Source organism: Macaca fascicularis, chromosome 19, assembly GCF_037993035.2.
Source record: "Macaca fascicularis isolate 582-1 chromosome 19, T2T-MFA8v1.1".
NCBI lineage: Eukaryota > Metazoa > Chordata > Mammalia > Primates > Cercopithecidae > Macaca > Macaca fascicularis.
Genome location: NC_088393.1, coordinates 11,863,519 through 11,998,030, shown reverse-complemented (window position 1 = coordinate 11,998,030; position 134,512 = coordinate 11,863,519). Strand labels below are relative to the sequence as shown.

General features: G+C 52.4%; 9 protein-coding genes and 2 long non-coding RNA genes across 111 annotated transcripts in view; 7 read left to right on the top strand and 4 right to left on the bottom strand.

Moving 5' to 3' along the window:
• Nucleotides 1-10,113, top strand: part of ODAD3 (outer dynein arm docking complex subunit 3) — a 14,563-nt gene extending 4,450 nt beyond the window's left edge. For 2 of the 3 annotated variants that reach the window (XM_015440608.3, XM_005588044.4), the window contains exons 2-13: nt 303-424; nt 545-622; nt 4,571-4,741; nt 4,830-4,931; nt 5,043-5,168; nt 5,348-5,470; nt 6,697-6,849; nt 7,854-8,014; nt 8,088-8,244; nt 8,876-9,031; nt 9,497-9,581; nt 9,770-10,113. In XM_015440608.3, the coding sequence (XP_015296094.2) occupies nt 303-424; nt 545-622; nt 4,571-4,741; nt 4,830-4,931; nt 5,043-5,168; nt 5,348-5,470; nt 6,697-6,849; nt 7,854-8,014; nt 8,088-8,244; nt 8,876-9,031; nt 9,497-9,581; nt 9,770-9,882 (1,547 nt within the window). In that variant the 3' untranslated portion in view covers nt 9,883-10,113. Of the gene's footprint in view, nt 1-302; nt 425-544; nt 623-4,570; nt 4,742-4,829; nt 4,932-5,042; nt 5,169-5,347; nt 5,471-6,696; nt 6,957-7,853; nt 8,015-8,087; nt 8,245-8,875; nt 9,032-9,496; nt 9,582-9,769 lie in introns of all 3 variants that reach the window. The other variant, XR_012428420.1, reaches the window with a different exon arrangement.
• Nucleotides 10,114-11,378: 1,265 nt separating this feature from the next.
• Nucleotides 11,379-37,892, top strand: RGL3 (ral guanine nucleotide dissociation stimulator like 3). 41 transcript variants are annotated; one of them, XM_074025963.1, is made up of 20 exons: nt 11,379-11,447; nt 11,908-12,021; nt 14,207-14,430; nt 14,599-14,652; nt 15,110-15,321; nt 18,204-18,321; nt 25,499-25,641; nt 25,729-25,944; nt 27,230-27,333; nt 27,425-27,509; nt 29,696-29,752; nt 29,861-29,947; nt 30,116-30,148; nt 30,239-30,360; nt 31,724-31,815; nt 31,913-31,981; nt 32,070-32,166; nt 34,077-34,278; nt 34,365-34,479; nt 37,439-37,892. In XM_074025963.1, exons 7-20 carry the CDS (start codon nt 25,570-25,572, stop codon nt 37,555-37,557), a joined length of 1,470 nt encoding a protein of 489 aa, XP_073882064.1. In that variant the 5' UTR covers nt 11,379-11,447; nt 11,908-12,021; nt 14,207-14,430; nt 14,599-14,652; nt 15,110-15,321; nt 18,204-18,321; nt 25,499-25,569; the 3' UTR covers nt 37,558-37,892. The 41 variants fall into 41 exon arrangements, 31 of the variants coding, with proteins under 31 accessions (XP_073882064.1, XP_073882067.1, XP_073882057.1 ...); XM_074025966.1 differs by having other exon boundaries at nt 31,724-31,819; nt 34,132-34,278; XR_012428410.1 differs by lacking the exon at nt 18,204-18,321 and having other exon boundaries at nt 34,132-34,278.
• Nucleotides 37,893-44,595: 6,703 nt separating this feature from the next.
• Nucleotides 44,596-51,662, top strand: EPOR (erythropoietin receptor). 2 transcript variants are annotated; one of them, XM_005588034.5, is made up of 8 exons: nt 44,596-44,824; nt 45,684-45,819; nt 47,134-47,309; nt 47,391-47,548; nt 48,031-48,184; nt 48,269-48,356; nt 50,482-50,569; nt 50,665-51,662. In XM_005588034.5, the coding sequence occupies exons 1-8, from the start codon at nt 44,710-44,712 to the stop codon at nt 51,274-51,276; spliced, it is 1,527 nt and encodes a 508-aa protein (XP_005588091.3). In that variant the 5' UTR covers nt 44,596-44,709; the 3' UTR covers nt 51,277-51,662. The 2 variants fall into 2 exon arrangements, with proteins under 2 accessions (XP_005588091.3, XP_073882071.1); XM_074025970.1 differs by having other exon boundaries at nt 50,646-51,662.
• Nucleotides 51,663-53,004: 1,342 nt separating this feature from the next.
• Nucleotides 53,005-54,889, bottom strand: SWSAP1 (SWIM-type zinc finger 7 associated protein 1). Its single transcript, XM_005588033.5, has 2 exons — nt 54,626-54,889; nt 53,005-54,040 (listed from the first exon to the last, which is right to left on the bottom strand). The coding sequence occupies exons 1-2, from the start codon at nt 54,872-54,874 to the stop codon at nt 53,537-53,539; spliced, it is 753 nt and encodes a 250-aa protein (XP_005588090.3). The 5' UTR covers nt 54,875-54,889; the 3' UTR covers nt 53,005-53,536.
• On the top strand, nt 54,634-62,548 carry LOC135968473 (uncharacterized). The gene is made up of 3 exons (XR_010583313.2): nt 54,634-54,944; nt 58,118-58,239; nt 62,418-62,548. It is a non-coding gene; the product is annotated as an uncharacterized lncRNA (long non-coding RNA).
• Nucleotides 62,549-65,118: 2,570 nt separating this feature from the next.
• Nucleotides 65,119-76,024, bottom strand: PLPPR2 (phospholipid phosphatase related 2). Of its 8 annotated transcripts, none has more exons than XM_045379048.2 (10): nt 75,881-76,024; nt 74,503-74,677; nt 73,740-73,859; nt 71,118-71,306; nt 70,880-71,015; nt 69,322-69,593; nt 68,142-68,318; nt 66,980-67,102; nt 66,603-66,654; nt 65,119-66,469 (listed from the first exon to the last, which is right to left on the bottom strand). In XM_045379048.2, exons 2-10 carry the CDS (start codon nt 74,536-74,538, stop codon nt 66,126-66,128), a joined length of 1,449 nt encoding a protein of 482 aa, XP_045234983.1. In that variant the 5' UTR covers nt 74,539-74,677; nt 75,881-76,024; the 3' UTR covers nt 65,119-66,125. The 8 variants fall into 8 exon arrangements, with proteins under 8 accessions (XP_045234983.1, XP_045234986.2, XP_045234984.1 ...); XM_045379051.2 differs by having other exon boundaries at nt 66,996-67,102; XM_045379049.2 differs by having other exon boundaries at nt 71,118-71,231.
• Nucleotides 76,025-76,508: 484 nt separating this feature from the next.
• CCDC159 (coiled-coil domain containing 159) lies at nt 76,509-85,287 on the bottom strand. 41 transcript variants are annotated; one of them, XR_012428404.1, is made up of 14 exons: nt 85,163-85,287; nt 82,922-83,040; nt 82,595-82,824; nt 82,098-82,131; nt 81,760-81,848; nt 81,587-81,668; nt 80,447-80,642; nt 80,019-80,124; nt 79,493-79,560; nt 79,327-79,403; nt 77,878-77,999; nt 77,575-77,657; nt 76,756-76,872; nt 76,509-76,580 (listed from the first exon to the last, which is right to left on the bottom strand). XR_012428404.1 is itself a non-coding variant. In XM_074025944.1 (13 exons), the coding sequence occupies exons 5-13, from the start codon at nt 81,832-81,834 to the stop codon at nt 76,576-76,578; spliced, it is 825 nt and encodes a 274-aa protein (XP_073882045.1). In that variant the 5' UTR covers nt 81,835-81,848; nt 82,098-82,131; nt 82,595-82,841; nt 82,922-83,040; nt 85,156-85,287; the 3' UTR covers nt 76,509-76,575. The 41 variants fall into 41 exon arrangements, 33 of the variants coding, with proteins under 33 accessions (XP_073882045.1, XP_073882049.1, XP_073882034.1 ...); XM_074025944.1 differs by lacking the exon at nt 80,019-80,124 and having other exon boundaries at nt 82,595-82,841; nt 85,156-85,287; XM_074025948.1 differs by lacking the exon at nt 80,019-80,124 and having other exon boundaries at nt 82,707-82,841; nt 85,156-85,287.
• Nucleotides 85,288-85,494: 207 nt separating this feature from the next.
• TMEM205 (transmembrane protein 205) lies at nt 85,495-88,957 on the top strand. Of its 7 annotated transcripts, none has more exons than XM_005588025.4 (4): nt 85,495-85,583; nt 86,115-86,223; nt 86,324-86,487; nt 88,615-88,957. In XM_005588025.4, the coding sequence occupies exons 2-4, from the start codon at nt 86,124-86,126 to the stop codon at nt 88,918-88,920; spliced, it is 570 nt and encodes a 189-aa protein (XP_005588082.1). In that variant the 5' UTR covers nt 85,495-85,583; nt 86,115-86,123; the 3' UTR covers nt 88,921-88,957. The 7 variants fall into 7 exon arrangements, with proteins under 7 accessions (XP_005588082.1, XP_065391678.1, XP_065391682.1 ...); XM_065535606.1 differs by having other exon boundaries at nt 86,006-86,223; XM_065535610.1 differs by having other exon boundaries at nt 85,495-85,648.
• Nucleotides 88,958-90,171: 1,214 nt separating this feature from the next.
• On the top strand, nt 90,172-110,796 carry RAB3D (RAB3D, member RAS oncogene family). Of its 3 annotated transcripts, none has more exons than XM_005588011.4 (5): nt 90,172-90,350; nt 92,358-92,646; nt 95,192-95,310; nt 95,405-95,529; nt 107,004-110,796. In XM_005588011.4, the coding sequence occupies exons 2-5, from the start codon at nt 92,419-92,421 to the stop codon at nt 107,189-107,191; spliced, it is 660 nt and encodes a 219-aa protein (XP_005588068.2). In that variant the 5' UTR covers nt 90,172-90,350; nt 92,358-92,418; the 3' UTR covers nt 107,192-110,796. The 3 variants fall into 3 exon arrangements, with proteins under 3 accessions (XP_005588068.2, XP_015296020.2, XP_073882033.1); XM_015440534.3 differs by having other exon boundaries at nt 92,327-92,646; XM_074025932.1 differs by having other exon boundaries at nt 92,193-92,646.
• A 746-nt stretch (nt 110,797-111,542) lies between these two features.
• Nucleotides 111,543-129,600, top strand: LOC123570223 (uncharacterized). Of its 3 annotated transcripts, XR_012428402.1 has the most exons (4): nt 111,543-111,606; nt 116,013-116,050; nt 126,579-126,636; nt 129,466-129,600. It is a non-coding gene; the product is annotated as an uncharacterized lncRNA (long non-coding RNA). The 3 variants fall into 3 exon arrangements; XR_012428401.1 differs by lacking the exon at nt 116,013-116,050; XR_006694261.3 differs by lacking the exons at nt 111,543-111,606; nt 116,013-116,050 and adding an exon at nt 126,240-126,319.
• On the bottom strand, nt 114,518-131,803 carry TSPAN16 (tetraspanin 16). The gene is made up of 7 exons (XM_005588008.5): nt 131,735-131,803; nt 129,437-129,634; nt 128,867-128,941; nt 126,507-126,614; nt 123,675-123,827; nt 117,958-118,041; nt 114,518-114,700 (listed from the first exon to the last, which is right to left on the bottom strand). Exons 1-7 carry the CDS (start codon nt 131,801-131,803, stop codon nt 114,653-114,655), a joined length of 735 nt encoding a protein of 244 aa, XP_005588065.3. The 3' UTR covers nt 114,518-114,652.
• Nucleotides 131,804-134,512: the final 2,709 nt, after the last annotated feature.

Below are 134,512 nucleotides of genomic sequence, written 5' to 3'. Positions count from 1 at the left end.
CCTGACCAACATGGTGAAACCCCGTCTCTACTAAAAATACAAAATTAGCCAGGTGTGGTGGCACATGCCTGTAATCCCAGCTACTTGGGAGGCTGAGGCAGGAGAATCTCTTGAACCCGGGAGGCAGAGGCTGTGATGAGCTGAGATTGCACCATTGCACTCCAGCCTGGGCAACAAGAGCGAAACTCTGTTTCAAAAAAAAAAAGTTGATGATTGCAAAAAAGGTCTTCCCTCTGGGATATTGCACCCACCCAGCCACCCTCCCAGTAACTGTGTGTCTGTCCACTTCCCCTGCCTGCCAGAGGGTGACCGGAAGGCTTTTTTTGAGAGCTCTCAGTGGAACATTAAGAAGAACCAGGAGACCATCAGTCAGCTCCGCGAGGAGACTAAGGCACTGGAACTAAAGCTGCTGGACCTGCTCAAGGTAAGGGGCGCAGGGGTGGGTGGAGGGTTCCTGTGGCAGGGATGGGGGGAGCAAGGAGGTAGCACCTGGCCTCAGGGGGAAGAGGCATGCTGAAAGGTGACTGGACTTCCCTCCTTGCAGGGAGATGAGAAAGTTGTCCAGGCAGTGATTCACGAATGGAAGTGGGAGAAGCCATACCTGAAGAACAGGACAGGCCAGGTTTGCCCACCCTCACTCCACCTCCTCCTTCATTTCCAGCCTGGGTCCCCTCACCTATGAACTCCAGGCTCACCCTCTCCAATCCTTCCTGCACAGTAGCTGCCATTCGTATGCTCATTCAATTAAATCTTTATTACTAACTGTCCTTGTATCTGGCATCCTGGCATGGTAGTAAATGCAGTGAAAAAGCAGACCAAGTCTCCACTTCTAAAAGCAGCTCATATCCTAATAGGGAAAACAGGTTTAAAAAAAAAAAATCACAGCCGGGTGCAGTGGCTCACGTCTGTAATCACAGCACTTTGGGAGGCCGAGGCAGGCAGATCACCTGAAGTCGGGAGTTCGAGACCAACATGGAGAAACCCCCGTCTCTACTGAAAATACAAAACTTAGCTGGGTGCGGTGGCGCACATTTGTAATCCCAGCTACTCAGGAGGCTGAGGCAGGAGAATCGCTTCAACCTGGGACGTGGAGGTTGCAGTGAGCTGAGATCACACCATTACACTCCAGTCTGGGCAACAAGAGCGAAATTCCATCTCAAAAAATAAATAAATAAATAAAATTAAAAAAAAAATTTTTTGAAGTCACTTGAACCCCGGGGGCAGAGGCTGCAGTGAGCTGAGGTTGTGCCACTGTGCTCCAGCCTGGGCGACGGACGTGAGACTCCGTCTCAAAAAAAAAAAAAACAAAACAATGACCGACCAGTGGCACATGTGTGTAATCCCAGCTACTCGGGAGGCTGAGGCTGAAGGATTGCATGAGCCTAAAAGTCTGAGACTGTAACGAACCACGATTACACCACTGCACTCTAGCCTGAGTGACAGTACAACCTGTTTCTTTAAAAAAAAAAAAAAAAGAAAAAAAAGGCCGGGTGCAGCGGCTCACGCCTGTAATCCCAGCACTTTGGGAAGCTGAGGCGGGCAGATCACGAGGTCAGGAGATCGAGACCATCCTGGCTAAACCCCGTCTGTACTAAAAATACAAAAAATTAGCAGGACGTGGTGGCGGGTGCCTGTAGTCCCAGCTACGCAGGAGGCTGAGGCAGGAGAATGGCTTGAACCCAGGAGGCGGAGCTTGCGGTGAGCTGAGATTGGTGCCACTGCAGTCTAGCCTGGAAACAGCGTGAGACTCCGTCTCAAAAAAACAAAAACAAACAAAAAAACAGAAACAAAAGATAAAAAATCAAAATAAAGGCCAGGCGCGGTGGCTCGTGCCTGTAATCCCAGAACTTTGGGAGGCCGAGGTGGGCGGATCACCTGAGGTTGGGCGTTCGAGACCAGCCTGGTCAACATAGCAAAACCCCGTCTCTATTAAAAATACAAAAAATTAGCTGGGCATGGTGGTGCATGCCTGTAATCCCAGCTACTCGGGAGGCTGAGGCAGGAGAATCACTTGAACCCAGGAGGTGGAGGTTGTGGTGAGCCGAGATCATCCACTGCACTCCAGCCTGGGCCACAGGACCAAAACTCTGTCTCAAAATAAATAAATAAATAAATAATAAAAAATAAAACACAGTCTAGGCATGGTGGCTCATGCCTGTAATGCCAGTGCTTTGGGAGGCCAAGGCTGGAGGATTGCTTGAGCCCAAGAGTTCGAGACCAGCCTGGCAACATAGTGAAACTTTGACTCTACAACAAATACAAAAGATTAGCCAAATGTGGTGGCGCAGGACTCTAGTCCCAGCTACTCGCCAGGCTAAGGTGGGAGGATCATTTGAACTGGGGAGGTCGAGGCTGCAGTGAGTCATGTTCGTGCCACTGCACTCCGGTCTGGGTGACAAAGCAAGGCCTTGTCTCAAAAAATAATTTTTTTTTTTTTTTTTTTTAATTTGAGACGGAGTCTCGCTCTGTCGCCCAGGCTGGAGTGCAGTGGCCGGATCTCAGCTCACTGCAAGCTCCGCCTCCCGGGTTTATGCCATTCTCCTGCCTCAGCCTCCGGAGTAACTGGGACTACAGGTGCCCACCACCTCGCCTGGCTAGATTTTTGTATTTTTTAGTAGAGACGGGGTTTCACCGTGTTAGTCAGGATGGTCTCGATCTCCTGACCTCGTGATCCGCCCGTCTCGGCCTCCCAAAGTACTGGGATTACAGGCTTGAGCCACCGCGCCTGGCCTCAAAAAATAATTTTTTTTTTTTTTTTTTTTGAGACAGAGTCTCGCTCTGTAGCCCAGGCTGAAGTGCAGTGGCCGGATCGCAGCTCACTGCAAGCTCCGCCTCCCGGGTTTACGCCATTCTCCTGCCTCAGCCTCCCGAGTAGCTGGGATTACAGGCGCCCGCCACCTCGCCCGGCTAAGTTTTTTCGTATTTTTTAGTAGAGACGGGGTTTCACCGTGTTAGCCAGGATGGTCTTGATCTCCTGACCTCGTGATCCGCCCGTCTCGGCCTCCCAAAGTACTGGGATTACAGGCTTGAGCCACCGCGCCTGGCCTCAAAAAATAATTTTTAAAATTAAAAGGCTGGGCATGGTGGCTCACGCCTGTAATCCCAGCACTTTGGGAGGCCGAAGTGGGTGGACCACTTGAGCTCAGAATTTCATGACCAATCTGGGCAACATGATGAAACCCTGTCTCTACCAAAACTACAAAAACGTAGCCAGGCGTTGTGGCATGTGTCTGTGGTCCCAGCTACTGAGGATGCTGAGGAAGAAGGATCACTTTAGCTCAAGGGGCAGAGGTTGCAGTGAGCCAAGATCGAGTCACTGTACTCCAGCCTGAGTGACAGGGTAAGACCCCATCTCAAAAAACAAAACAAAATAAAACTGGGCTGGGTACAGTGGCTCATGCGTGTAGTCTCAGCACTTTGGGAGGCCCAGGAAGGAGGATGGTTTGGGCCCAGGAATTCGACACCAGCCTGGGCAACATAGCGAGACCCTGCCTGTATAAATTTTTTTGTTTGTTTTTTGGTTTTTTTTGAGACGGAGTCTCACTCTGTCGCCCAGGCTGGAGTGCAGGTGCATGATCTCGGCTCACTGCAAGCTCCCCCGCCAGGTTCACACCATTCTCCTGCCTCAGCCTCCCAAGTAGCTGGGACTACAGGTGCCCGCCACCACGCCTGGCTAATTTTTTGTATTTTTAGTAGAGATCTGGTTTCACCATGTTACCCAGGATGTTCTCGATCTCCTGACCTCATGATCTGCCTGCCTTGACCTCCCAAGGTCCTGGGATTACAGGTGTTAGCCACCGCGCCTAGCCTAAACAATTTTTTTAAAAGAAAAAAATGGCCAGAAGTCAGCCGGGTGAGGTGGCTCACGTCTGTAATCCCAGCACTTTGGGAGGCCGAGGCAGTTGGATCACCTGAAGTCAGGCATTCGAGACCAGCCTGGCCAACATGGTGAAACCCTGTCTCTACCCAAAATACAAAAATTAGCCGGGTGTGGTGGCACATGCCTGTAATCCCAGCTACTTGGGAGGCTGAGACAGGAGAATTGCTTCAACCTGGGAGACGGAGGTTGCAGTGAGCCAAGATCGTGCCAGTACACTTCAGCCTGGGCAACAGAGCGAAACTTCTTTTCAAAACAAAACAAAACAAAACAAAAATTAGCCAGGTGTGCTGGTGGGAGCCTGTAATCTCAGCTACTTGGGAGGCTGAGGAGGAGAATGGCGTGAACCCAGGAGGAGGAGGTTGCAGTGTGCCGAGATTGCCCCACAGTACTCCAGCCTGGGCGACAGAGCAAGACTTCATCAAAAAGAAAAAAGAAAAGAAAAGAGAAAAAAATTTTTGTTTTAAATTTGTAGAACCCTGAGCCGATGTAAGATCACCAAGGTGGTGGATATAGACAGAGAGAAGACCCTGGTGCTCTCTCTCCAAAAACAGCACAGAAGGGGTGGCCAGGGAGGTGGGTAGAAAACGGGAGAGGGGAGTCCTGGAAGATATGGGAGAAGGAAGGGAAGAAGGGCTAGATGTGTGTCGGGGTAGGGTGTTCAGGCCCCTGCTTTCGCTCCCCTCCTTGCAGCAGGCCCTGGAGCACCTAGACCACCGGCTGAGGGAGAAGGTGAAGCAGCAGAACGCCCTGCGTTACCAGGTGGTGTTGCGGAAGAGGCGGCTGGAGGAGCTCCAGCTGCAGCACAGCCTGCGCCTTCTGGAGATGGCGGAGGCGCAAGACAGCCACACGGAGGTGGCCAAGGTAGGGGCGGGTGAGGCCTGCAGGGCAGAGGGTCGTGTGGGAGGGACTGAGTGCGGAGGGCCCTCAGCCCAGCCCTGCTGCTCTCCAGACCATGCGGAACCTGGAGAACCGCCTGGAGAAGGCCCGGATGAAGGCGCAGGAGGCCGAGCACATTACCAGCGTGTACCTGCAGCTCAAGGCCTATCTAATGGTAGGGACTTGGAGGGCTCGGGTGAGATGGCAAGCAGGGAGGGCGGGCTTAGCCAGGGACAACAGTCACAGGCCTGCCCCATCTTCCCAACCGCTCCCCATCACGCCCCAGGACGAGAGTCTTAACTTGGAGAACCGGCTGGACTCCATGGAGGCTGAGGTGGTGAGGACCAAACATGAACTGGAAGCACTGCACTTGGTGAACCAAGAGGCCCTCAATGCTCGGGACATTGCCAAGGTGCCACCCCTCTTGCTCTCAGCCATCCTGCCCAGATGCCGCGGTCTCCCAGCTTGAGAATCTGACCTCAGCTGTCCCTGAGCTTCCCCAACGCCCCCGCCCCCATCTATCTCCCAGCACCCTGCGGCGGGCAGCGATAGGTGCCAGCTGGTCTCCCTGCTCCCCTGCCTGCCCTCCAGAACCAGCTGCAGTACCTGGAGGAGACCTTGGTTCGAGAGCGCAAGAAGCGAGAACGCTACATAAGTGAGTGCAAGAAGCGTGCCGAGGAGAAGAAACTGGAGAACGAGCGCATGGAGCGCAAGGTGGGCGCACCCAGGGGTGCGCGCCTGTGACTCCAGCCCTGCCGGGCACAAACCAGCCATGCCCTGGCTCTACCTCATCCTAGGCCTTCTCCCGCTTCCTAAGGTTCTCCTAACTCCGCCCCCTCTCTGACTTCACCCCCATTTAGTGCAAAGACTCCTCCCACATCTCTGACCCCGCCTCTCCTCCCCTCCCCTCCTACGCGACAGCACCATTTTGGCTCTGACATGGCCTCCAGCCTTCCCCTTGCTCAGTGACTCCTACCCATCCTTTCCCAACTGACTAGACTGCCTGTCCTAAATCTGACCCTGCCTCTAACCCAACCCTTGCTTAAGGCTCCGCCCCCTCACTCTTGGCCCCGCCCCTGCACCTGCCCTGAGGCTGCCACTCATCCAGCCCTCACCAAGGTATTTTTTTTTTTTTTTTGAGACGGAGTCTCGCTCTGTCTCCCAGGCTGGAGTGCGGTGGCGCGATGTCGGCTCACTGCAAGCTCCGTTTCCCGGGTTCACGCCGTTCTCCTGCCTCAGCCTTCCCAGCAGCTGGGATTACAGGCGCCCGCCACCACGCCAGGCTAATTTTTTTTGTATTTTTAGTAGAGACGGGGTTTCACCGTGTTAGCCAGGATGATCTCGATTTCCTGACCTTGTGATCCGCCCGCCTTGGCCTCTTAAAGTGCTGGGATTACAGGCGTGAGCCACCGCGCCCGGCCAAGGGTTTTTTGTATTTTTTTTTTTTTTTTTTGGTAGTTTTTTCTGTGTGTGTGTGTGCGTATATATATATATTTTTAGACAGGGTCTCACTCTGTCGCTCAGACTAATTATAGCTTACTGCAGCCTTGAGCTCAAGCGATCCTCTCACCTCGGCCTCCCAAGTAGCTGGGACTACAGGCGCCCTACCACGCCCTGCTAATTTTTGCATTTTTTGTAGAGATGGGGTTTCGCCATGTTGCCCAAGCTGGTCGCGAACCCCTGGGCTCAAACGATCCTCCGGCCTCAGCCTCCTAAAGTACTGGAATGAAAGGCGTGAATCACAGCCACCACCACCCGCGCTCGACCTTGTCCCACTTTCTGCCCGGGTGCCTTTATCTGGCCCCAAGCTTTTGCGCTCTCCCTTCTCTCCAGTTTGAGCCCTGTTCCCTCCTGGGCCCCAGTCTGGATCCCCCTCCCCGGCCTCCGCCCTAAGCGCTGTCCACGGGCTGACCCTGGCTCTGACCTCAACCCACGAGCAGACGCACCGTGAGCACCTACTGCTACAGTCTGAGGACACCACCCAGGACAGCCTGCATGCCAAGGAGGAGGAGCTGCAGCAGCGCTGGAGCATGTACCAGATGGAGGTGATCTTTGGCAAGGTCAAGGACGCCACTGGCACTGCCGAGACGCACGTGAGTTCTGCCCGCAGCCCTCTCCGCCCTGCCCCGTCCACCCCAGATGGGCCCCAGGGGTGCCCAGGCTGGTGAAACCGGCACACCCTGCCTCCCCTCTCTGCCAGGTCAGTTCTTCAGCTCACAAACCTACTCCTTTCTTGAAAAACATCCCTTCCCCCTCCAGCTACCGTTCAGTTTTCCTGCTGCCCTTCACAGCAAAACCCCCAGGAGCTGTCCACACTCGCTGTCATTTCTACACTCGCCTTCCGTTCTCTCTTGAACCATGCTAATTCCTTTGCCGTGCCAGCTCTAGGAGAACTGAGTTTCCTCTCTTGTTCTGTCTCCAGTGTCTGTAACATGGTCTGTGACCCAGTAGACCGCTCAGATCCTGGCAAGTGGGGTCCCTGCGCTGGGTCCCTCACTTTACAGCGTCTTCTTTGCATTATTCTAAGACCAATGTGTCCCCTTTGGGTCCTGGTTCCCGCCAGTGAACACTGGACCCCAACCCTGTTTCTCCCCTCTGGGTGCCCGCCAACCTGCTGCTGCCCCCATGGGGCCAACCCCTGAGGAGTTCCGGGACTCCCACCTATTGGAGGACACCTATGGGGTCATCTGGGGCACTGAGGCGCAGCCCCTTTCCAGATGTGGGCCTTGTGAGCAGATGGCTCCGAAGAAGGGAGGTATTTCCTGTGGGATCAGGCGAGATTCGCGGCCAGAAATTGATGGCACGTTGATTTTTGGAAAGAAGCTATGCTCGCCTGTCCAGCTGCCCCCGAATTTGAGCTGACTCAAATTCCTTATATAGGCCAGAAAGAGCCCCCGCAAAAATGATATATCCAGGGCTGCTCATCCTTGAAGCCACCCTGAGTCCAACCCACAGTGTCCCCATACATTGCTGTGCAAAAGACGCCAGCTCAGGCCACCTGTCCTGCGTGCGATAGGACGCAGGGTGGGGGAGAGGAGGTGGAGCGCCCCTGCGCCTCTCTAGGCCCTGGCTCTGACTGGGGCTGGGTGGCCCACAGTCGTTGGTGCGGCGGTTCGTGGCCCAGGGCGACACCTTCGCGCAGTTGGAGACGCTCAAGAGCGAGAACGAGCAGACGTTGGTGAGGCTGAAGCAGGAGAAGCAACAACTTCAGCGGGAGCTGGAAGACCTCAAGTACTCAGGGGAGGCCACGCTGGTGAGGTGAGGCGCCAGGGCCCTGGGGAGGGCGGTGGGGCGGGCTGAGACCCCGGGGTGACCTCCCGGCTCCCTCCAGCCAGCAGAAACTGCAAGCCGAGGCGCAGGAGCGTCTCAAGAAGGAGGAGCAGCGGCACGCCGAGGCCCAGGACCAGCTGGAGCGCGCCTTGCGGGCGATGCAAGTGGCCAAGGACAGCCTAGAGCACCTGGCCAGCAAGCTGGTCCACATCACTGTGGTAGGCCCCGCCCGGGGGGAAGCCCCACCAGGCCCTCACGGGACCAAAGAGGCGCAGCCACAAAGCAGGGGTTCCTGCCACACCCGCTTGCCCTGGGGAACGTGGCCTGCCACATCCTCTGTCCCGAACGTCAGAGGCCCCGCCCACAGGGGAAGCCCCACCCCATTCCCCGCCCCACCTCCCTGGGGAAGCTCTCACTCCCCAAGGAAGCCCAAGACTTCAGAGCCCCTGTCCCCTCTCAAGCTCCGCCTCCAAGGGAAAGAAGTCCCACCCTGTCCCAGAAAACCTCGGAGACCTATCTGCAATTCTGGAGCAACCCGAGACAGACGCCCTATCCTGCCCGCAGCAGAGGCCCATTTCTTCAGGAGGCCATCCCACAATGGTCTCCCTCGAATCCTTACTGTTCCCAAGAGGCCTCCCCGAAACCTTTTCATATAGAGCTAGAGTTCAGAGACTCCCCCATCGCAGACCCGGCCTTGATCTAAGTCCCCGCCCACAATGGCTAGGATGGCCCCTGTAGGTGGGCCCTTAGCTCCTAGGCCCAGCTCCCGAGAGAAAAGCCCCGCCCCTGGGTGGCGCCTTCCAATAGGCCCCACCCCTCTCGGCTGACCCGGCTCTACCTTGGCCACAGGAGGACGGCCGCTTCGTGGGGAAGGAGCTGGATCCCCAGGCAGATAACTATCTGCCAAGCCTGCTGGGCCTCGTGGAGGAAAAGCTGCTGAAATTGCAGGCGCAGCTCGGGAGCCACGACGTGCAGGAGATGCTGCGCCACATCGCTGACCGCGAGGTGCCCTGCAGCCCTGGGGCAGAGCTCCAGAGCTCTAGTAGTGGGGCTGGGTCGGAAAACCAGGGAACTGGGGGCCACTTCAAGAGACCAGAGTGCAGGCTGATCAGCCAGGAAGGGGTCTCGGGGACACAACGGGTGAGGTTTGAGGAGCTAGGGGTGAGCCCGAGCCACGAGGGAAGAAACCAGACGAGGTGCGGGCGGATCCCGGGAGGCTAGAGGACGCGGCTGGGGGATCGGGATGGGGAGAGGCCTATAGCAGGGCCCCAGAGACCAGGGGCGGACCTGAGTGATGAGGAGGCGAAGCTGGGTATCAAGGTGTCTGCTGAAGGAAGGATGGAAGTGGGCAATGGTCTCCAGTTGGAACCAGGGCATATCTCCGAATGGGGTAGGGAGGAGGGGGAATGTGATTTCTCGGTGGCCCCTGGCCCCTCCCACCTTCCTCTCTCACTTCCCATCCCCGCTTAGTTCCTCGCCAGCTTAGAGGGAAGGCTGCCCGAATACAACACCCGCATCACGCTGCCCCTTGCCACTCCCAAGGACAAGTTTTTTGGTCAGTATGGGTGGGGGGATGAAGGGGTGTGGTTAGGGCCCCAAGCTGGGGAACAGGAGGTTGTCCCATACCCTGCTCAAGGCCAAGGTGGGGGTGGAGTGGGGTGGTAAAGGGAAGGGGTACCAGGGATGGGGACCTGGATCCCTCATCGCTCCCTGCTCATCCCCCCACCACCGCCCCCCCCGTAGATGAAGAGAGTGAGGAGGAGGACAACCAGGTAGTGACCCGCGCATCGCTAAAGATCCGTTCCCAGAAATTAATCGAAAGCTACAAGAAGCACCGTCGCTCTCGGAGGCCCTAGAGTCGCCCTGACACCCACCTGGCGGCCCCCATCGGTGCCCCCAATCCCTCCGGGTCTAGCGCAGGCCCCACGGGGCCCCTTCAAGGGCTGAACGCGGCCCGGACAGGGAGCGGAGGCGGCCAGCGGCGCCCGGAGGGGAGGAAGGGGCCGGGCCAGACGTTCCCACAGTAAATCTCCCCAGCCGAGTCTGCCCCGGCCTCAGAGTTGCGCAATAAAGGTTACTGACCACGCCCCTGGCATTCATCTCTTTTTGACCCTGCACCACCCAAGAGATGGCTGTCCCTGAAAACCCAGGGCCACAGACTCTGCCTCCTCCAACCTGGGTCATGATGACTCCCATCAGCTGGTGACGCAGATGGAGCTTAAAAATGGGAGATGGCCGGATGTAGTGGTTTTACGCCTGTAATCCCAGTATTTGAGGAGGCTGAGTTGGGAGGATCACTTGAGTCCAGGAGCTTCAGGCTGCAGTGAGCTATGATCATGCTACTGCACTCCAGCCTGGGCCACAGAACCAGACCGTGTCTCAATAAATAAAATAAGGGCGGGGTGCAGTGGCCCATACCTGTATTCCCAGCACTTTGGGAGGCTGAGCTGGGTGTATCGATTGAGCCCAAGGGTTCCAGAATAGCCTGGGCAACATGGTGAAAACCAGTTCTTACCAAACAAACAAACAAAAAAAAAAACAAAACGCTGAGCAACTGAGCATGGTGGCACGTGCCTGTAGTCCCAGCTACTTGGGAGACTGAGGCAGGAGAATAGATTGAACACAGGAGGCAGAGATTGCAGTGTGCCAAGATCAAGCCACTGCACTCCAGCCTCAGCACCAGGAGTGAGACCCTGTCTCTAAAAAATAATAAGGCTGGGCACCATGGTTCACGCCTGTAATCCCAGCATTTTGGAAGGCTGAAGCGGGTGAATTTCTTGAGGCCAGGATTTTGAGACCAGCCTGGCAAGCATGGCAAAACCCCGTCTCTACAAAATATACAAAAATTAGCCAGGCATGGTGGCACACGTCTGTAATCCCAGCTACTTGGGAGGCTGAGGCAAGAGAATCGTTTGAACCTGGGAGACGGAGGTTGCAGTGAGCTGAGATCAAGCCACTGTACTCCAGCCTGGGTGACAGAACGAAACTCCATCCCAAAATAATAACAATAATAGTAAAAAGTGGGCGATGCCCTCACACTTGGTCAAGCTAGCCTCTTCCACTGGAGGACAGAGGACTCTGGTCTGGGGACACTCACCTGCCCCCACACAGGAACTCCCCCACATCTGGGGGTACAAAAAAGATCCCTTGGGGATACATGTGTCCTTTCTCCTGGGTACAGATAGGCGCCCAGCGGAAGAGCCAGGACCTCTCCTGGGCTCGCGCGGGGTCCAGCTGGAGGCACCCAGAAGCTGGGTCGGGCCTGCCCCGCCCAGCCCCAGCAGCTCGGCCGCCCCGCCCCTCTGGCCCCAGCGCCCAGCCACTGCCCGCCACCCGCCGGCCCTTCCCTTTCACTCAGCGGAGCCACTGAGAGGGACGGGTGCCGGCCATGGAGCGCACAGCAGGCAAAGAGCTGGCCCTGGTAAGGGGACAAGGGATCCCCGGACCCCGCATTCCTGGTGACCCGCAGGTCCAGAAACTCCAAGTGCCCTCCCGTCGGACGCTATCTGCTCCCATCTGAACTTGCCCTGGAGTCCCCTCCTGGGGACTCACGGCCCTTGACCCAGTGAAGCGACTACTTCCTCTTAGGGGTAGGGGCGCGATTCTCTGAGCGCAGTCGGCAGAAAAGGCTAGAGGCAGATTCTATGAGGCGGGGCCCTGGGACATCCCCAAATGCTACCACATGTCCTCAGGACCTGGGAGGAGGGGACCCGCGGCTGGGAGGGTACTAGCCTGGGACCCCAGCCCGAGTCTAGCAGCTTCTGGCTGGGAAGGGGCGTGGGGATGGAGCAGCAAGACTCAGCCCGAGTCCAAGCCGCCAAGGAGGCTGAGGCCCCAGGACCTGCGCCCCTTTGGTGCCCTGAGTCCGCCTCTGCGTCTAGGCACCGCTGCAGGACTGGGGGGAAGAGACCGAGGACGGCGCGGTGTACAGTGTCTCCCTGCGGCGACAGCGCAGTCAGCGCTTGAGCCCGGCGGAGGGCACCGCGGGCAGCCAGGTGAGGAGGGGGTTTGGTGTGTGGCGCGGGGCCGGAAGCGACCAGGTGAGGGCGGAGCCGGAGAGCCGAGCACAGGCCGCCAGATGCAGTGGGCGGAAGGAAGGGAGGGGCTCAGAGGCGACCAGGTAGAAAGAGGCCTGGGGGCGGCCAGGTAAGTGGGGGAAGATCCAGGGAATCGGGTGGGGCCAGGTGATGGCCGCGCAGTTCTCGAGAGGAGCCTGGGGACAGCTTGGTAAGGACAGAACTGGACGACAGGGTTAGGAAAGGCAGGTTTAGAGGGCCGGGGCTGGAAGGTGGAAAGGGGTTGGTTTAGAAGTGGCTGGGTGAGGGTGGGTGGGGCAGCCAGTGAAGCGCGACTGGAGGGCTGAGGGAAGCCCGGGGTGGACAAGAGTGTATGTGTGGGGGCGGGGGGAGGGAGTAGGGGACAGGGCATGGGAGAGAGAGGGTTTCCAGGGCAGGTTGCAGGAGATATTTGTGGATGGGGAGGAATAGTAACTTCAAGCGGGCAGGGTGTGGGGCACACACCTGTAATCCCTGAGCTTTGAGAGACCAAGGCAGGAGGCCAGGAATTCGAGACCAGCCTGGACAACACAGCAAGATTCTCTTTATATAAAAATAAAAATCAAGGCCGGGCGCGGTGGCTCAAGCCTGTAATCCCAGCACTTTGGGAGGCCGAGACGGGCGGATCACGAGGTCAGGAGATCGAGACCATCCTGGCTGACACGGTGAAACCCCGTCTCTACTAAAAAATACAAAAACTAGCCGGGCGAGGTGGCGGGCGCCTGTAGTCCCAGCTACTCAGGAGGCTGAGGCAGGAGAATGGCGTGAACCCGGGAGGCAGAGCTTGCAGTGAGCCGAGATCTGGCCACTGCACTCCAGCCTGGGCGGCAGAGCGAGACTCCGTCTCAAAAAAATAAAAAATAAAAAAATAAAAATAAATAAAAAAAATAAAAAAAATAAAAAAATCAAAATCAAAATCAAAAAATTAGCTGTGGGTGGTGATGCCCAGCTACTCAGGAGGCTGGGGCAGGAGGACCACTTGAGTCTAGGAGTTGGAGGCTGCAGGGAGCTATGATTGTGCCACTGCACCCCAGCCTGGGCAACAAAACAAGACCTTGTCTCTAAAAAAACCAAACCGAAACAATAACTCCAAGAAGCCGGGAGTCAGAGGAATCACACACAAGAGTGGTGCTAGGGGCTGGGCATGGTGGCTCACGCCTGTAATCCCAGCACTTTGGGAGGCCGAGACGGGTGGATCGTGAGGTCAGGAGTTCAAGACCAACCTGGCCAAGATGGTGAAACACCGTCTCTACTAAAAATACAAAAAAATTAGCTGGGCGTGGTGGCGGGTGCCTGTAATCCCAGCTACTTGGGAGGCTGAGACAGAGAATTGCTTGAACCCAGGAGGCAGAAGTTTCAGTGAGCCAAGATCATGCCACTGCACTCCAGCCTAGGTGACAGAGCGAGATTCTGTCTAAAAAAAAAAAAAATAGTGGTGCTAGGGGCTGGGCACTGTGGTTCACGCCTGTAATCCCAGCCCTTTGGGAGACTTTGAGAGGCCAAGGTGGGCAGATTACTTGAGGTCAGGAGTTCGAGACCAGTCTGACCAACATGGTGAAACCCTGTCTATAAAAATTATCTGGGCATGGTGGTGTGCACCTGTAGTTTCAGCTACTTGGAGGCTGAGGCAGGAGGATTGCCTGAACCCAGGAGGCAGAAGTTGAAGTGACCCAAGATGGTGCCACTGCACTCCTGCCTGGGTAACAGAGTGAAACTCTGTCTCAAAAAAAAAAAAAGCCAGGCGCAGTGGCTCACACCTGTAATCCCAGCACTTTGGGAGGCTGAGGCAGGCGGATCACAAGGTCAGGAGATCGACACCATCCTGGCTAACACGGTGAAAACCCGTCTCTACTAAAAATACAAAAATTAGCTGGGTGTGGTGGCGGATGCCTGTAGTCTCAGCTACTCGGGAGGCTGAGGCAGGAGAATGGTGTGAACCCGGGAGGCGGAGCTTGCAGTGAGCTGAGATCGCGCCACTGCACTCCAGCCTGGGCGACAGAGCGAGACTCCGTTTCAAAAAAAAAAAAGAAAAGAAAAAGAGTGGTGATAGTGATTAATGTGATTAGAGAAGGAGTGCTGCGAGGACAACTGCTGCTCTCTCATGGCCGCCTCTCCCCTCCTGCAGGCCCCCAGCCCCATTGCCAACACCTTCCTCCACTATCGAACCAGCAAGGTGAGGGTGCTGAGGGCGGCGCGCCTGGAGCGGCTGGTGGGAGAGTTGGTGTCTGGAGACCATGAGCAGGACCCCAGCTTTGTGCCTGCCTTCCTGGCCACCTACCGGACCTTTGTACCCACTGCCCACCTGCTGGGCTTTCTGCTGCCACCAATGCCGCCGCCCCCACCTCCTGGGTCAGTAGTGAACCAGAACCTCCATGTTCCCCACCCTAGACCCCCAGTTGGGCACCCCCCTCCACCTCCTCAGGTGTGGAACCAGGAAACACCTCCCAAACCCAGAGCCCTCTTCCTAAGCCCCCTCTAGCTTCCCCCTTCTTCACCTCCTGGGGGACTTCTTCCCAGGGTAGAGATCAAGAAGACAGCGGTACAAGATCTGAGCTTCAACAAGAACCTGAGGTGGGTCCTTCATCTGGATAGGGGAGTGCCGGGAGGGAAATCCCAGAGGTCAAAGGTTAGCAGTTGGCCTGGGGTTTTGAAAATTGCAGGTTGGGTAATAAAAGACTGGGAGTCAAGCCCGGCTTGGTGGTTCACTCCTGTAATCCCAGCACTTTGGAAGGCAGAGGCAGGTGGATCACTGGAGGTCAGGAGTTAGAGACCAGCCTGGCCAACATGGCAAAACCCTGTCTCTACTAAAAATACAAAAAAAAAAAAAAAAAAAAAATAGCTGGGCATGGTGCTACACGCCTGTAGTCCCAGCTACTCGGGAGGCTGAGGTTGCAGTGAGTCAAGATCAGGCCACTGCACTGCAGCCTTGGTGACACAGTGAGACTCTGTCTCAAAAAAAACATACCAGGAGTCACATTCTAGGTCCCCTACTCTGGACCCAGTTCTGAGACCCTGCCTCTCTGGCCAGGGCTGTGGTGTCAGTGCTGGGCTCCTGGCTGCAGGACCACCCTCAGGATTTCCGAGACCCCCCTGCCCACTCAGACCTGGGCAGTGTCCGAACCTTTCTGGGCTGGGCGGCCCCAGGGAGCGCTGAGGCTCGAAAAGCAGAGAAGCTTCTGGAAGATTTTTTGGAGGAGGCTAAGCGAGAGCAGGAAGAGGAGCCACCTCAGGTGTGGACAGGTGAGGGGTTTTTGGATCTAGTCGTGTTCTGAGAAGGCCTTTCTTGCCTGCTTCTTCCCACACAGACTTTCTCTCCCCTCTCAGAGCTGCAAAACTTAAGCAAGGTTTTTAACTCTAAGTCTCAATTTCCTCATCTGTACAATGGGGATAATAATTCTTTGTCGGCCAGGCATGGTGGCTCACGCCTGTAATCCCACAGTTTGGGAGGCTGAGGCGGGCGTATCACCTGAGGTCAGGAGTTCGAGACCAGTCTGACAAACATGGAGAAACCCCGTCCCGACTAAAAATACAAAATTAGCCAGGCGTGGTGGTGCATGCCCGTAATCCCAGCTACTCGGGAGGCTGAGGCAGAAGAATCGCTTGAACCCGGGAGGCGGAGATTGCAGTGAGCTGAGATCACGCCACTGCCATCCAGCCTAGGCAACAGGAGCGAAACTCCATCTTAAAAAAATAAAAATCTGGGCCGGGCGCGGTGGCTTAAGCCTGTAATCCCAGCACTTTGGGAGGCCGAGACGAGCGGATCATGAGGTCAGGAGATCGAGACCATCCTGGCTAACACGGTGAAACCCTGTCTCTACTAAAAAATACAAAAAACTAGCCGGGCAAGGTGGCGGGCACCTGTAGTCCCAGCTACTCGGTAGGCTGAGGCAGGAGAATGGCGGGAACCCGGGAGGCGGAGCTTGCAGTGAGCTGAGATCCAGCCACAGCACTCCAGCCTGGGCAACAGAGCGAGACTCCGTCTCAAAAAATAAATAAATAAATAAATAAATAAATAAATATCTTTGTCTGAAGTATTAGCACATGTCTAATACTTTTCCCTCCTTGGTGCCATTGGGTCAGGATGCCTGTGTTTCTAGCTGCATACCATTGCCTTGATACTTGTCTTTAATTATTATTATTTTTTTTGAGTCAGGGTCTTGCTCTGTTCCCCAGGCTGGAGTGCATGTCTCCATCATGGTTCACTGCAGGCTCAACATCCTGGGCTCCAGCGATCCTCCCGTCTGGGTCTCCCAAAGTGCTGGCATTACAGGCGCAAGCCACTATACCCAGTCTGTAAAATGTTTCTTATTTTTGAAATTATTTTTTCAATTTTTTTTTTTTTTTTTTTTTGAGACACAGTCTCGCAGTTACCCAGGCTGGAGTGCAGTGGCACGATCTCCGCTCACTCCAACCTCCACCTCCTGGGCTCAAGTCATTCTCCTGTCTCAGCCTCCCGTGTAGCTGGGACCATAGGCGCGTATCACCATGCCCAGCTAATTATTTTGTAGAGGTGAGATTGTGCCATGTTGCCCAGGCTGGTCTCAAACTCCTAAACTCAAGTGATCCGCCTGCCTTGGCCTCCCAAAATGCTGGGATTACAGCCATGAGCCATTGTGCATGCGCAGCCTCCTTACTTACTTATTGGCTTTCGCTCATCTCATAGACTGTGAGTGCGTGAGAGGAGGACCTGTTGTTCTTGCTCCCAGCTCTGTCCCCAGGGGCAGGAACAACACAGATTAGTTTGCTGAATAATTGCATCCTGCTTAGGAAGTATCATCTTTCACCCATCTGTGTTTGATCTGATCCGCATCACAAAAGCATCTTTATCCCTAATCCCCATGGCTTAATCTCCAGATTATAGTGGCCACATTCCTGCTCAATTTACAAAGCAGCAGCTACTTCTCCAACCCTGGTGACAAAGTCTCAGTTATTTATGTATATAAAGGCATATATATATATATATATATATATATATGTGTGTGTGTATATATATGTGTGTGTGTGTATATATATGTATATATATATGATTTCTCCAGCTGATTCCAAGTCATTAGAGCTCCATAGTCCAATGTGGTGGCCCCTAGCCCCTGTCGCTATTTAAATTAATTAAAATTAAATAAAATTCAGGTATTTTCTTTTTAGAGATGGGGTCTTGCCATGTTGCCCAGGCTGGTCTCGAACTCCTGGGCTTAAGCAATCATCTGGCCTCAACCTCTCAGGGTGCTGGGATTGTAAGTGTGAACCACTGTGCCTGACCCTACCTTTTTTTTTTTTTGAGACAGAGTTTCGCTCTTGTTGCCCAAGCTGGAGTGCAATGGCATCATCTCGGCTCACTGCAAGCTCCGCCTCCCGGGTTCAAGTGATACTCCTGCCTCAGCCTCCTGAGTAGCTGGGATTACAGGCGTGTGCCACCACGCCCGGCTAATTTTTGCATTTTTAGTAGAGACGGGGTTTCACTGTGTTAGCCAGGATGGCCTCAATCTCCTGACCTCGTGATCCGCCCCCCTCGGCCTCCCAAATTGCTGGGATTACAGGCATGAGCCACCATGCCATCCTTTTTTTTTTTTTGAGACAGAGTCTCGCTCTGTCGCCCAGGCTGGAGTGCAGTGGCGCCATCTCAGCACACTGCAACACTGCCTCCTGGATACAAGAGATTCTCCTGCCTCAGCCTCCCAAGTAGCTGGAATTATAGGCACCTGCCACCACACCAGCTAATTATGTCTTTTTATTAGAGACAGCGTTTCACTATGTTGGTCAATGTGGTCTTGAACTCCTGACCTCAGGTGATCCACCCACCTGGGTCTCCCAAAGTGCTGGGATTACAGGCGTGCGCTACCATGCCTGGCCTACTTTTTTTTTTTTTCAAAATCCAGTCAAGCAAAGGCAAAAATTCAAGTCTTCAATCCCACTACCCACATTTTGAGTGTTCAGCCACCACACTGGACAGAGCAGCTAGAGAATTTTTCCACCATTGCAGAGAATTCTATGGAAAGTGCTGCCCTAGTTTCCTTGAGGTCAGAGGAGAAAATGAACACTTGTTTAAAACCTTCTATGTGCTAGGCTCAGGGACACACTTTTTAATTTTATTTTATTATTTTTATTTTTATTTTATTTTGAGACAGAGTCTTGCTCTGTCGCCCAGGCTGGAGTGCAATGCTGCGATCTTGGCTTACTGCAACCTCTGCCTCCTGGGTTCAAGTGATTCTCCTTCCTCAGCCTCCCGAGTAGCTGCGACTACAGGTGTGTGCCACCACATCCGGCTAATTTTTTGTAGTTTTAGTAGAGACGGGGTTTTACCATGCTAGCCAGGATGGTCTCGATCTCCTGACCTTGTGATCCGCTTGCCTTGGTCTCCCAAAGTGCTGGGATGACAGGTGTGAGCCACCGCACCCTACTATGAATTTTATTTTTAGATACAGGGTCTTGCTGTGTTGCCCAGGCTGGACTTGAACTCCTGGGCTCAAGTGAGCCTCCTACCTCAGCCTCCTGAGTAGCTAAGACTACACTTGCACCATGTAGTTTAGAAGAAAGTAGATGACCACCATGCTCATCTATTTTATTTTAAGAACTTAATTTTGGGTTCACTTTTTGCTATGGAAAATTTCAGACATATACAAAAGTGGAGAGAATAGTATGACGAACATTCAGACATCCATCGCCTATCATCAACGATGATCAATTTCACAAAAAAAAATATTTTCAGGATGATTTTAAAACAAATCCCAGGCTTATGTCAGTTCACACATAAATGTTTTGGGAACACACGTCTGACAACAGGCTTGCTTTTTTTTTTTTTGAGATGGAGTTTCACTCTTGTTGCCCAGGCTACAGTGCAATGGCAGGATCTCAGCTCACCTTAACCTCCGCCTCCTGGATTCAAGTGATTCTCCTGCCTCAGCCTCCCGAGTAGCTGGGATTACAGGCGCGTAGCACCACTCCTGACTAATTTTGTATTTTTAGTTGGGGGGGCGAGTTTCTCCATGTTGGTCAGGCTGGTCTCAAACTCCTGACCTCAGGTGATCTGCCCATCTCGGCCTCCCAAATTGTTGGGATTACAGGCATGAGCCACGGCGCCCGGCCCTTTTATTTTTATTTTTTTTAGTAACCTTCATGTTTATAATTTTTTTTAAAATCAGAAATATTTGATATAAAAAAATACCCAGTCCAAGCCGAAAGCAGAGGCTCCTGCTGGCAATCCCAGCACTTTAGGAGGCCAAGGCAGATGGATGGCTTGAGCCCAGGAGATTGAGACCATCCTGGGCAACATGTTGAAATTTCGTGTCTACAAATAATTAGCAGAGCGTGGTGGTGACTGCCTATAGTCCCAGCTGCTTGGGAGGCTGAGACAAGAGGATCATTTTAGCCTGGGAGGGTCAAGGCTGCAGTGAGCCGTGACTGTGCCACTGTACTCCAGCCTAGGTGACAAAGCGAGACCCTGCTTCAAAAAAAGAAAAAATACCCAGTCCATATTCAAATATTCAAATCCCCCACTTGCCCCTGAACCTGTTTTTTTGGACACTGGATCTTCCTATTTTGCCTGGGCTGGGCTTGAACTCCTGACCCTCCCACCTCAGCCTCCTGAGTAGCTGGGACCACAGGTGCCTACCACCGCGCCCAGCCCTACATTTTTTTGACAGTTGTTTCTGGCCGGGTGTTGTGGCACGTGCCTATAGTCCCAGCTACTTAGCATGCTGAGGTGGGAGGATCTCTTGACCGCGGAAAATCAAGGCTGCCGTGAGCTGTGAGCATGTCCCTACACTCCAGTCTAGGCGACAGAGCTGCGGGAAGGAGGAGTAGTTGTCTCTTCAAATTGAAATCCAAAGAAGATCTACTCAAGGCATTTGGTTGTTTGCTTCTCTCTCTCTTTTTCCTTTTTTTTTTTTTTTTTGAGACGGAGTCTCGCTCTGTCGCCCAGGCTGGAGTGCAGTGGCCGGATCTCGGCTCACTGCAAGCTCCGCCTCCCGGGTTCACGCCATTCTCCTGCCTCAGCCTCCCAAGTAGCTGGGACTACAGGCGCCCGCCACCTCGCCCGGCTAGTATTTTTTGTTTTTGTTTTTGGTTTTTTTTTTTTTTTTTTTTGAGACGGAGTCTTGCTTTGTCACCCAGGCTAGAGTGCAGTGGCCGGATCTCAGCTCACTGCAAGCTCCGCCTCCCAGGTTCACGCCATTCTCCTGGCTCAGCCTCCCGCGTAGCGGGGACTACAGGCGCCCGCCACCTCGCCCGGCTAGTTTTTTGTATGTTTTAGTAGAGACGGCGTTTCACCATGTTAGCCAGGATGGTCTCGATCTCCTGACCTCGTGATCCGCCCGTCTCGGCCTCCCAAAGTGCTGGGATTACAGGCTTGAGCCACCGCGCCCGGCCTTGTATTTTTTTTTTTAGTAGAGACGGGGTTTCACTGTGTTAGCCAGGATGGTCTCGATCTCTTGACCTCGTGATCCGCCCGTCTCGGCCTCCCAAAGTGCTGGGATTACAGGCTTGAGCTACCGCGCCCGGCCTCCTTTTGTTTTTTGAGATGGAGTCTCACTCTGTCGTCCAGGCTGGCGTACAATGGCGTGATCTCGGCTCACGGCAACCTCTGCCTCCTGGGTTCAAGTGATTCTCCTGCCTCAGCCGCCTGAGTAGCTGAGATTACAGGTGCCCACCATCACGCCCAGCTAATTTTTGTATTTTTAGTAGTGAGGGGGTTTCGCCATGTTGGCCAGGCTGGTCTCGAACTCCTAACCTCTAGAGATCTGCCCACCTCGGCCTCCCAAAGTGTCAGGATTACAGACATGAGTCACCACCCCTGACTGGTTGTTTGTTCTTAAGTCTCTTTTATTCTGTAACAGATCCCCATTGCCTTTTGTTTGAAGCCGTTAGAGGGCAAAAAACATGGGTCATGTGTCCTGAGGTATGCCTCACACTCTTTTGGACTTACCTGTTTGCTTCCTCATAGTTTCATGTAGCATGTTTCTCTATCCCCATTATTGCTGTAACATTTAAAGGTTTGATTAGATGTAGGGGCATTTTTTTTCCAGTGACCACTTTTTTTTGAGCGGTGAGACAGTTTCTTGCTCTGTCACCCAGGTTGGAATGCCATGGCATGATCACAGCTCACTGCAGCCTTGACCTCCTGGGCTCAAGAGATCCTCCCTCCTAAGCCTCTTGAGTAGGTGAGACTACAGGTGTGCATCAGGATGCGCAACTTAAAAAATTTTTTTTCTGTAGAGATGGGGTCTCACTATGCTGCCCCGGCTGGTCTCAAACTCCTGGTCTCAAGCAATCCTCCTACCTCAACCTCCAAAAGTGCTGGGATTATAGGTGTGCCCAGCCCAGTATCCACTTCTAAAAACTAATATTTTGCAATGCCACTGGTCCTAATTCAAGAGGAAAGAGGTAATTATACAGATTTACAAAGATTATTTTAAAATAATAGTATTGGGTGGGGCAGGGTGCGGTGGCTCATACCTGTAATCCCAGCACTTTGGGAAGCCGAGGCAGGGGGATCACCTGAGGTCAGGAGTTCGAGACCAGTCTGGCCAACATGGTAAAACCCCATCACTACTTAAAAAAAAAAGAAAAAAATTAGCTGGGTGTAGTGGCACCTCCTGTAGTCTCAGCTACTCAGGAGGCTGAGGCAGGAGAATCGCTTGAACCCTGGAGGCGGAGGTTGCTGTGAGCGGAGATCGAGCCACTACACTCCAGCCTGGGCAACAGAGCAAGACTCCGTCACAAAATAAATAAATAAAATCATAGTATGATGCCATAACTAGTACAAAGGAGGAGGAAAGTGAGAGTAATTTACACAGCAATAAACCATGTGTTCAGTGGGTAATGCTTGGGTATGCCCCACTGGGACACATGATGAGGTTGTCCCGTGTCTTTGCCTGTCCTAGCATCACAGTGTAGTGTCACAGTGCTTTGTACTGACAGCAACAAGCACCAACTAATGCAGGGGAGGACACTGGTGAGGCAAAGACAGCAACATAGGTGCTGGGGACATCATTTTCCAAACTTGTGAACATTTGCAATTTGCAAACAAAACAAAGCCCAGACTTTCATGGTCCTTGTATTCTTGGAGCCAAAACAATTTGTGTTTATGAACAAAATAGTCAGGTTGTAGGTAGGTGCAGATTATTGCAAACAAGTTTTTCCTTTGTGTTTTTGTTTTTTTGTTGTTGTTGTTGTTGTTTTGTTTTTTGAGATGGAGTCTCGCTCTGTCACCCAGACTGGAGTGCAGTGGCATGTTCTCGGCTCACTGCAAGCTCTGCCTTCCGGGCCATTCTGCCTCAGCCTCCCGGGTAGCTGGGACTACAGGCGCCCCCTACCACGCCTGGCTAATTTTTTCTATTTTTTAGTAGAGACGGGGTTTCACTGTGTTAGCCAGGATGGTCTCGATCTCCTGACCTTGTGATCCTCCCATCTCAGCCTCCCAAAGTGCTGGGATTACAGGCGTGAGCCACTGTGCCAGGCCCCTTCTTCCTTTCTTAAAGACAAATCAAGTGCAGTAGTGAGAAGTGGGGAAAAAGTAGAACAAGGAGTCCGATCTGCACCTGTGAACACTCAACTGAGATAAGTCACTACCTTGGTACCAGCCACAAACAGGTTATTCAAAGACACAAATGTCTGGAGAGACATTTGGAGGCTGGAGGGCACAATTCAAGATCCCAACTTCCAAAGTTTCCCTTAGGGGGCGCCACCATCAAAATCCACTAAATAAAATTATTCATATTTGTTGAGCGCTTTATAGTAATCTGGTATGCATGATCTTAAACAAAAACAGGCCGGGCGCGGTGGCTCAAGCCTGTAACCCCAGCACTTTGGGAGGCCGAGACGGGCGGATCACGAGGTCAGGAGATCGAGACCATCCTGGCTAACACAGTGAAACCCCGTCTCTACTAAAAAATACAAAAAAACTAGCCGGGCGAGGTGGCGGGCGCCTGTAGTCCCAGCTACTCGGGAGGCTGAGGCAGGAGAATGGCCTGAACCCGGGAGGCGGAGCTTGCAGTGAGCTGAGATCCGGCCACTGCACTCCAGCAAGGGGGACAGAGTGAGACTCCGTCTCAAAAAAAAATAAAAATAAAAATAAAAAACAAAAACAAAATCCACAGCCAGGTGCACTGGCTCATGCCCGCAATCTCAAAACTTTGGGAAGCCAAGAGGGAGGATCACTTAAGCTCAGGTGTTTGAGACCAGCCTGGCAACATAATGAGACCCTGTCTGTACAAAAAATAAAAAATTAGCTGGGTGTGTGCCCGTAGTTCCAGCAACTCAGGAGGCTGAGGCAGGAGGATCGCTGGAGCCCAAAAGGTTGAGGCTGCGGTGAACTGTGATTACACCACTGTACTCCAGCTTGTGTGACCCTGTTTCAAAGTGAGAGCCTGTTTCAAAAAGAAGACACAGCTCACTCCTGCAATCCCAGAACTTTGGGAAGCCGAGGCAGGCAGATCACTTGAGGTCAGGAGTTCAAGACCAACCTGGCCAACATGGTGAAACCCTGTCTATACAAAAATACAAAAGTTAGGCCGGGCACGGTGGCTCAAGCCTGTAATCCCAGCACTTTGGGAGGCCGAGACGGGCGGATCACGAGGTCAGGAGATCGAGACCATCCTGGCTAACACAATGAAACCCCGTCTCCACTAAAAATACAAAAAAATTAGCCGGGCGTGGTGGCGGCGCCTGTAGTCCCAGCTACACGGGAGGCTGAGGCAGGAGAATGGCGGGAACCCGGGAGGCGGAGCTTGCAGTGAGCCGAGATCGCGCCACTGCACTCCAGCCTGGGCGACAGAGCGAGACTCCGCCTCAAAAAAAAAAAAAAAAAAAAAAAATACAAAAGTTAGCTGGGCGTGGTGGCTCTTGCCTGTAATCCCAGCAACTTGGGAGACTGAGGCAGGAGAATTGGTTGAACCCCGGAGGCAGAGGTTGCAGTGAGCCAAGATCGCACCATTGCACTCCAGCCTGGGAGACAGAGTCAGACTCCATCCAAAAAAAAAAAGGCACAGGGAGGTTAAAACACATGCTTTGCCGGGCGCGGTGGCTCACGCCTGTAATCCCAGCACTTTGGGAGGCCGAGGCGGGCGGATCACAAGGTCAGGAGATCGAGACCACGGTGAAACCCCGTCTCTACTAAAAATACAAAAAATTAGCCGGGCGCGGTTGTGGGCGCCTGTAGTCCCAGCTACTCGGGAGGCTGAGGCAGGAGAATGGCGTGAACCCGGGAGGCGGAGCTTGCAGTGAGCCGAGATCGCGCCACTGCACTCCATCCTGGGCGACAGAGCGAGACTCCGTCTCCAAAAAAAAAAAAAAAAAAAAAAAAAAAACACATGCTTTACACAGCAAACTAGTGGACAAGTTTGCATTTGAGTTTGAGACTTTCTGACAATAGACTTCCCTGAACCAGGAAGTCATATCACCTCTTTCCAAAAAAAGAGGTCAGATTAATCTTATCCTAATACATATTCAAAATCACAAAGCTTTATTTTCTTCTCTGGCCTTTGAGCACCTGGCTTCAAATCCCCGACCTGTCATTCACCGAAGGTGTGACAAATTGTTCTTTGCCTCCCTTTCCTTAACTGTAAAAGCTGGATAAATAACAGTACCTCCCTCACTGGACTGGTGTGGTGAGTTACTGAATAAATCCACACTAGCTGCTTAGTGAACATTACTGTTGCTGTTACATCTAAAAACATTCAGGGCCGGGCGTGGTGGCTCACACCTGTAATCCCAGCACTTTGGGAGGCCCAGGTGGACAGATCACTTGAAGTCAGGAATTTGAGACCAGCCTGGCCAACATGGTGAAAGCTCGTCTCTATTAAAAATACTAAAATTAGCCGGGCGCGGTGGCTCAAACCTGTAATCCCAGCACTTTGGGAGGCCGAGACGGGTGGATCACGAGGTCAGGAGATCGAGACCATCCTGGCTAACACAGTGAAACCCCGTCTCTACTAAAAATACAAAAAAAAACTTAGCCGGGCGAGGTGGCAGGCGCCTGTAGTCCCAGCTACTCGGGAGGCTGAGGCAGGAGAATGGCGTAAACCCGGGAGGCGGAGCTTGCAGTGAGCTGAGATCCGGCCACTGCACTCCAGCCTGGGTGACAGAGCGAGACTCCGTCTCAAAAAAAAAAAAAAAAACAACTAAAATTAGCCGGGCATGGTGGCACATGCCTGTAATCCCAGCTACTCCGAAGGCTGAGGCAGGAGAATCACTTGAACCCAGGAGGCTGAGGTTGCAGTGAGCTAAGATTGTGCCATTGCACTCCAGCCTGGGCAACAGAGTAAGACTGTCACAGAAAAAAAAAAAAAAAAAAAAAAAAATTCAGAGAGTTGTCCGTTTTACAAATGAGGAAAGTGAGGCTCAGAGAGGGACAGGGACTTGCCCAAGGTCACACAGCCAGTCTTGGATTCAAACTTGAGAGTTTGTAACCTTTTCTAATGATCAGGACCTCCCAGAGTTGCCCAAACTTCTGACCCAGACTCTGCAGAGGCCTGCGCGGAGGAAGAGGAAGGACTCATGCCGCAAGCTCCCCAGCTCCTGGACTTCAGCGTGGACGAGGTGGCCGAGCAGCTGACCCTCATGGACTTGGTGAGGATCCCAGACGGGGTCGGGATGAGCCACAGTGAGGGGACAGGTTCTGCTAAGCACCAATCCCACACCCCTCCCCTGGCCCAGGAGCTCTTCTCCAAGGTGAGGCCCTACGAGTGCCTGGGCTCCGTGTGGTCGCAGAGGGACCGGCCCGGGGCTGCAGGCGCCTCCCCCACTGTGCGCGCCACCGTGGCCCAGTTCAACACAGTGACCGGCTGTGTGCTGGGTTCCGTGCTCGGAGCGCCGGGCTTGACCGCCCCGCAGAGGGCGCAGCGGCTGGAGAAGTGGATCTGCATCGCCCAGGTGTGTTGGGGGCGCGGGGAGGGGATGCAGGGGCGGGCCCTGGGGCCAGAAGAAACGAGGGCTCGGGAGAGAGACAGGGGCGTGTCTAGGCGAGGGAGGGAAGGGGGTGGAAAGTTGATGCCTAGGGTAACACTTGGGTTCAGGGAGGAGGGTCTGGGTCCTGCAGAGAGGCTGCGGGCACGACTAGGTCCCAAGGGAGCTGGGAGAAGTAGGGAGCCCGGACCCGAGAAGTCAAGATCGGAGGTAGGGGCTGGAGGGGCAGCTAGGGGAGGGGCTGGAGCCCGAGGGAGGAGGGAGGAAGGGACTCCCAGGGCATGAGTGGGAGTCTCAGTAGCTTGTCCGTGAGACAAGACCCAGGTGTCCGATCTGGCGTCACAAGTCACGGGATCAGGCCGGGCGCAGTGACTCACTCCTGTAATCCCAACCCTCTGGGGAGAGGGAGGATCGCTTGAACCCTAGAGTTTGAGACCAGACTAGGCAACATAGTGAGACCAATGTTGCTTAACAAACAAAAAAATTAAAAATTAGACTTACAGGCCTGGCGCAGTGGCTCACGCCTGTAATCCCAGCACTTTGGGAGGCCGAGGCGGGCGGATCACGAGGTCAGGAGATCGAGATTATCCTGGCTAACACGGTGAAACCCCGTCTCTACTAAAAAATACAAAACAAATTAGCCGGGCGTGGTGGCGGGCTCCTGTGGTCCCAGCTACTCGGGAGGCTGAGACTGAGACTGGCCCGAACCCGGGAGGCGGAGCTTGCAGTGAGCGGAGACTGAACTCCAGCCTGGGCGACAGAGCGAGACCCCGTCTCAAAAAAAAAAAAAAAAAAAAATTAGACTTACAAAAAAAAAAATTCGCCTGGTGTGGTGGTGTGCCTCTGTCATCCCAGCTACTTGGGAGGCTAAGGCAGGATAATCGCTTGAACCTGGGAGGCGGAGGTTGCAGTGAGCCGAGATCGGGCCATTGCATTCCAGCCTGGAGGATAAAGCGAGACTCTTTATTTATTTATCCCCCTAAAAAATAAAAATAAAATAAAAATTAGCCGTACACGATGGCAAGCTCCTGTAGTCCCAGCTACTGAGGCAGGAGGCTGAGGCATGTGGATCGCTTAAGCCCAGGAGTTCCAGGCTGCCAGTGAGTTATGATCGAGCCACTGCACTCCAGCCTGGGCCATAGACCCTATCTCTAAAAAAAAAAAAAAAAAAAAAAAAAAAATTAGACAAAGAAGTTTCAGGATGAAAGGTGGATAATGCCTGGGTCTGACCTGCGTCCCCACCGCCTGGCAGCGCTGCCGAGAACTGCGGAACTTCTCCTCCTTGCGCGCCATCCTGTCCGCCCTGCAATCTAACCCCATTTACCGGCTCAAGCGCAGCTGGGGGGCCGTAAGCCGGTGAGCTGGGACGGGACCTCTTCCCCACCCCATCCCAGGTCTGACCCTTCCAAGCCACTGACCCCTGACCACCCTTTTCCTGTCCTCCCAGGGAACCGCTATCTACTTTCAGGAAACTTTCGCAGATTTTCTCCGATGAGAACAACCACCTCAGCAGTAGAGAGATTCTTTTCCAGGTAGAGATGGATGCAGACCCCGGGGATTTTAGGCCCCGGAAGTTGGGGGAGGGACTTGGGGCCAGGCAGGGAGAATCGCCCTGCTGTGGTCAGGACACTCTGTCCTTCCCTACCGCTCAGCAATGACCTTACCCTTGTCCCTGGCGGGTTGCACGTTTTTCTTTCCTTTACTTCCTGCATTGTAGTTCACAGTCAGTGACTGCCCTATTTATTCACTCAGCAAAACACAAGAAAGCACAAAGAAAAGGTTACTTAAGGCCAGAGTCATAGCACAGGGTGGGAACAAAAAAAAAAAAAAAATGTTCTGAGGACTTTACCTTGATAAGCAAAACTAAAAAATGTGTGTCAAAAGTCTGGCTTATTTATAAGCAAGATTTAGATTCTCATTGCAATCAGGCAGTGGTTTTTACAGTGAATCTAGAATAGATGCTTGGGCCTGGAACATTCTCCACCCATCAAGGTGTGCATGCAACTTGCTCACTCACCTCCTTCTGGTCTCTGATCAAATGTCCCTGCCTCTGAGAGGCCTTCCCAGCCTCCATCATCCCCAAAACCACACATCTGGTTTTTTGTTGTTGTTGTCATCACTGTTTTTTTTGTTTGTTTGTTTCTTTGTATTGAGATGGAGTCTCACTCCGTCACCCAGACTGGAATGCAGTGGCATGATCTTGGCTCACTGCAACCTCCACCTCTCAGGATCAAGCAATTCTCTCTGCTTCAGCCTCCCAAGTAGCTGAGATTACAGGCACCCGCCACCACGCCTGGCTAATTTTTGTATTTGGTAGAGAGGGGGTTTTGTCATGTTGGCCAGGGTGGTCTTGAATTCCTGACCTGAGGTGATCCACCTGCCTTGGCTTCCCAAAGTGCTGGCATTACAGGTGTGAGCCATCACTCTCAGCCAAATTTTGCCTTTTTTGTTCACTGTTGCCTGCCCGGCACCTAAAACAACACATGAGCTATAGGTGGCTCACACCTATAATCCCAGCACTTGGGAGGCCGAGGTGAGAGGATCACTTGAGCCCAGGAGTTCGAGACCAACCTGGGCAACATGGCAAAACCCCATCTCTGCAAACAAGTACAAAAATTAGCTGGGCGTTGGTGGTGCACACCTGTAGTCCCAGCTACTCAGGAGGCTGAGGTGGGAGGATCGCTTGAACTTGGGCTGTCGAGGCTTCAGTGAGCCAAGATCATGCCACTACACTCCAGCCTGAGTGACAAAGTGAGACTCCATCTCAAAATAAAATAAAATAAAAAGTAAATAAACAACAGCAAATTCAGGATACCCAGGAGATCCTTGGCAGGCCTGTGCCATCCAGCTGCAGACAACGATTCTCTCCTTGTTAAGGCCAACCCTGGGGGCCACCACCCCTACAAGCCCCACCTCTTATGGGGGAGCCCTCTCCCTGCTGTTTGTCACCTCTCTACCCCCACCCAAGGTGGTCTGGCTTCTAGAGTGGGCCTTCACCACTGGCTTCTTCTTTTTTTTTTTTTGAGATGTTTTGGTCTTGTTGCCCAAGTTGGAGTGCAATGGTGCGATCTCGGCTCACTGCAACCTCCGCCTCCCGGGTTCAAATGATTCTCCTGCCTCAGCCTCCCAAGTAGCTGGAATTACAGAAACAAGCTACCATGCCCAGCTACTTTTTAGTAGAAACAGGGTTTCACTCTGTTAGCCAGGCTGGTCTCAAACTCCTTACCTCATGTGATCCGCCAGCCTCAGCCTTCAAAAGTGCTGGGATTACAGGCGTGAGCCACCATGTCCGGCCTTTGAAAAATAGTTTTTCTTTTTGAGAGGGAGTCTTGCTCTGTCGCCCAGGCTGGAGTGCAGTGGTGCGATCTCGGCTCACTGCAGCCTCTGCTTCCCAGGATCAAGCTATCCTTCTGCCTCAGCCTCCCAAGTAGCTGGGACTACAGGCGTGAGCCACCAAACCTGGCTAATTTTTGTATTTTTAGTACAGACGGGGTTTCACCATATTGGCTAGGGTGGTCTCGAACTCCTGACCTTACATGATTTGCTTGCCTTGGCCTCCCACAGTGCTGGGATTATAGGCCTGAGCCATCACGCCTGGCCTACCACTGGCTTTTGATTACTCAAAGCACGAAGGGTACATACAATGGGTCTGCAGGCATCCTCCCTGAGGAATTGTCCCAGGAGACCCCAGGCCTGCTCAGTTTTTCTCTTCCCCCAGGAGGAGGCCACTGAGGGATCCCAAAAAGAGGACAACACCCCAGGCAGCCTGCCCTCGGTGAGTGATTACAGTTTGGGATGGGGACAAGTGGGATCTTCAGGGAGGGGCGTGGAGGTTGATGGGATCAGTTATGGCCCTGAGTGACTGGAGCTTTGGGGGCCACAGAAACCACCCCCAGGCCCTGTCCCCTACCTTGGCACCTTCCTCACGGACCTGGTTATGCTGGACACAGCCCTGCCGGATATGTTGGAGGTCTGATCCCTGACCCTTGACCCCGACCCCAGCTCCACTTGCCCCGATATCCACCCTTGATCCTACCTGTACTCCTGACACCGCCCCACAGTGGGGGTCCTGACATCCCAGCCCCTGACCTTGACCCTTGACCCTGGGTGCTGCAATTCAGACATACTTTGCCCCCAGGGGGATCTCATTAACTTTGAGAAGAGGAGGAAGGTGAGTGGAGGCTACACTGGGTGTGGGGGTGGTGCCTGAAGGTGGGGTGGGGGTGGGCCAGGGGTAGAGTCTCAGAGGCTCATCCCCCAGGAGTGGGAGATCCTGGCCCGCATCCAGCAGCTGCAGAGGCGCTGTCAGAGCTACACCCTGAGCCCCCACCCGCCCATCCTGGCTGCCCTGCATGCCCAGCGCCAGCTCAGTGAGGAGCAGAGGTGACCACCCTGTAGCCTGTCCTGGCCCCACCCCAGCCGATCCTGGTCACGAACTGGATTCCACCCATTCCGTACACACCTCCAGCTTCTCCCAAGACCCCCTCTTGAGCCCTGACCCCCCTACAACCTGTGACCTTGCAGTATCTCCAGCCGAATCAAATAGACTGGGCCTGGTGGTTCACACGTGTAATCCCAGCACTTGGGAGGCCAAGGTGGGTGGATCGCTTGAGCCCAGGAGTTTGAGACCAGCCTGGGCAACATGGTGAAACCCCATCTCTACAAAAAAATACAAAAATTAGCTGAACGTGGTGTTGAGTGCCATTGGTCCCAGCTACTTGGGAGGCTGAGGTGGGAGGATCGCTGGAGCCTGGGAGGTGGAGGTTGGAGTAAACCAGAATGACACCACTGCAGCTCCAGTCTAGGTAACAGAGTAAGACCCTGTCTCAAAAAAAAAAAGAAAAAAAAAAGTCACAGTTGATCTCTCATCTCAATTTTGACCCCATCTGATTTTCTGACCTCAACTTTAGCATATTCAGCTGGTCATTCAACTCAACTGTCCCAAGTGTTGACTTCCCCATGTTTGGTCCTATCTGACCCATGACCCCTCATCTGAATCTGACTCTGACCCCAACCCTTGATCCTCAGTTCTGAGTAACTGTCTCCAACTTTCGTGTTTATTTGTCCAACTTGACTATCACAACTGTGTACTTTCTTTCTATATAACTGTGACCCTAACCATTGACCCCAGTGGTGACCAGACCCCAGTCTGACCCTGACTTTATTTTTTTATTTTATTTATTTATTTTTGAAACAGACTCTCACTCTGTTGCCCAGGATGGAGTGCAGTGGCACGATCTCGGCTCACTGCAGCCTCCACCTCCCAGGTTCAAGCAATTCTCCTGCCTCATCCTCCCGAGTAGCCGCAATTATAGGCGCAAGCGACCACACCCGGCTAATTTTTTGCATTTTGAGTACGGATGGGATTTCACTATATTGGCCAGGCTGGTTTCAAACTCCTGACCCAAAGCAATCCTCTCGCCTCGGCCTCCCAAAGTGCTAGGATTACAGGCGTGAGCCACCACGCCCGGTCCTGACCCTGACTTTAATCCTGACCCAATTTGATTCCTTAGTGCCACCCTGTGAATCTCTTTGTGACCTCTTGACCAGCCATCCTGTCCCATCTCTGATAAGACCTTGATGCTTAATGACCCTCATTTACCACCCTGACCCTGACATGTGGGATGCCACCTCTGGCTGCTCCCTCTTACACCCCAAACCCACCTCCCAACTGATTCTAACTCTTATCTCTCCATCCCCTGTATTTCCTGCCCCCACCACCTCATCCACATGTTGACCCCCTCAGCTACCGGCTCTCCCGGGTCATTGAGCCACCAGCTGCCTCTTGCCCCAGCTCCCCACGAATCCAACGGCGGATCAGCCTCACCAAGCGTCTCAGTGCGTGAGTTTCAGGGTGTGTGTGTGGGGAGTGATGTGGGCAGATATCAGCAGGGGCTGCTCCTGCCTTAGCTTCATCCCCTGTCCCCCTCCTTAGGAAGCTTTCCCGAGAGAAAAGCTCATTCCCTAGTTGGAGTCCCGGGAACCCGTCATCCCCCACCTCCAGGTGAGCATTCTGCTTGGTGACGGGACCAGGGACCGTGGGATCAGGAGTCAGCACAGCCACCCCACCTCGGCCTCTGCATCTCCCCCAGTGTGTCCCCAGGGTCTCCCCCCTCAAGTCCCAGAAGCAGAGATGCTCCTGCTGGCAGTCCCCCGGCCTCTCCAGGGCCCCAGGGCCCCAGCACCAAGGTACCAAGACAGCTTGTGTGTGCATACGGGCCTGTGGGCACCCAGGCTCTGTGTGTGTGTGTGCGCGTGTGTGCATGCACATGTGTACACACAGGATTGTGGGGCCAGGAGTGTACACAGGAGACGCACTGAGCACCCGGGTTATCCATCCAGGGCATTGCGTGCATCTGCATGGCCCTGTCTGGGTGATCACTCATCAATCTGACTCGTACTCAGATCTGGACCTGTGTAACTGCTTACCCATGGGGCATCTAGGGTGCAATCACATCACACCCCCTTTTTATTTGAAACAGGGCCTTCTCGCTGTGTCACCCAAGCTGAAGTGCAGTGGTGCAATCTCAGCTCACCGCAACTTTCTCCCCTCCCCCAGGCTCAAGCGATCTTTCCACCTCAGCCTCCCAAGTAGCTAGGACCACAGGTGTGCACCACCATGCCCTGCTATTTTTTGTCTTTAGTAGAGATGAGGTCTTGCCATGTTGCCCAGGGGGATTTCGAACGCCTGAGCTCAAACGATCCACTCACCTTGGCCTTCCAAAGTGTTGGGATTACAGGCGTGAGCCACCGCACCCAGCCTACACTTTTTTGAGGACATGTATGTCCCTAAGAATCTGCATACCATGCCAGACATGGTGGCTATTGCCTGTGATCCCGGCACTTTGGGAGGTCAAGGTGGGAGGATTGCTTGAGGCCAGGAGTTCAAGACCAGCCTGGGCAGCATGGTGAGACCCTGTCTCTATTAAAAGTCAAAAAAATTAGCTGGGTGTAGTCCCAGGCTACACCTGGGAGGTGTAGGCTCAGCAGGCTGAGGTGGAAGGATCGCTTGAGCCCAGAAGTTTGAGGCTGCAGTGAGCTACGATCATGCCACAGCACTCTAACCTGCATGACAGAGAGAGACACTGTTTATAAAGAAAAAGAGGCTGGGTGCAATGGCTCAAGCCTGTAATCCAAGCACTTTGGGAGGCCGAGGTGTGCGGATTACGAGGTCAAGAGATTGAGACCATCCTGGCCAACATGGTGAAACCCCGTCTCTACTAAAAATAAAAACATTAGCTGGGCATAGTGGCACAAGCCTGTAATCCCAGCTACTTGGGAGGGTGAGGCATGAGAATTGCTTGAACCCGGGGGGCAGAGGCTGCAGTGAGCAGAAATGGCACCACTGCACTCCAGCCTGGGCAACAGAGCAAGACGCCATCTCAAAAAAAGAAAAAGAAAAGAATCTGCATACCAGAAGAGGAAATGTGGGCCTGAGTATTCACGAGATCATGTGTGGGATTGTTCATTGGCACGGGCTATGAGTGTCCAACCACTGTCAGCATATGTGTGTACACAGGATTTCTTGTGTATGAGCATGGGTTGTGTGTATATGAACACCATTCACGTCTGTTTCTGTAATAGGGAACCAAAGTCTGTATATGGTAGGGTGGTGTATATGAAGGCTTGTGAATGTACCCTAGTTGCATGTCCCAGGCTCTGCATGTGTAGGGGGAAGTAGTGTGTTTTCTTGAGATTTTATTTTATTTTATTTTATTTATTTATTTATTTATTTATTTTTGAGATGGAGTCTCGCTCTGTCACCCAGGCTGGAGTGCAGTGGCGTGATCTTGGCCCCCTACAACCTCTGCCTCCCAAGTTCAAGTGATTCTCCTGCCTCAGCCTCCCGAGTAGCTGGGATTACAGGCATGCGCCACCAAGCCCCACTAATTTTTGTATTTTTGGTAGAGACGGAGTTTCACCATGTTGGCCAGGCTGGTCTTGAACTCCTGACCTCAGGTGATCCGCCCGCCTCGACCTCCCAAGGTGCTGGCGGATTACAGGCGTGAGCCACTGCACCCAGCCAATGTTTTCTTGAGATTTTCAATGTGGGGTTATTGAATACACCAGTGGTGGCTGAGAAGTTCACGCTTTCTTAGCCCTCAGCATCTGCAGATGAGCCAAGTTGTAGCCTCCATCCCTTACTGCCTGCAGCTGCCCCTGAGCCCGGACCTGCCCAGACCCGGCCCTTTGCCTCTGGGCAGCCCTCGAATCCCCCTCCCGGCGCAGCAGAGCTCGGAGGCCCGCGTCATCCGCATCAGCATCAACAATGACCACGGGAACCTGTATCGAAGCATCTTGGTGAGCGGCTGGGCTGGGGGTCTGCTAGGGGCTGCCCTGCCCTTGGGGCCAGGGCCCTCGCCTCACCTCCCGCCCCTCTCTTCCAGCTGACCAGTCAGGACAAAGCCCCCAGCGTGGTCCAGCGAGCCTTGCAGAAGCACAATGTACCCCAGCCCTGGGCCCGTGATTATCAGCTCTTTCAAGTCCTTCCTGGGGACAGGGGTGAGCAGGGATGGCTTGGAGCTCAGGATGGGGGGCAGCAGGGAGGGGAGCAGACTGACCAGGCTCAAGGATGGAGCCCAAGGTTACCTGGGTTCACAGGGCTGTGAGGTGGTTCAGGCAGAGAGTAGGGGTAAGATAATCAGAGTGGGGGTAAGAGGACATAAAACATCTGTACCCCAATGATGTAAGGTCATGAGGTTGTCTAGGCTCAGTGTGAGAGAGAGGCACCAAAGGTCATCTTCCTAGAATTTAAAAGACAGTAAGATTGTCCAGGGTCCGGCCAGGCGCGGTGGCTCATGTCTGTAATCCCAGCACTTTGGAAGGTCAAGCTGGGCGGATCACTTGAGGTCTGGAGTTTGAGACCAGCCTGACGAACGTGGTGAAACCCCGTCTCCAAGAAACATACAAAAATTAGTCGGGTGTAGTGGCACACTCCTGTAATCCTAGCTACTCGGGAGGTTGAGGCAGGAGAATAATTGCTTGAACCTGCAAGGCGGAGGTTGCAGTGAGCCGAGATCATAGCACTGCACTTCAGCCTGGGCAACAGAATGAGACTCTGTCCCCCCCCCAAAAAAAGAGCTGGGTGTGGTGGCTCAGGCCTGTAATCCCAGCACTTTGGGAGGCCAAGGCAGGTGGATCACGAGGTCAGGAGTTTGAGACCAGCCTGGCCAACATGGTGAAACCCTGTCTCTACTAAAAACAAAACAAAAAAATAGCTGGGCGTGGTTCAGGCGCCTGTAATCCCAGCTACTCGGGAGGCTGAGGCAAGAGAATCACTTGAACCTGGGAGGCGGAGGTGGCAGTGAGCCAAGATCGCGCCATTGCACTCCATCCTGGGTAACAGAGTGAGACTCAGTCTCAAAAAACAAACAAACAAAAAAAAAGATTGTCCACGGACAAGTGACAGAAGCAAGTGTAGACGGTTGTCTGGCCTTAAATTTGTAGGATGGGCTGGGCATGGTGGCTTACAACTGTAATCCCAACACTTTGGGAGGCCAAGGTGGGTGGATTGTCTGAGCTCAGGAGTTTGAGACCAGCCTGGGCAACATGACGAGACTCCATCTATAAAAAAGTACAGAACTTGGCTGGGCGTGGTGGCTCATGCCTATAATCCCAACACTTTGGGAGGCCAAAGCGGATGGATCACTTGAGGTCAGGAGTTCGAGACCAGCCTGGCCAACATAGTGAAGCCCTGTCTTTACTAAAAATACGAAAAAAAATTAGCTGGGCTTGGTGGCAAGTGCCTGTAGTCCCAGCTACTTGGGAGGCTGAGGCGGAAGGATCGGTTGAACCCGGGAGGTGGAGGTTGCAGTGAGCCAAGATCGTACCACTGCACTCCAGCCTGGCGACAGAGTAAGACTCTGTCTCAAAAAAAAGAAAAAAAAAAGAAAAAATATATATATATACACACACACACATACACAAATTAGCTGAGCATGGTGGCATGTGCCTGTAGTCCCAACTACTGGGGAGGCTGAGGTGGGAAGATCACTTGAGCCTAGGAGGTGGAGGCTGCAGTGAACTGAGATCACACCAGTCTGGGTGACAGAGCAAGACCCTGTCTCAATTAAAAAAAAAAAAAAAAAAAGGCCAGGTGCGGTGGCTCATGCCTGTAATCTCAACACTTTGGGAGGTCAAGGCGGGCAGATCACAAGGTCAAGAGATCGAGACCAGCCTTGCAACATGGTGAAACCCTGTCTCTACTAAAAATACAAAAATTAACGGATGTGGTGGCACATGCCTACTTGGGTGGCTGAGGCACGAGAATTGCTTGAACCCGGGAGACGGAGGTTGGAGTGAGCCAAGATCGCGCCACTGCACTCCAGCCTGGCGAGAGAACAAGACTCTGTTTCAAAAAAAAAAAAAAAAAAAAGATTGTCTAGGGTCAAGTGAGAGAAGGGAGTGTAGAAGTTTGTCTGATCTTAAGTTTGTAGCATCATGGTGAGGTTGTTCAGGCTCAACCTGTAGGGATGGGAGACTAAAGGGCATCCGGCCTTGGATTTGTGAGGAAGTAGGTTTGTTCACCCCCGGAACCCTGAGGTTATCTGAACCTGGGATGGGAGAGAGCCAAATGGATAGCAGGGAAGCATGAGGTTGTCCTGTCTGACAGGGAGAAGCAAGGGATTGAGGGTGTTCACGCTGAAGTACATGGCATGAGGTTGGCTGGATATTAGGACAGATGCTTCAGGTTGTTCAGGTGCTGAGTGTGAGGCCACAAGCGCGTGCAGGCTGGAAGCGGGAAGTTGTTCAAGGTGACAGCAGCATGAGATGGGCTGGAAGTGGTTGTGGGGGAGGGGTGGGGTGAGCAGGAAGTTGTCTGGGGGGCTGGTCTAGGGTGGTCTAAGTTCGCCCAAACTTTTACTGCAGGTTGTCTTTTTTTTTTTTTTTTTGAGATGGAGTTTTGCGCTGTTGCCCAGGCTGGAATGCAATGGCAGGATCTCGGTTCACCGCAACCTCCACCACCCAGGTTCAAGTGATTCTCCTGCCTCAGCCTTCTGAGTAGCTGGGATGACAGGCATGCGCCACCACACCCAGATCATTTTTTTGGTGTTTTTAGTAGAGACGGGGTTTCACCATGTTGGCCAGACTGGTCTCAAATTCCTGACTTCCAGTGATCCACCCACCTCGGCCTCCCAAAGTGCTGGGATTACAGGCGTGAGGCACCGCGCCCCGCCAGTTTGCCCAAACTTTTACTGCAGGTTGCCTTGTCTGTGATGAGGGGGAGAATGTTAGGAGGTTGCCCAGGCTTTTGATAAGGGAAGGCTTGAGGTGGTGCAGGTTTTCAAGTGAGAAGTTGTCCAGATTCCCAGTGAGAGCAGAATGAGCTTGATTGGCAGTAGCTGCAGAGGGACCCACGGCTGTTCAGGTTCGAGGTTGAGTGGTAGTAGGTTCCCGGGTACTCTGTGAGGGTGACACAAGGTTGTGAGGGCCTATTACCACCGTCTCCACTCCTGACCAGAGCTCCTGATTCCTGACAATGCCAACGTCTTCTATGCCATGAGTCCAGCCGCCCCCGGAGACTTCATGCTACGGCGGAAAGAGGGGACCCGGCACACTCTGTCTGTCTCCCCGACCTGAGGCAGCTGTGTCCTCCCCGCAAGACACAAGTCCCACAGGCAAGCTTGTGACTCCTCTCCTGGAAAGCCCCCAACTGAAGCTACTATACTCTGTATCCCGGGACCACCCCCCAACTGTAGCCCATTGGACCCCATCTCTTTTCATGACCCTGTTGGTACTAGATCCATATTCCAAAGACATCAGCCCATGGGTGGCTGGTGGACAGCTCAATCTCATAAATATAGAAAGGGGTGGGGCATGGGTACGTCAGATCCCTCCCCAGAGAAATGTTACAAATGTTGGAGATGCATCAGAAGTGACAGATGCAGATGAAAATAGTCACCAGAGTTATGAAACAGGTGTCAGTCTTGTTTATTTTGCGCCTGTGTGCCACATTCACCCTTTATCAAGATAAAGGAAAACAACCACACACACACACACACACACACACACACACACACACACACACACACACACACACATACACACAAACACAGAGAGAGAAAAACCTAAGAGCCAAGGCCAGCCTGGGCAACATAACAAGATCCTGTCTCTACAAAAAATACAAAAATTTGGCTGGGTGCGGTGACTCACGCCTGTAATCCCAGCGCTTTGAGAGGCCAAGGCAGGCGGATCACCTGAGGTCAGGAGTTCGAGACCAGCCTGGCCAACATGGCAAAACCCTGTCTTCTACTAAAAGTACAAAAAAATTAGCCAGGGATGGTGTCATGTGCCTGTAACCCCAGCTACTGTGGAGGCTGAGGCAAGAGAATTGCTTGAACCCGGAAGGTGGAGACTGCAGTGAGCAGAGATAGTGCCACTGCACTCCAGCCTGGGTGACAGAGCAAGACCCTATCTCAAAAATAAACAAACAAACAAGCAAAAAATGTGCTGAGCGTGGTGGTACGAGACTGTAATCCCACCTACTTGGGAGGCTGAGGTGGGAGAATCACCGGAGCCCCGGGAGGTTGAAGCTGCAGTGAGCAGTGACTGGGCTGCTGCACTCCAGCCTGGAGGACAGAGGGAGACCCTGTCTCAAAAACAAAACCTAAGAGCCCTAAGAAAGGTGTTGGGTGGAGTATGACACTGAACCCAGATGCCAGAGAGGACCCTGTCTGGCTGGACACAGTGGCTCAGGAGGGTAATCCCAGTACTTTGGGAGGTGGAGGTAAGAGGATCACTTAAGTTCAGGAGTTCGAGACCAGCCTGGGCAATACAGTGGATCACGTCTCAATAAATAAATAAATAAAGGATCTTATCACACAAAGAGGGTTTAGAACTTCCTTCCCCAACATTTTTGGGGTGATATGCCTCTCTTTTTTTTTTTTTTTTTTTTTTTTGAGACAGAGTCTCACTCTGTCGCCCAGGCTGGAGTGCAGTGGCGCGATCTCCACTCACTGCAAGCTCCGCCTCCTGGGTTCACGCCATTCTCGTGCCTCAGCCTCCTGAGCAGCTGGGACTACAGGCGCCCGCCACCTCGCCCGGCTAGTTTTTTGTATTTTTAGTAGAGACGGGGTTTCACCGTGTTAGCCAGGATGGTCTCGATCTCCTGACCTCGTGGCTGAGCCAGGAGAATGGCATAAACCCGGGAGGCGGAGCTTGCAGTGAGCTGAGATCCAGCCACTGCACTCCAGCCCAGGCGACAGAGCAAGACTCCGTCTCAAAAAAAAAAAAAAAAAAAAAGGTGGCCGGGCACAGTGGCTCATGCCTGTAATCCCAACACTCCAACACTTTGGGAGGCCAAGGCAGGCGCATCACTTGAGGTCAGGAGTTCGAGACCAGCCTGGCCAACATATAGTGAAACCCCGTTTCTACTAAACAAATGTAAAAATTAGCTGGGCATGGTGGCACACATCTGTAGTCCCAGCTACTCAGGAAGCTGAGGCAGGAGAATCGCTTGAACCCGGGAAACAGGTAGCAGTGAGCCGAGATGGTGCCATTGCACTCCAGCCTGGGCCACAGAGAAAGACTCTCAAAAACAAAACAAAACAAAAAATAAACAAACAAAATGTTTTGTAGAGATGGGGTCTCACGGCCGGGCGCGGTGGCTCAAGCCTGTAATCCCAGCACTTTGGGAGGCCGAGGCGGGCGGATCACAAGGTCAGGAGATCAAGACCACAGTGAAACCCCGTCTCTACTAAAAATACAAAAAATTAGCCGGGCGCGGTGGCGGGCGCCTGTAGTCCCAGCTACTCAGGAGGCTGAGGCAGGAGAATGGCGTGAACCCAGGAGGCGGAGCTTGCAGTGAGCTGAGATCGCGCCACTGCACTCCAGCCTGGGCAACAGCGTGAGACTCCGTCTCAAAAAAAAAAAAAAAAAAAAAAAAAAAAAAAAAGAGATGGGGTCTCACTCTGTCACCCAGGCTGGAGTGCAGTGGCATGAACATGGTTCACTGCAGCCTCCACCTTCTGGGCTCAAGTGATCCTCCCACCGCAGCCTCGCGAGTAGCTAGGACCACAGACGTGCACCACCTCATCTGGCTTACTTAAAAAACAAACAAACAAACATGTTTTATAGAGACGAGATCTCACCACGTCAGCCAGGCTATCTTCCACATTTTATACATGAATAACTGAGACAAGGGAGGGTTAAGTAGTGTATTCAAGGTTCCATGGTAAGTGGTTGGTGTTCAAATATTGATTGAACTCCAGTAAACATGCATTTAACTCTGGGACCGGTTTGTCATTCATAATAATTTATTGTGACCAAAGTTATGAAACAGGTGTCCATCTTGTTTATTCTACCTCCCTCTCACATACATGCACAATCTAAATACCAATTTCCTGAGGAAGAGATTTGCATTGACTTCCGTTTTTTAAAAGCGCAGGGGTGGCCGGGCGCGGTGGCTCACGCCTGTAATCCCAGCACTTTGGGAGGCTGAGACGGGTGGATCACCAGGTGAGGAGATCGAGACCATCCAGGCCGACATGGTGAAACCCCCTCTCTACTAAAAATACAAAAAAAAATTAGCCAGGCGTGGTGGCGGGTGCCTGTAGTCCCAGCTACTCCGGAGGCTGAGGCTGAGGCAGGAGATTGGTGAGAACCTGGGAGGCGGAGCTTGCAGTGAGCCGAGATCGCACCACTGCACTCCAGCCTGGGCGACTGAGGGAGACTCTGTCTCAAACAAAAGAAAAAGAAAAAAAAAAAGCGCAGGGTTGGTCAGGCACAGTTGTGCCAGTGGCTAACATGAGATCAGCTGTTTCTCTACCTCTCTCAGCTTGATTTTCTCTACATCTCTAGTCTTTAACTCCACAAAATATTTCTTGAGCTTCTACTGTGTGCCAGGCCCTGTTCTATATGCTGGGGATACAGCAAAGAACAAAAGGGTAAAAAAAAAAATCCCTGCCTGAGGCCGGGCGCGGTGGCTCACACTTGTAATCCCAGCACTTCGGGAGGCCGAGGTGGGCAGATCACGAGGTCAGGAGATCAAGACCATCCTGGCGAACACGGTAAAACTCAGTCTCTACTAAAAATACAAAAAAATTAGCCGCGCGCGGTGGCGGGCGCCTGTAGTCCCAGCTACTCGGGAGGCTGAGGCAGGAGAATGGAGTGAACCTGGAAGACAGAGCTTGCAGTGAGTGGAGATCGCGCCACTGCACTCCAGTCTGGGTGACAGAGGGAGACTCCATCTCCAAAATAAATAAATAAATAATAACCGGGCGTGTTGGCAAGCGCCTGTAATCCCACCTACCTGGGAGGTGGAGGCAGGAGAATCACTTGAACCCGCGAGGCGGGAGTTGCAGTGAACCGAGATCCTGCCATTGCACTCCAGCCTGGGCAACAAGAGCGAGACTCCACACACACAAAAAAATCCCTGCCTGGCTGGGCTCAGTGGCTCATGCCAGTAATCCCAGCACTTTGGGAAGTTGAGGCGGGGGGGAATCACTTGAGGTCAGGAGTTCCGGACAAGCCTGGCCAACACAGCAAAACCCCGTTTCAACTAAAAATACAAAAAATTAGCTGGATATGGTGGGACACACCTGTAGTCTCAACTACTCTGTTTATTTTGGGGTTTTTTTTTTGTTTTTTTGTTTTTTTTTTGAGACGGAGTTTGGTTCTGTCGCCAGGGCTGGAGTGCAGTGGCCGGATCTCAGCTCACTGCAAGCTCCGCCTCCCGGGTTTACGCCATTCTCCTGCCTCAGCCTCCCGAGTAGCTGGGACCACAGGTGCCCGCCATCTCGCCCGGCTAGTTTTTTGTATTTTTTTAAGTAGAGACGCGGTTTCACCGTGTTAGCCAGGATGGTCTCGATCTCCTGACCTCGTGATCCGCCCGTCTCGGCCTCCCAAAGTGCTGGGATTACAGGCTTGAGCCACCGCGCCCAGCCAGTCCCAACTACTCTGGAGGCTGAGGAAGGAGAATCGCTTGAATCGGGGAGGCAAAGGCTGCAGTGAGCCGAGATCGCACCATTGCACTCTAACCTGGGCGACAGAGCCAGATGCCATCTTAAAAAAAAAAAAAAGCCTGCTTTCATGGAGTAGTAAGTAGCAGCAAATCAATAACAAAACATCAAATACATGTCAGTTGACAATAAGCACATTGGCTGCAAACAAAAACAAAAAAACCCACCTTCTTAATAGCAACGGGGTGGGAGTATTGCTATTTTATTTCTTTTTTTTTTTTTTTTTTTTTTTTGGAGACGGAGTCTCGCTCTGTCGCCCAGGCTGGAGGGCAGTGGCCGGATCTCAGCTCACTGCAAGCTCCGCCTCCCGGGTCTACGCCATTCTCCTGCCTCAGCCTCCCGAGTAGCTGGGACTACAGGCGCCCGCCACCTCGCCCGGCTAGTTTTTTGTATTTTTTAGTAGAGACGGGGTTTCACTGTGTTAGCCAGGATGGTCTCGATCTCCTGACCTCGTGATCCGCCCGTCTCGGCCTCCCAAAGTGCTGGGATTACAGGCTTGAGCCACCGCGCCCGGCCTATTTCATTTTTTAAAATTTTTATTTTTATTTATTTATTTTTTTGAGACAGGGTTTGGATCTTGTTGCCCAGGCTGGAGTCTCAGCTCACTGCAACCTCTGCCTTCCAGTTTCAAGTGATTCTCCTGCCTCAACCTCCTGAGTAGCTGGGATTACAGGCGCATGACACCACGCCAGGCTAATTTTTTTTTTTTTTTTTTTTTTTTTTTTTGAGATGGAGTCCTGCTCTGTTGCCAGGCTGGAGTGCAATGGCACCATTTCGGCTCACTGAAACCTCTGGCTCCTGGGTTCAAGCGATTCTCCTGCTTCAGCCTCCCAAGTAGCTGGGATTTACAGGCATGGACCACCACGCCCAGCTAATTTTTGTATTTTTGGTAGAGACGGGGTTTCACCATGTTGGCCAGGATGGTCTCGATCTCTTGACCTCATGATCTGCCCTCCTCGACCTCCCAAAGTGCTGGGATTACAGGCATGAGCCACCGCACCCAGCCTATGTCTGGCTAATTTTTGTATTTTCTGTAAAGACAGGGTTTCACCATGTTGGCCAGGCTGGTCTCGAACTCCTGACCTCATGATCCACCTGCCTCAGCCTCCCAAAGTACTGGGATTACAGGCGTGAGCCACTGCACCCAGCCAATTATTATTTTTTGAGCACAGTCTCACTCTGTTTGTTGCCCAGGCTGGAGTGCAGTAGCGTGATCTTGGCTCACTGCAATCTTCATCTCCCAGATTCAAGCAGTTCTCCTGCCTCAGCCTCCCGAGTAGCTGGGATTACAGGCGCACACCACCACGCCTGGCTAATTTTTGTATTTTTAGAAGAGATGGGATTTCACCATGTTGGCCAGGCTAGTCTCGAACTCCTGACCTCAAGTGATTTGCCTGCATCGGCCTCCCAAAGTGCTGGGATTATAGGCGTGAGCCACCAGGCCCAGCCCAAGAGAATAAAAATGTGGGTGGTAAAATTTTTTTCCCGAAAATTCATAAATGAAAATCTCACATATTATACATACTGTCCAGGAGCATGGTTTAGCACTGTGCAAACACTCAACTGCTGGTCGTTATAAGGATTATTATTGGTCAGCTTCAGTGGCTCTGGTAATCCCAGTAGTTGAGAGATGGAGGCTGGAGGATTGCTTAAGCCCGGGATTTCAAGACAAGCCTGGACAACATAGTGGGATCCCATCTCTACAAAGAATTTTAAAAATGAGCTAGGTGTTGTGGGAAGATTGCTTCAGTACAGAGGCTGCAGTGAGCTATGATTGTGCCACTGCACTGCAGCCTGGGTGACAGAGCAACACCCTGACTGAGGCAGAAAGAGAGAGAGAAAAGGAAGGAAGGAAGGAAGGAAGGAAGGAAGGAAGGAAGGAAGGAAGGAAGGAAGGAAGGAAGGGGAGAAAAGGAAGGAAGGAAGGAAAGAAAGAGAAAGAAAGAAAGAAAGAAAGAAAGAAAGAAAGAAAGAAAGAAAGAAAGAAAGAAAGAAAGAAAGAAAGAAGGGAGGGGAGGGAGGGAGGGAAGAAAGAAAGGAAGGAAGGAAAGAGAAAGAAGCAAAGAAAGAAGGAAGGAAGGAGAGAGAAAGAAGGAAAGAAAGAAGGAAGGAAGGAAGGAGGGAGGGAGGGAGGAAGGGAAGGAAGGAAGAAAGGAAGGAAGGAAGGAGAGAGAAAGGAAAGAAAGAAAGAAGGAAGGAAAGAAAGAAAGAAACGAAAGGAATGAAAGAAAGAAAGAAAAGACAGAGAGAAAGAAAGAAAGGAAAGAAAAAAGAAAGGAAAGAAAGAAAGAAGGAAGGAAGGAAAGAAAGAAAGAAAGAAAGAAAGAATTATTTCCAGGCTGGAAAGAGATGCTGATTTCTGCGATAAAATCAGTAGATACATTTTTTGGAATGTTTGCTATGTGCCAGGCTAGATTTTACAGATGAGAAGTCTGAAGCTCAGGTAAGGTAAGTCACCTGTCCAGGGCCACATAGCAAAAAAAAAAGGATGTCTGAAGCCAGAACGGGAGGTGTTGCAGCCCAACTCCCTCCCCTGCACCCAAGCGGCCTCTGGGCCCGGGAAGGGCCCCTGCCCCCTCCCGCCAGACACTTATCTCTACCCAGGCTGTCTTGGCCCCGCCCCCTCGGGGATCTGCCACTTAGAGGCGCCTGGTAGGGAAGGGCCTGGTCAGCTGCGTCCGGCGGAGGCAGCTGCTGACCCAGCTGTGGACTGTGCCAGGGGCGGGGGACAGAGGGGCAGGAGCCCTGGGCTCCCCGTGGCGGGGGCTGTATCATGGACCACCTCGGGGCGTCCTTGTGGCCCCAGGTCGGCTCCCTTTGTCTCCTGCTCGCTGGGGCCGCCTGGGCGCCCCCGCCCAACCTCCCGGACCCCAAGTTCGAGAGCAAAGGTAAGGATGAACTGCGTGTGGACCCCTACACTGGAGCCTGCAGAACCATACTGGGGCCTGAACTCCCAACCTAGGTCCTGGCGGCTATGCCTATTTCTGGACTTCCAGACCGGGTCCTGGGGGCCAAGCTGGCATCTGAACCCTTAGACTGGGTCCTGGATGGGCGGGGGTGGGGTGGGACATGTTAGGATTCAAGACTCCTGATCGCGTCCTGGGGAAGAGCTAGAGTAGGCTTACGGTTCCCGTTTTACCTTTTCAGGGAGTCTGGGACATGCTAAATCCTAAGGGCGCAGGCTTGGTGCTAAGGTCCCTGGGGGGTGGGCACCCAGACGACCCTCCCTAGGGGAGGGAGGATAAAGCCCAGGTCCGAGTTCGAGGGGCCAAGCCACAGGTTACTGTAAACACGGTTTGCCTGAGGGCGCCAGATCACTTGCCCGGCCCGGTGGAGGGAGGGAGGCGGGGTACACGGTTGGCGCTATCGGTCGGCGGGGAGCCTGCCGGGGCCGATAGGGGGCCCGCCTCTCCGCACACACCCCCAGCCGCGCGCGAGTCCTAGGCTGGGGCGGGGCTGGCAGCCGCGAGCTCAAGGTCTTGAACTCCGCGACCAGCTCAGCTGGCCGCAGGGTGGGCAGGTGTGCGCGAGTGGTGACGGCGGGGGACTGTAAGGCGAGCAACTTGCCTCTGGGAATTAGGGGGCCACCACCTCTGCGGACCCCTCCAAGGGCCCCGCTTGGGAAGATGTCAGGGCGGGGCTTTTTTCTTATCGGGTCCGCCCAGGCTGCGGGAGGGAAGAGGAGGGGGCTGTCTTCCGAGGACAGAGCTCAGACCCCCATGCCCTTCCTTTGTCGCCCCTCCCCAGCGGCCTTGCTGGTGGCCCGCGGACCCGAAGAGCTTCTGTGCTTCACCGAGCGGTTGGAGGACTTGGTGTGTTTCTGGGAGGAAGCGGCGAGTGCTGCGGTGAGCCCAGACAACTACAGCTTCTCCTACCACCTCGAGTGAGTCCGATCCGGCGGGCGCCTCCTCGGGCGGAGGGAGCGGGTGGGGCAGAGCTCCTTGGAGGTCGTAGCCTCGGAAGTCCCCGGCTGTTTGAGGCCCGAAGGCGCCTCCAGTCGTGGTCACTGGAGGGAACCCTGCGGGTCCAGGGCTGGCACGCCCCGTATGGGCCGGGGCGCGAACACTCCCGCGATCACCGCTGGAACGCGACCCCAAACATCAGGCTGGGATAACAACGCCTCCAACTCGAGGGTTAGGCGTTACTACATCGGCGCTGGGACGCCCTCTCGAGGTAGTATCCAAAAGGAGACCAGCAGTGACTCATGACTGTAATACCAACTCTTTGGGAGGTCGAGGCGGGAGAATTGCTTGAGCCCAGGAGTTCAAGACTAGAAAGGGCAACACAGCGATATCCCCGTCTCTTAAAAAAAAAAAAAAAAAAAAATGCCCGGCGCGGTGGCCCAAGCCTCTAATCCCAGCACTCTGGGAGGCCGAGGCGGGCGGATCACGAGGTCAGGAGATCGAGACCATCCTGGCTAACACGGTGAAACCCCGTCTCTACTAAAAATACAAAAAATTAGCCAGGCGTGGTGGCGGGCGCCTGTAGTTCCAGCTACTCGGGAGGCTGAGGCAGGAGAATCGCTTGAACCCAGGAGGCGGAGATTGCAGTGAGCCGAGATCGCGCCACTGCACTCCAACCTGGGCGATAGAGCGAGACTTCATCTCAAAAAAAAAAAAAAAGAGTGGGCGCGGTGGCTCACGCCTGTAATCCCAGCACTTTGGGAGGCCAAGGCGGGCGGATCACCTGAGGTCGGGAGTTTGAGACCAGCCCGGCCAACATGGAGAAACCCTGTCTCTACTAAAAATACAAAATTAGGCGGGCCTGGTGGTGCATGTCTGTAATCCCAGCTACTTGGGAGTCTGAGGCAGGAGAATCGCTTGAACCCGGGAGGCGGAGGTTGCGATGAGCCGAGATAGCGCCATTGCACTCCAGCCTGGGCAACGAGAGTGAAACTCTCCGTCTCAAAAAACACAAAACAACAACAACAACAAAAAATAACCCGGCGTGGTGGCGCGTGTCTGTGGTCTCAAATACTTGGAAAGCTGAGGTGGGAAGATTCCTTAAGCCCCAGAATTTGAGGCTGCAGTGAGCCATGATAGCGCCACTGTACTCCAGCCTGGGCGACAAAGGAACACCTTGTCACACACACAAGGCGAGACATACACACACACAGTCCCCCACAGGCCGGGAACGCAAACTCCCCGGTCCACACTCCCAACTTGCTCCCTTCCCTCCCGGGTCCCTGGGCGCACAGGGATGAGCCATGGAAGCTTTGTCGCCTGCACCAGGCTCCCACGGCTCGTGGTGCGGTGCGCTTCTGGTGTTCGCTGCCTACAGCCGACACGTCGAGCTTCGTGCCCCTAGAGTTGCGCGTCACAGCAGCCTCCGGCGCTCCGCGATATCACCGTATCATCCACATCAATGAAGTAGGTACGTGCTCTGGGAATGGAAGAGTGATCGGAGGAGAGGGGTCTCGGTCCTCGCCCACCTGACCAACCCCCATGCCTGCAGTGCTCCTGGACGCCCCCGTGGGGCTGGTGGCGCGGCTGGCTGACGAGGGCGGCCACATAGTGTTGCGCTGGCTCCCGCCGCCTGAGGCACCCATGACGTCCCACATCCGCTACGAGGTGGACGTCTCGGCCGGCAACGGCGCAGGGAGCGTGCAGAGGGTGAGGCCAGCCCCTACGGCCCAGCCCCCAAAGCTCCACTGACTACTGCCCAGCCACGCCTCTCGAGGTCGCACCCGGTGCCGCCTCCAGGGCCGGTCCGTGACATCCCACATCCCATTACCCTGGTGCTGAAGACCGTTCCACGCCCATAGACACGCCCCCTTTCCTAATGTCCTCGCAAGCCTGCTGAACCCCAACCCCTTCTCCCTCTGGCCCGTAACCCTAGACCCCTTTAGCGCCCGGCTCCCTTTTCGCCTGCTAGCCCAGTTATTAAATTACCCGGGTCCCGCCCCTTGGTACCAGAGTCTCTCTCTTTGATTGGCCCCGAGTTTTCTTGGGCTCCTCCCCCTACTCTTATTGGTCCAATTGCGATTCTAGGGCACCGTTTTTCCTTCCCCTGATTGGCTCGGTTCTACCAGGGCCCGCCCCCACGTGCTCTATTTTTGTCTGACTCGCCTCCCTCGCCCTGGTTCCGCCCCCAGGTGGAGATCCTGGAGGGCCGCACCGAATGTGTGCTGAGCAACCTGAGGGGCCGGACGCGCTACACCTTCGCCGTCCGCGCGCGTATGGCTGAGCCGAGCTTCGGCGGCTTCTGGAGCGCCTGGTCGGAGCCTGTGTCGCTGCTGACGCCTAGCGGTGAGGCTCCAGGCAGGGGTGTAGGAGGAGCCGGGGCGAACCACGGGGCAAGCCCACCGCCCTGACTTCCTCCCCGTCTCTCAGACCTGGACCCCCTCATCCTGACGCTCTCCCTCATCCTCGTGCTCATCCTGGTGCTGCTGACCGTGCTCGCCCTGCTGTCCCACCGCCGGTGAGCTCCCCATTCGGGCGCTGGGCCCAGACTCCTCCTCGCCAACGGTCCTCTTTCACTATGGAAACCTAGGCTCAGAGAGAGACACGCACTTGCCCAAGGTCATGCAGTAAGGAGTCACGTCAGTGGCAGGGCTGGGATGCATGCCAGACTAGACCAGAATGTTAACATTTTCTGCTCTTGGGGACTTTCACCTGATTTTCCTTCTACATCAGGGGCTGCCATTTCTTGGGTCCCTTTGCTAGTTCCTTTCCCCAATGTCATCACCTTTGTAAAATCAACTAGATGAATTTAGTGAAAGAATTTAAGCCCCTGAATGCCTCCCACCCCTGCAGTCAAGCTCCTCAGACACTATGATCAGACCAACCATTCTGAGGTATTTGTAATTCCAAGCACACACCAGGTGGTTTCACACCCCCAAGCTTTTGCCCATCCTGTTCCCTCTGTGTGAAATACCCTTCCTGCCTTGTCCGCTAAGCAATCTGCTAGTTGTCTTTCATGGCCCTGTTCATTTACTTGGTTGAAAAATACATACTGAGTGCCAAACATGTGCCAGGCACTGGAGAGAGAATGCAGAACAAGCCAGAGCCTGACCACAAGTCTCTGACCTTGTGGATCTCAAGTCAACAAACAAGGGACCCAAGAAATATTTGATGATAAATTATAATGAGTGATATCGAAGAAACAAACAGGATGTGGGGACATGACAGGATGATCAGGGAAGGCCTCCAGGAGGAGGTGACATCAGAGTGGAAACCTGAAGGTTGGAAGGAAGCAGCTGCTTGAAAAGTGGGGAGAAGAAATGGCAGGTGCAAAGGCCCTGAGGTGGGAATGAGATTGGAACATTCAGCCAGCTTCAAGAATTGCCACATGGCAGGGCCGCAGGGCCAGGTGCGGTGACTCACGCCTGTAATCCCAGCACTTTGGGATGCCGAGGCAGACGGATCACCTGAGGTTCGCAGTTTGCAACCAGCCTGACCAACATGGAGAAACCCTGTCTCTACTAAAAATACAAAATTAGCCAAGCGTGGTGGCACATTACGTCTGTAATTCCAGCTACTCGAGAGGCTGAGGCAGGAGAAACGCTTGAACCCGGGACGTGGAGGTTGTGGGTGAGCCGAGATTGCACCATTGCTCTCCAGCCTGGGCAACAAGAGTGAAACTCCGTCTCAAAAAAAAAAAAAAAAAAAAAAAATGAATTGCCACATGGCTAGAGCAGTATGTAAGGGGGTGTGGCAGATGTTGAGATGAGGAGGTGACAGGGGTCATATAATCCAGGGCCTTCTGCAGGGTTGTGGGGAGGAGTTTGGATTTTTGTTGTTGTTGTTGTTTTTGAGACAGAGTCACTCTTGTTGCCCAGGCTGGAGTGCAGTGCAGCAGTCTTGGCTCATTGCAATCTCCACCTCCTGGTTCAAGCGATTCTCCTGCCTCAACTGCCCGAGTAGCTGGGATCACAGGCGTGCATGCCCTGCTAATTTTGTAGTTTTAGTAGAGACGGGATTCTACCATGTTGACCAGGCTGGTGTAGAACTCCTGACCTCAGGTGATCTGCTCACATCAGCCTCTCAAAGCACTGGGATTATAGGCATGAGCAACCGTGCCCAGCTTGGATTTTATTCTGAATGCCTTCTCTCATTACTCCAGAAGGTAACATAACATTTATCTATGAAGTGACATCATGGACCTCCTGGAAAAGTCTGGGCCAGGGTTTTGGATTTTTGATTTTTTTTTTTTGTTTTTTTTAGAGATGGGGTCTCACTATGTTTTCCAGGGTGGCCTTGAACTCCTGGGTTCAAGTGATCCTCCCACCTCAGCCTCCCAAAGTGCTGGGATTACAGTGCTGGTGTAAGCCACTGCACCTGGCCATAGCCAGGATTAAAGGGAGAATGACCAAGGTATATTGAACTCCTATGCACCCTTCAATACCCTGTTCCAGTTACCCTTTTGTAGGGCCTTGCTGATGCTTCAGTCAAAACCCCTGTCCCCCAGCCCTAATGCACTCCTCTGCCTCCATTGTGATCACAGGGACTAGGAGTATCTGTGCCCCTATGACTGGGAGTGGAGGGGGTATTGGTGAGTGTTCAATGAGTCATATCTATATAACTGTTTCTATCGGCTTCAACAGGGCTCTGAAGCAGAAGATCTGGCCTGGCATCCCGAGCCCAGAGAGCGAGTTTGAAGGCCTCTTCACCACCCACAAGGGTAACTTCCAGGTAGGTGACCTGGTTGTCCCCTCAGTGCCTGGGCTTCCCTGCTTCTTGCAGCCAAACTGCAGGCCTCTCTGAGCAGGTTGGTGCTATTTCTTCAGCTGTGGCTGTACCAGAACGATGGCTGCCTGTGGTGGAGCCCCTGCACCCCCTTCACAGAGGACCCACCTGCCTCCCTGGAAGTCCTCTCAGAGCGCTGCTGGGGGACGATGCAGGCAGTGGAGCCGGGGACAGATGATGAGGGCCCCCTGCTGGAGCCGGTGGGCAGTGGGCATGCCCAGGATACCTATCTGGTGCTGGACAAATGGTTGCTGCCCCGGAACCCGCCCAGTGAGGACCTCCCAGGGCCTGATGGCAGTGTGGACACAGTGGCCATGGATGAAGGCTCAGAAGCATCCTCCTGCTCATCTGCTTTGGCCTCGAAGCCTAGCCCAGAGGGAGCCTCTGCTGCCAGCTTCGAGTACACCATCCTGGACCCCAGCTCCCAGCTCTTGCGTCCATGGGCACTGTCCCCTGAGCTGCCCTCTACCCCACCCCACCTAAAGTACCTGTACCTTGTCGTATCTGACTCTGGCATCTCAACTGACTATAGCTCAGGGGACTCCCAGGGAGCCCAAGGGGGCTTATCCGATGGCCCCTACTCCAAACCTTATGAGAACAGCCTTATCCCAGCCACTGAGCCTCTGCCCCCTAGCTATGTGGCTTGCTCTTAGGACACCAGGCTGCAGATGATCGGGGATCCAACATGACTCAGAGAGCCAGTTGCAGACTCAAGACTTACTGAACAGGGAGGGCGAGGCCTCTCTCAGGAGTAGGGGCATTGCTGATTTTGTCTGCCCAGTCCATCCTGCTCAGGAAATCACAACCTTGCAGTATCTTTAAATATGTATAGTTTTTTTTTTTTTTTAATCTATCTATCTTTATATACATATGTATGTAAGTTTTTCTACCATGATTTTTACAAACACCCTGTAAGTCCCATCTTCCCCTGGGCATAGGCCATGGGGTAGAAGTTAAAGTTCTTGAGCTTATTCAGAAGCTGAACCTGTAATCTGAATACTAATCATAACATAAAATAATATGTTAAACAGCTCCTAAATCTTAGTGGCTTACCACACTAAGTGATTTCTCTCTCCTAACTCAGCTCAAATGGGCAGCCATCCACAGGATGAGTCAGAGGATAAGACTCTTCCAGTCTGTAGCTCTACCTTCTCTTAGGGTACTTAGATGGATCCTCTATTCTACAAACTGCCAGTCAGCAAGGGAAGAAAACGGGCAGCAATGACCCTCAATGGGCCATTTGAGGGATCTGGCCCGGAAATGGACTTCCTCTTTTCTTCTCACACCTCATTGGCTGGGAACAGTCACATGACCCCAGTCACAGGAAAGGCTGAGAAACTTAGTTTAGTTCTTCACCCAGGAAGAGCAAAGCTGTTTAACGGGCCTCTAGCTAGTCTCTGCAACTAACAATAATAACAATAATTCTGAATCAGGCCATGTTCTAAGAGAGTACTCTGATGACACTTGGTGTCAGCAAGTAACTCAATGGGAGTTTTGGTTTAACTACGGACAGGGTCTCTGTTACATAGGCTGGAGCCCAGTACCTCCAACATGGTTCGCTGCAGCCTTGACCTCCTGGGCTTAGGTGATCCTCCTGCCTCAGCTTTTCGAGTAGCTGGGACTACTGGCGTGCACCACCAAGGCTGGCTGTTTTTTTTGGTTTTTTTTTTAAGACGGAATCTCGCTCTGTCGCCCAGGCTGGAGTGCAGTGGGCCGGATCTCAGCTCAATGCAAGCTCCGCCTCCTGGGTTCACGCCATTCTCCTGCCTCAGCCTCCCGAGTAGCTGGGACTACAGGCGCCCGCCACCTCGACCGGCTAGTTTTTTGTATTTTTTTAGTAGAGACAGGGTTTCACCGTGTTAGCCAGGATGGTCTCGATCTCCTGAACTCGTGATCCGCCCGTCTCGGCCTCCCAAAGTGCTGAGATTACAGGCTTGAGCCACTGCGCCCGGCCTTTTTTTTTTTTTTGAGACGGAGTCTCATCTCCATCACCCAGGCTGGAATGCAGTGGCTCGATCTCAGCTCACTGCAACCTCTGCCTCCTGGGTTCAAGCATTCTCCTGTCTCAGCCTCCCAAGTAGCTGGGATTACAGGTGCCAGCCACCACGCCTGGCTAAGTTTTGTATTTTTAGTAGAGACGGGGTTTCACCATGTTGGCTGGGCTGGTCTCCAACTCCTGACCTCAGGTGATCCACCTGTCTCGGCCCCTGAAAACACACACACGTGCCAGGACATGTGTGCAAGAATGTTCACAGCAGTAAATAAGGCAATCTAATGAAGAAATCAGGGTATAGTCACCCATGGAATTATATGCAATACGGAAAAAGGAATGAACTAAAAAAATGTAGCTGAATCTTAGTAACAACGTTGAGTGCAAAAAGGAAGTCTCAGAAGATTATGTTTATCATGAAACTTTTTTTTTTTTTTTTTTTTGAGATGGAGTCTCGCTTTGTCGCCCAGGCTGGAGTGTAATGGCACAATCTTGGCTCACTGCAACCTCCGCCTCCTGGGTTCAAGCGATTCTCCTGCCTGAGCCTCCCGAGTAGCTAGGATTACAGGCACCTGCCACCACACCCAGCTAATTTTTTTTGTATTTTTAGTTGATACAGGGTTTCATCATGTTGGGCAGGCTGGTCTCCCAACTCCTGACCTCTGGTAACCTGCCTGCCTCAGCCTCCCTAAGTGCTGGGATTACAGGCGTGAGCCACCACGCCCGGCCTGAAGCTCTTTTTATGAAGTTTAAAGCAACAAAACTAAACAATATATTGATTGGGTACAATAGATACAAGATAATGCTATGCTTTTAAAAGAGAAAAAGCACTTTACATTGTTTAGGTCTTTGGATCTGCATATGTCCCTGAGGTAAGTAGCCATGGGCAACTGAAACACAGAGAGGTGGTCACCCACCAAAGCTCAGGGCTGGCCTCCAGAGCTTGAACCCTTGCCTGAGCTGGGGTCACCAGCCTGGGTGGGCCATGGAGCAATCATCATTTCTCCATCTGATCGGAAAGTCACCCACCACTCCGTTCTGGGGCCCAGCCCGCCTGGATCCAGGCAGGCTCGGAGGCCGTGTTCTCCTGGACCTGGTGCATCTGGCTGCAGCCAGCACTGGGCAGGAAAATACCGCTGGAGCAGTGCCAGGTGCAGGACGTCCCCACTATCTGCCTCCTCCTGGGTCTGGAGGGCCACCATGAGCCCACAGTCCCGGCCAGGCCCAAGCCGGTGGCTGAAGTGGGCAGCTGTGTCTAGAAGTAAGGCAATGAGGTAGGCGGCTTCCTGGGGCTCTGGGTCTTCCGCTAGGTACTCTTCTAGGCCATCGAGCAGCAGAAGGGAGGGGGCTGGCCCCGGGGCTTCATGGGCAGAGCACAGGAGCCGGAAAAGCTCTCGGGTTGAGGGTGGGTACTGGAAGCGGATCTTCTAGAAGGAGAAACAGAAGGAAAGGGCCGGATTCAGCACAAGAAGCCAGACTGCTTGCAAGAGAACCCTGCCTCCTTGCATACTTTCCTTGGTTCCGGGATGAACCAGCTCAGAGTGGTTAAATATTCTTGTATTCGTCCCTTTTTCCAGCACTCATCACTGCCGAGTATTAGTTGAGGGCAAGTCATTTTTGCTTGTTTTTGGCCAAATCTCTAGGGCAGTTTTTCCACGGAAAACCGTCCCCCAGCATTGCATTGTCGGTCTGACCTCATCCTTGACACCAACAGGAGCCAACTCTGGTCCTGAATGGACCCAAGCTTGGCCCCGCCCCTTGATGGGCCTGACTTCACCCTCTGGGCACCGCCTCTTGCTAACACCGCCCATCATTGGATGGGCTCTCACTTCAATCTTAATTAAGCTCCGCGTGGTGCCACCCCTCACTGCGCCTGCCTGACTCCGCCCCATCGTGGCTGCCCTGGCCCGCCCTTCCACCGTCCCCTCCATGGGCTTGTCTACCTGTCACTCAGTAGTCCCGGATCTACTCCACCATTGGCTAGAACGCCTCCACTCCCACCGCACAGTTACCTGGAGTCGCATTGGGTCTAGAGTCGTTCCGGTCCCGCGGGGCAGGCTTTGTAGAGGCCTCCGTGTCAGGAAGAGGACTGGGCCTTGGCCCTCCCCCGCCGCCTCTAGGGCCGCAGCAAATAGCAACGCTGTTTTTCCAGACCCTGGTGCGCCGAGAAGCAGCAAAGGCGGTCCGGCGGCAGCCGTGTTCTCCTCCCCGGACCAGGCCGCACCGTCCCTGGTCAGCACCCGCCTCAGCGTCTCCGCCATTCGCCGCGTAGCTCTGTCCAATTGGTGGCTCTTTCCCAGTCTTAGTCCCGCCCAAGTCGAGGCTGCTTCGGTACAGTTCACTTAGTTTCTCTATTGGTTTAGGAATCTGTCCATCAAAACTCGATTCCTCTGGGGAATGAGCGAAGGGTTAGAACCTATGCGGAGGAAAGGGTGCATTCGAGGGAAATAGGGAAATAAGGCCCTTCCTTAAGGGAGGCTGCTGGGGGAACCAGCACGAATACTGTTATTGTCAGCTAATGAGACAAATATAAGGAGTAAGAATTGGAGGAGCAGACCAGAATGAGTGACATATTCTTTAAAGTCGCCTAGCCTCAGTTTGCCCTCCTGTAAAATGGGGCTTACGATATCTCAGAGGAGTATTGTGATCGGCATGTATTTGTGTGTGGTTTTGCTGATGTCATCCAATGACAACTGAGAATTGAAGAGGGGGATGAGCTGTGTGCTTGTCCTTCTGTGCACCTGAGTATGGGCAGGAGTGTGTGTCTGGGGACACAGGCTCAGGGACACAGCCGTCCCCGAAAGTCTGTGAGATGAAGGCTCTCAACTTCCTCACTGGCTAAGGGGTTCTGTGGGGCCTTGTGGTACGGGGGGAGGGCAGGACCGCAGGACAAAGAAGGGAGCAGGAGAGACGAAGAGACAGGAGCTGAAACACTGAAGGAGAGATACAGCAGGGACATTGTTTATCTTGTTCACTTCTGTTCTCCAGTGCCCACAATAGCACCTGGCACATTTGTAGGTTCTCAAATACAGGCTCGTTAAGACAATGAAGGAAGGGAAGTGGGATTGATGAGAAACAGGGAGAAAGGGAGGAACAAAGTGAATGATCGTGATCCCTGGCTGGATCTTCTCACCCAGACTTCGTCCCAAAGCTGCCACTCACGCCTGTGTTGCCCTGGCAACCTTGTCTCCTGGTAACTCCAAAGTGGTGCCGTTGCCTGGAGACCCAGGGGCAGGGAGAAAGTGAGATTTCCTGGGCTTTCTCTCTCCCTCTGGGACCAGAAAACAGCTCCACGACATCCCCCAACACACCCACTCACACAGCTGGGCACCCTCACACCCTTCTACACACACACACACACACACACACACACACACACACACACACACACCCACCACGGCATCTCTGAATATATTCTATTTTCAGAATCTCCATCATGCACATGCTCCAACCTTGCCCTATCCTGACACAAAGCATCCCATACAAACTCTGTCCCACATTCATCCCCCACACCCTTTCTCTTGCAAAACACGTAACTATGACATTGCCACTACACACGCAGACACACACAGTGAAGCACACCGATACACTGCGCTGTCAAACACCCTACCTCAGTCCCCATCCCCCAGCAGATACACAACCCATGATTCACCTCACATTTCAACACTCCAGATGCACAAACAGGCCTGGTATGGTGGCTTATGTCTGTAGTCCCAGTGCTTTGGGAGGCCAAGGCAGGAGGATTGCTTGAGGCCAAGAGTTCAAGACCAGCCTGGGCAATGTAGTGAGACCCCATCTCTACAAAATACTTAAAAATTAGCCAGGTGCTAATTTTTAATATCACTGGGCGCGGTGTGGCTCATGCCTGTAATCCCAGCACTTTGGGAGGCTGAGGTGGGCAGATCATGAGGTCAGGAGATCAAGACCATCCTGGCTTACACAGTGAAACCCCATCTCTACTAAAAATAGAAAAAAAAATTTAGCCAGGCATGGTGGTGGGCACCTGTAGTCCCAGCTACTTGGGAGGTGGAGGCAGAAGAATGGCGTGAACCCGGGAGGCGGAGCTTGCAGTGAGCCGAGATCATGCCACTGCACTCCAGCCTGGGCGACAGAGCGAGACTCTGTCTCAAAAAAAAAAAAAAAATTTAGCCAGGTGTGGTGGCGTGCACCTGTAGTCCTAGCTACTCGGGAGTCTGAGGCAGGAGGATTGCTTGAGCCCAAGGAAGTCAAAGCCGCAGTGAGCAGTGATTGTGCCACTGCACTCCAGCCTGGACAACAGAGCAACACCCTAGCTCAACAAAAACAAAACAAAAATGCACAAATAGTCAGTAGTAACACCCACATCAGAGTCCAGCATAGTTACATACATGGGAGCATGCTGAATACAGCCTCACCACAAGTCCTTTGTACTTGATGATCTTGTGTGTGTAGCAGTCAGCTTCCAGATATCCTTCTGGCTTTTTTTTTCTTTTTTCTTTTTTGAGACAGAGTTTTGCTCTTGTTGCCCAGGCTGGGGTGCAATGGCATGATCTTGGCTCATTGCAACCTCCGTCTCCCAGGTTCAAGTGATTCTCCTGCCTCAGCCTCCCAAGTAGCTGGGATTATAGGCATGCACCACCACGCATGGCTGATTTTGTATTTTTAGTAGAGACAGGGTTTCTCCATGTTGGTCAGGCTGGTCTCGAACTTCTGACCTCAGGTGATCTGCCAGCCTTGGCCTCCCAAAGTGCTGGGATTACAGGTGTGAGCCACCGCGCCCAGCCAACTTTTTTTTCCCTCCACTCTTTTTAGGTCTTTGGTCAAAATATCATCTACTCAGAGACTCAGAGAGGCTCTCCTGGACTGCCTGCCCAAAATTGCACACATTTCACTCTCTAACTGATTATTTGTTTTTGTAGTTATTGTTGTTGTGTTGGTTTGTTTTTTCGAGATGGAGTCTTGCTCTGTCACCCAGGTTGGAGTGCAATGGCACGATCTCAACTCACTGCAATCTCCACCTCCCGGGTTCAAGCGATCCTCCTGCCTCAGCCTCCTGAGTAGCTGGGACTACAGGTGCATGCCACGACCCCCAGCTAGTTTTGGTATTTTTAGTAGAGACGGGGTTTCTCCATGTTGGCAAGGCTGGTCTCGAACTTCTGACCTCGTCCACCCACCTTGGCCTTCCAAAGTGCTGGAATTAACAGGCGTGAGCCACCGTGCCCGGCCAGCTGTCTTTATTTCTCTCTAAATAACGTTCACTTCTAACGTTATCCATTTATCTGATGGCATCTCTCCCCACTAGTTCCATGAGGATAGGGTCTTTATTTTTGGTCACTGCTAGCTCCTCAGTTGCTAGTATGGCACCTGGTACACACTAGGTGCTCATGAATGTCGGCCGAGTTGAGAATATTCAGCAGAGATGCAGACATTTGGCAAATCTCTCATGCACACAGTCCTTCTTTCACTTATCAGAATTTTGTCTTCATATATATATATATATATTTTTTTTTTTTTTTTTTTTTTAGAGGGAGTCTCACTGTGTCACCCAGGCTGGAGTGCAGTGGTGCGATCTCGGCTCACTGCAGCCTCCACCTCCCAGGTTCCAGCAGTTGTCCTGCTTCAGCCTACCAGCTAGCTTGGATTACAGGTACACGCCACTATGCCCAGCTTTTTTTTTTTTTTTTTTTTTTTTTGCATGTCTTTTAGTAGAGATGGGGTGTCACTATGTTGGCCAGGCTAGTCTCAAACTCCTGATCTCAGGTGATCCACCTGTCTTGGCCTCCCAGAGTGCTAGGATTACAGGCGTGAGCCACTGTGCCCGGCCTGTCTTCACATCTTGACAGAAGAAGATTTACCATAGAGGAGAATCATGGAGGAATGTACCTGTCTGCAGGTAGGGTTGGACCCGGGGCTACGGGGTAGGAACTAGGTGACTTGGGGTCACTCTGTGCCTATCCTTAGTTTACTGGCATCCTCAAGCAATAAGTTCATTCATTTAGCAAACATTTATTGAGCACGTACTATGTATCAGGGCCTATTCTAGTAACTGTAGACCCCACAGTGAATAGACAACAGACCAAATCTCTGTCCTGGTGGAGCCGACATTCAAGTGAGGGAGACCTATAAAGACCCACTCAGCATCATGAGGAATTTAAACACTGTGTGAGCACACGACAAGCATTTGCACAAAGGGGCATTTGCACAAAAAGACATCTGCACAAGGGGCTGGGCACAGTGACTCACCCCTGTAATCCCAGCACTGTGGGAGGCCGAGGCGGGCAGATAACCTGATGTTGGGAGTTTGAGACCAGCCTGACCAACATGGTGAAACCCCATCTCTACTAAAAATACAAAAACTAGCTGGGTGTGGTGGCGGGCGTCTGTAATCCCAGCTACTCAGGAGGCTGAGGCAGGAGAATCGCTTGAACCCGGGAAGCGGAGGTTGCAGTGAGCTGAGATTGCACCATTGCACTCCAGCCCGGGTGACAGAGCGAGACTCCGTCTCGAAAAAAGAAAAGAAATTTGCACAACGAAGGGAATTGAGAAGGCAGACCAGTTGTTTTTTCAATTTTGAATAGGGTGGTTGGATCAGGCTGGGAAGGTGACGTTTGAGAAAAGGCCTGAGAGAGGTCAGGGAGTGAATTGTGCAAATATGCAGTGGAAGAACATTCCAGGTGGAGAAAGTTCAAGGGCCCTGAGGCATTGGCAGAAAGTTGGCTTTTACTTGAGTCATGAGGAGACAGGAGAGGGCTCTGTGCCTGGGATAGTCGTGCTGTGACATTCTAAATCAGAGCTCTGTTTTGGTCAACTTGAGATTGAGATGCTGTGAGACCCACAGGGACATGTTGAGAAGGCTTTTGATTTTTGTTGTTGTTGTTTAATTTTTTATGTTTTTATTTTTTGAGACCGTCTCGCTCTGTCACCCAGGCTGGAGTGCAATGGTGCGATCTCAGCTCACTGCAACCTCTGCCTCCCAAGTTCAAGTGATTCTCCAGCCTCAGCCTCCTGAGTAGCTATGATTACAGGTGCACGCTGCCACTCCTGGCTAATTTTTGTATTTTTAGTAGAGACGGGGTTTCACCATGTTGTCCAATCTGGTCTTGAACTCCTGACCTCAGGTGATCTGCCGCCTTACCCTCCCTAAGTGTTGGAATTACAGGCGTTAGCCACTGCTCCTGGCCTAAACGCTTTATTTTTTCGAGACGGGGGTCTTGCTACATTGCCTAGGCTGATCTCAAACTCCTGGGTTCAAGCAATCTTCCTACCTAGACACCTCCCATAGTGTTGGGATTACAGGTGTGAGCCACTGCACCCAGCCAAGAAGGCTTTCGTTTTTTTTTTTTTTTTTTTTTTTTTGAGGTGGAGTCTCGCTCTGTCGCCCAGGCTGGAGTGCAGTGGTGCGATCTCGGCTCACTGCAAGCTCCGCCTCCCGGGTTCACGCCATTCTCCTGCCTCAGCCTCCCGAGTATAGCTGGGACTACAGGTCCCTGCCACCACGACCGGCTAATTTTTTGTATTTTTAGTAGAGATGGGGGTTCATCGTGTTAGCCAGGATGGTCTCGATCTCCTGACCTCGTGATCTGCCCATCTCGGCCTCCCAAAGTGCCGGGATTACAAGCGTGAGCCACCGCGCCTGGCCTCGTTTTTTTTTTTTTTTTTTTGAGATGGAGTTTTGCTCTTGTTGTCCAAGCTGGAGTGCAATGGCACGATCTCAGCTCACTGCAACCTCCGCCTCCTGGGTTCAAGCGATTCTCCTGCCTCAGCCTCCTGAGTAGCTGGGATTACAGGCACGTGCCACCATGCCCGACTAATTTTTTGTATTTTTAGTAGTAACAGTGTTTCACCATGTTAGGCAGGCTGGTCTCAAACCCCTGACCTCAAGTGATCCGCCCGGCTCAGCCTCCCAAAGTGCCGGGATTGCAGAGGTGAGCCACGACGCCCAGCCAATCCCAAACAGGTACAAGCCAGCCTGTGTTCTCTACCTAAGATCATCTATCCCAGTATGAGAGTTGGTGCAAGGCCAGGGCTGCTGTCACCACCCTCCTGAATGGGACCTGATTCTTCCCCCACTTTTACCATTCTTGGCCGGCGCTCCACATCAGCATCACGGACAGGGCCTGCTGGTTTGGGTGGTGGCGCTGTCCATTGTGCTGAAGCTTTGCTTTCTTCCTGGCCCCAGTGGAGACAGCTGCGCGTCCGGAGAGACCACAGGTCTCAGGTGTATAAGCTCTGGACACAGGAGCCTTGGTCAGTCAATCAGGGGGCCTCCTGATGCAGTCTTTCCTCTGCCATCAGCTCTCTGATGCTCTCATCTTATCCCCCAGTGGCCCACGATAAGCTCCACCATATCCCCAACTTCCCCACCATCTCCCCAACCTCCTCTTCTTCTGTCTCCTCTTCACTCACCCTTTGCCAATTGCTACACAGGCCACTTTGCTGTTTCCTGAACACAGAAGGCACGTTCCCGCCTCAAGCCTTTCACACTTGCTCTGCAAAGACCTCCTTTGCCTGGAGGTCTCCCCACCACATATTTGCATGGCTCCCTTCCTCCCAGTGTCGTCTCAGAGAGAACTTCGTTGATCACTTTTTTTAAAATTGCAAACCATAGCCCAGGCATGGCGGCTCACACCTGTAATCCCAGCATTTTGGGAGGCCGAAGTGGGAGGATCACTTGAGCCCAGAAGTTCAAGACCAGCCTGGGGAACATAGCAAGACATTGTCTCTACTAAAAATTTAAAAAACTAGCAGGCATGGTGGTGTGTGCCTGCAGTCCCAGCTACTTGGGAGGATCACTGGATCACTGGATCCCAGAAGTTTAAGGCTGTAGTGAGCTAGGATCATGCCACTGCACTCCACCCGTCGCTCAGCCTGAGCAACAAACAGAGCAAGACCCTCCCTATCCCTTAAAAAGAAATTGCAAACCATGTCCCTATCCTACAGTTGTCACATCACCTTCCTTAGCTTGAGTGTTCTCCTTATCACATATCAATATCTAACATATCAGAGATCCCTTAGCTAAATCCATGATCCTGGAGTTGGAAATTCAGGATTTTTCAGATTTTAAAATGTAATAGGCTGTAAATACTATGTGTTTCATACCCCCAGTGGGACCAGAACTAACATCCTCAAATCACTTTATCTTCAGCAAAACACAAGAATATTCACATCAAGTGAAATAAATAGAAGCTATACATAATCTCAGGTCAGTTCAGGTTAGGTTTTGCCATAAATGAGTTATGAAAGGATTTTGGTTTTCAGACTTCTTTTTCTTTTTTGAAATGGAGTCTCACTCTGTCACCCAGGCTGGAGTGCAGTGGTGTAATCTTGGCTCACTGTAACCTCCGCCTCCCAGGTTCAAGTGATTCTCCTGCCTCAGCCTCCCGAGTAGCTGGGATTACAGACGTGCGTCACCACACCCAGCTAATTTTTGTATTTTTAGTAGAGACAGGGTTTCACCATGTTGGCCAGGCTGGTCTTGAACTCCCGACCTCAGGTGATCCACCCGCTTCAGCATCCCAAAATGCTGGGATTACAGGTGTGAGCAACCGCGCCTGGCCTGGTTTTCAGACTTCTATAAAAATTTGGAATTGTGAATCTGTACTTAGCTCATTTATTTTTATATTTATTAATTTGCGTATTTATTTATTTTGAGACATGGTCTCGCTCTGTCACCCAGGCTACAGTGCAGTGGCATGATCACGGCTCACCATAGTCTCGACTTCCTGGGCTCAAGTGACTCCCACCTCAGCCTCCCGTGTAGCCGGGACTATAGATGTGTGCCACCATGCCCAACTAATTTTAAAATATATATATTTTTTTGTACAGACGGAGGTCTCACTATGTCGCCCAGGTCGTTCTCCAACTCCTAAGCTCAAGCAATCCTCCAGCCTTGGCCTCCCAGAGTGTTGGGATCACAGGTATGGAGACCAGGCCCCATTTACCTTGTTTATTGTCTTACATATTAGAATACTCTCATCTGTGACAGCAGAGGTTTGTGTCTGTTCTGTTCACTGCTGTAACCTCCCGACCCCCCAACTCCCACCCTGTGCCTAACTAAACAACACTTATGCTTCGGTCTGAATGTTTGTACCCTGTCCCCCGGTTCATATGTTGAAATCCTAACCCACAGTGATCGGAGGTGGGGGGCCTTTTTTTTTTTTTTTTTTTGAGACAGAGTCTGGCTCTGTAGCCCAGTCTGGAGTGCAGTGGCCGGATCTCAGCTCACTGCAAGCTCCGCCTCCCGGGTTCACGCCATTCTCCGGCCTCAGCCTCCTGAGTAGCTGGGACTACAGGCGCCCGCCACCTCGCCCGGCTAGTTTTTTTGTATTTCTTAGTAGAGACGGGGTTTCACCGTGTTAGCCAGGATGGTCTCGATCTCCTGACCTCGTGATCCGCCCGTCTCGGCCTCCCAAAGTGCTGGGATTACAGGCTTGAGCCACCGCGCCCGGCCTTTTTTTTTTTTTTTGAGACGGAGTCTCCCTCTGCCGCCCAGGCTGGAGTGCAGTGGCGCAATCTCAGCTCACTGAAAGCTCTGCCTCCCAGGTTCACGCCATTCTCCTGCCGCTGGGACTACAGGCACCCACCACCTCGCCCGGCTAGTTTTTTGTATTTTTTAGTAGAGACAGGGTTTCACCGTGTTAGCCAGGATGGTCTCGATCTCCTGACCTCGTGATCCGCCCGTCTTGGCCTCCCAAAGTGCTGGGATTACAGGCGTGAGCCACCTTGCCCGGCCGGTGGGGGGCCTTTTAAAGGTGATTAGGTCATGAGGGTGGAGTCCTCATGAATGGGATTAGTGCTTTTATAAAAGAGGCCCCAGAGAGCTTCTCCACCTTCTGCCATGTGAGACTAGAGTGAGTCTATGAGGAAGCAGGCCCTCACCGGTCACCGAATCTGCTGGGGCCTTGATCTTGGACTTCCCAGCCTCCAGAACTATGAGAAATAAACTTCTGTTAGGCCCAGGGTGGTAGCTCATGCCTGTAATCCCAGCACTTTGGGAGGTTGAGGTGGGTGAACCGCTTGAGCCCAGAAGTTCAAGATCAGCTGGGACAACATGGCACAACCCCGTCTCTATTAAAAAAAAATAGGCCAGGCACGGTGGCTCATGCCTATAATCCCAGCACTTTGGAAGGCCGAGGTGGGCGGATCACAAGGTCAGGAGTTCGAGACCAGCCTGGCCAATATGGTCAAACCCCATAAAGTATTTGTCTACCAAAAATACAAAAATTAGCCAGGTGTGGTGGCAGGCGCCTGTAATCCCAGCTACTAGGGAGGCGGAGGCATGAGAATCGCTTGAACTCAGGAGGCGGAGGTTGTGTGAGCCGAGATCGTACCACTGTACTCCAGCCTGGCGACAGAGCAAAACTCCATCTCAAAACACAAGAAACACAAACACACACACAAAATAAAAATAAGGCCGGGCACAGTGGCTCACACCTGTAATCCCAACACTTTGGGAGGCCAAGGCAGGCAGATCACAGGGTGAGGAAATCAAGACCATCCTGGCTAACACGGTGAAATCCCATCTCTACTAAAAATACAAAAAATTAGCCAGGCGTGGTGGTGCGCACCTGTAGTCCCAGCTACTCAGGTGGCTGAGTGAGGCAAGAGAATCACTTGAACCCGGGAGGTGGAGGTTGCAGTGAGCCGAGGTTGCGCCACTGCACTCCAGCCTGGGCAACAGAGCGAGATTCCATCTCAAAATAAATAATAAATAAGAAACATATTTTTAAATAATTAGTAGAGAAATTTAATAGTAGTAGAGAAATTTATTTTTAAATAATTTAATAAATAAGCCATCCTGTCCCCAGTATTTTGTTATGGCAGCTGGAACAGACTAAGACCATCTGGCACACAGTAGGGGTTTTACAGTGTTTGCTGAATGAATTAATTAATGAGAGAAGGGAAACAGACTCCCTTTTCCTGGTGCCTGGGTGACTCTAGGTCCCAAATGCCCTATCTGAAGACCCTCAGAGCCCCGATTGCAGGAGGGGTCCTGTGGCTCCCTCTCCCTCACTCTTTGAACATCCCCAGTATCTGCTGAGTTCTCAGAGGGGTTGGGTCTCGGTGTAATCTCATACTCAGCACCCCTGTGCTCATCCATGCAGCCAGGTGTTCGGCTGGGAGGTTCTTAGTGCCCCTCAGCATCCCCCATCCCTCTCAGGACCCCCAGGTATCCTCACCCCATTCCTTGTGCCCTCTGTGCCCTGGTCTGAGACACACAGGGCATGTATGGCTCCTGATGTGGGTTTGTGTGCCTTGGTGGCTTGAGCGACTGTTTGCCTTTGACAGATGAAGAAACAAGGGCACAGAGAGGTGAATGAACTTTCCTGAGGCCACAGAGCCCAGAATGCTGAGCCAGGATTTCAGCCCAAGTCTCGAGCCCCATGAAACCGCACTGCCTCTCCACAATCGTCCTTAGATACACTGCAGCAGTACACCCACACCCAGCTCCACAGACATCCATAGACCCACGATGAAAGTCCTCCGCACCCCCCACCACCCGGGGGAGGAAGGCAGGTGGCCAAACTTCTGTTACAAACAGGTCTTTATTAAAGATGAGAAGCCAGGTCTTTATTAAAGATGAGGAGGGGGCAGGAAAGGGGGGCAGTGCCTCCTCTACCCACTGCCTTTGCCTGCCCGGGGTGAGGGAGCCCCTCTGCTCCACCCATGCCCCCCATGATGGCACATCTGTATGAGGCTGAGGCATGGGGGGCAGTGTGAAGAACAGGGGCAGGTTCCAAGAAAAAAGAAAAAACCCTTCCCACAGCCCTAATAAATAACAGAAGGGTTTGGGATGACCTGGGCACAGGCAAGGGGAGACACAGCACCCTGAACCCCAAAACCTCTGAAGTGGGGCAAGCCCTACTTAAGTAGGGGATTAGGAGGGAGTGGGTGAGAGGTGGAGAGGCCGCACACAGGGAGGGGCTAAGAGGAGAAGGGGTACCCCAAGGACCCTGCCATGGGGGAGCCTGCCCCCCACCCTACAGCTGGGCTCGCTGATTCTGAGAGAAGACTCAATGACAAACAATGACCTCATCTCCCTCCTCTCCTTTGCACATGCTTAGACACGGGCGGTCCCCCATTGACTGGAATCATGCCCACCCACTCTAGAAATTCTGGAAACCAAGGGCTCCTATTGGCTGTTTAGTCGCTCAACACTGGCTGGAGTTGCCCTCTTGCAGGAGGATTCTAAGAAGTGAAGAGAAGGCTCCCATTGGCTGGAGCCAACTCCTTTTGGTTAAAATTCTGAGAACCAGGGGTTCTCATTAGCCAGGCAATGGCCAATGGGGTCAAGCTTTGGCCCTTAAAAGGGCAAGAGTAGGGGCAAGGGCCCACCTTCCATTTGTGCCCATCTGAATATCTCAGAGGGCCAGAGAGGCAGGTGTCTCCCAAATGTCCTTCCAGCCATCTTCTAATGTCTGGGTCTGGCTGGCTTGGGGGGCAGGGGACTTTGGCACTCACGTGGCACACGCACACACACGCGTGGCAGGGAAGAAGTGGGGACTGGGCAGATTCTGGGTGGGTGGTCGGGCCTCACAGCAGGTGGTCACGGCTGGCAAACAGGTAAGGGCTAAAGTTGTCCCGGTGGAAGGGGGAGGGATAGAGTCCACTCAGGGTGTACAGGTCCCGCAGCAGGGGCGTGGGCAGCAGCAGCTTCCGGCCACGTCCACCACCCCCGCCTGGCCCCCCAGGTCCGGGGGAGGAAGGCGAGGGGCCCTGGCTGGGGGTGGGCGCTGGCAGGGGTAGGGGCAGGGGCAAGGGCGTCGGCTCAGACCTCAATCGAGGGCGGGGCACACGGGGCGACGAACACATGGCTGGGGCCCTGGAGGACACGCAGCTGGGGATCAGGTGGCCACGGCGGGCACAGTTCTGCGACTCTGGTGGTCAGAAGCCAGATATCAGGGGATCAGAACACTTGGGAGGCAGCATAAAAACCTAGGTGAGACGTCTGGGGCAGTAGCTGCCCACCTGAAAGTCCCCCTGTTTAGTCCCCACACCCCCAACACTCACTGGATGGGGTGAGCCGTGCCGGTGTCGAATGCGGCCTGCAGACCTCGGGTTCCTGAGACAAAGAGACAGAGGGAAGGGGCTAGTGGCCCCCTGGGCCCTACCGGCCACAGCCACAAGGAGCTCATCAGGTGAAGAATCCCACGGAAAAGACAACCACAGTTCTCATGATTAACCGTGTCCCCTTGGGAAGAAGACGGGGGTGCTCCCTTTCATTCTTTGGGGCTGTCCCCCCAGGACCTGTGTCCACAGAGATGGGTGATCCCTCCACTTCTCCATGGTTCTGAGACCCCCACCTCTTGCCTGACTTCCTTCCTGCCTCCTTGGCCCCCTCCACCCACCACCCTCTCCAGCCGGGAGCAGCCCCCGGCCCCCCTTACCTGGGCCACACTTAACTTTTCGAGGGGGCTGTCCACGGTGGGGGCTTGGCCCAGGTCCTCCCAGGGAGAGAGCCTTCGGCCAGAGGGTGGCCGGCTCTGAAAGTTGTGCACAACGCAGGTGACCTGGAACAGAGGGAGAGAACAGTGTTGAGGCCTGGGGTCAGTCACATAGGAGCTATGTAAATACCATCCCCATTTTTCAGATAAGGAAACTAAGCTCAGGTTTTCAAAAACAGCTAATGCATAGTATGTGCCAGGCACTGTTGGCTCCATTTTACTATGAGGTAGGTGCAATTATTATTTATCCCACAGAGTCTGGACTAGGGTAAAGCAAGTAAGACCAAGTTGTACAGGGGCAGGGTTTAATTTTTTTTTTTTTGAGACAGAGTCAAACTCTGTCACCCAGGCTGGAGTGCAGTGGTATGATCTCAGCTCACTGCAAACTCCACCTCCTGGGTTCAAGCGACTCTTCTGCCTCAGCCTTCCGAGTAGCTGGGACTGCAGGTGTGCACCACCGTTGCCAGCTAATTTTTTTTTTTTTTTTTTTTGAGGCAGACTTTCACTCTTTCACCCAGGCTGGAGTGAAGTGGTGCGATCTCGGCTCACTGCAACCTCCGTCCCCCGGGTTCAAGCAATTCTTCTGCTTCAGCCTCCCGAGTAGCTGGGACTACAGGCTTGCACCACTACGCCTGGCTAATTTTTGTATTTTTAGTAGAGACGGGGTTTCACCATGTTGACCAGGCTGGATTCGAACTCTTGGCCTCAAGTGATCCACCCACTTCAGCTTCCCAAAGTGCTGGGATTACAGGCGTGAGCTACTGCACCCAGTCTTGATTCGTCTTTATTTAGAATTTTTATATTTCTGTACATTATGATAGTTTTGTATTAACTTTGATTTTTAAAAATGTTTTGTTAAAATATGATTAATCTTGATTACTAAGTGTTTGGGCACCCTCTTAAAATTTGCATTCAAGGCCTTGCCTCACCCTGATCCTGGTATCTCATTTCACAGATGAGATGAGAATATCCAGGAAGGGTCAGGTTAAGGGACTGGCCCAAGGTCACACACAGTCCACACCCTTCTCCATCATGTGGTCCTGCCTGTTGGGTCAGAGAGCTGATGGGAAGGTTCCATGCTGGGAAGGTTGAGGAGGGGACTCACCAAAAAGGTGGCGATGGCCGCCCCTGTCAGGAAGCCAGCCAGCACGTCGGACCAGTGGTTTCGGTACTCAGCCACGCGGACCACGCCCACCAGGAAGGCCGGACACAGCAGGGCCAGGCAGAGCGAGGGTTTGACCAGGCGGGAGCCCTTCACGCGGAACACGAGAGTCACGTACATCTGTGGGGAGTCAGACTGGTCAGGGGACAAGTGGAGGCAAGTCTCTGAACCCAAGTGGACGCTCTTTTCTGGGCTAGAATGCATGGCCAGAGCGTTGGGGCTGGAGGATGTGGCCAGGGGTTCCAGGAATGGAGTCATGGACTCCCCAGTGGGCTTTTCCAGGGAGCGTGACTAAAACGGCAAAGGGGGGTGGGGGTCAGGGATTGAGGTCTTGGAGTCTCATGGGCACCACTTGTAGGGCTAGGTGTGGCCAGAGCTCCCAAGAGCAGAGGACAAGGTCTGGGGCCCAGATGTCCCTGGTCCAGAGTCGTAGATGAGGACAGACACTTGCTGGGTTAGGGCGTGGCCACAGAACCAGAGGGTGGACTCAGGGCTAAGGGGGCAGGTCCAGGAGCTGTAGGAGGTAGAGCTCCTGACCCCCAGGGGACTACTGACAGTATGGGAGCATAAACCCGGATGCCAGAAAAAAGAGTTGAAGCAACAGGGTATGTGAGCAGGAAAAAGCACAGGACAGAGTTAGAAATCCCAGAGCAGTTAAGAGCAAAGAGTGTGGCCAGGGCTACAACGGGAGAGAACAAGGTCCCAAGGAGAGGGGCAAGGGCTCCAGGAAGCCATCCAATCTACCCAGTCTCCCAGCTAATATCTAGCGCCTGTAGCATCCTGGGGGCCTGGCTAGGCTCTAGGGGTTCCGAGTCTTGCACATCAGGGATAGTGTCCTGATCCCATAGGGTGGAGCCAATAGCTTCTCTCGTATTACTGGCTCAGGAGGCGTGGCCAGAGAGCAAGGGCCGGAGGCAATGGACAGCGATAGGCTCTGGCTGGGGGCGTGGCTAGGATCTGGGAGGAGGAACTAGAGTTTCCAACAGGCCGCGGCGTGGAGCTAGAGCTTCCAACAGCACCAGGGGCGTGGAAGAGCAGAGGATCCAGCTCTGGCGGCTTCCAGGCCACTGGGCGCTGTCCAACCCTCACATCCATTTCCAACCCCGAAGCTCCCGAGGCTCACCGCCGTGTAGGTGACTGCGTAGGCGCAGAGGGCCGCGTCCTTGCAGGGGAAGGCGCGGCGCGCGGCGGCCACGAGGCTGGGGCTGCCAGCGCAGGCACCCTGGTCAGTGACAAAGCGGTCGGGACCTGGCCGATCCGGAGAAGGTGGCAGGCAGCCCAGGGCCGTGTAGTTGGGGCGGCACACGGACAGGAAGTGTGGCGTGGGATTGCCGGTCACCACCTGCCCCGCGTTGGCGAAGATGGTTGTGGTGAAGAGGCCGAAGGAGTAGACCCCTAGGGGTGGGATAGTGGAAGCGGTTCATGCGCCAGGCCCGATGCTCCCACTGGTTCCATTGGGCCTCTTAGTTCCCTTTTCCTGTGACTGTCATTAAAGCACACTTGGGACCCCGTAGTTGTGCCAACATCCCCCTTCCTTAAGGACCACCATGAAGACACTCTGAGGCCTCCTGCCCCCAGAGACCCTCATTATCTGGCCCCTGTCTTTCTAGGATTACCACTATGTCAGGGGCGGGTCCTCCCTTGGAGCCCCATTATAGCTGGGCTTGGACCTCCCGGCCAACCCAACACCATTACATCAGGATCCACCCCATGCCTAGGAGGGCTAGGGAAAACCCTAATGGCATACCTGGGGCGCTTCCTGCCTGCCCTTAAACTGGCTACGACTGAGTTCATCACTCTCCTCCTGGGGCCACTAGTAAGTTAGAGCTGGGTCTCCCACTGTCTGCCCCTGGGACCACCATTATAGGTAAGCTCTGCCCCTCCCCCTTTCCCACAGCCACCACTTGAGGCTGGGACCCCATTTAAAGCACAGCCAGAGTCTCATCTCCCTACCCAGGGGCCCCAGGGTGTTTGTCCTGTGCCTGTGTCTCTCTTTTGTACCTGAGACTCTCCTTGTGGCATTTTGGGACCCTCTTCCTACAGTTGCCATCATGGTTGGGTTAGGCCCCACCCATATCCCTAGAACCTCCATTACATCTGGCCTGAGCCTAAGTCCCTTGTTGCTTCCTAACATCCCCACCATGGCAATTCCAGGTCCTCTTCCTTCCCTGCTGGAATTCCCTTTTTTTTTTTTTTTTTTTTAAAGAGGTGGGGTCTTGTTCAGTCTCCCAAGTAGCTGGTACTCCCAAGTAGCTGAGTCTCTGCCTCAGCCTCCCAAGTAGCTGAGACTACAGGTACGCACCACCATGCCCAGCTTTTCCCTGGAATTTTTTTTTTTTTTTTTTTTGAGATGGAGTTTCGCTCTTGTTGCCCAGGCTGGTGCAGTCTTGGCTCACTGTAACCTCTGCCTCCCAGGTTCAAGGATTACAGGCACCCGCCACCATGCCCAGCTAATTTTTTGTGTTTTTAGTAGAGACAGGGTTACGCCATGTTGGTCAGGCTGGTCCTGAACTCCTGACCTCAGGTGATCGCCCACCTTGGCCTCCCAAAGTGCTGAGATTACAGACGTGAGCCACTGCGCCCAGCCTGGAATTATGATGACTGTCAGGCCCAAGACTCTTTCCTTCTATACCCACCTCCCGACCATTACCATGGGACTGATCCCGGGCCATATCTCTCACCCAGGAAGCGGACCAGCCTCCGCAGTGGGGGGCTGAAGCGACAGCAGGCTCCGGACACGATGGTGCTCTCCCCGATGACCGGGACGGCTGAAGGTGGTGCGGGGAAAAAGGCACGCGCCAGCTCCCCCAGCAGGATCTGTGGGCAAGACCAAGGTAGAGTCTTCCTGGCCTTCCAGCCCATCCCCTCACCCACCCTCACCTGGCCCACCTGCCTCCTAGGAGGTCTTCACTGTCTCACCGTGAGGGTGGGCCCGGCAGTGACCAGTGCGTAGATGAGAGCAGGAGGCACTCGGCTGGCAGCCTCAGGCCCTGGGTAGGGCTTGGCGTAGGTACTGTCATAGCAGAAGAATCCCTGGGTGTGCACAGGGAAGGTGTCCGTGAACTCCAGGCGGTAAGCAAGCAGGATCACGATGCCCAGCAGCACCGACTGCCACCAAGCCAGGGCAGGGAGAGGTGGCGGAGAGAGAAGAGAGAGGGTCAGGGCTCCAGCTGAGGCCACAGAGGCAGAGATACAGAGATGGAGAGACATGGGTTAGAGACAGAAACTAGAAGATGGAGAGAGACAGAGACAAGGGGGAGAGAGACTGAGAGAAATGGGGAAAGGAGGTGAGAGAAGAGCCAGGGTTTAGGAGAAACAGAAGGAGAAGGAGATAGAAACAGAGAGAGGCCGTGTGCAGCAAGCGGCTCATGCCTGTAATTCCAGCACTTTGGGAGGCCGAGGCAGGAGGATTGCTTGAGCTCAGGAGTTTGAGATCAGCCTGGGCAACATAGCATGACCTCATCTCTGCACAACTATAGTCCCAGCTACTTGGGAGGCTGAAGAAGGAAGACTGCCTCAGCCCAGGGGGTTAAGACTGCAGTGAGCCATGATGGCGCCACTGCACTCCAGCCTGGGTGACAGAGGGAGACCCTGTCTCAGAAAAAAGAAAGAAAGGAAAAGGAATGGCCGAAACACAGGAAGAAAGAAAAAAAGAAAATAAAGAAAAAAGTGGTTCATGCTTGTAATCCCAGCACTTTGGGAGGCTGAGGCAGGTGGATCACCTGAGATCAGGAGTTTGAGACCAGCCTGGCCAACATGACAAAACCCTGTCTCTACTAAAAATACAACAATTAGCCAGGCATGGTGGTGGACACCTGTAATCCCAGCTACTCAGGAGGCTGGGGCAGGAGAATCACTTGAACCTGGGAGGCGGAGGTTGCAGTGAGCCAAGATCATGCCACTGCACTCCAGCCTGGGCAGCAGAGCAAGACTCTATCTCAAAAGAGAGAAAGAGAGAAAGAGAGAGAGAGAGAGAGAGAAGGAAGGAACAAAAAGAAAAAGAGAGAGAGAGAGAGGGAAACCAGGAAAGGAGGGGAGAAGAGGAGGAAAAGAGCAAGAGAAGAAAGAAGGGAGAGGAAAAGGGAAGGGAGTTGTAGAGAGAGTGAGAGAAGAGATGGGCATGGGGAGAGTGAGTCTAGGGCCAAGGCTCAGATGAGAGACAGACAGACAGTGGGAGGTGGAAAGACTCTCCCACAAGGAAAGAAATCGGAGGAGTAGGGGTACCAGCAGCTACCACAGGTCTAACCCTCACCGTGGGCAGGGGGTCGTACCAAGTTTGTCCATGAATTAATACACTTTACCTTTAGAACAGCCCTAGGAGGCCGGGCGTGGTGGCTCACACCTGTAATCCCAGCACTTTGGGAGGCTGAGGCGGGAGGATTGCTTGAGGTCAGGAGTTCTAGACCATCCTGGCCAACATGTTGAAAGCCCATCGCTACCAAAAAGTACAAAAATTAGCTGGGCATAGGCCGGGCGCGGTGGCTCACGCCTGTAATCCCAGCACTTTGGGAGGCTGAGGCGGGTGGATCACGAGGTCAGGAGTTCAAGATCAGCCTAGCCAAGATGGTGAAACCCTGTCTCTACTAAAACCTACAAAAATTAGCCAGGCGTGGTGGCATGCACCTGTGGTTCCAGCTACTCGGGATGCTGAGGCAGAAGAATCGCTTGAACCCGGGAGGTGGAGGCTGCAGTGAGCTGCGATCGCGTCACTGCACTCCAGCCTGGGCAACAGGCGAGACTCCATCTCAAAAAAAAAAAAAAAGAAAAATTAGCTGGGCATGATGGCACACGCCTGTAGTCTCAGCTATTCGGGAGGCTGAGGTAGGAGAACTGCTTGAGCCCAGGAGGTGGAGGTTGCAGTAAGCTGAGATTATGCCACTGCACTCCAGCCTGGGTGACAGAGTGAGACCCTATCTAAAACAAAACAAAACAAAAAAGGCCGGGCGCGGTGGCTCATGCCTGTAATCCCAGCACTTTGGGAGGCCGAGGTGGGTGGATCACCTGAGGTCTGGAGTTCGAGACCAGCCTGACCCACATGGAGAAACCCTATCTCTACTAAAAATACAAAATTAGCTGGGCTTGGTGGCGCATGCCTATAATCCCAGCTACTTGGGAAGGCTGAGGCAGGAGAATCGCTTGAACCTGGGAGGTGGAAGTTGCAGTGAGCCGAGATCGCGCCATTGCACTCCAGCCTGGACAACAAGAGCGAAACTCCATCTCAAAAACAAAACAAAACAAAACAAAAAAAAAACAAAGAACAGCCCTAGGAGTTGGGACTCTGCTGATGCCCATTCTATGAATGAGGAAACTGAGGCTCAGGGGTACCTGTGGTGTCCAGCACCCTGCAGTGTGGATGGGGCAGAGAGGGATTGGACCCTGGGGAGTGGCCCTTCTCAATCCAAGCTCATAGCCACTTCTCAAGAGAAAGGGGACAGCAAGGGAGATCCCAGCGATGGAAAAGTGGGGGCAGATAGGGAGACTGAGGTTGGACAGAGACTGAGATAGGCACGCCCTCTCTGGGAGAGATACGGGGGTCCTCACCTCCACGAAGACAAAGCAGGGGATGATGGAGAAACTCCTCTTCAGATGCGGTCTCCCTCCCGCCATGGTGAAGGCCAGGCCTGCAGAGGTGGGGAGGGAGTGGGAGTCCCAGGGGTGTGCCTAGGGGAAGTCTCAGGTCACCGGGACCCTGGCTTCATCCCTGAGTCCTTTGGCCACACCCCTGGCCCTGAAGACCCGGGCAAGCCCTGACTCTGCCCCTTGAGCCTTCTGGCCTCGCCTCTGCAATCCAGGTCCCGCCCTGTTGGTCCTGACCCTACTGGGGACACCTGCCTCCCCTGATACCACTCCCTGATATTCTACAGGGGTCCCCTTCCTCTATAGCCTACATGGGAGGCTCTGACCCAATGCCTTTTAGGAGGTGGGCCTTTAGAAGAGACTCCCCAGCCTCATGGGAACCCCTCCCCCATGGCACTTAGAAGGGTCCCCACTAGTTTTTAGGGGACCCCATCCTCTTTCCCGAGGGGCTCCCCATCCCTACCAGACCCTTCCCCTGAGTCTCTTCCTCCATGGCCTCCACAGGGGCCCCTCTCTCTGTCCCCATGGGCTGTGGTGTTCGTGTCTGGTTGGGCTGATAGCCAAGCCCTCCTTCTCTGCCAGCTGCCTCTCCCTCCTTCCCCCTCTTCCCAGCCGGTCTGCCTCCCAGTTCTCCTCTTCCCTCCCCCAAGGCTACCCCCAGTCCCCAGCGCTTCAGGGCTCAACACAGTCACACCTGCTTACACCCATTCTCCCAGCCCCATCTCACCTGTGAAAGCGCCCTATGGCTTCCCCCAGGCTGCATCCACGCCCGAAGACTCACAGCCGCTCCTGGCAGCCAGCAGGGCAGGGATGGTCACCCCCATTGTGCAGATGTGGAAACTGAGGCCCAGGCAGGCAAGGGTAGGCACTCTGGGTCCAGCACCCCACCCACGACGCTCATTCTGCAGTGTGATATGGGGTGATGGTCGCCAGAGGTCCTAGATACCCATGGTCACCCATGCTGTCACCCCTAGGAAGCACAACCCAGCTGCAGCCTCCATCCTGGCACCCCCCCGACACACACATACAAAACCATGGCATAGCGTTCACCCATCCCACAGTGAAGACCCAGCACCTGCCCACTTCCAGGCACTGTGCTGGGCGCCACTTTGCAGTGAACAAGAGGGGCCCCCTTGTTCAGACAGGTGTCCAACACACACAATACATGTCAGTGAATACTCACGCACAGTGGGCTCACAGCCTGTCAGAGACACCCAGATACCACTCCCACCCAGGGCCAAACAGAGAGGGACATATAGGAGACCCTACACACATCACAGTCCCACACAAGCCCCCACGCTAACTGTAGAGTCAGTGACCCACAGTCAGGCCTGCAACACACTTAAGAGTCACAGAAAAGAAAGAGTCACCGCACACAATGGGGGTCACAGAACCCATCACAGCGTCACACCCCCAATTACAAGGCACTCAGCAACAGCCACACACAAACAGTCTCTTATTCACACCGACAGTCACAGGGGAGAGACACGGTGCCATCCACAACCACATGGCCACATCCATGGACCATGACACAGACTCACAACGCCACACAAGAAAGGCACAAGGCGCACGACCACAGCGACACACACATACACACCATCAGAATGAACACACAACAGCAGCCACACAATGACAGTCCTATGCACACAGCCACACGAACACCAAGACAGTCACACATAGAGACAGCAGCCACACGGGGGGCCAATGGCAGCCACAGCACAGCCAGACACACACACACAAACCATCAGAGTGACACCCACAACGACAGCCGCACAATGACAGTGACAGACACCCGCGGACCTCCTGAAGCCACACAATCCCAGTCATACAGCCACACGATGGCAGTTACACAACCACACACAGACACACAATGACAACCATACACAATCACAGTTACCCACAGCCACCCTCACCACCAGTGCTGTGCTCCTCGGCCCGGGGTCCCCTCCCCCAGCCCCGTCCCCTCCCCCAGCTCGCTGCCTCCCCTCCCCCACCCCTCCCCACGCTGGACCCGGAGGGACCCGACCCTCAGGAACCGGGGACCGACACCGAGGGTGGGAAGCCCACGAGAGGGGATGAGGGGCGCCCCTAGCCCCTCCTCTCACCGCGTCGAGGCCACCGCCGCCTGAGCCCCCGCTCCGCCTAGACTGCCCCGGCGCGGCGGGATGGACAGACGGACTGCCGGCCAGGCTGGCAGACACGGAGACCGAGACGCGGTCGGCCGGGCCGGGCCGCGCCGCGCAGACTCCGAGGTGGAGGGAGGGGCGGGGCCTCCGGGCGTCTCACTTACATAGCCTCCGTAGGGCGGGGCTTCCGTGATCTTGGGGGCGGGGCGTGTTAGCATCGATTAGGGGAAGGAACCAAGAATGGCAGTAGAGAGGGAGGACCCTGGGGTGGGCGGGGCTCCGAGGGTAATAGGAGGGCAGGGCTTCAGAGCATGTCCCTGGGCTGCGCCCCTCCCTCTCTGGGCCTCAGTTTCCCCACTCGCCAGGGCCCCCCAGAAAGGAAGGCTCTGTGGCCAGTGTGGAAGTCTGTCTGGCCTCTCATATCTGGACAGAATGACTCCTTGCCTTATCATATATTAAATCTGGCTTCAAATGTCCCCTGATTCCAAGCCCACACATCCCGAATGGCCCCTGGGGTCTTTACATCCCTCCCCCCACCAATGAGGAGTAAACTGGGAGGGCAGGGGGATTCCTAGGCACAGGAAGCAGCAGGACTGACAGTCCGGGCTAGAGGAGGGTTTCGGCTAGTTTATTTTCTCTCTGGAGGGGTCTTCAGGGAGAGCAGTCCCGGCTGCTCAAGCTGTGGAGAGAGAGGGCGGGTCAGGGCCTGGCCAGGTCCAGGGGACTCCGGGGCTGCCGGTCAGGGATCTCATGCCCAGATCGGGATCTGGGCCTGTTCCAAGGGTCTAAACTGTGGGAGTCAAGGGCAGGTCAGGAGGGAAATGGGTGGAGGGGGGACTGGGGAGGATCTGCACCGGGTGGGAAGGAGCGGCAGCTCTTGCTAAAAGGTGGCTGGGAGAGGTCCTGGTCAGAGTCGGAGTCAGAGTCCCAGGAGGCGAGTGGAGGGCTCAGGCACCGGTGCCCCTTATGGCCTGCAGGAGGGATAGGTACCCTGAATGTGACCCTTGAGTAACCCCCAAACATAGGCCCTGTGTCCCTTCATAGTATACCTCACTGATACTTAAACCATGACCCCCAAGTCCCTTGAATGTGATCTAATGTGACACCAAATTATGACTTCAATGACCCTTGAATTTTACCTGACTGACACTTTTTTCTGAGATGGGGTCTCGCTCTGTTGCCCAGGCTGCAGTGCAGTGGCGCGATTACGGCTCACTGCAGCCTCGACCTCCCAGGCTCAAGCGGTCCTTCTTTCTCAGTCTCCTGAGTAGCTGAGACTACAGGCATGCTCAGCTTCAGGTACACCATCACCCAGCTAGTTTTTACATTTTTTGAAGAGATGGGGTCTCACTGTGTTGCCCAGGCTGGCCTCAAACTCCTAGACTCAAGTAATCCTCCCACCTTGGTCTCCCAAAATATTAGGATTACAGGCATGAGCTACTGCATGGAGTCCCCGTGGACTCCTATAAGATCCAAGTGACTGAATGTGACCATGAATGACTCCTGGATGAAACCTCCAGTGACTCCTTAATGTGACCTCAGAACACTACTTAATGTGACCATAGAATAACACCCAACAGATGTGACTCCCAAATAGGCTCTCTGAACATAGTCCCCCTGAGTGAAGCTACACAATGACCTCCCACCCTTAAGCAATTCTCAGTCTCCCTCACCCCTGAGGCTTGAGGCCTTGGGACGGGCCCCCGAGCACATGGTGAGGCCGTCTATGGAGTTCTGCAGCACGTGCACAGCAGACCTGCAGGAAGATGAGGAGCTGGGGGCCCTGGGAGACTCCAGACTGCTCAGGGTGTGGACAGCAGTAGGGCTAAGGTTGGGGGCCGTGGTGGGGGTGAGTCCTAGGGGGTGAGGGAGGTCTGGACTCAGGTGGGCTCCAGATTCTGGTGGTCACTGCCAGATCCGGCTGGGGGAAGAGGTTCAGATGAGGGTTGGGGGTCAGACTGACGGCTGAGCATCACCATATATCACTCAGTTCCTTCTGGAGGTCATCCTTCCAGCAGCCACTGGCTCCCTGCGGTATCTCTTCAGTCTCCGGCCAGGCAGTTGTCTCATGACCCTGCTGCTTCATCTTGGTCAGGATCTGGGGTGGGGACGGATGAGAGAACGGCAATCATAATAATAATGACAATAGCACCGGGCGCAGTGGCTCATGCCTGTAATCCCAGCACTTTGGGAGGCTGAGGCAGGCGGATCACGAGGTCAGGAGATTGAGACCATCCTGGCTAACATGGTGAAACCCCATCTCTACTAAAAATACAAAAAGTTTGCTGGGTATGGTGGTGGGCGCCTGTAATCCCAGCTACTCAGGAGGCTGAGGCAGGAGAATTGCTCGAACCCGGGAGGTGAAGGTTGCAGTGAGTTGAGATCGCACCATTGTACTCCAGCCTGGGTGACAAGCACGAAACTCCGTCTCAAAAAACAAAACAAAATAAATAATGATGACAATAGTAAAAAGTGACCACTATATAGCACTTAGTATATGCCAGGCTGCATTCAAGTGCATAATACTCAGCTAATACAGACACCTGATCAGGTAGGGATGAGTGGGGTTTTTTTGTTTTGTTTTTGTTTTTTGTCTTTTTTTGAGACAGGGTCTCACTCTGTCGCCCAGGCTAGAGTGCAGTACTATCAGGGCCCAATGCACCCTGAACCTCCAAGGCTCAAGCGATCCCCCTACCTCAGCCTTCTGAGTAGCTAGGTCTACAGGCATGTGCCACCACACCCTCTTGTTTCATTTTTTTGTTTTGTTTTGTTTTTTTGGTTTTGTTTTTTTGTAGACACAGGGTTTTATCATGTTGCCTAGGCTGGTCTTGAACTTCTGGGCTCAAGCAGTCCACCCACCTCAGCCTCCCAAAGTGCTGAGATAACAGGCATGAGCCACAGCACCCAACAAGATGAATTTTCTTTTTCTTTTTCTTTATTTTTTAAGATGGAGTTTCGCTCTTTTTGCCCAGGGTAGAGTGCAATGGCATGATTTTGGCTCACTGTAACCTCCGCCTCTTGGGTTCAAGCGATTCTCCATCCTGTCTCCTGAGTAGCTGGGATTACAGGCACACGCCACCATACCCGGGTAATTTTTGTATTTTTATTAGAGACGGGGTTTCATCATGTTGGCCAGGCTGGTCTCGAACTTCTGACCTCGGGTGATCCACCCACTTCAGTCTCCCAAAGTGCTGGGATTACAGGCATGAGCCACCGCACCCAGCCAAGATGAATTATTATTACACCCATTATACAGATGAAGAAACTGAGGCTCAGAGAGGTCAAGTGACTTGCCCACAGTCACGCAGCAGTGAGTGGCAGAGCTGAGATTTGAATCCAGGCTCCAATCTCATGGTGGAAGCTGGCTGAAATCCCCATCCCTCTGTCTCCCACTCTTCCCCAGGGTCCCCATCTCCTGCACTCACTTTGCGGCATTTCACCTGCGTTTTCTGCATTTTCTGAATGTTCACCAGGTTCTCTGAGATCTCATCCTCCTGCGCCTCTGTGGAGGGAGGGGGCTCAGGGGGACGGGGGGCTGAAGAAGGAACCCCACCCCCCACCCGCCACCGGATGTGGGCTTCAGGCACTCACGGAGCTTCTGATAGATGAAGGTCACCTCCTCCCGCACCAGTTCCAGTTCCTCCCACAGGAACTTCTTGCTGAGGGGACAGTGCAGCCTAGACTTGCACTCCCTGCCTGGCCCCTGATGTCCCTCCCTCCACCCATCCTCCCAAGCTCTGTCCCCCCCCACATCCCTGCCCTTTTTCCCTCCCCTTCTACAATCCCCCTACCCTCATCCCCATCCTCTCCTTCTGATCCCCAGCCTCCCATTCTCTCAGCCTCTCCCACCCCACTCAGCCTCCTATCACCTGGCCTCCACCTCCCCACCTCCTGTCCCCAACTTTCTACACCACCAGCCTCCTGTCCTCTCAGTCTTTCCTGCCATCCCCCCTTCTGATCCCCTGGCCTCCTTTTCCATCCCACCTCCAGCTTTCTGTCTTCCCTGCCTTCTGGCCTCTCAGTTTCCCACTCCCCCGCCCCCACAAGCCACCTGTCTCCCCTGAGCCTCTCCTCCTCTCCTCTTTTTTTTTTTTTTTTTTTTGAGACAGAGTCTCACTCTGCTGCCCAGGCGCCCAGGCTAGAGTGCAGTGGTGTGATCTCGGCTCACTGCAACCTCTGCCTCCTGGGTTCCAGTGATTCTCCTGCTTCAGCTTCCCAAGTATCTGGAATTACAGGCACCCGCCACCATGCCCGACTAATTTTTGTATTTTTAGTAGAGATGGGGTTTCACCATGTTGGCCAGGCTGGTCTCGAACTCCTGACCTCAAGTGATCCGCCCATCTTAGCTTCCCAAAGTGCTGGGATTACTTTGGGATGAACCACCACACCCGGCCTCATCCCCTCTTCTTGTTCCTCAGGCTTTCCACCATCCCTCAGTCCCCCTCCCCCAGGCGTCTGCCATTTCCCCCATCCAGCCTCCATTCCCCAGTTCTGGGTCTCCCTTCCCTCCCATGGACTTCAGGCTGCCCTCCCGCCATACCCCACCTGTCCCGGATTTCCTGGGCCAGCAGCTGCAGGCAGCGAGTGGTGCGGGCCCGCTGCACCTCCTCAGTGTCACGCAGGGTCTTCTCCAGCCCCTGCAGGCCTTGGGCCAGGGCCCCATACAGCTCCTGCTGGCCCTGCTCCATGCCCCTCTTGTGCCTCTCCTTCTCTCCCTGGCGGCCTGTGGGGCTCAGCACCTCTGCAGAGAGTGTGGGACCTTGACTGAGCCCTGATCCCACCCAGAACCCAGCTTGTCCTAATCTTGACCCAGAACCCAGACTCTCCCAATTTCTCTCACCCTGGCCTGGCCCAGCTGATCCCAACAGGACCAGCTTCCAGCCTGACTTTTTTTTTTTTTTTTTTTTTTTGAGACGGAGTCTTGCTTTGTCTCCCAGGCTGGAGTGCAGTGGTGTGATGTCATCTCGGCGTACTGCAACCTCCGCCTCGCAGAAAGCAATTCTCCTTTCTCAGCCTCCTGAGCGGCTGGGACTACAGATGCACACCACCATGCCTGGCTAATTTTTGTATTTTTAGTAGAGATGGGGTTTCACCATATTGGTCAGTCTGGTCTCGAACTCCTGACCTCAGGTGATCCTTCTGTCTTGGCTTCCCAAAGTGCTGGGATTACAGCAGTGAGTGACCGCACCCGGCCTTTTTTTTCCCTTTCTTTCTTTTTTTTTTTTTTTGAGACAGAGTCTCGCTCTGTCGCCCAGGCTGGAGTGCAGTGGCCGCATCTCAGCTCACTGCAAGCTCCGCCTCCCGGGTTCATGCCATTCTCCTGCCTCAGCCCCCTGAGTAGCTGAGACTACAGGCGCCCGCCACCTCGCCCAGCTAGTTTTTTTGTATTTTTTAGTAGAGACGGGGTTTTACCGTGTTAGCCAGGATGGTCTCCATCTCCTGACCTCGTGATCTGCCCGTCTCGGCCTCCCAAAGTGCTGGGATTGCAGGCTTGAGCCACCGCACTGGGCCTCTTTTTTTTTTTTTTTTTTTAAGTAGATACGGGGTTTCACCATGTTGCCCAGGCTGGTCTCAAACTCCTGACCTCAAGTGATTCACCCTCTTTGGCCTCCCCAAATGCTGGGATTACAGGTGTGGGCCACCATGCCTGGCCTAGCCTGACCTTGATTTCTGGCCAGTCCTCACCTTCAAGCTGCTGAATCTTGATTTGCTGCAAGCAGCTCTCCTTCTCCAACATGGTCACTGAGTGGTTCAGGAACTCGAAAGCCTGGGGGAAAGAGGTCAGCCTTGGGGTGGGAGGAAGGAGGGGAGGGCAAGGAGAAAGAGAGGTTGCTGGGGGCAGGGCCAAGGCGGTTCACCTTGGTCTGGGCCTGTAGCTGGCTCTTGAGTGACTCAAGTTCACATCGCAGGAGCTTCTGGGAGTCGGGAATCATCACAATGGTCTTGGCTGTGGGCAGAGGACAGGGTGAGCCAGGGCTGTAAGGGGTGGGGTCTGGGGCAAGGGCAGGGCAGAGGTCAGCAGAGGCTCAGAGTAGCAGTAGGGACGGGGGTAAGATATGGAACAGGGTCCCACTCAGTCTTGGGCAGGAGTGAATGGGTGACCATGGCAGGGGGTCAGCTGATGCTGGGGCAGAGGGTAGAGGTGGAAACCAGCAGGTCTTCCCCACACAGTTTCGTTGGAAAGGAGATTTCTCACCTTTGACTTTGGAGGAGCTGGTCTCCAAGGGCTTCTAGGGAAGAGAGATGAGATGGGAGGAGAAATTTGTCCCTGAGCTGCCTGCTTGCTAACCTCAACCCAGTTTGGAGGGCTGGACAAAAGTTGGATCTCCTCGGTTCTGGGTGTCCCAAACCACAAGTACAGGCAAAGCTCCACTCCGGGCATATTCATGCACCTCCCCCTTGGGCTACACATACTACACTTGCTCAGAAGTGCACTTATGTGGCTGAGAGACAATCACAGTCAAATCCCCATGGAAGACACAAAACCACACTCTTTCTTTCCATCCATTTCTTCCTCCATTCAAGACTTGCTTAGTGAGGGCCTGCTGAGTGCCAGGCGCTGTTCTAGGTGCTGAAGAAACACAGTGGATGTGTTCATGGGAGTCCCTCTGCCCTACAGCCCCTTCCCTAAGCCCCACAGCAGTAGATTGCAGTGGTTTTTGGCATTGAAGGGGTTTCCCGGGTGGGGGTGACCTTAGCTACGTTGTGATGCCTCTTCAAAACGTCCTGGTCATTACAGCACTCCTTCTGCAGGTCTGGATTGGGGGAGGGGGTAGCCTCATGTGGCGGAGGCCCCGAGCCCCACCCTGGCCTGCAGTCTGCACTCTTCACTGTGTCCCCAGAAGCAGGACGTCCCAAGGTCTCTGGCTCTGGGGTTCTGGACCAGTGAGCTGTACGCTCCAGAGCCTTGTCCGAGGAAAAGCCTAGGGGTGAGGGCTTCCTTGAGGGACAATGCAGGGCACTCCTCACATTCCCAGCCCCTCCCAGTGTCCCCAGCCCTATGGCAGCCCCCCAACGAACCCCAGTACTTGTCACACTTCACGTTAGCAGGCAAACACACACTGGAGGATGAGGGAGGTGAGTAGAGGCAGGACGCAGAGTAGTCAGGGTCCCGGGGTAGGCCGGCCAAAAGAGGGTCGCTGTGAGTAGGGAAGCAGGGGCTGCTTTGAGATAAGTCCCCATGTCCCCAGTGCCCCCAGACCCTCCCTGACATGCCAGAGAGGCCTCAGCCCTAAACTCAAGGCTTCTCAGTTATGGTAGGAGCCAAAGCTGGATGAAAGATGATCCCAAGGCTAGGCGCAGCCAGCAGTGATGGCTCACGCCTGTAATCCCAGCACTTTGGGAGGCCAAGGCGGGAGGACCACTTGAGGTCAGGAGTTCAAGACCAGCGTGGCCAATATGGTGAAACCACATTTCTACTAAAAATACAAAAACTAGCTGGGCGTGGCGATGGGCGCCTGTAATCCCAGCTACTCAGGAGGCTGAGGCAGGAGAATCGCTTGAACCCGGGAGGTGGAGGTTGCAGTGAGCCGAGATTGCACCACTGCACTCCAGCCTGGGCAACAGAGTGAGACTTGGTCTCCAGAAATAAAAAACAACAAAAAAAGATTATCCCAGCCCCAAAGTTTGGGCTGGGCAGTGAGAAGGACCAAGAAGGCCCCAAAGAGAAAAATCAGGCCTCAGAAGAGTTCAAAGAAAAAAGGGACCTTGACATTGGCTTAAAGGAAGGGCTTTCCTGGCAGGCAACAGTATGTGCAAAAGCTTGGAGGTGTGGAACCACATGCTCTATGCTGGTAAATTCATGATGGCTGAATCGAGGTCCAAGAGGAAGCAGCAGGAGGTTAGCAGAGCAGCTCCAGTAAGGTATTGATGGCCAAGCCAGGAACTTGGACCTGGCCCCACAGGTGAATGCCAGCCATAGAGTGTGAGCAGGAGAGGCAGGGCATATCTGTTCAATAGATGTTAGCTGAACTGGGGCCCAGGCCTGCGCTAGAAGAGGCTGGGAACAGGAAACAGCTGAGCTCTGGGTCTCACTTCCAACTCCCCTCCCCCTCTAGTATAGCCAGATATGGCACAGATGGAGATATCTGGGGCAGGTCTGCCTGGAGGAATTTCTAGGTGAAAGGCACCTTGCCCTGAGTCACACTCAGTCTCTTCCCCCAAATCCTCTAGACCTTTCTCTTCTGTCGCCCTTGCCAGGCCCTCTGCCTGATTCAGTCGACCTGGAAGACTCCTACACGCTCTTCAAAACTCTACTCAGGCTGGGCGTGGTGGCTCACACCTGTAATCCTAGCACTTTGGGAGGCCAAGGCAGGTGGATCACCTGAGGTCAGGAGTTCGAGACCAGCCTGACCAACATGGAGAAACCTCATCTCTACTAAAAATACAAAATTAGCCAGGTGTGGTGGCGCATGCCTGTAATCTCAGCTACTTGGGAGGCTGAGGCAGGAGAGTCGCTTGAACCTCGAAGGCGGAGGTTGCAGTGAGCCTAGATCATGCCATTGTGCTCCAACCTGGGCAACAAGAGCGAAACTCTGTCTCAAACACAAACAAACAAACAAACACTATTCAGCATATCTTCGGTAAAATCTTCCTTAATCCTTTTTTAGGCTCCTATTTTCTGAGCACCTAATTGAGTGCCGGGCATCCCCTAAGCATTCACTGTATCTTGACACACAGCCTGTGATGTACACGTTTTTCTTCTGCCTGAAATGTCCTAAGCTGCCCCTCCGCGAGTCACTGCCTCAGGAAGGTCCTCACTTCCAGGCGCAGCAGAGTATGGCGGTTAAGCAGGGAAACTCTCTGGCTAGATGGCCTAGGTTCAGATCCTAGCTCTGTCCCTTCCAGCTGCGTAATACTGGTCTCGTTACTGAACCTCTCCCTGCCTCAGTGTCCCCAACTATAAAAACGAGATGTCATAACATTCACCTTACTGGGATGTTGTGATTAAATAAATTAATCCATGCCAGTGCCTGGTATAGACTAATGGGAAGCTGTGTTTGCTCTGGAATGTCACGCTGAGAACCTGGGACTTAGGGACCATAGGAAGCCTGGGAGGCTTGGAGGGGAAAAGGAGAGGCATTTGGGAGCCAGTTTAGGTCCCCAGTCGTGCCTCCTCTCTCCCCGTCCCATCCGGTTGTTGCTTCCGCGTCCCTCCTGGGAGAATTATTTAGGGAAGGGGGCGGGGTCATCATCCTGGTTCCGCCCCCTGGGTTGTGAATTCTGCACCCGCCAGGCTCCAGAACCCCACCTACCACATACCACCTGTTCATGCTCTCCCATCAGGGACCACGAAGCCAGTCCTCAGCCGTGACGCTGAAGTTTGATCCCGCGGGGACACCATCGCGTTAAAACGCTCAGAGGCTGAAGGAGTCACAGAGAGGGGTGTGGCCGGCATTTTAGTTCCGCCCCTGCCAGAGTAGCTGAAGGCCTCATTGGCGCCTTCACGCTTCAGCAGCGCTTAGTAGCCGCGGTGTAATTGGATAAAAGCCCGTGGAGGGAGCGGGATCCCAGGGGGGGATTCTACGATTAGTCAATACCCAAGAGGGCGGGATAGAAAGGTGCAGATCTACGATCCGATTGGTTTCAGGCTCAGCTGGGAGGCGGGACGAATTCTTGGGGGAAACCCACGAGGGGACGCGGCGGAGGAGGGTCGCTGTCCACCCGGGGGCGTGGGAGTGAGGTACCGAATTCAGCCCATTTGGCCCCGACGCCTCTGTTCTCGGAATCCGGGTGCTGCGGGTTGAGGTCTTGGTTCCTAACGGTGGGATCGGTGTCCTCGGGATGAGATTTGGGGTTTCCTCGGGGTTTTGGGGATCTTCACCTAATATCCGGGATTATTTTATGAGAAAAGTGGTCTTGGATGTCAGAACTGGATCCCTGGGGTGATGTTTGGGAATTAGTGGAGTGATCTCTGAAGACCTAGGGCTATGAGCTGGAGCTGCTGGGGCTGAAATTTGGGGGCCTCTGAAGTGGCATGGAGATTGAGGTCCAGAGAGCCTGAGAGCTTGAGGGCTGACATTTGGAGAGATGGGGTCGAGGGTTGTTTTTGGGCCTTGACTGCTTTGGGCCTTTCTCACTCTCATTCCTGGGCTGCTTTGCCAGAATCTCTGCCGGATTGGCCGTAACCCTGTCCCCGAGCGGGTTCACAGGGTCTGAAGGCCACGCACGAGGCAAAGGTAAAGTTCTGAGCCACCCGGTGCCTCCTTCCCAGGACTGCAAGATGGAGGAAGGCGGGAACCTAGGAGGCCTGATTAAGATGGTCCATCTACTGGTCTTGTCAGGTGCCTGGGGCATGCAAATGTGGGTGACCTTCGTCTCAGGTAGGGACCCTCAGCTTGGATGTCATGGGGACCTGGGGTGGGGACAGAAATAAGAGGGCGGTAAGTGCTCTAACACCCCTGTGGTCCCCGTATCCTGCAGGCTTCCTGCTTTTCCGAGGCCTTCCCCGACATACCTTCGGACTAGCGCAGAGCAAACTCTTCCCCTTCTACTTCCACATCTCCATGGGCTGTGCCTTCATCAACCTCTGCATCTTGGCTTCACAGCATGCCTGGGCTCAGCTCACATTCTGGGAGGCCAGCCAGGTACGTGACTTTGAGTGCCACTGCCCTCTGGAGACTTATTCCCAGGACCCCAATGAGCGCCTATGGCTACACCTTTTCCAGGGAAAAAAAAAAAAAAAAGTCCAGGCATGGTGGCTCACGCCTGTAATCCCAGCACTTTGGGAAGCCGAGGTGGGTGGATCACGAGGTCAGGAGTTCAAGACCAGCCTGACCAACATGGTGAAACCCCGTCTCTACTAAAAATACAAAAAAATTAGCCAGGCATGGTGGCGTGCACCTGTAATCCCAGCTACTCAGGAGGCTGAGGCAGGAGAATTGCTTGAACCCGGGAGGCAGAGGTTGCAGTGAGCCAAGATCACGCCACTGCAATCCAGCCTAGGTGACAGAGCAAGACTCTGTCTCAAAAAAATAAAAGGAAAGGAGAGGAGAGGAGAGGAAAGGAGAAGGGAGGGGAGGGGAGGGGAGGGAAGAGGAGGGGAGCCCCTTCTTCCTGGTAGATACAAAGCTGGGCTCTGGATACCCTTGAGCAGTGCACAGCCTATACAACAGTCCCTAGCAGCTCTGTCTATCCCCCAGCATCTCCCCAGTAGCTGCTGTTCCCTCTCCTCCCGCTGGCTGGGCCTGCTGCCAAGCTGTGGTGACTCAGCTGAGCTGGTACATTGACCCCAGTTTATTGTTTAAAAACCAGCCCAACCGGGAATTTACGGTTTCCTACTGCCTTCCACACATTTTTCTGGCCACAAGGCAAGAAACTATCTCTGCATCTCCGATTTCTCTACTCTGGCCTTCCCTTGCCTGCGTTATGTTCTATAGATGTGGGCAAGTGAGATCTGACAGGTGTTTCAAGAATAATCTCATAGAGACAGGAGGGGATTATGGGTAATTAGAACTTCACAGACTTTTTCTTTCTTTCTTTTATTTATTTATTTTAATGAAACAGGCTCAGAAGTTATTCAAATACTTAAAAAAATAGAGATGGAATTATAGCAATGTGAGAATGGCAAAAACAGTTTTCTTAACTAAAAAAATAGGGAGACCGGGTACAGTGGCTTATGCCTGTAATCCCAGCACTTTGGGAGGCCGAGGTGGGCGGATCACGAGGTCAGGAGATGGAGACCATCCTGGCCAACATGGTGAAACCCCGTCTTTACTAAGTAAACTACAAAAATTAACTGGGTGGCGTGCACCCCCAGCTATTTGGGAGGCTGAGGCAGGAGAATCACTTGAATCCGGGAAGTGGAGATTGCAGTGAGCCGAGTTCATGCCATTGCACTCCAACCTGGGCAACAAGAGTGAAACTCAGTCTCAGGGAAAAAAAAAAAAAAGGAGATGAGGGTCTTGCTGTGTTGTTTGTTCAGGCTGGTCTTGAACTCCTGGCCTCAAGGGATGCTCCCACCCCTATCTCTAAAAGCACCGGGATTACAGATTACAGGCTTGAGCCACCATGCCTGCCTTCAAAGACTTTTTGTTTTGTTTTGTTTGTTTTTGAGACAGAGTCTTGTTCTGTCATCCAGGTTGCAGTGCAGTGGTGCAATCTCGGCTCACTGCAACCTCTCCCTCCCGGGTTCAAGCAATTCTCATGCCTCAGCCTCCTGAGTAGCTGGGATTACAGGGGGACAGCCCCCACACCTGGCTCATTTTTGTAGTTTTAGTAGAGATGGGGTTTTGCCCATGTTGCCCAGACTGGTCTTGAACTCCTGGCCTCAAGTGATCCACCCACCTCAGCCTCCCAAAGCACTGGGACTATAGGCGTGAGCCACTGTGCCCAGCCACTCAAAGACTTTATTCACTCTCTGTGGGTCCAATGTCAGCTTCTGGGGTCTGGGCTGTGGCCACTGAGGAAGGAGATCCTGCCCTGGGGACTTCCAGTCTGAGTATCAGAAGAGAGGAGGCTCGGGAGGTTTTGGGGGGAATAGAGGAGGTGGGGATAGAGCTTTTCCTTCAGAGCGACCAGTTTCAGAGTAGAAGAGCTGGAACTCTGCTTTGGGCCCCTCAGTCTGGGTTCAAGGAAAGAGGGGGAGGCAGGCTTTTTGATCCAGTGCTGTCCCCACCCCCACCCCTGTGCTGTCGAGGATACAGAAAGCCCCTCCCTAGGGCCTCTCTGGCCTCCCAGGCACGGCTCACCTTCTCTTCTGCTGTCCCTGCCAGCTTTACCTGCTGTTCCTGAGCCTCACGCTGGCCACTGTCAACGCCCGCTGGCTGGAGCCCCGCACCACAGCTGCCATGTGGGCCCTGCAAACCGTGGAGAAGGAGCGAGGCCTGGGTGGGGAGGTACCAGGCAGCCACCAGGGTCCCGATCCCTACCGCCAGCTGCGAGAGAAGGACCCCAAATACAGTGCTCTCCGCCAGAATTTCTTCCGCTACCATGGGCTGTCCTCTCTTTGCAATCTGGGCTGCGTCGTGAGCAATGGGCTCTGTCTCGCCGGCCTTGCCCTGGAAATAAGGAGCCTCTAGCATGGGCCCTGCATGCTAATAAATGCTTCTTCAGAAATGGCTGCTGTCTCTTTTTTTTTCACCCCCATGAGAAGCAGGGGGAGGGGCAGGCAAGGGTGGAGCCAGGGGCCTCAGGTTCCCCATTCATGAAGCATGATGATTTGGAGTGTCAGCCATTTTAGCCTATAAGCCTCTCCTATAATGATGCCCATTTATTGAGCACCTGCTGTATACCAGACATGTTGTTAACCACTGACATATGTATTATTTGTTTTGTTTTGTTTTGTTTTGAGACGGAGTTTCTCTTTTGTTGCCCAGGCTGGAGTGCAGTGGTGCGATCTCAGCTCACTGCAATCTCTGCCTCTGGGTTCAAGTGATTCTCCTGCCTCAGCCTCCTGAGTAGCTGGGATTACAGGCATGTGCCACCATGCCTGGCTAATTTTTCGTATTTTTACTAGAGACTGGGTTTCTCCATGTTAGCCAGGCTGGTCTCAAACTCTTGACCTCAAGTGATCTGCCTGCCTCGGCCTCCCAAAGTGCTGGAATTACAGGCATAAGCCACCGCGCCCAGCCCTCATTTATTTTTATTTATTTGAAACAGGGTCTTGCTCTGTTGCCCAGGCTGGAGTGCTGTGGTGCCATCAAGGCTCACTGCAGCCTCCATCTCTCCAGCAATCCTCCCGCCTCAGCCTCCCAAGTAGCTGGGGTTCCAGACGCATGCCACCACACCTGGCTAATTTTTGTTATTTTTAGTAGAGATGAGGTCTCCTTATGATGCTCAGGCTGGTCTCAAACTCCTGGCCTCAAGTGATTCTCCTGCCTCGGCCTCCCAAACTGCTGTTATTACAGGCCACCGCGCCTGGCCTAGCCTACTTTAAGGCCGGCATTGCACTTGACAAACACTAACTCAGATCAGAATCCTCCCACAACTCAGTGAGGTTGGGTACTCTTGCTATGAGCTACTTGACAGATGGGGAAACTGAGGCTCAAAGAGGTTAAGTAACGCGTCCAAAGCCACAAGACTAGAACGTGGTGGAGCTGGGACTCGAACCAGGCCCCAGACTCCGTGCTTTTAACAGCCATGCGTATAGTAGGAGCTCTTTACACGCAGTTGGTAAAATGAGCTGTTGCTTGGCTAGGACGGGCTCTAGATGCTCGGTGGAGCTTCCAGCCCCTCCCACCCGCTTTCTGTAAGCCCCGCCCAAGACTCGGCCCCGCTCCGTCCTCCCCCATCCCCCGCTCCGGGAACGGCCCCTCCTCCGCCTCCTGGGCGGAGCCCGCGCGGGATCCGGGTGGCTGCAGGCTGTGGCTTCGGCGGCTGCGGGGCCGGGGTCGCGGCCAGGGCCAGGCCGCAGAGAGTTCAAAGGCGGAATCCCTGCGGGCGGCGCCCCTTACGCGAGGTCACCCCTGGGAAGGAGCGCAGCCTGCCCCGCCCCTCCGCATTCGAGCAGGTCTGTGGGGTACAGGGGTTTGGGAGGAGGGTAGGGGGCCTGGGGAACAAAGGCGGGGCTGCGGGGAACGCCTCTGCCCTCGCCCCCACCCAGCTGGGCACTTGGGAAGCGCTGATGGGGCGCGGGCGGGGCAGAGAGCCCAGCTGGGGACAGGCGTTGGGACCATATGGTGATGGGGGAAGCTCCTGAGTCCACCTGCACTGGCTGGGGCGCCCCGAATATAGTGAAGGGGGACAGAGGCGAGCCCTCCAGGGCCAGGCTTGAGGGAGGGTCGGCAGATGGTTAGAAAGAGGCGGGACCGACTGCCACACAGGTGAGCTGAGGTTGGGGGAGGTGGGGGCCCCAGCCTTGCGGCCCTGCCCTGCGTGGGGAAAGGTTTCCTGCCTCTTCTCTTCCCCTCCTTAAACTCGTTCTCCTGGAACACGGGGTGGGGCCGGTTGGGTCCTCGTTTAAAATGGAAAAAAGCCCCAAAGGCGATTGAGAAATAGCTGTGCCAGGGCTTTCTCTGCCTCTGCCCTGCCTGCATCCAGGCCTTCTGCAGCCTGTCTGTGCGGTTCCCGCAGCGGCCATAGACGGCTGGGGAAACTGAGGCCTGGGAGAGGTTATGAGGGTTGAGGGAGCATCATGGGCCCGGATGAAGCAGCATGTTGGAGTGGGGGCAGATTCAAGGAGCCTAGCTATGGGACAGATTGCCTGGAAAGACCAGGGGTGGGCGGCAGTGGTCGTGGTGGTGGGATTTGTGTTAATTAAGTGACTGGGATGGTTTCCTTGGATATAAGGACTCTCAATCCTGCCTCCGTGGACTGGGGCTGGAGTGAGTCAGCCTTGGGCAGGAGACAGGCCCGGCCCCTTTGACAAATAGAAAATGGCAGTACCCATTTAGGGGGTAGAACTGGACTTTAAACCTGGGCCCAGTACGTAGAAAACCCCTTCCCCTTGCAACTCAGAGAAGGGCTGTATTTGGCATGAGTTAGGGGAGGGCAGGCGCCCCAGGGGCTGACACCTGCCAAAGTCAACACCCAAGCCTTAGTCGGGGGCTCTATCCAGCTTATCCAGCTGGCAGGTCCTCCCCTCCCCTCCCCTCCCCATTCCAGCTTACACCTGGGCCACACCAGGTGGACGCGCGGGGGCGAAGTCCACACCTGCGCCTTCTCCAGAATCTAGTTCTGCAGCGGCCGGAGCCCCTTACCCTGGGCCTTGCACTTGAACCCTTTGCTAGGCCTCTGGGTTTCCAGACAGGAAAGGTCTCCCCACCCTCCACCCCAATAAAGACTCAGTTACGCCACAGGGTGTGAAGATTAAACAGCAGTCATTGTTTTTGTGCCCCAGCTGTCTACCAGGCACTGTCTAATGACCGTTATGTGTGTTAATACCTTCCCACTGGAAGGAACGTGACCACCTGAGGATGGACTTTTTCTTGTCCTATTCCCAGCTGCATCTCCACAGGGAACAGGGCCTGGCAGAGAGGAAGCATTTGTTGAATGAATAAAGAAACACATTTTAGGTCGGGCACGGTGGCTCATGCCTGTAATCCTAGCACATTGGAAGGCTGAGGCAGGAGGACTGCTTGAGCAGAGGAGTTTGAAACCAGCATGGGCAACATAGTGAGACCCCATCTCTACAATTTTTTTTTTTTAAATTAGCCTGATGTGGTGGCGTGTCTGTAGTCCCAGCTACTTGGGAGGCTGAGGCAGGAGGATCGCTTGAGCCCAGGAGGTCAAGACTGCAGTGAGCTATGATCACGCCACTGCGCTCCAGCCTCAGGCAACAGAGCGAGATATTGTCTCTAAAGAAAGAGAAGAAAGAAACTCATTTTAGGCTCACAACTAACTACTCTTTCAGGAAGGGACTATGGGAAACATCCCATTTTGCAGAAGAGGACATTGAGGTCTAGAGGGGGCAAGCAATGCATCCAGCATCACATGGCCTCCAAGTGGCCGAGCTGAGATTTGAATTCAGGCCTGGTGCATCCACAGGAGCTGTTGTTGGTGTTTGATTCCCATGCAGGACGCCTGTCTCCTCTCCCTGAGGATTTCAGGTCTCCCTGTCCCGGGAGGCTAGTGCCAAGATGGCATCAGCTGGAGACCCCCCGGCAGGCCCACGGGATGCAGCAGATCAGAACTTCGACTATATGTTCAAACTGCTACTGATAGGCAACAGCAGCGTGGGCAAGACTTCCTTCCTGTTCCGATACGCGGACGACTCCTTCACGCCCGCCTTCGTCAGCACCGTGGGCATTGACTTCAAGGTCAAGACCGTCTACCGCCATGACAAGAGGATCAAGCTGCAGATCTGGGTAGGCTGGGAGGCTGGCTGTGGGTTGGGGGTGGGGTCCCTTCAGGAAAGTTCATTGGAGGGTCCTTTTTTTTTTTTGAGACGGAGAGTCTCACTCTGTTGCCCAGGCTGGAGGGCAGTGGCGCGATCTCGGCTCACTGCAACCTCCATCTCCTGGGTTCAAGCGATTCTCCTGCCTCGGCCTCCCGAGAAGCTGGGATTACAGATGCCCACCACGCCCGGCTAATTTTTGTATTTTTAATAGAGACGGGGTTTTACCACGTTGACCAGGCTGGTCTCAAACTCCTGACATCAAGTGATCCACCGGCCTTGGCCTCCCAAAGTGCTGGGATTACAGGCATGAGCCACCGCGCCCAGCCTCATTGGACAGTTCTTCTGGCTGTGGGGAGGGTTCTCAAGTGAGGGGAAATAGCCCAGAATTGAGATGTGCACTTGGGGTAGGTGTGAAGAGTAGGGAGGAATTATCTACTAGGCGAATTTATCAGGATGAGGGGACATGCCCTGCCCTGGCTGGGGGCACTCTGAGGGAGACAGTATATATATATATATCTTTCTTTCTCCGTAGAGACGGAGTCTTGCTTTGTCGCCTAGGCTGGAGTGAAATGGCACGATCTCGGCTCACTGCAACCTCCGCCTCCTGGGTTCAAGTGATTCTCCTGCCTCAGTCTCCCAAGTAGCTGGGATTACAGGTGCACACCGCCACACTCAGCTACTTTTTTTTTTTTTTTTTTTGAGACGGAGTCTCGCTCTGTCCTCCGGGCTGGAGTGCAGTGTCCGGATCTCAGCTCACTGCAACCTCCGCCTCCCGGGTTCAGGCCATTCTCCTGCCTCAGCCTCCCGAGTAGCTGGGACTACAGGCGCCCGCCACCTCGCCCGGCTAGTTTTTTGTATTTTTTAGTAGAGACGGGGTTTCACCGTGTTAGCCAGGATGGTCTCGATCTCCTGACCTCGTGATCCGCCCGCCTCGGCCTCCCAAAGTGCTGGGATTACAGGCGTGAGCCACCGCGCCTGGCTCAGCTACTTTTTTATACTTTTTTTTTTTTTTTTTTTTTTTTTTGAGACTGAGTCTGGCTCTGTCGCCCAGGCTGGAGTGCAGTGGCCGGATCTCAGCTCACTGCAAGCTCCGCCTCCCGGGTTCACGCCATTCTCCTGCCTCAGCCTCCCGAGTAGCTGGGACTACAGGCGCCGCCACCTCGCCCAGCTAGTTTTTTGTATTTTTTAGTAGAGACGGGGTTTCACCATGTTCACCAGGATGGTCTCGATCTCCTGACCTCGTGATCCACCCGTCTCGGCCTCCCAAAGTGCTGGGATTACAGGCTTCAGCCACCGCGCCCGGCCCTTTTTTATACTTTTAATAGAGACGGGGTTTCACCTTGTTGGCCAGGCTGGTCTTGAACTCTTAACCTCGTGATCCACCCGCCTTGGCCTCCCAAAGTGCTGAGATTAGAGGCGTGAGCCACCGCACCTGGTGGGAGATAGTATTATTCCTGGGGGTCTGATTGCGGAGATGATACTAACCTAAGACATGTTTGAAGTACTTGGGACACTAAGCATGGTGGCCCATGCCTGTAATCCCAACACTTTGGAAGGCCAAGGTGGAGGATCACTTGAGCCTGGCAGTTCCAGACCAACCTGGACAACACAGCGAGATCTCATCTCTACCAAAACTTTAAACATTAGCCCAGCCTGGTAGCTTCAGCCTGTAGTCTCAGCTATTCAGGAGGCTGAGGCGAGAGGATTGCTTGAGCCCAGGAGTTCAAGGCTGCAGTGAGCTATGATTGCACCACTGCACTCCAGCGTGGATGACAGGGCAAGACCCCATCTAGAAAGAAAGAGAGAGAGAGAGAGAGAGAGAAGGAAAGAAAGAAAAGAAAGAAAGAGAGAGAGAGAGAGAGAGAAGGAAAGAAAGAAAAGAAAGAGAGAGAGAGAAGGAAAGAAAGAAGAGAAAGAAAGAGAAGGAAAGAAAGAAAAGAAAGAAAGAGAAAGAGAGAAAGAGAAAGGTCCCAGGTGCTGGTGACCAATGGGAAAGAGTTTTGGGTACCATCTCTTAGAGGGGACCCCTGGGACCCCCATTGAACCGGCCTGGTCTGCAGAGCCACACCCAGCTACCTCTCCTAACTTAGCCGCTGGTAGCAATTATTATGGTAGCGAGAGTACCAAGGTGTCCTGTCAAGATGGTACCATCTGGCCCAGTTGGTTCTTATTTGCAGTTGTTAAGTTGGTTCTTAGAGACGAGGTCAAAGGGGCTCATAAATCTATGAGAGGCCACTGACCCCTGAGACTTGGAACCCCTCAAGGGCAAGCAAGCCCAGGTCTCTCCCTCATCAGACTGGGGAGGTCCCTTGATAATGAATCCATGCCTCCCCTGTCAGACTGGGGTTGTGAGGGCAGGGTCTGTGTATTCTCCATCAGACCGGAGGTTGTATGAGCGGTTCTGTGTCTCCCCTATGAGACTGGTGCTGTGAACACAGGGCAGTGGCCCTCTCAGACAGGGGTGGACTGGGAAACAGGTAGTTCCCAGCCAACTGTCACTGCCATTTGTCCAGGACACGGCGGGCCAGGAGCGCTACCGCACCATCACCACAGCCTACTACCGGGGAGCCATGGGCTTCCTGCTCATGTATGACGTCGCCAATCAGGAATCCTTTGCCGCTGTGCAGGACTGGTGAGTGCTTGCTGACCACGGACCCCTGATCTTTGCCTTCTCCTCTTATCCCTAACCCCCCCCGGCTCATGGCTCACGACTGGTAACTCTGCAGGGCCACGCAAATCAAGACCTACTCCTGGGACAACGCCCAGGTCATCCTGGTGGGGAACAAGTGTGACCTGGAGGACGAACGTGTCGTGCCTGGCGAGGATGGCCGGAGGCTCGCCGATGACCTTGGTTAGTACCCAGCCTGGGCCACAGGCCCTGGCTCTCCCAGAACCAAACCCTCATCCCCATCCTCAGATTCAGGGTCCAACCCAGTCACTGACCCTTTGAGGATCTGCCCAGGAAAATACCCATGCGTATGCCACATGTCCTGTTTAATTGCAGGGGATCCATGCGCAGGAACTCGCAGCAAAACCATTTCTGGAAATTGATCCTAGCGATATCCTCACCCGTGTGGGATGTGGTGTGTGGAGTGTAGCAATAGTATTAGTAGGAGTGAAACCTACAGATCCCCGCCAAGTGTTTCACAGTTGGAGAACCAAGTGGACATAAAGTATATTCACATGGTAGAATACTATGCAGCCGTGGAAAAGGCTGGGGATGTTATTTATTTATTTATTTATTTATTTATTTTTACTTTTTTTTTTTTTTTTGGGAATGGAGTCTTGCTCTGTTGCCCAGGCTGGAGCGCAGTGGCGCGATCTCAGATCACTGCAAGCTCCGCCTCCCAGGTTTATTTTATTTTTTTGAGACTCACTCTGTCACCCAGACTGGAGTGCAGCAGTGCAATATCAGCTTACTGCAGCCTCCACCACCCAGGTTCAAGCAATTCTCCTGCTTCAGCCTCCCAAGTAGCTGGGACTACAGGCGTATGCCACCATGCCCAGCTAATTTTTTGTATTTTTAGTAAAGACGAGGTTTCACCGTGTTAGCCAGGATGGTCTCTATCTCCTGACCTCGTGATCTGCCTGCCTCAGCCTCCCAGAGTGCTGGGATTTACAAGTGTGAGCCACCATGCCCGGCCTTTTTTAAATTTTGTGTAGAGACATGGTCTCGCTATGTTGCCCAGGCTGGCCTCGAATTCCTGGCTTCAAGTGATCCTTCCTCCTCAGCTTCCCAAAGTGCTAGGATTGCAGGCATGAGCCAGCCCCGCCGCCCGGCCAAGGGGGTGTTCTTTTTTTTTTTTTTTTTCCTGAGACGGAGTCTCGCTGTGTCGCCCAGGCTGGAGTGCAGTGGCACGATCTCAGCTCACTGCAAGCTCCGCCTCCTGGGTTCACGCCATTCTCCCACCTCAGCCTCCTGAGCAGCTGGGATTACAGGCGCCCACCACACGCCCGGCTAATTTTTTTTTGTATTTTTAGTACAGACAGGGTTTCACCGTGTTAGGCAGGATGATCTCGATCTCCTGACCTTGTGATCCGCCCGCCTCGGCCTCCCAAAGTACTGGGATTACAGGCGTGAGCCACTGCGCCCGGCCGGGATGTTCTTTATGGTTTGTTTTTGTTTTTGTTTGAGATGGAGTCTTACTCTGTCACCCAGGCTGGAGTGCAATGGCATGATCTTGGCTCACTGCAACCTCCACCTCCTGCATTCAAGTGATTCTCCTGCCTCAGTCTCCTGAGTATCTGGGATAACAGGTGCGCGCACCACACCTGACTCATTTTTGTATTTTCAGTAGAGATGTTTCGCCATGTTGGCCAGGCTGGTCTTGAACCCCTGACAGGTGGTCCACCTGCTTCGGCCTCCCGAAGTGTTGGGATTGCAGGCATGAGCCACGGTGCCCGGCTGTTCTTTATGTTTTGATATGGCAAGGTCTCTGGCTAAGCAGAAAAACCAAACAGCAGAATAGCAGATAAGACTGCTTCCTTTAGTCCAGGGGTCAGCAAACCTTTTCTTAAAGGGCCAGATAGTAAATGTTTTTGGCCATACCGTCTCTATGGCAACTACTCAACTCTGCATGACAGCAGCCACAGACAATGCATAAATGAATAGGTGTGACTGTTTGCCAATAAAACTTTATTTGTGGCCGGGCATGGTGGCTCACACCTGAAATCCCAGCACTTTGGGATGTTGAGGCGGGCCGATCACCTGAGGCCAGGAGTTCTAGACCAGCCTGGCCAACATGGCGAAACCCTGTCTCTACTAAAAATACACAAAAATTAGCTGGGCGTGGTGGCAGACGCCTGTAATCCCAGCTACTTGGGAGGCTGAGGCAGAAGAATTGCTTGAACCTGGGAGGTGGAGGCTGCAGTGAGCCGATATTGCGCCTCTGCAGTCCAGCCTGGACAATGGAGGGAGATTCTATCTCAAAGAAAAAAAAAAGAAGAAGAAGAAGAAAGAAAGTAACTGATGCTTGCAGTCAGTTTTTAACCCCAGCCTTCCCGTAAGCCCCATCCAAGCCAGCACTCTATGTGCAAAATTCAGAAGGCACAGGAAGAGACTAAGGCAATAATTTACTCCCCACCTCCAGTTCTGGTCTCCCAGCTTCTCTGGTTCTTGTATCTTTTTCCAGAAATATCCTGAGCACCCACAGGCATCGACAACACATTGGCTACTTTTTTTGTTTTACACAGATGTTCCCTGCGGTCTGTACCCTTTTCTGTACTTTGAATTTTTCTACTAAATAATGTATCCTAGAAATCCTTTTCCATCAGCCCTAGAGCTGGCTCATTCTTTTTTTTTTTTTTTTTTTTTTTGAGATGGAGTCTCACTTTGTCGCCCAGGCTGGAGTGCAGTGGCCGGATCTCAGCTCACTGCAAGCTCCGCCTCCCGGGTTTACGCCATTCTCCTGACTCAGCCTCCCGAGTAGCTGGGACTACAGGCGCCCACCACCTCGCCCGGCTAGTTTTTTTGTATTTTTTTTTTTTAGTAGAGACGGGGTTTCACCATATTAGCCAGGATGGTCTCGATCTCCTGACCTCGTGATCCGCCCGTCTCGGCCTCCCAAAGTGCTGGGATTACAGGCTTGAGCCACCGCGCCCGGCCAAGCTGGCTCATTCTTTTGCATGGCTGTGTACTATTCCATTTCATGTTTCCTTAACCTTTTCCTCTGTTGACAGCCATGGAGATTATTTCTAGCCGTTTCCTCTGACAAATGCAGCTGCAGCAATCATCTTTACATATATTTCTTTGGACACATGTGGCAAGAAATCTGTCAGCTTAATTCATAGATGTTCTTAACACTTTTTTTTTTTTGAGATGGAGCCACTGCACCTGGTTCTATAGGCCTGGCCTACACTTTTTTTTAAAAAAATAACTTTTGCCAGGAATGGTGGCATGTGCTTGTAATCCCAGCTACTCTGGAGACTGAATTGGGAGGATTGCTTGAGGCCAAGAATTTGAGACCAGCTTGGGCAATATAGCGAGACTCTGTCTGAAAAAAGGAAGAAAATAATAACTTTTTGTGATAAAAATGTTCAAATACTCCCAGCACATTGGGAGGGCAAGGTGGGTACATCACTTGAGCCCAGGAATTTGAGACCAGCCTGGGCAACATGGCAAACCCCGTCTCTACAAAGAAATGCAAAAATTAGCTAGGCATGGTGGCGCACACCTGTAGTCTCAGCTACTCAGGAGGCTGAGGTGGGAGGATCGCTTGAGCCTGGGAGACAGAGGTTGCATTGAACCAAGATTGCACCACTGTATGCCAACCTGGGCAACGGAGCAAGACCTTATCTCAAAAAAAAAATGAAATAAGAAATGTTTGGCCCGGCGTGGTGGCTAATACCTGTAATCCCAGCACTTTGGGAGGCTGAGGCAGGCAGATCACCTGAGGTCAGGAGTTTGAGAACAACCTGACCAACATGGTGAAACCTCATCTCTACTAAAAATACAAAATTACCAGTTGTGGTGGCGCACGCCTGTAATCTCAGCTACTTGGGAGGCTGAGGGAGGAGACTCGCTTGAACCCAGGAGGCAGAGGCTGCGTGAGCTGAGATCATGCCATTGCACTCCAGCCTGGGTAACAAGAGCGAAACTCCATCTAAAAAAAGTTCAAATACATTCACAAGTAGAAAGGAATGTAAAATAGACTTTCATAAAACGTTATTCAACTTAATTAGATCTCAACATTTATTCAATCTTGAATCATCTATTCCCCCAAAATACTTTTCCTTTTTTTCCTAGAAAATTGAGAAACAAACCCTTGACATTGGACCCTTTTGTCTGTAAACAGTTCGCTATGCAACTCCAGCCGTTTTGTTTTTGTTGTTTTTTTAAATAATAGAGACAGAGCCTCACTCTTTCACCCAGGCTGGAGTACAGTGGTGTGATCCCACCACTTTAGGAGGCTGAGGAGGGAGGACTGCTTGAGTCCAGGGGTTGGAAACCAGCCTGGGCAACACAGTGAGACCCCAACTCTACAAAATAAGTTCAAGGCTCCCTGTAGCCTCGTACTCCTGGGCTCAAGCAATTCTGCTGCCTCAGCCTTTCAAGTAACTGGGACTACTAGTGTAAGCCAGCACACTGGCTAATTTATTATTATTATTTTTTGTAGAGATGAGGTCTCACTATATTGCACAGGCTGGTCTTGAACTCCCAGGCTCAAGCAATTGGCTTGCCTCAGCCTCCCAAAGTGTTGGGATGACAGGCATGAGCCACGGCACCTGGTTGGTTTTTACATTTTTAAGTGGTTGAAAAAAAAAATGACATGGGAAATTTATATGAAATTCAAATTTGTATCTATAAATGAAGTTTTTCTGAGACACAGCCATACCCTTTTTTTAAAAAAATTTTTTTACACGGAGTCTTGCTCTTGTCGCCCAGGCTGGAGTGCAGTGGTGTGATTTCGGCTCACTACAACCTCCGCCTCCCCAGTTCAAGCGATTCTCCTGCCTCACCCTCCTGAGTAGCTGGGATTACAGGCGCATGCCACCACGCCTGGCTAATTTTTGTATCTTTAGTAGAGATGGGGTTTCACCATGCTGGCCAGGCTGGTCTGGAACTCTTGACCTTGGGTGATCCACCCGCCTCGACCTCCCAACCATTTATTTTTTTAATTTATTTTTTATTTTTTTGAGACAAGGTCCCTGTCTGGTGCTCAGGCTGGAGTGCAGTGGCACGATCATAGCTCAATGTAGCCTCCATCTCCTGGGCTCAAGTGATCCTCCCATCTCAGCCTCCCAAGTACCTGGGACTCCAGGTGTACTCCACCACACCTGCCTAATTAAAAAAAAAATTTTTTTTTGCCAGGCACGGTGGCTCATGCCTGTAATCCCAGCACTTTGGGAGGCCGAGGCGGGTGTATCACAAGGTCAGAAGATCGAGACCACCCTGGTCAACATGGTGAAACCCCATCTCTACTAAAAATACAAAAAAATTAGCCGGGTGTGGTGGTACACAGCTGTAATCCCAGCTACTCAGGAGGCTGAGGCAGGAGAATCACTTGAACCTGGGAGGCGGAGGTTGCAATGAGCTGAGATCGCGCCACTGCACTCCAGCCTGAGTGAGACTCTGTCTCAAAAAAAAAAAAAAAATGTTTCAGAGATAGGTCTTGCCATGTTGTCTGGGCTGATCTTGAACTCTTGGGCTTAAGCAATCCTCCCACCTTGGCCTCCCAAAGTGCTGGGATTACAGGAGTGAACTCACACCCATGCCCAGCCGATGCCTATTTGTTGATGCATTGTCTGTGGTTGCTATTGTTTATGGTAATCACATGTCTGATTACAGGCTGTCTCAATACAGAAAAGGGTATATGCAGTGCTTCAAGCGCAGAATTGAGTAACTGAGACAGAGACCATATGACCCAGAAAGCCTAAAATATTTACCATCTGGGCCAGGCGCGGTGGCTCACACCTGTAATCCCAGCATTTTGGGAGGCCGAGGTGTGCGGATCACGAGGTCAGGAGATCGAGACCATCCTGGCTAACTCGGTGAAACCCCGACTCTACTAAAAATACAAACATTAGCCGGGCGCGGTGGCGGGCGCCTGTAGTCCCAGCTACTCGGAGGCTGAGGCAGGAGAATGGCATGAACCTGGGAGGTGGAGCTTGCAGTGAGCCGAGATCACGCCACTGCACTCCAGCCTGGGTGACAGAGCGAGACTCCGTCTTATAAAAAAAAAAAAAAGAAAAAGAAATTTACCATCTGGCCCTTCACAGAGGAGGTTTGCTGACCTCTGAGCTATCCCTTTTGCCTTTTATTCTTGCCATTGCTTTGTTAGAGAAACTGGGTCTTTGTTCTGTGGGGCAGGGTCCTGAATCCCCAGTTAGCCTGGAAGTGGTAAAATTAGTTATGTCCACCATGGGCTGAAATACTTGGAAGTGTTTCCCACACCTACTTACAGATTATATCTGGGGTCTCGGGGTAAAGGGAGATTCTCACTTTCTGTTATTGTGTTTAAAATATTGGAGTACAGGCCAGGTTCGGTGGCTCACGCCTGTAATCTCAGCACTTTGGGAGGCTGAGGTGGGCAGATTACTTGATGTCAGGAGTTGGAGACCAGCCTGGCCAACATGGTAAAACCCCGTCTCTACCAAAAATACAAAAATTAGCTGGGTGTGGTGGCACATGCCTGTAATCCCAGCTACTTGGAAAGCTGAGGTGTGAGAATCATTTGAACCCCGGAGGCGGAAGTTGCAATGAGCTGAGGTCGCGCCACTGCACTCCAGCCTGGGTGATGGAGTGAGCCTGTATCACACACATACACACACACACACACACACACACAAAAAGAAGATTGGAGTTCAAAGCAGGAGACAGGATTTGATCCCAATTTTTTTTTTCTTTTCTTTTTTTTTGAGATGGAGTTTCACTCTTGTTGCCCAGACTGGAGTGCAATGGCACGATCTCGGCTCACCGCAACCTCTGCCTCCCAGGTTCAAACAATTCTCCTGCCTCAGCCTCCCGAATACCTGGGATTACTGACATGCGTCACCACGCCTGGCTACTTTTGTATTTTTCGTAGAGATGGGGATTCACCATGTTGCTCAGGCTGGTCTCAGACTCCTGACCTCAGGTGATCTACTGCCTCAGCCTCCTGAAGTGCTGGGATTACAGGCATGAGCCACCGTGCCTGGCCTGATTCCAATTTTATAGGAAAAAAAGCCAGACACATATACATGTGCACAAACACATCCCTTACAAACCTAACCCCAACAATGACATATTTATATAGAAAAAGACTAAAGGCTGGGCATGGTGGCTCATTCCTGTAATCCTTGCACTTTGGGAGGTCAAGACAGAAGGATCACTTGAGTCTAGGAGTTAGAGACCAGCGTGGGCAACATGGTGAAACCCCACCCCTATAAAAAACCAAAAATTGGCTGTGTGGTGGCACACTCCTATAGTTCCAGCTACTTGGGAGATTGAGGTGTGCCCAAGAGTCGAGGCCACAGTGAGTTACGATCATACGACTGCACTCCAGCCAGGGCAACAGAGGGAGACTCTGTGTCAAAAAAAAAAAAAGATGAATAAAGACTAGAAAGCTGAATAGCAAAACACCAATAGTAATTGTTTCCAAGTGATGAGATTACAAATGACTTTTATCTCTATCTCCATACATTGCTTTGCATTTTTGTTTTGAGACAGGGTCTTACTCTGTTGCCCAGGCTGGAGTACAATGGCATGACCTCGGCTCACTGTAGCCTCAATTTCTCTGGCTCAGGTCATCCTCCCACCTCAGCCTCCCAAGTAGGTGGTATGACAGGTGCATGCCACCACACCTGGTTAATATTTACTTATTTTTATTTTAATTTTTTGAGACGGAGTCTCGCTCTGTTGCCAGGCTGGAGTGCAGTGGCATAACCTCGGCTCATTGCAACCTCCGCCTCTCAGGTTCAAGCGATTCTTCTGCCTCAGCCTCCTGAATAGCTTGGACTGCAGGCACACACTACCACACAAAGCTAAATTTTGTATTTTTAGTAGAGATGGGGTTTCACCATATTGGGCAGGCTGATCTCGAACTCCTGACCTTGTGATCCGCCCACCTTGGCCTCCCAAAGTGCTGGGATTACAGGTGTGAGCCAACAAACCTGGCCACCCCCATTTTTTTTTTTTTTTGAGACGGAATCTCGCTCTGTTGCCCAGGCTGGAGTGCAGTGGCACAATCTCGGCTCACTGCAATCTCCACCTCCCAGGAGTGATTATCCTGCCTCAGCCTCCCAATTAGCTGGGACTATAGATGCCCGCCACCATGCCCGGCTAAATTTTTTAGTGGAGACGGGGTTTCACCATGTTAGCCAGGATGGTCTCAATCTCCTGACCTCGTGATCCGCCCACCTCGGCCTCCCAAAATGCTGGGATTACAGGCATGAGCCACCGCGTGAGGCCAACTTTTTTTTTTTTTTTTTTTTTTTTGAGATAGCATCTTGTTCTGTCACCCAGGCTGGTGTGCAATGGCGCAATCTCGGCTCACTGCAACCTCCACCTCCCAGGTTCAAGTGATCCTCCTGCTTCAGTCTCCTCAGTAGCTGGGATCACAGGTGTGCACCACCATGGCCAGCTAATTTTTGCATTTTTAGTAGAGACAGGGTTTCATCACATTGGCCAGGCTAGTCTCGAACTCCAGACCTCAAGTGGTCTGCTCACCTTGGCCTCCCAAAATGCTGGTATTACAGGCGTGAACCACCATGACCGGCCTTAATTTTTTTTTTTTTTTTTTTTTTTTTTTGAGATGGAGTCTTGCTCTGTCACCCAGGCTGGAGTGCAGTGGTGGCGCAATCTCAGCTCACTGCAAGCTCCGCCTCCCGGGTTCACACCATTCTCCTGCCTCAGCCTCCCGAGTAGCTGGGACTACAGGCGCCCGCCACCTCGCCCGGCTAGTTTTTTGTATTTTTTAGTAGAGACGGGGTTTCACCGTGTTAGCCAGGATGGTCTCGATCTCCTGACCTCGTGATCCGCCCGCCTCGGCCTCCCAAAGTGCTGGGATTACAGGCTTGAGCCACCGTGCCCGGCCTTAATTTTTATATTTTCTTTAGAGACTGGGTCTTGCTGTGTTGCCCAGGCTGGTCTCAAACTTCTGAGCTCAGGTGATCCACCTGCCTCAGTCTCCCAAAGTACTGGGATTTTAGGCTGTCTCAATACTTTTCTGTAGTTTCTAGTTTCTACAGTAAATTTCTTATTGAATAACATCAAAAAAAATTATTTTTTCCTTTTTAAACTTTTTATGTATTTTAGAGACAGGGTCTCCCTGTGATACCCAGGCTGGTCTTGAACTCCTGGGTTCAAGTGATTCTCCTGCCTTGGCCTCCTGAGTAGTTGGGACTACATGCGCATACCACCAAGCCTGGTTAATATCAGAAAAATAAGCCGGGCATGGTGGTTCATGCCCGTAATCCCAGCACTTTGGGAAGCTGAGGCAGGCGGATCATCTGAGGTCAGGAGTTCGATACCAGCCTGGCCAAAATGGTGAAACCCATCTCTACTGAAAATACAAAAATTAGCCTGGCATGGTGGTGCACACCTGCAGTCCCAGCTCCTTGGGAGGCTGAAGCAGGAGAATCGCTTGAACCCGGGAGGCGGAGGTTGCGGTGAGCCGAGATCGTGCCATTGCACTCCAGCCTGGGCAACAAGTGTGAAACTCCATCTCAACAAAAAGAAAAATAAAGAACACAGATTATATGAGGCAAGGCCACACGTGGATAAGGAAACACCAGATCTGCCCAGGAAGACAGTGGGATGGCTTTGATATCTCTAGGCTCACAGTAGATCTCAGTTCATGTCCTGCCTCTGCTATTCATTCATTTACCCACTCATTCATTCAACCATTCAGCAGACAGTTTCTAAGCACCCTCTCCGTTTCAGGCACTGGGTGCAGCCATGGGCGGAAATCCTGCCTGCCTGGAGCCGGCTTTCTAGTAGCGGAGACAGATAATAAACAGATAATTACACACCTAACTCATTATGATTCCATTTTTATAGTGCAGTATGACGCACAGAACAGACAGACCCGCTTCACTCTTGGCCACGTGTAATGTGGCAGGCTTTTGTTTTTTTTTTTTGTTTTTTTTTTTTTTGTTTTTCTTTTTTGAGACAGAGTCTCGCTCTGCCGCCCAGGCTGGAGTGCAGTGGCGTGATCTTGGCTCACTGCAAGCTCCGCCTCCCGGGTTCACGCCATTCTCCTGCCTCAGCCTCCCGAGTAGCTGGGACTACAGGCACCCGCCACCACGCCCGGCTAGTTTTTTTGTATTTTTTAGTAGAGACGGGGTTTCACTGTGTCAGCCAGGATGGTCTCGATCTCCTGACCTCGTGATCCGCCCGTCTCGGCCTTCCAAAGTGCTGGGATTACAGGCTTGAGCCACCGCGCCTGGCCTGTGGCAGGCTTTTGTCTGAATTCCTGGCTTACCTTAGTGATGTGGCAGGTGGGGCTGCCTGGAGATTCAGGGACAGCTCCTCTCAGGCAGACCCTCAGGCAACCTTAAAAGGATGTAGGAAGCCCAGCATGGTGGCTCACGCTGATAAACCCAGCACTTTGGGAGGCCTAGGCGGGAGGATTGCTTTAGGTCAGCAGTTCAAGACCAGCCTGCACAACATAGTGAGATCCCCACCTCTACAAAATAAAAATTTTTTTAATTAGCTGGGTGTGGTGGGGTGCATCTATAGGCACAGCTACCCAGGGGGCCAAGGCGGGAGGATTGCTTGAGCCCAGGAGGTTGAGGCTGCAATGAGCCATGTTCACACCACTACACTCTGGCCTGGGCAATAGAAAGAGACCGTTTCTCTTAAAAAAAAAAAAAAAAGGCAGTGAAAAATGTGCCTTGATGGGTCTCCTGACGATGCCTTTCTGTGCAGCAGAAATTGGGTGGAAGGTGAGCTACAGCCACCTGTGGGCACTGCCATGGCCGCTGGGCAGCAGAACTCTTCATGTACCCTCCCACCTACACTCTTGCAGCCACTGCCTTGTGACAGAGAGATGCTTAGCATTGTCCAGACCATGGCTGCAGCCGTAGGGTTTCGTTTGGTTGTTTTTGAGACAGGGTCTTGCTCCGTCACCCAGGCTGGTGTGCAGTGATGTGATCATGGCTCACTGCAGCCTTGACCTCCTGGGCTGAAACCCTTCTCCTGCCTCAGCCTTCCGAGTAGCTGAGACTGCAGGTGAACACCACCACGCCCATCTATTTTTTATTTATTTTCAATAGTGTCTCACTCTGTCGCCCAGGCTGGAGCGCAGTGGTGTGATCTCAGCTCACTATAACCTCCGCCTCCCAGATTCGAGCAATTCTCCTGCCTCAGCCTCCCGAGTAGCTGGGATTACAGACGCGTGCTACCACGTCCAGCTAATTTTTTGTATTTTTCATAGAGACAGGGTTTCATCATGTTGGTCAGGCTGGTCTTGAACTCCTGACCTCAAATGATCCACCTGCCTCGGCCTCCCAAAGTGCTGGGATTACAGGCGTGAGCCACCTCACCTGGCCGCCTGTCTACTTTTGAAAAAAATTTATTGTAGAGACAGGGCCTTGCTCTGTTGCCCAGGTTGGTCTTGAACTCCTGGCCTCAAGTGATCCTCCCACCGTAGCTTCCCTTAGTGCTAGGATTACAGGCATAAGCCCCTGCGCCTGGCCTGCCACAGATTTTTATCATCGATAGGATCATTGTTCCCATTTTACAGATGAGCAAACTGAGGCTTGGAGCAGCAAAGGCACACGGCCAAGGTCCTACAGCAGGATAAAGGGCAGAACTAGGCTTAGAAGCCAGGTTTCTGTGATGCCACAGCTGAGACTCTGCCCCTCGGGGGTCTTACACGTGTTCCCACATTAACATTCATCCAGGTTTCGAGTTCTTTGAAGCCAGCGCCAAGGAGAACATCAATGTGAAGCAGGTCTTCGAGCGCCTGGTGGATGTCATCTGCGAGAAGATGAACGAGTCCCTGGAACCCAGCTCCAGCTCAGGCAGCAATGGGAAAGGCCCGGCCGTGGGGGATGCTCCAGCCCCCCAGCCCAGCAGCTGCAGCTGCTAGAGATGTCCCCAAACCCCCTACCCACCTCTCTCCGGCCTCGGCAGGGACTGTGATTGAGGCATGAGCCACAATGGTTATCTCCAAGCTCAGGGCAATCCCTTCCCTTCTGTCAACTGCCCCCCGACTCCTGCATGGCTCATTCTTTCACAATGTCGCCGTGGCTGCCAGGTTGCTCAGGCAGCCCCGGTAAGAGGCTACAGACCATGGGGACTCAGCTCTGCATGGCAGGCAGGGGCCCGGGGACACTGACATGCATGAGCGTGCTGCTTTCCAGGGTGTGTTAAGGAGGGTGGCCGCGGGCGACACGTCCCATTCTGTCTGATGGAGGGGCCTCCGTGGTGCCTTCTAGCTTAGAACCATTTTCCAGGTCTCTTCTGGGTTGGGCAGGACTGATATTTCCAAGCTGGTGGAAGATGGTTCATCTTCTTCCTCGCACAGTGTGCGTTCTTGGAGTTCGTCCAGGGAAGGCGGCGCCTCTTTCTCAGGTCCTGCAGGCTGGTCTCTGAGCCTGCCCCCACGAACTTCCTGGATTCCAAGGTGGGATGGTGATTTTGACCCCTGCAGACCCTCTACTTACAAAAAGCAGCATTAAAGCGGCCTTTCCCCATTGTAGAAGGGACAAGGAGTCAAATCCCCTCAACACCCTGGCTTCAGGGACCCCAGAAGTGCCTTCCAAGCTTCCCCCAAGAGCCACATCACCCACAACCCTGCCACTGTTTTTGCTGTGTTCACCGCATCTCTGATCCTGAATTGAATTCTGGAACTATGGACCACATTAGACAGGGCAGAGATTCGCCCAACCCCTAGCACTCCGGCTCTGGGCTTTCGGCCAGAAGTTAATTAACCTCAGAGTCAGGAGCCTGGGCCCTCCCTCCTAGGCCCTGTTTAGCTGGTTGTGTTTTAAGCAAGTTCTTGCCCAATCATACATCCTGCTAGAAAAGGAAATGAAGCAACGTTCCCAGCCACCACAGGCAGTTGTCGGCAACTTTCTGATGTACGCACCTGGGCTCCTCCAACTTGAGGGGGGCCCTTCCACACCCAATGCCCATTTCCCAATCCTTGTCATCGGCAGGGCCCAGGGATGTGACAATACTTTTTTTTTTTTGAGACAGAGTCTCGCTCTGTTGCCCAGGCTGGAGTGCAGTGGCCAGATCTCAGCTCACTGCAAGCTCCGCCTCCCGGGTTTACGCCATTCTCCTGCCTCAGCCTCCCGAGTAGCTGGGACTACAGGCACCCGCCACCACGCCCGGCTAATTTTTTGTATTTTTAGTAGAGACGGGGTTTCACCGTGTTAGCCAGGACGGTCTCAATCTCCTGACCTCGTGATCCGCCCGTCTCGGCCTCCCAAAGTGCTGGGATTACAGGCTTGAGCCACCGCCCGGCCGACAATTTTTGCTAATGGAGGAGTCACTTCTTTTTTTTCTTTTTGAGATGGTCTCGCTCTGTCGCCCAGGCTGGAGTGCAGTGGTGCAATCACAGCTCACCACAGCCTCAAACTAGGGGTCACTTCTAAGGGGTGCTGGGGGTTGGGCAGAAGGGGTGAGATGGTAGGATTGAGTAACTTGCTGTCACCGCTTGTACTTTGTAGATAGCCTGAGAGTGGCAGGCCCTTATGTGAATGGGGGGATGGGCTGTGATCAGTGCCGGGGAGTCCCTGAAGCTGGGGTCCCCACCTCTGGGGGCTTCTGCTCAGAGGTTATGTGTGCAGTTTGAAGACTTACATCTTGACCTCCAGTTTAGAGGCACTTTCTGCCCATCAGATTCCAAACTCTAGGGGCGCAGCACGTTTTCTTAGCTCCTAAACACCAACCTTAACAGGACCAGCACTGTTAGGATGGCTAAGCGGATGTTTTATGTTCTCACCCCCCTGACTGTTTCAGAGGCTGTGTCTGCTCTCCCAGCCCCTGCAGCCAAAATGACTTCCTGCAGCTTTCATGAGCTCAGCCTCTTCCCTGGGGTATGTGTGAGGGGAAAAGCCTGGTTCGAATTTAGATTTATTTCTAGGGAGCCCCAGTTACTTCATACCAGAGGCTACCCTTAGAACTTTGGAGTGAGGGTATCGTTTGTGTTGTTGTTGAGACAGAGTCTCGCTCTATTGCCCAGGCTGGAGTGCCGTGGCACAATCTCAGCTCACTGCAACCTCCGTCTCCAGGGTTCAAGTGATTCTCCTGCCTCAGCCTCCCGAGTAGCTGGAATTACAGGCACATGCCACCATACCCGGCTAATTTTTGTATTTTTAGTAGAGAAGGGGTTTCACCATGTTGGTGAGGCTGGTCTCAAACTGATTTCAAGTGATCCACTTCCTTCAGCCTCCCAAAGCACTGGGATTACAGGCATGAACCATCACGCCCAGCTGAGAGTATCTTTATACCAGCAAATGAGATGACTGAGGTGAAATGGACAAATCCTATAAACACACAAAGTGAGGGTATCTGAGTATGTGGGCGGGAGTCAAAAATTTGTAGTTGCTTTAACACTAAAGTCAAACTAAAGCAGCTTCAAAAAGACTTCTTAAGATGCAGTATGGCCTGCTGAGGTTTTTGTTTGTTTGTTTAAGACGGAGAGTCGCTCTGTCGCCCAAGCCGGAGGGTAGTGGCATGATCTCGGCTCACTGCAACTTCCACCTCCTGGGTTCAAGCGATTCTCCTGTCTCAGCCTCCTGAGTAGCTGGGACTACAGGCACCTGCCACCACACCCGGCTACGTTTTGCATTTTTAGTAGAGATAGGGTTTCACCTTGTTGGCCAGGCTGGTTTTGTTGGCCAGTTGTGTCTAAACTGCTGTCAAAAAAAGGAATGGATGAGATTGTCTTGAATAGGGCGGAGCTAACTTGTAATCGCCTGCCTGACAAGAAACAGCTTTGACTGCATCTTACTCCTGACCTGGCCTAAGCTTTCTGTTTACATAAGATTTTTCAAGAGTTCAACTTCAAGTAGCAGCGGAGAGAGCTGCCTCTGGATTCTCTCAAAGACTGGGAATAATATGGGAACATTTGTTTCTTCTCAAAATAAGGCAAATGTTACATTGAATGATTTTGGGGGTGAGGTTTAATTCGAAATGGTCTCTGGGGACTGGAAACTGATGTTTTTGCAGATTACCTCAGGGAAGGGAGGTTTGTTGAGTTTACAGACACATTAAACCAAAGGCCGTGGGAAAACCCCTCTCCAGCTCCAGGGGATTGAAGTCAGGATCACCCACTAACCAGTGCCTTCCTTCTTAACATTCACTTTTAGCAGCTTGTGTTTACATGGGCAGTTTTGATGGGAAATTGCCATGACCACAGCGGTTTGGAGTTCTGTTTTTTTTTTTTTTTTTTTCTCTCCTTCTTTTTGTGGGGACTGGGGGACTCCTCCCAAGATCACATTTTAGCATCTTTCTTTCCTACTCCATTTAGAAAAACAAAGGGTGCAATGTGGTCTCAGTGTTAACATGGTAATTCCGCTACTGGCTCCTCCCTGACGATTCTGAAATACACTACTGAACGAGCTCTGGCTGGTCCTTTCTATCCTGGATGTGGTTCTTCTGTGTAGCAATTCCTTGATGTCCAGTTTGGAAAGATGTACTCTTTTTCTCCACAAGAAAAAATTAAATCCGTCATGCCCAAAATGTAGTTGTGCTTTTATTTCCATTAGTGAAGTGCATTTCTGGGAAAGGGGGGTTGATTTGCAACTAAGCAGATTTAAGTCAAGCGCCCTTCGAGACACAGCAGAAACCTCACCGGGCCTGGGGCTGCCTCTCGCTGGGTCCCATGGCCACCACCTTGACCTTGGAAAGCTCTGTTATATGGGAGGTAGGGAGGACACTGTTTCCCTCAGCTACTTCTGGTAAAGAGGTCAGTTCTCCCCACAGCAGCAAGAGGACACCTGTGAACACCTGAGTCAGAGCACAGCCCTCCTCTGCTTAGAACCTTCAATGGCTCCCACCTTACTTGGAGTAAACGCCAAAGTCCTTCCTGTGGCTCCCCAGGGCCCTGCATGATCTGACTCATCACTTCCCCACCCTCCTCCATCTCTCCACTTGCCTCCCCACGCTTGCTCCCCTCCAGCCACATTGGCGTATTTGCTGCTATCTGAACATACCAGACCCCCGCCCCAAGGCCTTTGCACAGGATGCTCTCCCTGCCTCTGCCTGGATGGCCCTTACCCCAGGTAGTCACAGTTGATTCGGTTTGGCTTTGTGTCCCCACCCAAATCTCACCTTGAATTGTAATCCCCATAATCCCCACGTTTCAAGGGAGAGACCAGGTGGAGGTCATTGAGTCATGGGGTTGGTTCCCCCATGCTGTTCTCCCGATAGCAAGTGAGTTCTCGCGATATCTGATGGTTTTATAAGGGGTTCTTCCGCCTTCTCTCGGCTCTTCTTCCTGCAACCTTGTGAAGAAGGTGTCTGGCTTCCCCTTTGCCTTCCGTTATAATTGTAAGTTTCCTGAGGCCTCCCCAGCCATGCTGAACTGTGAGTTAATTAAACCTCTTTCCTTTTTTTTTTTTTTTTTTTTTTTTTTTTTTGAGACTGAGTCTTGCTCTGCCACCCAGGCTGGAATGCAGTGGTGCCATCTTGGCTCACTGCAACCTCCACCTCCAGGGTTCAAGCAATTCTCCTGCCTCAGCCTCCCAAGTAGCTGGGATTACAAGCACGCTCCACTATGCCCGGCTAATTTTTGTGTTTTTAGTAGAGACAAGGTTTCACCATGTTGGCCAGGCTGGTCTTGAACTCCTGACCTCGTGATCTGCCCACCTCAGCCTCCCAAAATACTGGGATTACCGGCGTGAGCCGCCATACCCGGCTAAACCTCTTTCCTTTGTAAATTACCCAGTCTCAGGCAGTTTTTTCTAGCAGTAGGAAAACAGATTAATACAATAAAGCTCTCCTAACCTAACTTCCTCTATTTTTTTTTTTTGAGACGGAGTCTCGCTCTGTCACCCAGGCTGGAGTGCAGTGGCTGGATCTCAGCTCACTGCAAGCTCTGCCTCCCGGGTTTACGCGATTCTCCTGCCTCAGCCTCCTGAGTAGCTGGAACTACAGGCGCCCGCCACCTCGCCTGGCTAGTTTTTTGTATTTTTTAGTAGAGACAAGGTTTCACCGGCTTAGCCAGGATGGTCTTGATCTCCTGACCTCGTGATCCACCTGCCTCAGCCTCCCAAAGTGCTGGGATTACAGGCTTGAGCCACCATGCCCAGCCTGAGTTGTCTCCTTTATAATAAACGAGGAGTAGTAAGTAAAACACTTTCCTGAGATCCGTAAATCATTCTCGTAAATTATCAAACCTGAAAGGGAGGAGGCTTGTGAGAACCCACCTGCCTTTGTAGCCATGTTGGACTGAAGTATGGGTAACCTGGGAACTCGATACTTGATACATCTGAAGTGAGGGCAGCTCAGTTTTGTGGGACTCAGCCCTTAAACCTACGGGGTCACACACCAACTCTGGGTAATTGATGTCAAAATTGAATTGTAGGACACCCAGCGGGTATCCACAGAGAATTGGAGAATTATTTAGTGTGGAAAACCCCACATATTTGGTATCAGAAATGTGGGTAAAAATGTTTATTTCTGGCCGGGCGCAGTGGCTCAAGCCTGTATTCCCAGCACTTTGGGAGGCTGAGGTGGGAGGATCACTTGAGGTCAGGAGTTCGAGACCAGCCTGGCCAACGTGGCGAAACCCCATCTCTACTAAAAATACAAAAATTAGCCATGTGTGGTGGCAGGCACCTGTAACTCCAGCTACTCAGGAGGCTGAGGCAGAAGAATTGCTTGAAACCAGGAGGCAGAGGTTGCAGTGATCTGAGATTGTGCCTCTGCACTGCAACCTGGGCAACAGAGTGAGACTCTGTCTCAAAAATAAAAAAAAAAAAAAAAGGAAAAAAAATTAGCTGGGCATGGTGGTACATGCCTGTAGTCCCGTGTACTCGGAAAGCTGACATGGGGTGGGAGATTCCCTTGAGCCCAGGAGTTAGAGGTTACCCTGAGCAACAATCATATCCAGCATGGGTGACACAATGAGGTCCTGTCCCTTTAAAAAAGGTTTTTGAGCCTATCAGGTAAACTCAACGATGGCCTAGGTATTAAGGGAGGCCAAACAAGCAATGTTAATGATCCTAGATGTGATGATGGTGTTATGGTTGTGAATGCAAATAAACATATTATTAGAGACGTGTACTGAAATATGAAGGGAAGAAATGACATTGTCTGGGGTTTGTTTTTTGGAGGGTTTTCTTGTTGTTATCTTGTAGAGATGGAGTCAGGCCAGGCGCAGTGGCTCATGCCTGTATTCCCAGAGCTTTGGGAGGCTGAGGCGGGCGGATCACTTGAGGTCAGGAGTTTGAGACCAGCCTGATGAAACCTCATCTCTACCAAAAATACAAAAAAATTAGCCGGGCAGGGTGGCAGGTGCCTGTAATCCCAGCTACACAGGAGCCTGAGGCAGGAGAATTGCTTGAACCCAGAATGTGGGGAGGTTGCAATAGGCTGAGATCACACCACTGCACTCCAGCCTGAGCAACAGAACAAGGGGGCAGGGGGGTCTTGCTATGTTGCCCAGGCTGGTCTCAAACTCCTGGGCTCAAGCAATCCTCCTACCTTGGCCTCCCAAAGTGCTGGAATTACAGATGTACCACCACAAAAAAAATAAGTGAGCTGATAGATATGTTAATTAGCTTGATTTAATCATTCCACATTGTATGCATATATCAAAATGTCACATTGTACCCTATAAATATATACAATTTTTTAAAAATGAAAAAATACTTTATCAAGGGTAAAAAGGGGATTGACAAAGCAAATATGTCAATCTTTGCATTGTTGAACCTGGGTGATGTGTATATGTTTCATTGGATGAATGTTCTTGGCTTTTGTGAAAGTTCTAGATGTTTCCCAGAATTATTTACAAAACTGGCTGGGTGCAGTGGCTTATGCCTGTAATCCCAGCACTTTGAGAGGCTGAGGCAGGTGGATCACCTGAGCTCAGGAGTTCAAGACCAGACTGGCCAACATGGTGAAACCCCATCTCTACTAAACATACAAAAAATTAGCTGGGCGTGGTAGCGAGTGCCTGTAATCCCAGCTACTTGGGAGACTGAGGCAGGAGAATTGCTTGAACCCCAGAGGTGGAGGTGGCAGTGAGCCGAGATTGTGCCATTGCACTCCAGCCTGGCAACACAGCAAGACTCTCTCGAAGAGAAAACACACACACACACACACACACACACACACACACACCCCAATAATAATTTACAAAACAGGAAAGTTGTATGAGAAAGGACATAGCCTCTAATTCAGGTATTTTGAGGTAAAATCATTGCCAAAAATGAAAGTAAGGAGAAAGGAGTCAGGCTGGACAGGGGTTTCCCAAATCTTTTATTAACAGTCTCCCCTCCAGAAGCAGTGAGTGCCACAGACAAATAAAACTGAGACTGACTCTCCAGCAGCCGGGTGGGCCCAGGTGTCTCATCTTCTCTAGGCCTGGGTGTCAGCCCAACTTGATAAACAGCAGCAAAGTGGCGAGAATTCCTGGCAACTGAAATGGGTGAAGAGAGAAACATGGATCCAATGCTAGAGATCTCCAAACCAGAATCATACTGGAGTTACGGGGGCAATGGGAGCATCCTGTTCCAGAAAGGTGAGGGGCAGGGTTTTTTTTTGTTTTTTGTTTTTTGTTTTTTTTTTTAATTCTTTTTTTTGAGACGGAGTCTCGCTCTGTCACCCAGGCTGGAGTGCAGTGACCGGATCTCGGCTCACAGCAAGCTCCGCCTCCCGGGTTCACGCCATTCTCCTGCCTTAGCCTCCCGAGTAGCTGGGACTACAGGCGCCCGCCACCTCGCCCGGCTAGTTTTTTTTTTTTTTTTTTTTTTTTGAGACGGAGTCTCGCTCTGTCACCCAGGCTGGAGTGCAGTGGCCGGATCTCAGCTCACTGCAAGCTCCGCCTCCCGGGTTCACGCCATTCTCCTGCCTCAGCCTCCCGAGTAGCTGGGACTACAGGCGCCCACCACCTCGCCCGGCTATTTTTTTGTATTTTTTTTTTAGTAGAGACGGGGTTTCACCGTGTTAGCCAGGATGGTCTCGATCTCCTGACCTCGTGATCCACCCGTCTCGGCCTCCCAAAGTGCTGGGATTACAGGCTTGAGCCACCGCACCCGGCCACCGGCTAGTTTTTTGTATTTTTTAGTAGAGACGGGGTTTCACCGTGTTAGCCAGGATGGTCTTGATCTCCGGGGCAGGGTTTTATAGATGGCTAAAGAACCGCCTAGTCTAAGTTGGAGCCACTGTGGTTACAGTGCATTCGTCTCCATTTATTTATTTATTTATTTATTTATTTATTTATTTATTTGAGAAGGAGTCTCACTCTGTTGCCCAGGTTGGAGTGCAATGGCACTATCTTGGCTCATTGCAACCTCCACCTCCCGGGTTCAAGCAATTCTCCTGCCTCAGCCTCCCGAGTAGCTGGGATTACAGGCGCCTAGCACCACGCTTGGCTAATTTCTGTATTTTTAGTGGAGACGGGGTTTCACCATGTCGGTCAGGCTGGTCTCGAGCTCCTGACCTCAGGTCATCCATTCACCTCAGCCTCCCAAAGTGCTGGGATTACAGGCGTGAACTACCGCGCCTGGCCCATCCTCTCCACTTTGGCCTTCCCCGGAACCCTATGGACCATATTCCCCAGACTCCACTGCCACATAACTTTTTATCTACTTTTTGATTATTATGAATAATCCTGCTATGAGCATTCACATAAAGGTTTTTGTATGGATACATGTCTTCAATTATCTTGGATTATAAACATAAGAGAGAAATTGCTGGGACAAATAATAATTCTATGTTTAACATTTTAGGAAGTGGCTTCACCATTTTACAGTCTCACCAACAATGTGTAAGTGTTCAAATATCTCCACATCCTTGCCAACACTTGTTATTGTCTTTCTTACTTTAGCCATCCTAGTGGGAATAAAGTGTTTTTATTTGCATTTCCCTAATGACTGATGGTGGTAGAGCATTTTTTTATGTGATTACTGGCTATCTGTATGCCTTCTTTGGATAAAAATCTCTATTCAAATCCTTTGTCCATTTTGGTTGGGTTACTTGTCTTTTTATTAAGATATAATAATTTTTTTTTTTTTTTTTTGAGACAGAGTCTTGTTCTGTCACCAAGGCTGAAGTACAGCGGTGGAATCTTGGCTCACTGTAAACTCCACCTCCCAGATTCAAGCGATTCTCCTGCCTCAGCCTCCCGAGTGGCTGGGATTACAAGCATGCATCACCACGCCCAGCTAATTTTTATATTTTTAGTAGAGACAGGGTTTCACCATGTTGGTCACGCTGGTCTCGAACTCTTGACCTCGTGAGTCACCTGCCTTGGCCTCCCAAAGTTATGGGATTACAGGCATGAGCCACCACGCCGGGCCTTGTAGTTTTACTTTCTTATGTCATTGCAATATCTTGTATTGGCATCATAGAATAAACTGGGAAATATGTCTTCCTCCTTTTTATTGGCAGAGTTTGCAGGTGAAACAATGGTGTTAATTCTTCTCTAAAAGTTTGGTAATATTTCCAGTGAGGATATCTGGGCCTGATCTTTTCTTTGTGGGAAGTTTTTTGGTTACTAATTTAATCTCATTACTTGTTGTAGACCTATTTAGATACTCTATTTCTTTTTTTTTTTTTTTTTTTTTGAGACGGAGTCTCGCGCTGTCACCCAGGCTGGAGTGCAGTGGCCGGATCTCAGCTCACTGCAAGCTCCGCCTCCCGGGTTCACGCCATTCTCCTGCCTCCTCCTCCCAAGTAGCTGGGACTACAGGCGTCCGCCACCTCGGCCGGCTAGTTTTTTGTATTTTTTAGTAGAGACGGTGTTTCACCGTGTTAACCAGGATGGTCTCGATCTCCTGACCTCGTGATCCGCCCGTCGATCTCCTGACCTCGTGATCCGCCCGTCTCGGCCTCCCAAAGTGCTGGGATTACAGGCTTGAGCCACCGCGCCCGGCCTAGATACTCTATTTCTTCTTGAGTCAGTTTTGGTCGTTTGTGTTTATCTAGGAATTTGTCTATTTCATCTAGGTTAGTTCATTTATTGGCATACAGGTTCAGACTTTTCCCTTATAGTTGCTTTATTTCTGTAAGGTCAGTAGTGATGTCTCTCTTTCATTCCTAATTTTAGTAATTTGAGTAATCTTTCCCTTTTTTTCCCCCTTCAGTCTACTAGAGTTCTGTCAATTTTATGTGTTTTTTTGGTTTGTTTTTTGTAACATGATCTCACTCTGTCACTCAGGATGGAGTGCAGTGACACAATCATGCCTCACTAGCCTTGATATCCCAGGCTCAAGTGATCCCCCTGCCTCAGCCCCCCAAGTAGCTGGAACTACAAGCATGTGCCACCACACCTGGATAATTTTTTTATTTTTGTTTTTGTAGAAATGGGTGGTCTCACTATGTTGCCCAGGCTGATTTCGAACTCCTGGGTTCAAGCAGTTCTCCTGCCTCAGCCTCCCAAAGTGCTAGAATTACAGGCTGAGTCATTATGCCCTACCTGTTTTATCTTTTCAAAGAATCAAATTTTGGTTTTATTGATTTTCTCCATTTCATTTATTTTCACTCTAATCTTTAGTATCTTCCTTCTGCTTGATTTGGGTTTAGTTTGCTCTTCTTTGTTGAGTTTATTTCTTTTCTTTTCTTTTTTAAGTTTTGTATTTTGTTCACTGCTGTGTCCCAGTGACCAGAACAGTTTGGCATACGGTAGGTCCTTAATAAAACAGTTCAATACGCCCTAGGGAGGCTGGGTCTTACCTGTATTGCTGCAGCTCCCAGAGAGCCCCCACTCAGGGTGAAGCTCTGAGTCTTGGTGATTTTGAGGAGTTTATGGAAACAGCCCTGAGGAAACAAATGCCAAAACAAGCAGGAGCTGGTTAGGGGCTCATGGATTGCAAATCCCCATCAACCCCAACTCACTGGGCCACCCAGATGCCTCTCAGATTCTTTGAGGAGAAGGGGAGAGAGCCATGAGGGCCTTCCCTCCATCTCATTTGACTGCCACCCGCCCCCTGCCACCCTAGCATCTTCCCAGTCCTCCTCATTCCCCCAACAGAACATAATGATGATTCCCTTCTACTTGTCTGTGCTAATGTTCCAGTGTGGCGATCAAGTGTGGTTGGACATCCTTGATTATTACTAGCTGTATGACCTTGGAGAAGTCACTATATTTCTCTGTACCTCCATTTTCCCATCTATAAATGGTACCCACTGGATCTGCCTCACATGAATTTTGTGAGGAGTAAAAGAATCAAAGGCCAGCCATGGTAGCTCATGTCTATAATCCCAGCGCTTTGGGAAGCCAAGACAGGAGGATCACTTGAGCCCAGGAGTTCAAGACTAGTCTGGGTAACATAGTGGGACTCCCTCTCTAAAAAAATTTAAATATCAGCCTGGTGTGCGGCTGTAGTCCCAGCTACTTGAGAGATTGGGGCAGGAGGATCGCTTGAGCCCAGCCGGTCGAGGCTTCAGTGAGCCATGATCATGCCACTGCACGCCAGCCCAGGGGACAGAGCAACATCCTGTCTCAAAAATAAACAGGCTGGGCGCGGTGGCTCATGCCTATGATCCTAGCACTTTGGGAGGCGGAGGCAGGCGGATAATGAGGTCAGGAGATCAAGACCATACTGGCCAACATGGTGAAACCCCGTCTCTATGAAAAATACAAAAATATAGCCAGGCAAGGTGGCGGCGCCTGTAATCCCAGCTACTCGGGAGGTTGAGGCAGGAGAATCACTTGAACCAGGGAATCGGAGGTTGCTGTGAGCCAAGATTGTGCCACTGCACTCCAGCCTGTCGACAGAGCGAGACTCCATCTCTAAATAAACAATAAATAAGGCCAGGCACGATGGCTCACGCCTGTAATCCCAGCACTCTGAGAGGCCGAGGCTGACAGATTCCCTGAGCCCAGGAGTTCGAGATTGGCCTGGACAACATAGCGAAACCCCGTCTCTACAAAAAATACAAAAATTAGCCATTGTGGTGGTGTGTGACTGTATGTAGGCTGAGACGGGAGAGTCGTTTGAGCCTGGGAGGTCAAGGCTGCAGTGAGCCATATTTGCACCACTGTACTCCAGCCTGGATGACAGAGCAAGAACCTGTCTCTAGATAAATACATAAATATAAAAGAAGGAATCTACATGAAGTACATTGCAGTGGCCTGACATGTAGCCAGCATTCAATAACTGTTAGTTATTTTTAAGTGCTCTTTACATATGAACAGAAAAGCTGACATGTATTCAGTGGCTTCTCGGTCCACATATTTTCTTACTCATTTCTCACTATAACCCCATGATTTGGGTACTCTTCTTTCCTCCACTTTACAGATGAGGAAACTGAGGCTCAGAGATATCAGGACACCAGGCAAAGTGCATGGGCAGGGCATCCTCTCTCCTTCCTGCACTTTTTTTTTTTTGAGATGGAGTTTCGCTCTTGTTGCCCAGGCTGGAGTGCAGTGGCACGATCTTGGCTCACGGCAACCTCCACCTCCCGGGTTCAAGCAATTCTCCTGCCTCAGCCTCCCAAGTAGCTGGAGTTGTAGGCTCCCACCACCACGCCCAGCTAATTTTTGTATTTGTAGTAGAGATGGGGTTTCACCATGTTGGTGAACTCCTGACCTCAGGTGATCCACACACCTCAGTCTCCCAAAGTGCTGGGATTATAGGCGTGAGCCACCGCGCCCGGCCTCCTTCCTGCACTTCTGGAGTTGCTCCCTCTTCTAGGCCCCTGGCACATCTCTCCTCTGGAGGCTTGGGCCACATTGAACTCGGGCTGTTGTCACTGTGCAGTGCCCCCTTTCACGTAATAGGTTTGTTTTTTTTTCCTAAATCGGGTCTTGTCCTGTCACTCAGACTGGATGCAGTGGCATGACCATAGCTCACTGCAGCCTCGAACTCCTGGGCTCAAGCGATCCTCCTGCATGAGCCTCCCAAGCAGCTGAAATTATAGGCGTGCAATGCCACACCCAGTTCATTTGTAAATTTTTTATGAAGATGGGGGGTCTTGCTATGTTGTTCAGGCTGGTCTTGAACGTCTGGCCTCAAGTGATCCTCCTGCCTTGGCCTCCTAAAGTGCTGGGATTACAGGCATGAGCCATCACACTCAGCCACATAATAGGTATTTGAGTGCCTGGCACTGAATTGGACAGTGGCAACCCAGCAATGTATAAAACAGACAAAATTCCTGCCCTCAGGGGGCTGTCATTTGAATGGGGAGAACAGCTAATGGCAAGCATAGTGATAATACTGTAAAGTGGTGATAAATGCTGGAAAGACACAGAAACAGGGTATGAAGACAGAGCATGATCGTTGGGATAAGGGATCCTTTTATAGATGGGAAGTCAGAACAGCCTCATGGAGAAAGTGCCAGTTGAGTAAAGACTTGAGAGGTAGGAAGACACGTGAAGGAAGAGCATTCTAGGCAGAGGGTACAGCCTGTGCAAAGGTCGTGAGGCAGGCATGTGCCTGGTGTTTCTGAGCAGTAGCAAGGAGGCCAGCACGGCCGGAACAGAGTGAGCAAGGGGGAAAGGATAGGAGGTGACAGGCAGTTTGTGCAGGGCCCAGTGCACCAGTGTCTGGCCCGTGTCTGTCTCTGAGGCCTCTGCCTGGGACTCAACCTGGCTGATTTTCCACAGGGCCTATTTCCTTGCAGGAGCCATTCAGTGCAAATGAAGGAATGAACGATTCATATTTCTTCTTCTTCTTCATCTTCTTTTTTCTATTTTAGAGAAGGGTCTTGCTCTGTGGCCCGGGCTGGAGTGCAGTGGCACAGTCACAGCTCACTGTTGCCTTGATCTCCTGGGCTCAATCGATCCTCCTGCCTCAGCCTCCCAGTTAGCTGGGCCTACAGGTTCACGCCACCATGCCCAGCTGATTTTTAAATTTTTTGTAAAAATGGCATCTTGCTGTGTTGCCAAGGCTGGTCTTGAACTGCTGGACTTCAGTGATCCTCTTGCCTCAACCACCAGAATAGCTGGGACTTTAGGCATGTGCCACCACACTCAGCTAATATAAAAAAATTTCTTTGGCCAGGCAGGGTGGATCATGCCTATAATCCCAGCACTTTGGGAGGCTGAGGCAGGTGGATCACCTGAGGTCAGGAGTTCGAGACCAGCCTGACCAACATGGTAAAATCCCGTTTCTACTAAAAATGCAAAAACTAACCGGCCATGGTGTCACAAGCCTGTAATCCCAGCCACTCGGGAGGCTGAGGCAGGAGAATCACTTGAACCCGGGAGGCAGAGGCTGCAGTGAGCTGAGATTGCACCACTGTACTCCATCCTGGGTGATAGAGCAAGACTGTGTCTCAAAAAAAATTTTTGTTGTTGTTGTGGTGGGGACTTTGCTATGTTGCCCCAGCTCTGATTTCTATTTCTTCCCTCACAGAAGATCTCTGTGCTCATTACTCATGGCAGAAGTGAAGGGGTAACTGGGGTGGGGCTTGAAACCCAGCTCACCACTCCCTGGACACAAGAAACTCTCTGTGCCTCAATTTCCTCATCTGCAAAATGAGACAAGAGTAATTTCCCACCTCAAGGGATATGATGGGACAAAACTCACAAAGTGAGTGTTCCATCACATGGCTGGCCCTCATTCCTGCTGGGATGATCACTTTTCATGGTTACTGCTCCATTTAAGGTCTCTGGAGGGCAGGTAGTGTGGTGTTGGCAATGGACTCAGGCCAATGTGGCTTCAGACTCCAACTCTGCCAAAGCTCTGTGATCTTGAACTAGTGATGTCCCCTCCCCAAGCCTCAGTTTCTTTTCTTTTCTTTTCTTTTTTTTTTTTTTTTTGAGAAGGAGTCTTACTTTGTCTCCCAGGCTGGAGTGCAGTAGCGCGATCTCTGCTCACTGCAAGCTCCGCCTCCCGGGTTCACGCCATTCTCCTGCCTCAGCCTCCCAGTAGCTGGGACTACAGGCGCCCGCCACCGCGCCCGGCTAGTTTTTTGTATTTTTAATAAAGACGGGGTTTCACCGTGTTAGCCAGGATGGTCTCGATCTCCCGACATTGTGATCCGCCCGCCTCGGCCTCCCAAAGTGCTGGGATTACAGGCTTGAGCCACCGCGCCCGGCCCCCAAGCCTCAGTTTCTAAGAGAAGGTGGAACCGTAAGTTCCTGAGCTGTGTTGTCAAAATCAGCTGAACACTCAGTAAGAGTTGATTTCTTTCTCCCTGACCCCCTTTGCAGAGGTCCCACAAAAGAAGCCATTTGAGGCCGGGCGCGGTGGCTCACGCCTGTAATCCCAGCGCTTTGGGAGGCCGAGGCGGGCGGATCACAAGGTCAGGAGATCGAGACCACGGTGAAACCCCGTCTCTACTAAAAATACAAAAAATTAGCCGGGCGCGGTTGTGGGCGCCTGTAGTCCCAGCTACTCGGGAGGCTGAGGCAGGAGAATGGCGTGAACCCGGGAGGCGGAGCTTGCAGTGAGCCGAGATCGCGCCACTGCACTCCAGCCTGGGCGACAGAGCGAGACTCCGTCTCAAAAAAAAAAAAAAAAAAAAAAAAAAGAAGCCATTTGTATTAAAGTTGTCAGGCTGCGTGTGGTGGTTCATGCCTGTAATCCCAGCATTTTGAGAGGCTGAGGCAGGAGGATCATTTGAGGTCAGGAGTTCGAGACCAGCCTAGGCAACATACTAAGACCCCGACTCTAATAAAAATTTTAAAAAATTAGCCAGGCACGGTGGCACGTGCCTGTGGTCCCAGCTACTCGGGAGACTGAGGCAGGAGGATCACTTGAGCCCAGGAGTTTGAGGCTGCATCGAGCCGTGATCACACCACTGCACTCCTGCCTGGGCAACAGAGTGAGACCCTATCTCTAAAAAACTAAAAATAAGGCCAGGTGTGGTGGCTCATGTCTGTAATCCCAGCACTTTGGGAGGCCGAGGTGGGAGGATCACTTGAGCTCAGGAGTTTGAGACCAGCCTGGCCAACATGATGAAATGCCATCTCTACTAAAAATACAAAAATCAGCCAGGCGTGGTGGCACATACCTGTAATCCCAGCTACTTGGGAGGCTGAGGCAGGAGACTCGCTTGAACCCAGGAGGCGGAGGTTGCAGTGAGCCAAGATGGCGCCATTGCACTCCAACCTGGGAGACACAGTGAGACTCCATCTCAAAATAAATAAATAAAAAGGCTGAGTGCAGTGGCTCATGCCTGTAATCCCAGCACTTTGGGAGGCTGAGGTGGATGGATCACCTGAGGTTTGAGACCAGCCTGGCCAACATGGCGAAACCCCATCTCTACTAAAAATACAAAATTAGCCAGGTGTGGTGGCACATGCCTGTGATCCCAGCTACTTGGGAGGTTGAGGCGGGAGAACCACTTGAACCTGGGAGGTGGAGGTTGCAGTGAGCCGAGACTGCACCATTGCACTCCAGCCTGGGCAACAAGAGTGAAACTCTGTCTCAAAATAAGATAAAAATAAAGTCACCAGCCCTCAGGGGTCTGTCAAGGCAACACACAAAATCTCCAGTTACCTTCTGGTGGATGACGTTTGTAGACACATTGCGTCCATCACAGGTCACAGTTCCGATGGATTTACAGCAACCCCTGGGGTAGGTGTGGCCCGTTGTCATTTCGAAGGAAGAGCCAGAAAAATCTGTGTAGTTATTCACCCCACAGCACTTTAGCTATAGAGAGGAGAAGAAATACTTGGAGAGTCTCTTTCAAATAATAAAATAATAAACGCATCAGAAATCATGGTTACCATGGCTACTGTCTAGCGTGGTCACAATATTCCAGAGACTGTGCTAAATGTCCTCTTACAAACATCCCATCGCAGCTCAGAACCCTCCCGGCTCCCATCTCACTCAGGGTAGAAGCTGAACTCCCAGCCTGGGCAACAGGGTGAGACCCCACCTCGGCAAATATTAAAAAATTCGCCAGGCATGGTGGCAGATGCCTGTAGTCCCAGCTACTCAGGAGGCTGAGGCTGGAGGATCGCTTGAGCCCGGGAGATCAAGGCTGCAGTGAGCTATGATCACACCACTACATTCCAGCCTGGACAACAGGGCAAGACCCTGTCTCTAAAAACAAAAAAAGCTGAACTCCTCAGCGATTCTCCTGCCTCAGCCTCCTGAGAAGCTGGGATTACAGGCACATGCCCCCACGCCTGGCTAATTTTTGTATTTTTAGTAGAGATGGGGCCAACATGGTGAAGTCCTGTCTCTACTAGAAATACAAAAATTAGCCAGGTATGGTGGTGCACGCCTGTAATCCCAGCTACCTGGGAGGCTAAGGCAGGAGAATCACTTGAACCCGGGAGGCGGAGGTTGCAGTGAGCCAAGATTGTGCCACTGCACTCCAGCCTGGGTGACAGAGTGAGACTCCATCTCAAAGAAAAAAAAAAAAAAAAAAAAAAAAACCCCAGAAAATGACAGGTGTCAAGGATGTGGAGAAATTGGACTCCTGCATTGCTGATGGAAATGGAAAATGATACAGCCACTATGGAAAGGAGTCTGGCAGTTCCTCAAAAACAGTTTGAAGTGCAGTGCTGAGATCATAGCTTACCACAACTTCAATCTTCTGGGCTCATGCGATTCTCCCACCTCTGCCTCCCGAGTAGCTGGGGCTACAGGTGCAGGCCATCATGCCTGGCTATATTTTTAATCTATTGTAGAGATGGCTCTTGCTATGTTGCCTGGGCTGGTCTCAAACTCTTAGCCTCAAGCGATCCACCCGCCTCAGGCTCCCAAAGTGCTGGGATTACAGATGTGAGCCACTGAGCCTGGCCCAACAAAGATTTTTTTTTTTTTTTGAGACGGAGTCTCCCTCTGTCACTCAGGCTGGAGTGCAATGGTGTGATCTTACTCACTGCATCCTCCACCTCCCAGGTTCAAGCAGTTCTCCTGCCTCAGCCTTCCGACTAGCTGGGATTACAGGCATGCACCACCATGCCCGACTAATTTTTGTATTTTTAGTAGAGACGGGGTTTCGCTATGTTGGCCAGGCTGGTCTCGAACTGCTGACCTCAGGTGATCCACCCGCCTCGGCCTCCCAAAGTGCTGGAATTACAGGCGTGAGCCACCGCGCCCAGCACCAACAAGGATTTTTTTGTGCCCTAACAAGAACCCTAAACAGAGCCTGACTCATAACAGATACTCAATAAATATTCGTGGGAGGACTGTATGAATGAATGAAAGAGAGACATTCTGTACCATCACAAGCTTGAGGAGCCAAAACCAGCATGCAGAAAGGCATCAGCCATTTGCGGTGACTCATGCCTATAATCCCAACACTTTGAGAGGCCAATTCGGGAAGATCACTTCAGGTGAGGAGTTCAAGACCAGCCTGGGCAACATAGCGAGCAAAACTTTTTTTTTTTTTTTTCAAATAAATAGGGCTGGGCGCAGTGGCTCACCGTTGTAATCCTAGCACTTTAGGAAGACTAGGCAGGGAGATCCCTTGAGCCCAGGAGTTCAAGACCAGCCTGGGCAACATGCTGAAAGATCTCTACTAAAAATTTTAGGCCGGGCACAGTGGCTCATGCCTGTAATCCCAGAACTCTGGGATGCCGAAGCGGGTGGATCACCTGAGGCCAGGAGTTCAAGACCAGCCTGACCAATATGGTGAAACCCCATCTCTACTAAAAAAACAAAAATTAGCCAGGCATGGTGGTGGGTGCCTCTAATCCCAGCTCCTTGAGAAGCTAAGACAGGAGAACTGCTTGAACCCGGGAGGTGGAGGTTGCAGAGAGCTGAGATTGCACCACTGCACTCCAGCCTAGGTGACAGAATGAGACTCCAACTCAAAAAACAAAAATTGTTAAATGATACATTTCATTTGTGTATCTTTTTAAAAATATTTTTTCTTTTTTGAAACAGGGTCTTGCTCTGTCACCCAGGCTGGAGTGTAGTGGCGCCATCATAGTTTGCTGCAGCCTTGACTTCCTGGACTCAAGTGATCCTCCCACCTCAGCCTCCTGAGTAGCTGGGACCACAAGCATGCACCACTATGACTGGCTATTTCTTTTTTTCTTTTAAAGGGACTCCCTCTGTCGCCCAGGCTGGAATGCAGTGGTGCAATCTCAACTCACTGCAACCTCCGCCTCCCAGGTTCAAGCGATTCTCCTGCCTCAGCCTGCTGAGTAGCTGGGACTACAGATGCCTGCCACCACACGGAGGTAATTTTTGTATTTTTAGTAGAGACGGGGTTTCCCCATGTTGGTCAGGCTGGTCTCAAACTCCTGGCCTCAAGTGATCCTCCCACCTCGGCCTCCCAAAGTGCTGGGATTACAGGCATGAGCCGCTTCGCCCACCCATGTCGTGTACCTTTTACCACAATTTTTTTTTTTTTTAAGTGAGCCTCACCTTCTCCATGACCAAGTTCCACTGTGCAGAATAGTCGTCTGGCTCATTGTAACCTCTGTAATTCTTCCTCAGGGTCACGACGGTGTGCTCCAAGACCACATCTCGAACCTCACAGATGGGACAGGAAGCGGTCAGTACCCCAACTAGCAAGAGTGGCCCGTTCATTGGCAGAGGTTCTTGAGGATAGAGTGGGAGGTGGGGGCTTCCCTCGTGCTGCCTTCATTTTTCCTACCCTCAGCTCATGGGTCTGTGCTAGAGGAAGACACACGGAGGCTACTGTGCCCCCTCTCCCGCCCAAAAGAGGGAAACAGGGAGACGCGTGGGTCTGGAGCCAAGCGTATCTCTCTGTACCCATCACACACGAATTTGCATCATCTGCTCTTTGGAATCGCCCACACCCTGCTGCACCCACGATGTGGCTGTAACTCCATTAAAGAATTGAATATCATCTCCACGGAATCTCTCTCTGCACAAAAGGGGCACATTTAATTTTCTGTTTTTTAAACAAAGGTTTAAAAAATCCTTTTGCAAAGTGATGATAGAGGCACGTGGTTCGAAATTGACAATGCACAGAAGGGTAGACCATGAAAAGTCTCTCTACCACCCCTTCCTCCCAGCCAAAAATTTCCTCCCACTCCATGCCAATGACTGTTAACTGTTTCCTGTGTCCCCAAAGAGATGTTCTTCTATGTGTGTCAAAGCAAAGTATATGTTCACTATTCTTCCTCCTTGGTTTATGCTGCACTCATTTTTCTGCATCTGGCTGTTCTCGACAGGAGTAGCAGGAGCTCTTGGTGGGCTGCCCATAACTCTGTGGCCCTTGTCAGTTCTGTGCCCACTGGCCTGGCTCCCTAGTGCCAGCAAGTGAGGATTCTCTGGCCTCTGAGCCCACGTGCCCCCTGGGAGCAGACCTCCATCAATGGCTAGTGGGAGTTGGTGGATCAATATCCCAACTCCCTCTCCACTTGAGTGGAATAACTTAGGTGCATGTTCTATGCTGTGCCCAGCATCCCCTTTTGTGGGCTGTCTTCCCTTACCTGCCTCATTTGCTATGTCCCCTGCAGGTGTTTTCTGGGATCACCTCCCAAACAAACCACATGCCTTTGAATTCTTGTTTCAGGGTCAGCCTCTGGGGAGGATGCCAATGAGGACGGCACTCTATCCTGGAGAGCATTCCATCTGGTGCCCAGAGAACCGCCTCCTTCTCTGTACCTGATGTACAGGATTCCACTGTGTGGATGTATTTTAACTCACCTAAACCCTTATTCATACTCACTAGGTTCTTTGCGATCTTTCTTTTTTCTTTCTTTCTTTTTCTTTTTCTTTCTGTTTTTTTTTTTTTTTTTGAGACAGAGTTTCACTCTTGTTGTCCAGGCTGGAGGGCAATGGCACAATCTCAGCTCACTGCAACCTCTGGCTCCTGGGTTCAAGTGATTCTCCTGTCTCAGCCTCCTGAGTAGCTGGGATTACAGGCATGTGCCACCACGCCTGGCTAGTTTTTTCACATTTTTAGTACAGACGGGGTTTCACCATGTTGGCCAGGCTGGTCTCGATCTCCTGACCTTGTGATCCACCTGCCTCAGTCTCCCAGAGTGCTGGGATTACAGGAGTGAGCCACCGCACCTGGGCCTCCTTGCAATCTTTCACATGCCCTGGCATGAATGTGATTCTGCACACCAGCAAGTGAGTCCTTGAATAATTCCCAGAGATGGGACTGCCAGGTCAAAGTACTGAAGCTTTTGTCATTTGGATGAATTTTGCTAAATTGTCCCTCTATTTTGAATACATTTCAAAACCCCAATCAATATGCAAACACTTCTGATCATCTCCCCTTCTCTTGCCACCAAACCCAAGAGAGATGAACTAAATGAACTCGGCAGGTTTTGTGAGGCCTTAGAGGGGCAGGCTGAGGATTTCAGCTTCTCACTCCATTGAAAGTGGCACGTGTGATAGGCCCCTCCACAATTGATCGTGGGTGCCTGGCGGGGAGGGCGGACTTCTATTGGTTCTATACCTTTTTTTTTTTTTGAGACAGAGTCTCGCTCTTTCGCTCGGGCTGGAGCAGTGGCACAATCTCGGCTCACTGCAAGCTCCGCCTCCCAGGTTCACGCCATTCTCCCGCCTCAGCCTCCCAAGTAGCTGGGACTACAGGCGCCCGCCACCACGCCTGGCTAATTTTTTGTATTTTTAGTAGATACAGGGTTTCACCATGTTGGCCAGGATGGTCTCGAACTCATGACCTCAGGTGATCCACCCGACTCAGCCTCCCAAAGTGCTGGGATTACAGACGTGAGCCACCACGCCCGGCTTTGGTTCTTTATCTTTCTAATGCTACGTGGGTGGAGCAGGGCTGTACTTACAATTGGAAAGAAAAGAAGGACCACTGTGGCAGCTGTGACTTCCACGATGAGGACAATAACCATTGACAGGATGCACTAAAAGACACACAGTGGGAGAGAGGACCTGGGAGCCTGCTCAGCCTCCTCCTGACCTTGTACCCTGCAGGGGAGGGGCTGTCTCTGTTCCCCCGACCCTCCACCCCGGGCCACCCTGGCCTCTCTAGTTTGAAACAATTCAAGACCAGGCGCAGTGGCTCACACTTGTAATCCCAGCACTTTGAGAGGCCGAGGCGGGCAGATCACGAGGTCAGGAGTTCAAGACCAGCCTGGCCAACATGGCGAAACCCTGTCTCTACTAAAAATACAAAAACTAGCAGGGCATGGTGGCCGGCACCTGTAATTCCATCTACTTGGGAGACTGAAGCAGAAGAATCGCTTGAACCCGGGAGGCAGAGGTTGCAGTGAGCTGAGATCGTGCCACTGCACTCCAGCCTGGGTGACAAAGCGAGACTCTGTCTCAAAAAAAAAAAAAAAAAAAGATTTGTATGTGTGGGGAGGCAGTTTTGGGGTCTGTGTGCAGATCCAACTTACAAATAAGAGCATGCCTCTGCTCTCTTTAGTCACTCCATACCACCCAGCACAGCTAAGCAGTACCGTGACGCATCCCATCACCACGCACAGGTTGCCAACGTGAAGGAGATATGCGGAGGACAGTCCGAGGACACTCGTCAGGGAGGCCCCTCCACATTTACCACCAATGCCCAGGCCGACGAGGATGATGCCAGACATCTTTAGAACAGAAATCAGAAAGGAAGAAAAGTAATCTGTTAGTTGTGCACAAATAGAACTGGGTGAGTGCAGTGGCTCATGCCTGTAATCCCAGCACTTTGGGAGCCCAGGAGTTCAAGACCAGGTTGGTAGGACCTCATGTGTACCCTCTCCCCACCGCAAAAAAAAAAAAAAAAAAAAAAATAGCTGGGCATGGTAGTGCGTGCCTGTAGTCTCAGCTCCTCAGGTGTCTGCAGTGGGAGGATCACTTTAGCCCATGAGGTCGAGGCTGCAGTGACTTACGACTGTGCCACTAGGCTCCAGCCTGAATGACAGATCAAGACCCTGTCTCAAAAAATAAAATAGGCCAGGCACAGTGGCTCAAGCCTATAATCCCAGCACTTTGGGAGGCCGAAGGAGGCAGATCACCTGAGGTCAGGAGTTCAAGACCAGCCTGGCCAACATGGCGAAACCCTGTGTCTACTAAAAATACAAAATTAGCCAGGCATGGTGGCGGCCTATAATCCCAGCTACTCAGGAGACTGAGGCAGAAGAATCGCTTAAATCCGGGAGGCAGAGGTTGCAGTGAGCTGAGATCGTGCCACTGCACTCCAGCCTGAGTGACAGAACAAGACTCCGACTCAAAATAAAATAAAATAAACTATAAAATAAAATAAATAATGTCATAGGACAGGGATTAGCAAATTTTTTTTTTTCCCTGAAAAACCCAGATGTTGTGGACTCTGCAGGCCTTAGGGTGTCTGTTGAAACTACGCGGTTCTATTGGTGTAGCCTAAAAGCAGCTGTTCACAATCTGCATATAAGTGAGCATGGCCATGTTCCAATAACACTTTATTTATTTATTTATTTTTAAATAGAGATGGGGATCTCACTATAGTCGGTCTTGAGCTCCTGGCTCAAGGGATCTGCCCATCTCGGCCTCCCAAAGTGTTGGGATTACAGGCTTGAGTCACCACACCCGGCCTTAATTCTCTTTAAAATGTTACAATACAAGTGAAGGGGAGGGGTGACATTTCATTTCCTTCTCTTTCCTGGCAGCTTTTCCTTAGACTATGCTACAATGAAGACAATTACTTCTTTTTTTTTTTTTAAATCAAGACAGAGTCTCGCTCTGTTGCCCAGGCTGGAGTGCAGTGGCGCGATCTCGGCTCACTGCCAACCTCTGCCACCCAGCTTCAAGCGATTCTCATGCCTCAGCCTCCCGAGTAGCTGGGATTCCAGGTGTGTGCTACCACGCCCGTCTAATTTTTTTTGGAATTTTTAGTAGAGACAGGGTTTCCCCATATTGGCCAAGGCTGGTCTCGAACTCCCGACCTCGTGATCCGCCAGCCTCGGCCTCCCAAAGTGTTGGGATTACAGGTGTAAGCCACCACGCCCGGCCTGGCAATTCCTTAGCAATGTACATTTCTTTTTTTTTTTTTTTTTTTTTTTTTGAGACGGAGTCTCGCTCTGTAGCCCAGGCTGGAGTGCAGTGGCCGGATCTCAGCTCACTGCAAGCTCCGCCTCCCGGGTTCAGGCCATTCTCCGGCCTCAGCCTCCTGAGTAGCTGGGACTACAGGCGCCCGCCACCTCGCCCGGCTAGTTTTTTTTTGTATTTCTTAGTAGAGACGGGGTTTCACCGTGTTAGCCAGGATGGTCTCGATCTCCTGACCTCGTGATCCACCCGTCTCGGCCTCCCAAAGTGCTGGGATTACAGGCTTGAGCCACCGCGCCCGGCCAGCAATGTACATTTCGAGTTACTTGTATGGTAAGGAAAAATATGTCTTGACAAATTTAAAAGATTCAGAAAATAACCTTTTCTCCTGGCCTTCCCAAACAACTTGGTCGGCTGCAGGATTTGACTCAGAGCCAAGCTCTTCCATCACCCACCTGGGCTCCCCCAGATCACACTCATCTGTGCTGGATTTCACCAGCTCTGGGTTGATGGCAGGTCCCAAAGCTCCCTGCTCGTCCTCCTCCGTCTGCCCTACATCCCTCCTGCTTCTCTAGGGAACCACAGATCTCGACGCCAATTTGGATCAACTTATTTCTGTCTTTCAGGGAGCTGACCGTGGAGGAAGGGCTGCAACAAACCAGGGGCCTGGATTGTGACATACTTACAGCCACGAAGCCATTGAGTAAAGATAACAGTTTCTTCAAGGAAGCGTACGGAGTGTGGATTTCAGCCATGCTGAACAGACTGGGGCACCCTGAACATTTAAGTTAACATCTTCCTGAACCTCTGGGCTACTGTTCCCCAAGATGATAGGGGTCTGAGGCAGGGGCGCCAACACTGACTTGCTCTGCCCCTCTCTGTCCTGGCTGCTTGGTGGTTGTCTAAGGCTGCCCAGCAGCTGCTCCCTGCCCTGGTCGTCAGCCTTTTATCACATCACAATCGGGTACTAGAGCAAGACCCATGGTTCAGGGAATCAGGTGCCCCAAACTGCCCCCTGTTGACTCCTCATCCTTCAAATAGGTCACACCAGGGAAAGAGAACAGGCATGGTATGCTACCCTGTTACCCTCCAGATGCCACCAGGACCCTGTGGGCATAATGCCCAGAGCTGACCACTTGCACAGTTGACATCTCCTGGTAGACTGGGGGATCCAAGCGGGGGAGGGGGGAACTTGGGCTGTCCTGTTAACAGCTGTGCCCCCTGCTGGGGGCGGTGGCTCACGCCTACAATCCCAGCACATTGGGAGGCAGAGGCCGGCAAATCACCTGAGGTCAGGAGTTCGAGACCAGCCTGGCCACCATGTTGAAAACCCATCTCGGCCGGGCGCGGTGGCTCAAGCCTGTAATCCCAGCACTTTGGGAGGCCGAGGCGGGCGGATCACAAGGTCAGGAGATCGAGACCACAGTGAAACCCCGTCTCTACTAAAAATACAAAAAAAAATTAGCCAGGCGCGGTGGCGGGCGCCTGTAGTCCCAGCTACTCAGGAGGCTGAGGCAGGAGAATGGCGGGAACCCGGGAGGCGGAGCTTGCAGTGAGCCGAGATCGCGCCACTGCACTCCAGCCTGGGCAACAGCGTGAGACTCCGTCTCAAAAAAAAAAAAAAAAAAAAGAAAACCCATCTCTACTAACAATACAAAAATTACCCGGGTGTGGTGGCACACGCCTATAATCCCAGCTACTTGGGAGGTGGGGGCAGGAGAATCGCTTGAATCCAGAAGGTGGAGGTTGCAGTGAGTCAAGGTCGTGCCATTCCACTCCAGCCTGGGCGACAGAGTGAGACTCTGTCTCAAAACAAAACAAAGTAAAACAAAACCAAAACAAAAACAGCCGTGCCCCCAAAGCCTGGCAAGGCAGTACTTAAACCCATGGAGAATGAATGAATGAATGGATCCAGAGGCTCCATGATGCAGAAATCTAGCTACAAGTCATGGGGCCCCCCAAGCCCCAGCCCACACTTGACCCATCCTTCATACAGGGCTCAGAGAGGCCAAGGGACCTGACTGAGGCCACACAGGAAGCAAGACCAGGCTTTGAAGCCGCAAGAGTAACATGAGGGCAGGAACCTGTAAGGCCGAGAGTCCTGTAGCTGTATGCCTTTGGTCACTGGGCTTTTCTTTTTTCTTTTGAGACAGAATCTTGCTCCAGGCCGTTGCCCAGGCTGGAGTGCAGTGGGGTGATCATGGCTCACTGCAGCCACGACCTCCCTGCCTCAAGTGATCCTCCCACCTTAGCCTCCCAAGTAGCAGGTCACTGGGCTTTTCTCCATGATGATAGATGTAGTTAGCATTTCAGGACCAAAAACATTCTGTATGTGGGCACTGAAGACCTCCAGGCCCAGATCCTGCAGTCTGTAGCCCACTTTGCCCCCATACCTCCCCACCCTAACCACATCAGCTTCACATTGCCCCACCCCGGTCCCCTCTCTGTCCATCTCTGGGCTGGGGTGTGTCTGGGTCCAGGTCCTGCATGGATTGGGGAAAGGGGGATGGCTCAAATGGGAGAAAATAGCTTACGCTTTAATTAATCTAATGAATGTTTGTCAAATCGCCTGCTTCTTGGAACATGTAGAACTAAGCAAGATGTTCACAGAGGAGTGATGTCTCCTGGACCACGGGCGCTGTTCACAGCCAGGAGTGTGTCCTTCCACACCTTTCTTGTTTTTTTTTTTTTTTTTTTTTTTTTTTTTGAGACGGAGTCTCACGCTGTTGCCCAGGCTGGAGTGCAGTGGCGCGATCTCGGCTCACTGCAAGCTCCGCCTCCCAGGTTCCCGCCATTCTCCTGCCTCAGCCTCCTGAGTAGCTGGGACTACAGGCGCCCGCCACCGCGCCCGGCTAATTTTTTGTATTTTTAGTAGAGACGGGGTTTCACTGTGGTCTCGATCTCCTGACCTTGTGATCCGCCCGCCTCGGCCTCCCAAAGTGCTGGGATTACAGGCTTGAGCCACCGCGCCCGGCCGTCCTTCCACACCTTTCTTTAAGAGGTCGAGGCCGGGTGCGGTGGCTCACGCCTGTAATCCCAGCACTCTGGGAGGCCGAGGTGGGTAGATCACGAGGTCAGGAGTTCGAGATCATCCTGACTAATGCGGTGAAACCCTGTTGCTATTAAAAATACAAAAAATTATCTGGGTGTGGTGGCAGGTGCCTGTAGTCCCAGCTACTCGGGAGGCTGAGGCAGGAGAATCTCTTGAACCTGGGAGGCGGAGGTTGCAGTGAGCCGAGATGGCGCCACTGCACTCCAGCCTGGGAGACAGAGGGAGACTCCCTCTCAAAAAAAAAAAAAAAAAAAAAAAGGTCATTTGAAATAAGGAGCCTCAGAGCCAGGGGCTGAGGGCCTGGAAATGGGGGCACAAAAGAGGGTGATAAACGGGCATGCAAGAGAGCATGGGAAAATGTAGGGGGCAAAAGAGGGCTGGGAAACGGACTCAAGGGAAGGCAGGAAAATGG

Excerpts from the sequence above, each read along its gene's own strand:
- RGL3 (XM_015440850.4), top strand. The coding sequence starts at position 11,415 with ATGGAGCGCACAGCAGGCAAAGAGCTGGCCCTG. Across the intron at positions 12,022-14,206 it reads AGGGCACCGCGGGCAGCCAG|GCCCCCAGCCCCATTGCCAA; the intron begins GTGAGGAGGGGG and ends CCCCTCCTGCAG. Across the intron at positions 30,149-30,238 it reads ACTTTGAGAAGAGGAGGAAG|GAGTGGGAGATCCTGGCCCG; the intron begins GTGAGTGGAGGC and ends CTCATCCCCCAG.
- EPOR (XM_005588034.5), top strand. The coding sequence starts at position 44,710 with ATGGACCACCTCGGGGCGTCCTTGTGGCCCCAGGTCGGCTCCCTTTGT. Across the intron at positions 44,825-45,683 it reads CCCCAAGTTCGAGAGCAAAG|CGGCCTTGCTGGTGGCCCGC; the intron begins GTAAGGATGAAC and ends GCCCCTCCCCAG. Across the intron at positions 45,820-47,133 it reads AGCTTCTCCTACCACCTCGA|GGATGAGCCATGGAAGCTTT; the intron begins GTGAGTCCGATC and ends CTGGGCGCACAG.
- SWSAP1 (XM_005588033.5), bottom strand. The coding sequence starts at position 54,874 with ATGGCGGAGACGCTGAGGCGGGTGCTGACCAGGGACGGTGCGGCCTGG. Across the intron at positions 54,041-54,625 it reads TAGACCCAATGCGACTCCAG|AAGATCCGCTTCCAGTACCC; the intron begins GTAACTGTGCGG and ends TTCTCCTTCTAG.
- PLPPR2 (XM_045379048.2), bottom strand. The coding sequence starts at position 74,538 with ATGCAGCCTGGGGGAAGCCATAGGGCGCTTTCACAG. Across the intron at positions 73,860-74,502 it reads GCCATAGGGCGCTTTCACAG|GCACACCCCTGGGACTCCCA; the intron begins GTGAGATGGGGC and ends GACTTCCCCTAG. Across the intron at positions 67,103-68,141 it reads CGGCCATCGCCACCTTTTTG|GTCACCTGCGTTGTGCACAA; the intron begins GTGAGTCCCCTC and ends CCTCTGTTCCAG.
- CCDC159 (XM_015440535.3), bottom strand. Across the intron at positions 82,132-82,594 it reads GGCATCACAACGTAGCTAAG|AAGCCCTTGGAGACCAGCTC; the intron begins GTCACCCCCACC and ends TCTCTTCCCTAG. Across the intron at positions 81,849-82,097 it reads CAGCTCCTCCAAAGTCAAAG|CCAAGACCATTGTGATGATT; the intron begins GTGAGAAATCTC and ends CTCTGCCCACAG.
- TMEM205 (XM_005588025.4), top strand. The coding sequence starts at position 86,124 with ATGGAGGAAGGCGGGAACCTAGGAGGCCTGATTAAGATGGTCCATCTA. Across the intron at positions 86,224-86,323 it reads GTGGGTGACCTTCGTCTCAG|GCTTCCTGCTTTTCCGAGGC; the intron begins GTAGGGACCCTC and ends CGTATCCTGCAG. Across the intron at positions 86,488-88,614 it reads CATTCTGGGAGGCCAGCCAG|CTTTACCTGCTGTTCCTGAG; the intron begins GTACGTGACTTT and ends TGTCCCTGCCAG.
- RAB3D (XM_005588011.4), top strand. The coding sequence starts at position 92,419 with ATGGCATCAGCTGGAGACCCCCCGGCAGGCCCACGGGATGCAGCAGAT. Across the intron at positions 95,311-95,404 it reads TTTGCCGCTGTGCAGGACTG|GGCCACGCAAATCAAGACCT; the intron begins GTGAGTGCTTGC and ends GTAACTCTGCAG. Across the intron at positions 95,530-107,003 it reads GAGGCTCGCCGATGACCTTG|GTTTCGAGTTCTTTGAAGCC; the intron begins GTTAGTACCCAG and ends ACATTCATCCAG.
- TSPAN16 (XM_005588008.5), bottom strand. The coding sequence starts at position 131,803 with ATGGCTGAAATCCACACTCCGTACGCTTCCTTGAAGAAACTGTTATCT. Across the intron at positions 128,942-129,436 it reads GCAGAGGCATGCTCTTATTT|TGCATCCTGTCAATGGTTAT; the intron begins GTAAGTTGGATC and ends TGTGTCTTTTAG. Across the intron at positions 118,042-123,674 it reads CAAACGTCATCCACCAGAAG|GGCTGTTTCCATAAACTCCT; the intron begins GTAACTGGAGAT and ends TTGTTTCCTCAG.